The sequence below is a fragment of the Diceros bicornis genome, unplaced genomic scaffold (assembly GCF_020826845.1).
Source record: "Diceros bicornis minor isolate mBicDic1 unplaced genomic scaffold, mDicBic1.mat.cur scaffold_97_ctg1, whole genome shotgun sequence".
Taxonomy (NCBI): domain Eukaryota; kingdom Metazoa; phylum Chordata; class Mammalia; order Perissodactyla; family Rhinocerotidae; genus Diceros; species Diceros bicornis.
The window spans coordinates 1,409,650-1,553,828 of NW_026691866.1; the positions used below are offsets into that span (position 1 = coordinate 1,409,650).

The following is a 144,179-nucleotide window of genomic DNA, read 5'->3' on the forward strand; positions in this document are numbered from 1 at the left end:
CCAGCTTTGTTCTTTCTTCTCAGGATTGCTTTGGCTGTTCGAGGTCTTTTGTTATTCCATATATATTTTAGGATTCTGTGTTCTATTTCTATGAAGAAGGTCCTTGGGATTCTGATTGGGATTGCATTGAATCTGTAGATTACTTTAGGTAATCTACAGATTCAATGGACATTTTAACTGTGTTTATTCTTCCATTCCATGTGCATGGAATATCTTCCCATTACTTCAGGTCATCATTGATTTCTTTCAATAATGTCTTCTAGTTTTCATTGTATAGGTCTTTAACCTCTTTGGTTAAATTTATCCCTAGACACTTTTTTCTTTTTGTTGCAATTGTAAATGGGATTGTATTCTTGAGTTCTCTTTCTGTTAGTTCATTATTAGAGTATAGAATTGCAACTGATTTGGTAAGTTGATTTTGTACGCTGCAACTTTGCTGTAGTTGTTGATTATTTCTAATAGTTTTCTGATGGATTCTTTAGGGTTTTCTATATTTACAATCATGTCATCTGCAAACAGCAAGAGTTTCATTTCTTCCTTTCCAATTTGGATTCCTTTTATTTCTTTTTCCGGCCTAATTGCTCTGGCCAAAACATCCAGTACTGTGTTCTATTTCTATGAAGAAGGTCCTTGGGATTCTGATTGGGATTGCATTGAATCTGTAGATTACTTTAGGTAATCTACAGATTCAATGGACATTTTAACTGTGTTTATTCTTCCATTCCATGTGCATGGAATATCTTCCCATTACTTCAGGTCATCATTGATTTCTTTCAATAATGTCTTCTAGTTTTCATTGTATAGGTCTTTAACCTCTTTGGTTAAATTTATCCCTAGACACTTTTTTCTTTTTGTTGCAATTGTAAATGGGATTGTATTCTTGAGTTCTCTTTCTGTTAGTTCATTATTAGAGTATAGAATTGCAACTGATTTGGTAAGTTGATTTTGTACGCTGCAACTTTGCTGTAGTTGTTGATTATTTCTAATAGTTTTCTGATGGATTCTTTAGGGTTTTCTATATTTACAATCATGTCATCTGCAAACAGCAAGAGTTTCATTTCTTCCTTTCCAATTTGGATTCCTTTTATTTCTTTTTCCGGCCTAATTGCTCTGGCCAAAACATCCAGTACTATGTTGAATGGGAGTGGCGATAATGGGCACATTTGTCTTCTTCCTGTTCTCAGAGGAGTGGCTTTAAGTTTTTCACCATTAAGTATGATGTTGGCTGTGGGTTTGTGATATATGGCCTTTATTGTGTTGAAGTACTTTCCTTCTATACCCATTGTATTGAGAGTTATTATCATAAATGGATGTTGGATCTTGTCAAATCCTTTCTCTGCATCTGTGGAGAGGATCATGTGACTTTTATTCCTCATTTTGTAAATGTGGTGCATCACATTGATTGATTTGCGGATGTTTAACCATCCCGGCATCCCTGGTATAAATTCCACTTGATCATGGTATATGATCCTTTTAATATATTGCTGTGTTCGATTTGCTGATATTTAGTTGAGAATTTTTGCATCTGTGTTCATCAGTGATATTGGCCTGTAATATTCCTTCTTTGTGCTATCCTTATCTGCTTTTGCTGTCAGGGTGATGTTAGCCTCATAGAATGAATTAGGAAGTGTTCTATCTTCTTCAACTCTTTAGAATAGTTTGAGAAGCATGGGTATTAAATCTTGTTTGAATATTTGGTAGAATTCTCCAGAGAAGCCATCTGGTCCTGGACTTTTGTTTTTTGGGAGGTTTTTGATGAGCATTTTGATCTCTTTACTTGTGATTGGTCTGTTCATTTACTCTATTTCTTCTTGATTCAGCTTTGGGAGGTTGTAGGAATCTAAGAATTTATCTATTTCTTTTAGGTTATCCTATTTGGTGGCATGTAAGTTGTTCAGTGTATTCTCTGATTGTCCTTTTGATTTCTGTGATATCTGTTGTAATTTCTCCTCTTTCATTTCTAATTTTATGTCTTTTAGCCTTCTCTCTTTTTTTCTTAGTGAGTCTGGCTAAGGGTCTGTCAATTTTGTTTCAGTCTTCTCAAAGAACCAGCTCTTTGTTTCATTGATCCTTTCTACTGTTTTTTTAGTCTCTATTTCATTTATTTCTGCTCTAATTTTTATTATTTCCCTCATTCTGCTGACTTTGGGCTTCATTTGTTCTTCATTTTCTGGTTCTATTAGGTGTAGTTTAAGGTTACTTATTTGGCATTTTTCTTGTTTGTTGAGTTGCGTTTGTATTGCTGTGAATTTCCTTCTTAGAACTGCATCCCATAAGAGTTGTTTTGTTGTCTTTTCATTGTCATTTGTCTTCAGGTATTTTTTGATTTCTCCTTTGATTTGTTCATTGATCCAATGGTTCTTCAGTCGTGTGTTCTTTAGTCTCCACATATTTGTGACTACCCCATCCCTTTTCTTGTAGTTGATTTCTAGTGTCATAGCATTGTGGTCAGAAAAGAAGCATGATATGATTTCAATCTTAAATTTATTCAGGCTTGCCTTGTTTCACAACATATGGTATATCTTTGAGAATGTTCCATGTGCACTCAAGAAGAATGTGTATTCTGCTGTTTTGGGAGGGTATGCTCTACATATATCGATTAAGTTCATCTGATCATATGTTTCATTTAATTCCACTATTAACTTGTTGCCTTTCTCTGCATGATCTATCCATGGATGTAAGTGGGGTGGTCAGGTCCCCTGCTATTATTGTGTTGCTGTTAATTTTTCCCTTTAGGTCTATTAATAGTTGCTTTATATTCCTTTGTGCTACTGTGTTAGGTGCATATATCTTTATAAGTGTTATGTCCTCTTGGTGGAAAGTCCCCTTTATCATTATATACTGCCACTCTTTGTCTCTCATAGTCTTTTTTATCTTGAAGTCTGCTTTGTCTGATATAAGTATGGCAACACCTACTTTCTTTGATTTGCCATTTGCTTGGAGTATTGTCTCTCATCCCTTCATTCTGAGCCTGTTTGTTTTTAGAGCTGAGATGTGTTTCCTGGAGGCAGCATATTGTTGGGTCTTGTTTTCTAATCCACCCCACCACTCTGTGTCTGTTCCTTGGAGAATTCAATCGATTTACATTTAGAGTGATTATTGATACATCAGTGCTTAATCCCACCTAATCTATATTTCCATTATTCCTCTTCCTTTGTGTTTCTGACTACCATTTCATTTTGGGGTTTTTCTGTGGATGTTTCTCTTTTTTTATGATATATGGCTCTGCTCTGATTTTTTGTTTGCTGGTTACTGTGAGGTTTGTATGAAGATCTCATAGATGAGATAGTCCATCTTCTGATAGCCTCTTATCTCCATTAATCTAAGCAGGTTCCATCCCTTTCCTCTTCTCCTTCTGAGTTATTGTTGTCACAAGTTATTCATTTTTGTGTTGTGCGTTTGTGACTAACTTGAAGTGTTTATAGTTACTTTTGATGCTTTCCTTCCCTTCTTCTTTGAAGTTATAATTAAGTATTTTCTACCCTGTTGTGAAACAGAGCTTTAGCTTTTTGATTTTGTCTGTCTATTTATCTCTTTGCTCAAAGATTTGTAGACATTTGCCTTCTTTTTGTTTCAGGTATGAGGGCGTTCTTGATCATTGCTTGTATGGGAGATCTAGTGGTGATGAACTCCCTCAGCCTTTGTTTATCTGGGAAAACTTTTATTTCTCCATTGTATCATAAGGATCGTTTCACTGGATAGAGTATTCTTGGCTGAAAGTTTTTGTCTTTCAGTATTTTTAATATATCATTCCATTCTTTCCTTGCCTGTAAAGTTTCTGCCAAGAAATATGCTGAAAGCCTGATAGGGGTTCCTTTCTAGGTTATTTTCTTCTGTCTTGCTGCCCTTAATATTTTTTCTTTGTCATTGGCTTTTGCCATTTTTACTATTATATGCCTTGGAGAAGGTCTTTTAGCATTGATGTAATTAGGCGTTCTGTTGGCTTCATGTATTTATAACTCCGGTTCTTCCCCAGGTTTGGGAAGTTCTCAGCTCTTATTTCTTTCAACAAGCTCTCTGCTCCTTTCTCCCTCTTTTCTCCCTCTGGAACACCTATAATTCTTAGGTTGCTTTTATAATTGAGTCATATATTTCTCCAAGAATTCCTTCATTTTTTAAAAATCTGAGTTCTCTCTCCTCGTCCACTGGAAGCATTTCTATATTTCTATCCTCTAAATCACTAATTCTTTCATCCATAATATCAGCCCTATTTTTTAAAGATTCTAGATTCTTTTTTATCTCATTAATTATGTTCTTCATATCCAGAATTTCTGCTTGTTTTTTTTTAATAGTTTCAGTCTCTTTGATGAAGTATTCCTTTTCCTCATTAATTTTATTCCTGAGTTCATTGAACTGTCTGAACATTCTTGTAACTTGGTGAGTTTCTTCATGACAGTTATTTTGAATTCTCTGTCATTTAGATTGTAAATTTCTGTGACTTCAAGGTTGGTTTCTGGAGATTTGTCATTTCCTTCTGCTCTGAATTGTTACTGTAGTTTCTTATGGTGTTTGATGAACTAATCTTTTGCCTGCGTATTTGTGGTAGTATCAGGTCGCAGATTCCACCTGCTACTGCTGTGGGGGAAGCATGAGCTGTGTTTCTGATCCCACCCCATATGCTGGACGTTGTGTGGGTACAGTGGGTGTTCCAACCCTGTGGAAAAGCATTCACACTGGGCTCAGAGCTCCCGCCACACGGAGGCAAGTACCCAGTTGTGAGAGCGCAGCACTACTATGGGTGTTTGTGCATCTGGGACAGCATCTGCATGTGCGCGTATATCTGCTGCTGCCTTTTCTCATGCTCATGGCAGCCTCTGTGCTTGGTGGGTGGGGCTTCTTCACGGGTCTGAGCATTGGCCGATCATTGGGACTCCAGTGGCACGGTGGGCTCTCCAGCCATCCAGGAAAGCATTCATGTGCGGGTCCAGGGCTGCTGCCAACCCCTCCCAGTGTTGCACCAAGGCACATTCCTACTTTTGGGGATGCAGCAGTACTATAGGCTCTCACGCCAACCTGGGAAGCGCTCGGGTGTGTGCACAGTGCTGCCAGGGAAGGGTTGGGGATAGGAATGACTTCATAGTACGTGCAATGACAAGCATGAATCTCAAAATAATAATGCTGAGTGAAAGAAGACAGTAAAAAATGAGTAGTATATGATCCCATTTATAAAAATTCTTGGAAAATACAGGAAAATCTATAGGGACATACACCGGAACACTGGTTGCCTGGGAATGAGAATGTGTTTGCAAATGGCAGGGAAGGAGGAATTAAAATGAGCATGAGGAAATTTGGGGAGGATGGGCATTTCTTTTCTTGATTGTGATGATGGTTCAATAAGTTATAATCAAAATGTATCAAATTGTTTACTTTAAATGTATGCAGTTTACTGTATGTCGTTAATACCTCAATTAAGCTAGAACATGCAGGGGAAAGAGAGGGAGAGAGACCCAAAAGAGGGAAAATGGAAGGAAAAGAAGGACTCAGGGTGAAAATTAAGTGGACAAAAGGAAGAGGGAGACACAGGAGGCATCGGGTCTCTGTGGCTTTGGCATCTCCTTCCCCTGGAGTCTCCCATACTGGGCAGCTGACTGGACCATTCTGATGCGCTCTCCTCACCTCACAAGTCACTTGTCTGCCGACGGAAGAAGGAGGGCAACTATGAGGTCCAGTGTCAATGCCTGGGCTATTACCTGCCTCCTGGCGACCTACGGAAGCTGCGATGACTAGATCTGACTAGATCTGAGGTCCCTTTTTCATAGCTGGGGTCCAGAGAAGCTTGGCTGGAACAGAACGAAACCACATTGGACAGACACAGGCTCCAAGCCTTTCTAGACTTGGCCCCTGACTGGCTCACAGGGGACTAAGCTGAAAGGTTTCAACTTCCTTAAGTCCTGAAAGTGACTGTAACTTCTGTCCTGTGGTGTCACACCAGTTCATCCCTCAGGGACACCAGAATTGGTGAAACAAGCACAGACATTGCCATCATGTAAAATCGAATCCCCACTTCATTGCAAGGTTTCCCTTCTTAGGAAACTTTGGAACATCCCTCCCCTTGACTCTGTGCAGCCATCACACCCCTCTCGGTTTCTCCATATTCCTCCCCCACTGAAGCACTGGCAGTCTCATGTTCCCCTTTTCTGCTTCATTCTCTGAAGCTCAGATTCACCAGGACTTCCAGATCAATCTCCCTCGATGTCTCCTCTCCCCATTCATGGGTCCTCCATGACGGGAAACAGGCCAAGATGAGAGGAGTGGGTGAGACATGACTCTGCAGTCACCTTGGGCCTTGGGAGCTGAAATGACTAGGTGTCTGGAGACGCTGAATCCCAGAGTAACACCAAGGCTCTGGGAATAGAGTATCTGCTCTGGATGTAAAAGTGAATAAAACTCGGGGCGGGGGGAATCTGAGGGAAAAGAAAGAGTCTTTTTTCATCTTTCTCTGTACAGAGTCCAACTAGCCTCACAGCAGAGGCTCCCCAACAAGCAGCCCAGAGCATCCCAGGCATGAGGCAGGCTGTGCTGTTCTGCAGTGGGTCTGTGGGAACAGATTACATTATCTGTACACACTGTGCCGACGACCACAGCTGAAGACACCCAAGGGCTGAGAATTAAAGTCACAGTCATGACACTCTCTCAGACTTCTTGTGTGTGAGCTTCACATTCTCAATCTTAAGCTGTGATTCTCTGAGAATGCACACTCTGAAGATTCTAATGATTAATAATATTAATATATTATTATTATACATTGCATACATCATACATTATACACTGTACATTATAATTATAAATTAATGTATAATTATTATTATACATTAATATATTATGATATATTACATTATTATAATAATATGATAATGATTAATAATAGTTATCATTATTGACTTTAATTTCTGCTAAGCAACATGACTGGCAAGCTCTGCGTGTATTATCTCAGTTACAGTCACCATTTTTAGGGTTTTATTCCCATTTTAAGCTAAAGATATGGAGGCTCAGAAATATTAAGTAACTTGACAAAGAAGGAAAAAAATTACTCCAAAGCTAAATTAAACACCTATTCAAACTATGTGTCAAAGAAAGAAAGACGTTATCGGACCTACAAACAGACTCAAAGTTGACCTCCCACAGGCCTGCAGTGAAAGAACCAGTAAAGAATGTGCATCAGGAAGAAGAAATGTGAACCCAGGAAAACAAAACAGGAGTCATGAGGAAAGGAAAAAACAGTCTGTCTAATTTAGTATTAGTTTTAAAACAAGACATTAAAAACACATTCGAACCAAAATTCCAGATGATTACCACATGGAAGAATAGAGGAGAGAAGATTTAGCTAAAAAATAACTCATTTTTTAGGGAAGATATAAATACTAAGATACTCTATTATTGTTTAACACATTGCTCTCAGAAACTGATAAATCTGTGGGACAAAAGTAAGTAATGATAAAGAGGATTTGAAGAGTGCAACATGCTCGATCAGGCAAATAGACAAATCCCAACACACTGGCTGATTTTGAGACTTGTGATGCTGAAAACGGTCATTCTCCTGACAGCATGATACGGCAATGGGACATCAATTTTCATGAATCAAATTTCCAACGCATACAAATCTAAAAGAAGGGAAAATCCAGTATTTCATTATATGCAACTGTGATTCAACATGCAACAAATACCAGAAAAATAGAGACCCGGAAGTAGGTGTCTTTTTTGAGAAGACAGATGTAACAGCTCTTTAGTAAAATATTATGTTGGAATCTATTGGAATATTACACAAAAAGGACAATCCATTTGGACTAGGTAGGTTTTCTCTGTGACTGTGAGGGCAGAACTCTAAAGAATCCCCTGACTGTGATACCGCTCTGTTGATCTTAAAATACAAATGCATAACACTCAGGAAAGGAAAATGAGAGAACAAAATGAGAAGGAAAGATCTCCTTTCTCTCCTCACCTGAAACCCAATCTCTCACCTCAGAAAGATCACTGTCTGTATCTTCTCTGTCATGCAAAGGAATCAAAGAAAAGAAAACTATTGGTATATATTAAAGTTTCAAGAGCTCAAAGGAAGAAGACATCAGGACCCCTGCAGAGGCATTAATGTAGTGTGAGCTCCATGTCATCTGCCCCGTCTTGTCTTTTCTTCATCGTGTTTGTCGGGACGTCCTTCTTGGCCCCTCACTCTCCCTGCCTCGCTAGCGAGTCTGTCTGCATCAGTGCTACCGCCAGTCTCTCTCTTGCCGTCTTCACTTCCCCTTCCTGTTTCCTGATATCCTCCTCAGTCACCAGAAGTTGTTTGCAAAGGAGCTGTGGGATGTACAGACCAGCTCCTGGGATCGTCTCTGCTGAATCTGAAGACCAGGCAGGGATGGGCATGGGACTGGAGTTCAGACCACCTGTGAGCACACCTGGCAGGGATGCACCTGTGCAACTAGGTGCAAGATTCAGCAGGGCTTTGGCAAGGTCCAAAGGGCTTAACAGGTTTCCTTTACTCTGCTGGCCTGGAGACCTTGCAGTCTCTTCTGCCAGCAGAGTTGTTGGGGCTGCTCCAAGGTTTCCTCCCATTGATGGCATCTGATGTCATTGCCAGGATAGGATGTGATTCTAGTAACTGGCCTCTTGAATATGTAACTGGACATCCTCAAAGGGATGGAGATGCTCAAACCAGGCTTTGGTTTGTATTGGTTTCCACAATCATGTCGCTTCCTCTGTGATGATTTGACCATCATACTTCTTTTCCTCTTACCCTATAAAAATAAATTGTGAATGTGAATCAGAGTGATAAAATGAAGCCTGCCTTCCCAGGACAATTCTGTCAGATGCCTTGTGCTTCTACCCTCCCACCCTCCCTGTGGGGATTAATCTGACCTGTGTCCTGTGACATCATCAAAGAGATTTGGGTCAAGAACAGAGAGCTCAAGGTCAAAACTCAGGACTACGGCAGGTCATTTCTTCTCCCCCATGTTGTTAGACACTTATGAGTATGACTTTATTCTCTTTTTGTCCTTGTCACTCTCAACAACAAAATCCCTGGTGCTCCCTGTCAGGACACACGGTCCCCAGTCTTTTTCTAAATCCCAAATCGTACCATTCTTCTGTACTATATGATTATTCATTTGATTAACCCATTGACCAGTTGGTGTTCATAGCTCCATTAGAGCTTAAATCAGTAGTGAAATTATCATCCACCCCACTCCTAGTGACTCTTATTTCACAACTGTGAACATTAAATCTCAGTACAGAGAATGTAGGTCTAAAAAAACTCAACTTATAAATGGAGATTGTACTGTAAGTGGGAAATACACACTGGATTTATGAAACACAGGAAAAAAATGTAAACTCTCTCATTATTAAGTTTTGTATAGACTGCACCCACATTGATGATCTCTTGGTTATAGTGGGTTAAATATACTATTAAAATTAGTTTCACCTGTTTGCTTTCATTTTTTAAAATGTGGCTACTAGAAAAAAATTAAATTCTATAATATAGAATGCTTAATGTTACTATTGGACAGTGCTGAGGAAGCCATCAGTGAAAATAAAGTCCAGAGAAAGTGGTTAGGGAAATTTTTTCCCTAGAAAAGGAGTCTACACTGGCCCACACTGCAAGATGCAATAAAAACTGTCATACACACACACACACACACACACACACACACACACACACACTGACAGAATGAAACAAACCTCTTCCTAGCATCCCACCACTTCTCACATGGCATGAGGTTGCACTCCTACTTAGTCCTAAGTGGACTAATCTCAAGAAAGAAGGCAAAAGTCAAGGTAATTTACCAGTTAGGAAGATCTAAAACCAGAGATTAAAGCTCAAGATATGTGGTGAATTTCCTGTCGTGGCTTCTGTTATTAATCCAATATGTTAGGGAGACTTTTCCAAGGAGGGTTGTTTTAAAACTCACTTTTTCTTTACTATGTAAAAATAGACAGGCTATGTAAAGAATAATTACTCTAGCCAATCAATGAAAAGGAGATGATAGAACACGAATACCCTTATTATAAGTCACTACTGGATTAGAGAGACAGGGAACAGCTGACATTGGGTTAATTTGGCCTAAATTAGGCTGATTCTGATTTCATGACCGTCATATTGATTGTATTATGCTAGAACCTATGAAACTTCCCAGCCCCCCTACTATTTAACCACCAAGGCCCACCACCCTGACCAGTCCTTGCTGACACATCCCCTGCCTCCATCCCTTCTGACAACACCTGGAGGCTTTTCCCCGAATCCCACTATGTCCCTGCGCTCTTCTACCTGCCTCAGGGCCAGGGAATCATTTTCTCCAAGCCTCAGGCTCTGCGTGTGCCCAGCTCTGGGGATGTCACTTCTCCCTCGAGTGAAGACAAGGATCAGAGCGCAGACCCTGTGAGCTGAAGCACTTCGACAAAGACTGGGGTTGCTGACAGAAAAGAACCTTTAGTGGGCATGGTTACCAGGGTCCAAGAAGCCCCAGTGATTCCTCCAGGGAATGTGATGCAGGACAGAGCAGGAATGTCTGCGGGTGGTTCGGCTGGGGAATGCCTGTAGGGTGACATAGGTGACATTGGTAATGCATTCACCAATGTTGTTCACTCATTTATTCATCGTATGTCATGGAGTGCTTTCTACATACATCCAGGCAACAGTCTCACCCTCTGGGGCTCACAGGCAGTGTCAGAAGAATTTCTAAATTTTATTTCTAATATATAGGTACAGCACTGGCAATACACTAGGTGTTCCAAGCATTTTTCAAACATGAACTCCTTTAATACTCTCCATAAACCTACAAAGTAGGTATGCTAATCATTATTGCCAACTGAGTGATGAAGAAACTGAGGGACCAATCAGGTAAATAACTCGGTCAATACAAATATCTAGGAAGGGATTGAGCTGGAATTTGGACGTGAGGAGTTAGCTCCATAGTCTGTGCTCTTAACCATGACATTTACTCTCTAAAGACTTCACATCATGAAAAAATTTGATCAGTTATCCATTTTCTTGGTGCATTGAGTAGCCACACTATTTTATCTGTGTCTAAAAAATAGAATACCTGCGTAGAAACTACTGCACATACACACTCAAATTACATCTACCAATGTCCCCAGTCCCTGAAAATTAATACAGAGAACATTTCAGAATGTTTCTTGCCCAAGTTGGGAGGACTCTGAGGAAATCTCAGTGTTACTGTAAGAAGCTGAGGACAGGCTGGGAGTGGGTCTCAGTGGAAAGGTGTCCTCAGGAATCACCATTGAATGACAACATTGATGGGAGAGTCTCAGCAGTGACTGAATTCAGGATCTGGTGGGATTTTAACCTGGTGCTTATGTTCTGGCTGTGGGTTTATGGTGATGCAGCACAGGGAGAGGGGATGGTTCACTGTGTTCTTGGGGAAACCAGACCCATGAAAGAGAGGGAATGTTGGTTTCCTTAAACAATGGACTCGTGGTGGGAAAAATTCGGCCTGGAAGAGACAGTCGTGTTCCTGGTATAAACAGAAGGAGTTGCCTCTGCTTCAGCCAGAGCAGACAGCCCTTCCTCATGCACTCATTTTATCTCAATGGGAGGAAGGAGGAGGAAAAAAATTCAATGGGGTGTGGCTGCCTCTCAAATTTTAACAAGTTTATAACAATTCACTTTGGGCAACTGGGAAAGAATCTGCTCTCCATCCCTCTCTACTCTGCTCTGTGCACTGGTAGGTTGTCCTGTATGGATTGTATTATCAGCCCACTCTTGTGCTCTTTCTTCCAAATGAGTTTGAAAATGGTAGCCGTGGAAGGAGAGAAGAGGGCTAGAGAAGAGAGAGATGAAGAAACTCCCCCTTCCCTGCAGAGACTGCACATTTGGGCAGTGGTTCAATTCTTCTGTCACAGGCTAAGCCCCTTTCCAGGTTCCTGTAACTGTTCCATCCCCTTGGATCAAAGGGTATCTCCTTTAATCCAAGGAATGATAAGCGATCCCTCATATTGCTACTCCCAGGGTGTCCCACCATCCTCTGTTGGTTTCTCTTAGCCCTGCTGTGATGTTGTGATTTATAATAAAAAATGTATATTTGGTCTTCATCCTGTTTCTGGCACAAAGATCCTAAGACCCTTGGAATTTCCTGAGCAATAGGAGCCATGGGAGCATCTTTTGTTGTATTTGGTCTCTCCTCCTCAGTTCCTGAGCCATAAAGGTGAAATGGGTGACCTGTTATTCATAACAAGCCCCATTCCAGCATAAGTGGGTTTATGCTAATGAGGTGACTTTTGGAGAGCACCTAAGGGGGGCTGGTTGCCAGTGGAGCCAGCCAAGAGATTAGAGATTTGGAATTTTCAGTCCCACCCCCTGATATCCAGGGAGGGGAGAGGGGATGGAGATTGAGTTCAATCACCAATGGCAAATAATTTAATCAATCCAATCAATCAATGCTTATGCAAGGAAGCCTCTAGAAAAATACAAAAAGGTGGGTTTGGAGAGCTTCCAGGTTGGTGAAGACCTGGAAATTTGGGAAGAGTGGCACACCTGGAGAGGGCATGGAAGCTCCAAGCCCCGTCTCCGTACCTTGCCCTATGCATCTCTTCCATCTGGCTACTCCTGAGTTACATCCTTTCATAATAAACCAGTAATCTAGTAAGTAAAATGTTTCTCTGAGTTCCATGAGCCACCCTAGCAAATCAATGGGACTTGAGGAGGGGGTCATGGGAACCTCCAATCTATAGCCGGTCAGTCAGAAGCACAAGTGACAATCTAGGCTTTCGACTGGTTTCTGAAGTAGGAGGGGAGGCAGTCTTGTGGGACTAAGCCATTAACCTATGGGATCTGATGCTATCTCTGGGTAGATAGTGTCACAATTGAGATGCATTGTAGAACACACAGATGGTGTCAGAGAATTGCTTGAATGTGTGGGGAAACCCCCCCACCTCATGCTGTGGCATTGGATTCAGAACCTGTTCTACCTGCTCACACTTATATAAATAGTATCTTCATTAAACCCTCTTCATTTAATCCGTTTGACTGGGCAGCTGCTTCTCGACAAGTTGCCAACTAACATACACCCTGGCACTATACGGGCTCTACACATTCTAACCAGAAGCCAAATCTTTCTTATTCACTGTCACAGAAGAGGAAGCCACATTTCAAGAAAAGAAAGAAACGTCACCCTTTGCCAATATATGAGCTTGAAGCACAAAACACAAAAGCCACTTCCTCCTCTGCCTATCGTTTGAACACAATTATTTCTCAGCAAACTTCCCACGCCTTGAAGCAGAGATATTTGGTTAGGAGGATTGGCTGGAAATAAGGTGAAGGTGTTCTGCCCTGCAAAGAACAGGACACAAGTATCAAGTAGAGCCCAGTATTTCTGCCCCATCAGAACGGCAGCCTAGACTTGATGCCAAAGTGGTCCTGGTTAGTGGCTCATACAAACGTTCTTTCTCACCCGGCTCACTGGAAATCAACTGAATCTTGCCCTTAGGATATACTGTCACTTTTGTTTCAAAGAAACCTCTCATGCCAAGTGTGCTTGGTACCTGAGATGCTTTAAAACATGGCCCCACAGGGTGATGGTTGCACAACATTTTGTGTGTTCTAAAAGCCACTGGATATTAATTTAAAATGGCTAAAATGGTGAATTTTATGTTATGTGACTTTTATTAAAAAATAAATAAATTACTGGTCCCATACGGGTTTAAACAGGGAACCTAGTTAATCAGTTTGGGTTTTGGCAAAATCATATCCGTTACCCAGGGATTTTGATGAACATTATTTTTCATAAAATCCAGACAACATTGGCTTTTTTTTTTTTTTATCTCTGTGGTGATCATGCAAAATGCTAGTGGGGAGAGCACGACATGATGTAATTCATACAAAAAGTATGGATGTTAATTGTGCAAATGTCCTAACTGAAGCTTTCTAAATTTTCTTTTTATTCTATGTGGAAATAAAATCACAGGATAGGCTGAAGATGTTTAGGAACTGCATGTAATGCTATTGAGAAAATATCAGAATGGACAAGGATAAGAAATTGTAATTGATAAGATTTGGTGCACCACATCTTGGAGCTGTGGTCTTCATTCAAGGGACAGACAGCTCATGGTGACTCACAGGGAAGGAGCTAAGAGAATAAATACTCTGACCTCTCTCTCCTCCATTTTTCTGATATCCTGTTGGTGTTTCCCACTGGCCAAAACCAACTGAAAGGCAGAGGTCAAGAAAGTCCATTGTCATACTCCAAAGGTGTCAGCATTCCAGCATCCAACTGGATGGATTTGGAGGGGTCAATGGAAGACATCCAGCTCACTTTAATATCTATTTACTTGTTTATTGGGTCTCCCCCCACCATTAGAATGTAAGTTCCATGAAAGGAAAGACGATGTATGTCTTGTTTAGTATCACAGCCCCAGTTTCTAGACAATAGATACTTCATAAATATTCACAGGATGAATAAATGACATCGGGACGATTCCTTAACATCTCCAAGCCTCCTGGGTTTCTCCTCTGTTTGTCACAGGGTGTTTGGGCTGGACAAGAGGTAGAATTTAGATGCTTCTGGTAAACGATTGAGATACACCCTTATAACGCCTCCAAAACACCTACCTGCATGAGTCGATATGCATGGAGGTTTTGAGAAGATTCCACTGGAAGGAAAAGAGAGAGAAGACAGAAGGGTGGAGAATGTCCATGTGTCCAGCAGACCTAAGTGGCTATTTGGTGGCCCCTTAAGTGAAGGGATAGAATGAGAGATGGTGCCATGGTGTTTATGAGTCAGGAGTGATTCCATGCCCAAGGGCAGCTGCTTTCAAGCTCGGGAGACAATGGCAGCCCCAAGCTGGGGAGAGAACCTGCTTCTTCCAGCAGAGGTCAGGATGACTCTCGGCACTCTGGGCTTGACCTGGTCACAAGCAAATATCACTGTGCTGAGCTGGGCAGAAACTTGGGGAAGGCATATGAGGGACTTTGACAAGGATGTCAGAGAAGAGGAAGATGGGGAGCAGAGACCAGATGCTACTTCAGCAAAACCCACAAACTCCCAAAGAGGGATTTTTATGAGAAATAGGGAAGAGGAAGGAAGACAGTCTGAGATCCCATGGTCAAAAGCTAGACAAGCAAATTGAGCCAGCCCATATCTGTAGCACTGGCAGACGCAGCTTGAGAGTTTCAAAATGCACATAAAGTGGATACTTTTATTAAAGCTGGGAATTACCCATGAAGTAGGGTCACAGAAGTGGGACGTACCAAAGATTAAATATCAATAATAAAGCGATGTAATGTTCAGGGAGTAATGGCAAGTACTATTGGGTGTTGTACATTATAGGATTTCAAATAGAAGGTATGCCCCCTCCCAAGATAAGAATTAGAAATGTCACTTTCTGACACTTTTCATATTTTTTAAAGATGGAAGTACTTTATTAGAGGTATATTTGGAAATATAAAAACCATTGCATTCTAGACTCAATAAAGCCAAATGGTAACAGTAAATAATCTTTAAGATCTTTAGTAAGAGGAAGGTTTTACTGGAAGGCCTAAGATGTTTGCAGCATCACTTGAAACAAGTTGTTTTAATGCAGTTCGAAATCTCATTACAATGAGCTTCAAGCAAGTATCTGAATTATTGATACAACTGACTTTTTCATATTTGGTGGTCACAAGGATGGGGCAAAATAGTCAATATTGTTGGTGGCTCTCCCTAGTCCCCTTTTTGGGCCAGCTGTCCCCTTCTCCAGAAAATTGGCCTCAGCCAAAGGGGAGTTGTTATACATCTTCCCACCACCATGGGGGCAGCACGCAGCCAATAATTAACTGACACAGGGACAAAACAGGCTGGTCCCTGTGCCTCAAAATGGGACCAACGCTGAGGTACAATTCATGCTCCAGAGCTCACAGTGAGGTCAGGCTGCAAGTAGGTTCCAGCTGAGACCACAGCCTTGCTCCGCTCCTTCTTCTTCTCGTACTTTCTCTCTTCTCAGAGCACTCCCTCAATAAATCATGGACACCAAAATCCCTGTCTCAGGCTCTGCTTTTAGGGAAGCTGACCTAAGTTGGTTATTGTCGTTTTAGAAATAGCAGTGTTCATAATGGAATTAGCACAGACTTATTGTTATTGGAAACTTAAACAAAAGGGTCTTGGGCCGGCCCTGTGGCTTAGTGGTTAAGTGCTCGTGCTCTGCTGCTGGCGGCCAGGGTTCGGATCCCAGGCGCGCACCGCTTTCTCCAGCCATACTGAGGCCACGCCCCACATACAGCAACTAGAAGGGTGTGCAGCTATGACATACAACTATCTGTTGGTGCTGTGGGGGAAAAATAAATAAATAGATAAAATTAAGGTATATTAAGAAAAAAGGGTCTTTGGGTGACTCTGCAAGAGCATGACATTATCTGTAAAATCAAGGGGTGTCCTTCAGGGGGCAGAATAGAGAACAGTGTCCTGTTGCTGTGTGGTAGATTGACACACTCTTTCCTTGATGCATTCATTAAATAAACATTATTGATCCGTGAACCTAATCTTCTGTTGGGTCATAAGCGTGTAGAGATAAATGACAAGGAACTCATAGGATAGCGGGGCACAAAAACACATGAGCATCTGATTATAATCCAACATGCTGAGTATCACAAATAAAAGATTGATAACTTTAGGCACAACAGAACAGAAATGTTAAGGCAGGGAGGCAACCAGATGACTTAGAACTGAGGATGGAAAGATTTTCTATGAGTAGAGCTTAAGTAAACTTCAAATTACTATATTTCTAATGATTTACTTTTGGACAGTTTGTGAAAGTTTGATAGATTTGTGCAGTTACTAATGTTTTTCTTCAACCAGACATTAAGGAAGACATATAAGCTTCCTCTCATTGATAACCTACCACTAATTTTAAAAGCATTTAACTAGAAGAGTGCTTAAAATTTAGCTCAAAGATGTTCATTACGGTATAGTTTATAGTACTAAAAAGTTGGAAATGATGCAAAAACAGGCTAAATACATTAGGACACATGTATACCGTGCAGCTCTCGAGAAAAAACTGAAGTTCTAAGAGGTTCGATGAGTTGAAAAGATGTTCACAATATGACAAGTGGGAAAAATAAAGGTTTTAAAATAACATGGGCATACTTGTTCTGTGTCACCCTGAGGATAACTTTCTGTGTAGCCATGAGATATCTGGCACTATGTTATGGTTTTCTCTTTCCATGTAGATGGGTGTGAGTAATACAGCATTATTAATACTCAAGTGTTTTTAAGCAAGGGGTGCCAAGGATGTTGTCCCACTTCCTGAAAAACCAGTATGAATCTGCCCCCCAAAAATCATGACCAGGGCCCGCCCCAGTGGCCTAGTGGTTAAGTTTGGCGTGCTCTGTTTCGGTGGCCTTGGTTTGGTTCCCAGGTGCAGACCTACACCACTCGTCTGTCAGTGGTCATGCTGTGGTGGCAGCTCACATACAAAACAAGGAAGATTGGCAGCAGTTGCTAGCTCAGGGAGAATCTTCCTCAGTAAAGCAAAAGATCACGATCAGGGCCAGCACTGGGGGGAGGGGAGGGAAGCACTCGTCTCAGGCACAAAATTTAAGTATGCATCAAAAAAAATCAAGATAAATACCATGTAAATGCAATTTTTAAAAATATCAAAATCAATGTAAGAAAAATCCATGATAAGCAAAATATCCAAATCCAAGATCTGACAGTGCTATGCTGGGGTCATAATGGAACCTGATACAAAAGGAAAAATGTGAGCCCCTACATATACTTTTTCAATGTACTTTTAATGGTTAATTTTTTTCTAGAAATTGATTTTGAAAAATTATTGATGAGTTTTCTTCCATTAAAATCAAGAAAGTCAAATTTTAATAAATTCTGGTTTGGGGAAAAATAAAATATTTAAATTTAAAATAATATTTTATGTTCTAATATCCTTGCTTTTCAATTTTTTAATTTTTTTTCAATGATGTTTAATGGTTTAGGAAGGAAAAGTACATTTTAGGTGGTCAATAAATATTTCTTGAATGAATGGATCTGTCTTTTTTTGGACACCATAAATTATTTGGATTATAAGAGGACAGAGTTATTTCACTTTATATTTATGGGATTTGAGAACCATTCAGTTTTTATTCTAAGTGTCTTTTCTGTCTCTAGTGGAGGCATATGAGGCCATGGGGGTAAAGGAACGTACCAAGCATAGCTTGATGTTTATATTAAGAAAGATCCTTATTTTGGAGGTTACAGCTTTCACTTACCTTAGAAACATAGAGTTCCTTAACACGATTGTATTTTAAACCAACATGTAACACTGTAATAGAGATAGACAATGCCTTGTGCAAGTCTTCTGTCAGAAAGAACTTTATTCAAGCATTATAGATTTATAGACCTTGGTAGCTAAGAGGAAATATAGATGCAAATCCTCCTCTTTGTATATTCCAAATTGTTGCAATCAAATGCAAAATGTTGACAGTCCATTGGCTGCTGTATCAGTTAGCAATTGCCACAAATAACACTTCATAACAAACCACTCCTGAAACTCAGTGCCCTAAAATAATGATACCTGATTGTTGCTCCTGAGTTGATGGGTTGGGTGGGCAGGTCTGCTGATCTTGACTTGGCTCACTGATGTGACTGCAGTCAGCTACAAGTTGGTTAGGTGGCTGATTAAGCACAGCCTCAGCTGGTGTAACGGGATGACTTAACTCTCCTCCATATGTTTCTCACATCCCTCCAGCGGGTTAGACTGGGCACGTTCTTATGGCGGAGGCAGGGGTGCAAGAGCGAGCAAGACAAATCATGCAAAGGGCAAGAAGGGATGCACACCCAATTTTGAAACCTCTGAGTCATGCTTGCTAACATTCCATTGGCCAAATAAACTCTCAAGGCCAAGCCAGAGTCAGAGAAGGAAGGGTTACAAAGTTACAGGGAAGGGATGTGGAGGCATGGAAACCATTCTTGAAGGCATTGATGCAATTAACCTACCACAATTGGCAATGGGTAAAAATCATGCCTTCAATATCCCTTAGAATTGTCACCTCTATATTGAACCCTCTGGACAAGCCAAACATTGAAGACCAACCTATCATAAATGAACTCTTGTTTGTAAACAGATGTCAGCCCCTCTCCCAAATTGTGGCTGCCACAAATAACAAAGACTGAGCCTCCATCAATCAAGTTTAATGTTGTGATCAAATTGTTCAACACAGGATCATTACCGAGCAAACTGAATCCTAAATGATAAGTTGACTCAAAGTAAATAGTTAGTCTTTTCTCTGTATCCCCAAACTAAGAATTCCTAGGGTCAAAGAAAGAGAAGGAGAAGGACTAGTGGCCTGGAAGAGGAGCTCTCTGGTCAAGAGTTCAAAGCCCAGCTCAGCCCGCTACAGCTGTGTAATGATGGGAAAGTTACTTAACCTCTCTGAGCCTCAGTTTGCTCATCTTCAAAATGGAGAGGAACCATTCATTCACGCTTTCATTCAAAATATTTATGAAGAATCCACTGACTATACTTCCCTGCACTTATGGAGCTCAGAATCTAATTGGAGACACTCAGGAAGAAAAGAAATTATAATACAGAGCTAGAAAGCATGAAGCCTCAGAGGACACGCAGAGGTGACATCCAATCCCACTTGAAGAGATCTAAAGAGTGCTTCCTGGTGGAAGTGATGACTAAGCTGAGACTCAAAGAGAGGGCAAAAATTAGCCCAATTTTGAGGAAAGGTGTCCTAGGAAGAGAGAATGGCAGATGCAAAGTCCTAAAGCCAAGAATATGTTTTCCTTTCTAGTTTTAAAAACAAGCTCTGGCATAAGCATGGAAAACAGAAGAATATTCTAGAGCATTCACTCACGCACAACACAAATCCCCCGGGGATCTCATTAAACCACAGGTTCTGGTTCAGCAGAACTGGAGTGGGGCCTGAGATCCTGTTTTTCTAACAAAGGGATGCTGATGCTTCTGGTCCACGGACCACACTTTGAGGAGGCAGGCTGGAGAGTGGCCATGGAAGGGAGGATATGTACATTTTAAATTTTCCTTCTTCTCTCCTTGGCACTCAACACTTTATGGGAGACGAAGAGCAAGGCAGGATGATGATAACTTTGTGAGCAGTGTGAATCCTAGCCAAGTCACAAAACAGTTCCTGGAAGGAAAGGAGATGTTGGTTCCCCGAAAGTTTCCAGGAAACCAAAATATTTCCCAAGGCTTTGTCATCAAGTCCTTCAACTCTCTGTGAAACGCTGGAATTCTGCTCCATTGACACTCCTGCTTACCAACATAACTCTTTTAAGTGTTTGTGCCAAAGTAGCCTATACGTCAGTGAGCTTTGTTTATCCCCTGGGGCTCTCGTTACAGTTTTACTGGCCATTTCTTTAAAGGCAGGAGGAGTCTTTGTTAAAGGGTAAGCCAGTCGGTCAGAAGACAAGCCATTTCCTGAAGCCGTTTCCATACTCTGTGACAGGTGCTGGAGAGGCAGGCTTGCAGCCACACGCCAAAGAACTTAGGAGAAAACAAAACGGTAGCCAGATGTTCTTGGTCATGCCATTGCACTAGGATCTGTTATTTCCTCAAAACTCTGGAAATTCAAAGGGCTGCAGAACATAGAAGATAAAATCTTAATCTGGAACAGAAAGTCTTGTTTCTCACCAGCGCATGGAACGTGGGAAGAACGCCCCACCCATCAGTGCTCTGAATCACCCAGAGAGTCCTGGGGCTGGTGAGATCTGCAATTCCACATTAAGCCATGAAGAGAAGATTTCAGCGTCAGCTCCTGCCGGCACCTGCTGTCCTCAAATGTTGCTTCATAGTGTATTTGAAAGCAAGAAAGAGCTTTAACCCTGTGAGAGAGAAATCAGAACTGGAATCAGTACCAAGATTAGTACAAACATGATCCCAGGGGTCATATCTATAGGGGCATGGGTCTTATAAATACAGAGAGAGAGAAATATAGCAACACAGACTAGAAGGATAAACCTTAAAATGTTAACAGTGATTATCTCTAGCATGGCAGGCACTGCAGGCAAACTCAAAAGCCATTCTTAACCTCTTCACCACTGATAGCTCTCGTTCTAGAAGCTAGAAAGCCAAATACTTGTTTTGTCAAATTCTTTTGTAACTAGGAGTGGTCATGTGATGCAGTTCTGACCAATTAGATGAAAGGGAAATCTGCTGAGGGGTTTCTGGGAAAAGCTTCTGTTTCCTGTTAAAGGGAGAGGCATGAAAGGAGAGGCTGCTGCTTCTGCCGCATCCCTCTTCTTTCTGCCTTGAACATGGTCGTGATGTCTGGAGCTATGGCACCCACCTTGCAACCATAAAAAACATTTTGAAGAAAAGCCAACATGCTGCTAGTGGATTGGAAAACCGGGAAGATCCTAAATCCTTTATAATACCACTGAGCAATAGAACCAATACCAGCAACACCTAACTCTGGGCTTCTATTCTTGCAAAAAAAATAATTCGCTATTTAATTAAGCCACTGGATCTTAGTTACTTGAGCTTGGAATATGTCAGTGAAAAAATAAGACATTCTAGTGTGAGATGGAAGACCATAAATAAATAAGGAAGTTATAGCATGTTAGGAAGTGGCAAGCGCTATGAAAAGAAAATCAGGATTAGGGGCAGGAGAAGCATGAATGTCAGGGTAGGAGAAAAGGAGGCAGTACGAAATAGAGTTGCCAGAGGAAATACTATTGATAACAAATGATTGGAACAAAGATTTGAAGGAGGTGAGGGAGTTGGCCATGTGGGTATCAGGACAAGAACATTCAAGGCAGAGTGAGCATCCAGGTCAAGATTCCTAAAGAGCAAGTGAGCTTGGCGTGTCTGAAGAATCCTGAGCAGGCCAGCATGGGTGGAGCAGAGGGAAGTGAGATTAACAGAAGATGAGGTCAAGGAGGAAAAGAGGGTCTGATCGTACAGGGCCTTGTGGGCCATCAGGAGGACTTTGGCTTTTACTGAGTAAGGTGGGAGCCATAGAGGGTTGTAGGCAGAGAAGGGATGTGACCTGACTCAGGAGTTCACAGGCGCCCTCTGGCTGCTGCAAGGAGAACAGACCAAAGGTGGGGCAGGGAAAAGGCAAGAGGGGAAGCAGAAAGACCCTTTATGAGGCTATTTCCATAATCCTGGCTACAGACAATAGGATTTGGAACAGAATAGAAGCAACAAAGGAACAGACAGGCGATCAGATTCTGGATACATTCTGAGGAATGGTCAACAGGATTTGCTGATGGATCAGAGATGGAGGGTAAGAAGAAAGGCAGAGTCAAGGATAACTCCATGGCCTTGTGCTGAGCAACAGAAGGATAGGGAACCCTCCATGGATATGAGAGGTGGGGGATCAGAAGCTCAGATTGGAACATGTTACATTTGTGACATCTGTTAGACATCTCAGTGGGGGCACTTGGTAGGTGGTTGGTTATATGAGTGTAGAATTCAGGAGAAGGAGCTGGACTGCACATTGTTTAATATTTTGGGGTCATTGCTAATAAATGGTGTTTATGGCTGTGAGACTGGATGAGATCTATGGTGTAGAGAAAAATGAGTACTTCCATGGAAAATGATGTATTGTCAGAGCACACATCTCCAGGTTGTCCAATTCTGATCTATGTGGGAGATATTTTACAATTCTGTAAATTTTAAATAACTGACAGAGATGCAAAATAATTCCATGGAAAAAACAGTTTTGCGTCCATTTGCACATTCATTTCAATATTCCTGAAATTATATATATGTATTATAATTCATAGGTATTATAATGCATATATATGTAATACATATATAACATATAGGTATATGAAATTTTATATGTACTTTATAATATTAATAATTATACGTATAATTATATATTATATAATTAAACATTATATTATATATATTATGTATATATAATTATCAATGAGGGAGCCAGGCAGATGTTATAACTGGGTCAAAAGAGAACAGCAAAGAACAGACATATACGTGTATTATGTGATATATATTATGTATTATGTATACATTGTATATATTATATGTGTATTATGTATTATGTATACATGATATACATTGGATAAATTGCATATATATTATGCAATATATAATATATATCATGTATACACTGTATGCATATTATATGTATATTATGTATTATGTATACGTTCTATACATTATATGTGTTTTATGTATTATGTATACGTTGTATACATTATGTGTATGATGTATTATGTATACATTATATACACTGTATATATTATATATTATATACATATATGTCTGTTCTTTGTGTTCTCTTTTGAGCCAGTTATAACATCTGCCTGGTTCTTTCACTGATTGATGAGTGGAATAAAATCCTTAATGTATGCTCATTTTATATCTGTATGAGTCACGATTTTATCTTTTTTTCTTGCTTGAGGAAAATTCACCCTGAGCTAACATCTGTTGCCAGTCTTCCTCTATTTTGTATGTGGGGCACTGCAGCAGCATGGTCACTGACGAGTGGTGTGGGTCTGCACCTGGGAGCCGAACCTGGGCCACCAAAGCGGAGCACACCAAACTTAACCACTAGGCAATGGGGCCAGCCCCCATGAGTTTATCTTTTTTAGATCACACAGCTCCTAAGAGGCAGAGCTGGGATTTAAACCTAGGCAGCCTGGCTCCTGAACCTCCACTCTTAAACCCTACCCTCCATCAAATGAACTAATGTACATGGACACACTTAACTCACAGTAGACGCTCAACATATGGTGGTGTTGGGATTGCTAAGAAGCAAGCATTCTGTTTGACCAGAACCTTCATAAACCACACAGTCTCTCACCGTTTTGGAAGTGAAGGCAAAGGATGTCAGTATGACCCCTGATGTCTGGGACTGGGATCCGGGTGTGGTCTTCCTGGTAATCCATCTTCTGTAATCTTCCCGTACCTGGAGATGGAGACACATCAGGGGGAGATGAATCACTCCCAGATGCAGGGAAGTATGCTGGCACAGGCATGTCCCCTGGAAGGAGGGGCATCAGGGACAGCGAGGGCAGCAGCTACATACCTGGCGATTGAGCAGACAGTGAATGAGGAAGATGAAGGCCCCCTGCAGGCTGTTGATGATGGTGAACAGGTAGGCCATGATACCAGCCAAGGGTCCAATCTGGAAAATGCCCGACACCCGGGAGCTCCCCAAGATGAAGAGCTGGGCAAATGCCTTGAAGTCAATAACCTGGAGGAGAAGATTTGCAGAGGATAAGGTTCTGGGAGGTGGCTGTTGTCCTCATGGGACACACTCCCAGGAATGGTCTGAGGCTGCCACCATGTGACCCACCACCTAGATGGAAATAAACGTGGGGTGGAGCCTCCAAGCCTAGGTGTAGGGAAATCGAATCCTATAGGCATTTAAAAGGCTATTGGCCTACAGATACACATCGGCACAAAGATGTGTGGACACATGTATTTAATGCAATATTTTCATTAGTAATGAAAGGCTAGAAGTACCCATGTGTCCAAGAATTTAGAACACGTTAAATGAACAATGAAGCCATACAATGAAATACCATGAAGTCTTCTTTTTTTTACTGAAGTAAAACTCACATAACATAAAGTTCACCATTTTAACCATTTAAAGTACGATTCGGTGGTATTTAGCACATTCACAGTGTTGTACAAACATCACCACTATCCAGTTCCCAGACACATTTATCACCCCAAAAAGAAACCCCATACCTATTAAGCAATCATCCCCCATTTCCTTCTCCCCCAATTAGAAACAACTCAAATGTCCATCAACAGATGACTGGATAAACAAAACGTGGTCCATCCATATAGCAGAATATTACTCAGCCATGAAAAGGAGTGAAGCACTGACACACGCTACAACATGGATGAACCTTGAAAACATGATGCTCAGTGAGAGAAGCCAGTCACAAAAGTCCACATAGCATATGATTCCATTTATATGAAATGTCCAGAATGGGCAAATCCATAGAGACAGAAATCAGATTATACAACTGTTTTTTAAAATGAGATGAGAGTGACAATATACTATAGTGGGTAAGGCTCTGGGTCAGACTGCCTGTGTTTAAATTCTGATCCATTCACTAACTTTGCGGCCTTTGTAGGTTACTTAACATCACTGTGCCTCAGTTTCCTCACTTTGAGATAAGGATGACAACACAATGCCTACCCTATAAGCTTGTTCTACCAATTAATGAGATAGCATTAGACCTAAAGGTGCTTAGAACAATGTCTGGCACAAAATAAACATTTTTGTTAGTTGTTTTTAACCTTAAGTACTGATATGAAATAAGCTACCTATTATGTGGAAAAAACCAAGCGCAGAATGATATGTACAGTATCCTGTCATTTATATAATAGAAGATGGATGTGTAAGTATAGAATATTCTGGAAGGAAGCTCAATTCAGGTGATAATGGTTGCTTGAGGTGGGAGAGATCTGGGGACCTGAGGAGTCAGGGAAGAGAGAAGGAATTAGTTTTCAGGTGTTTCCTTTTTTAATGCTTAATTATTCTTGCCATGGCATACATTAACTTTATTCTAACTTTTTGCACTAATTTTTAAAATGTAATTTTTAGAAAAAAATATTTAAGATGGATGAAGGATTGGACTCTGACGGGAAAACAAACAAGGGACCATCATTAGGTTACCGACAATAAAACCTAGACAATGTCTGGTTTGGGTGGGTTCTTAAAATGAACATTAGTTGAATGGTGAAATTAAGAAACACAGATGCTCTATAAGAATACGAAAAAGTCCCACCTCTGTATGATAGAATAATATATATGAAGGTAAAATAACGAGATAGTGTATTTCATCTATTAAATCAGCAAAACAACAAAAATGATAAACCCTAATGCTGGCAAGGCTGGAGGTAAACAAGCACTCTTGTGAATGGAAATAACTTTTCTGGAAAACGATTTGCAATATACACTAAAAGTGTTACAATCCAACCTACCCTTTGAGTCAGGCAGTTTCATGCCTAGTGTTATGATTAAATAACCACAGATGTGGAAGAAAATTTACCTACAAGGATGTTCAAGACAATACTGTTTATAATAGCAAAAAAAAAACAAGTCAGAAATAACTGAAATGTCCATAAATGAGGGATGCTTTAAGTAAACTGTGCTGGCTCCTTACGCTGAACAGTTATAGAAAAAAAGGATAGTTGACAAATTTCTAATCAAACGAAAAATTTTATGACGTGTTATTAGAAGAGTATTATTTAATTTTCAAATATTTGGGGGATTTTCCAGACTTTTTTCTGTTATTGATTTCTAATTTAGTTCCCCTGTCAGAGAACATGCTTTGCATAATTTGAATCTTTTAAAAGCTTATCTGATTTGTTGTATGTCCCAGGATGTGGTCTTGGTAAATGTTTCATTTTGACTTTAAAAAGATATATGTGCTGCTGGTATTGGGTGGAGTGTTCTATAAATGTTATCACGTTTGTTGATAGGATATGAAAGACTTGAACAACATTTACTGATTTTCTGTCTCCTTGTTCTGTCAATTATTGGTAGGGGTGTGGAAATCTCCTATTATAATTTTTTGGATTTGTCTGTTTCTTCTTTTAGTTCCATTGTTTTTTGCTCCTTGCATTTTGAAGCTCTTTTATTAGGTACATAAATGCTTAGGATTGTTATGTCTTCTTGATGAATGGACTCCTTTATCATTATAAAGTGGTCCTCTTTATCCCTGGTAATATTCTTTGCTCTGCAGTCTACTTTGTCCCATATTAATGTAGCCAGATCTTTTGACTAGTGCTAGCATGGTCTATTTCCATCCTTTTACTTTTAGCCTGTTTGTGTCTTTATATTTAAAGTGTTTGTTTTTGTAGGCAACATACACTTGGGTCTTGCTTTTTTATAGTTTGATGATCTCTGCCCTTTTTTTTTTTATTGTGGCAATATATACGCAACATAAAAATTGCCATTTTAACCATTATAAGGTTTAGAATTCATTGACATTAAGTACATTTACAATATTGTGAAACCATTGTGACTCTTCATTTCTGTAACTTTTTCATCATCCTAAACAGAAACTCTATACCCATTACACAATAATTCCCCGTTCTCCCTTCTAACCTACCTTCTGTCTTATGAATTTGCCTATTCTAGGTACCTAAGATGAGTGGAATCATATAGTATTCGGCATTTTGTGTCTGGCTTATTTCACTTAGCATGTTTTCTAGTTTCATCCATGTTTAGCATACATCAGAGTTTCATTCATCTTTAAGGTTGACTAATATCCCATTGTATGTGTTTATCACATTTTGTTTGGACACTTGGGTTATTTTTACCTTTTGACTATTGTGAATAATGCTGCTGTGATCATTGGTGGACCAGTATCTGTATGCCACATCAATGCTTTGGGTGTATACCTGTGAGTGATTCCTGCTTTAATTTCTTTGGGTATATACCTATGAGTGGAATTGCTACATCATATGGTAATTCCATGTTTACATTTTTGAGGAACTGCCATACTGTTTTCACAATCTCTGCCTTGTAATTGGGGCATTTAGAACATTTACGTTGAATGTGATTATTGATATGGTTAGATTTAAATCTGTCATCTTACTGTTTGTTTTCTGTCTCATCTGTTTTTTTGTTTCCGTTCTCCATTTCTTCTTCTTTTGGTTTAAGTATTTTTTATGATCTCGTTTTATCTCTTTTTTTAGCCCTTTAACAATTAATTCATTCAACCATCAATTTCTTCACTTTGTGTCCTTGGCTCATGCAGTCCTCCATTCGTTAGCTTTCTGATCTTGGGAAAATGACTTAAACTCTCCTAAACTCGAAAGAACTGGAGCTTCTTGCATTACACCACACTGCTCCCTACCATCTCTATCCTCTGGTCATTTCTGTATGAGAGCTGAAATAAGGCAGAGTGTCACCTTGTTTGACCTCAACTGGAACGTGTGTGTTGATAGACTGAAATTTTTCACTGCTCTGCTCATGTTTGCGAATGACCATGAGAATGCTGCAAATACTGATTTGGGATTCCAAAAAAATTTTAGTGAGTAGGTGAATTCACAAATATGGAACTTGTAAATAATGAAGATCAGCTATATATGTACCACATAGGGTGGTTGTGTGGGTTAAATCAATTAATACAAGTTAAGTTCTTCAAACAGTGCCTTAACACAGACTCATTTGATGTTTCAGAAATTTATTTGGTAAGTTAGTTTTTAGTAGTTTGTATGTCCAGGTATAAGTGAGGATATTTTTATGTCTAATTTTTGGTGACATTGCATAGTGTAGAATTGTGCTCTTTTCATGTGGTGAAATCCAGGTTTCCTACCCTGCTTTTTTCCTGTCCCTCGTCTACTTCATTTAGTCCTTTTTTTTTTTTTGCAAACATGCAGGCATGGCTTTAAGGGCAGGAAGGATTAATGATGAACAAAAGTGATGTTGCTCCCTGACCCTACATTCTGCTTTCTTCACTATGATGGTTTTCTTTGGAGCTGGCTGCTAGATTTTTTAGGCAGCTTTATTGAGATATGATTCACATACCATACAATTCACCCATTTAAAGTTTATAATTCAGTGTTTTTTTTTAATATATTCACAGATGTGTGTAACCATCACCACAGTAAATTTTAGAATATTTTCATCACCTCAAAAAGAAGCCTGAACCCTTCAGCTACCATCCCTTTATCCCCTGACCCTGTTTACCCCATCCCTAAGCAACCACTAAGCTACTTTTTTGTCTCTATAGATTTCCCTATTCTGACTTTCCTATGAATAGAATCATATAGTATATGGTCTTTTTTTTGGCTGGCTTCTTTCACTTAGCATTATATTTTCAAGGTACATTTATGTTGTAGCATATGTCAGTATCTCATTCTTCTTTATGACCAAATAATGTTTCATTGTGTGGATATACCACATGTTGTTTATCTGTTTGTGTGTCAATGGACATTTGGGTTGTTTCCACCTTTTGACTATTATGAGTGATGCTGTTACATTCATGTACAAGTTTCTGTGTGGACATGTTTCCATTTGTTGGATATATACCTAGGAGTAGAATTGCTGGGTTACATGGTAGCTCTATGTTTAATTATTTGAGAAACTGCCAGACTATTTTCCAAAGTGGCTGCAACATTTTACATTCCTGTAGCAGTGTTTGAGGGTTCCAGTTTCTCCACATTCTCACTAACACTTGTTATCTAACTTGTTAATTTTAGCCATTCTAGTGGGTATGAAGTGGTATCTTATTGTGGTTTTGATTTGCGTTTCCCTTATGACTAATGATACTGAGCATCTTTTCATGTGCTTATTGGCCATTTGTATATCTTCTTTGGAGAAATATCTGTTCAAATTCTTTGCCTATTTTTAAATTGGGTTGTCTTTTTATTACTGAATTGTAAGAAGTTTTTTTGGGGGAGGAGGTGGGGAAGATCAGCCCTGAGCTAACTTCTGTTGCCAATCCTTCTCTTCTTGCTGAGGAAGATTGGCCCTGGGCTAACATCCGTGCCCGTCTTCCTCTACTTTATATGGACGCAGCCACAGCATGACTTGATACGCGGTACTTTGGTCTGTGCCTTGGATCAGAACCCATGAACCCTGGGCCGCCAAAGTGGAGCACGCGAACTTAGCCACTACACCACCAGGCTGGCCCCAAGAGCTTTTTAATATATGTTCCGAATACAAGGTCCTTATTAGATATATGATTTGCAGATATTTTTTCCCATTCTAGATTGTCTTTCCACTTTCTTGATAGTGTCTTTTGAAGCATAAAAGTTCTTAATTTTGATGATGAAGTTTAACTTATTTATTCATTTATTTAGTTGCTTCTGCTTTTGGTGTCAGATCTAAGAGTCCATTGCCAAATACAAGGTCATGAAGATTTATGCCTGTGTGTTCTTCTAAGTGTTTTATAGTTTTAGCTCTGAAATTGAAGTGTATGATCCATTTTGAGTAAACTTTTGCTTATGGTATAAGGTTAGGGTCTAACTTCATTCTTTTGCATATAGCAGCTATTCAATTGTCACAGCACCATTGGCACCCTTGTGAAAAATCAGTTGACCATAGGTGTATAGGTTTATTTCTGGTCTTTCAGTTCTGTTCCATTGATCTGTATGTTTGTCCTTGTACCAGTACCACACTGTCTTGACAACTGTTGCTTTGTAGTAACTTTTGCAATTGGGAAGTATGAGTCTTACACTATTTATTCTTCTTTTTCAGAATTGTTTTGTTAGTTGTAGCTTGTTGCCTTAGAATTCCGTATGAATTTAGAATCAACTTCAGAGTATAAGTTTTGCATTTCTTTGGTTAATTTATTCCTGGTTTTGGATACTATTGTGAATGGAATTGTTTTCTTAATTTTACTTTTGGGTTTTTCAGTGCAAATGTATAGAAATTCAATTGGGTTTTGTATATTGATCTTGTATCCTGCAACCTTGCTGAACTCATTTATTACTTCTAAAAGTTTTTTGGTAGACTCCTTAGGATTTTCTATATACAGGATCACTTCATGCAAATAGAGATAGTTTTACCTCCTCCTTTCCGATATAGATGCCTGTTATTTCTTTTTCTTGCCTAATTGCCCTGGTTAGAACCTCCGCTACAATTTAGAATAGAAATGGCAAGAGTGGAAATCTTTGTCTTGTTCCTAATCTTAAAGGGAAACCATCCAGTATGTCACCATTAAGTATGATGTTAACTGGAGATTTTTTGTAGATGCCCTTTATATTGAGGAACTTCCCTTCTGTTCCTAGATTATTGAGTTTTTTTTTAAATCATGAAAGCGTGTTGGATTTTGTCAAATGCTTTTTCCTACATCTGCTGAGATGGTCTTGTAATTTTTTGTTTTTCATTCTATTTGTATGATGTATTACATTAATTATTTTTGGATGTTAAACCAACTTTGCATCCCTAGGATAAATCCCACTTGGTCATGGTGTATAATTCTTTTTATATATTGCTAGATTCAGTTTGCTAGTATTTTGTTGAGGACTTTTACATCCATGTTCGTAAGAGATATTAGTCTGTAGTTTTGTTTTCTTTCTTCTTTTTTTTTTTTTTTGGTGAGGAAGATTAGCCCTGAGCTAACATCCGTTGCCAATCTTCCTCTCCTTGCGGAGGAAGATTGGCCCTGGGGTAACATCCGTGCCCATCTTCCTCTATTTATTTTTTTTCATATGGGACACCACCATAGCATGGCTTGACAAGCGGTACATCGGTCCATACCCAGGATCCAAACCTGTGAACCCTGGGCCGCCACAGTGGAGCGTGCAAACTTAATCTCTACGCCACCAGGCTGGCCCCTGTAGTTTTGCTTTCTTGTGACATCTTTGTCTGATTTTGGTATCGGGGTAATATTAGTCCCATAAAATGTGTTGGAAAGTGTTTCTTCCTCTTTTTTTTTTTTTTGGAAGAATTGGTGTTAATTCTTCCTTGAGTGTTTGGTAGATTTCAGCGGTGAAACCATTTAGGCCTGGGCTTTTCTTTGTGCATAGTTTGTGGATTACTGATTCAATCTCTTCACTTATTATAGGTTTATTCAGATTATCTTGAGTCGTTTTTGTAGTTTGTGTTTTCCTAGTAATTTGTGTATTTCATCTAAGTTATCTAATTTGTGTACTATTATTCATAGTATTTGTTTATAATCCTTTTTGTTTCTGTAAGGTTGGTAATCTTGTCCTCTCTTTTTCTTTTTTTTCTTCCAGTTTTGTCTTTTTTTTTATTGATGTTTTAATAGTTTTTAACATTGTGAAATTTTGGGTTGTACGTTTTTGTTTGTCCATCACCATATATATGTCTCCCTTCACCCTTTGTGCCCACCCCCCACCCCCATTGCCCCTGGTAACCACAATACAGTTTTCTCTGTCCATGTGTTGGTTTATATTCCACATATGAGTGAGATCATACAGTGTTTGTCTTTCTCTTTCTGGCTTACTTCATTTAACATAATACCCTCCAGGCCCATCCATGTTGTTGCAAATGGGACGATTTTGTCTTTTTTATGGCTGAGTAGTATTCCATATACCACATTTTCTTGATCCAGTCATCAGTCGAGGGACACTTAGGTTGCTTCCACTTCTTGGCTATGGTGAATAATGCTGCAATGAACATAGGGGTGCATAAGGCCGTTGGGATTGTTGATTTCAGGTTCGTTGGATAGATTCCCAGTAGTGGGATAGCTGGATCATAGGGCATCTCTATTTTTAATGCTTTGAGGAATCTCCATACCGTTTTCCATAGAGGCTGCACCAGTTGGCATTCCCACCAGCTGTGTATGAGGGGTCCTGTTTCTCCACATCCTCTCCAGTGTTTGTTGTTTTTTGGCTTGGTGATTATAGCCATCCTAACGGGCGTGAGGTGATATCTTAGTGTTGTTTTCTCTCTTTTGTTTTTGATTCAAGTAATTTGAATCTTCTCTCTTTTTCTTGGTCAGACTGGACAGAGGTTTGTCAATTGTGTTGATCTCTTCAAAGAACCAGCGATTTCTGATTTCCCTTTAGATTTCTTCTTCAACTCATTGGTTATTCATGAATGTGTTGTTTAATTCCCACATATTTATGAATTTGCCAAATTTATTCCTACTATTGATTTCTAATTTTATTTTATTATGGTTGGAGAACATACTTTGTATTATTTTTATGCTTTTAAATTTATTGGGGTTTGTTCTATAGCCCAACATTTGATCTGGAGAATGTTCCCTATGTACTTGAGAATGTATCTTCTGTTGTTGGATGGAGTGCTCTGTAGAAGTCTGTTAGATCTGGTCGGTTTGTAGTGTTGTTCAAGTCGTCTATTTCCGTGTTGATCTTCTGTCTAATTGTTCTATACATTATTGAAAGTGGGGTATTGAAGTCTCCAACTATTGTTGAATTGTCTGTTTTCATTTCTATTAAAAGGTTCATGTATTTCAATGCTCCGTTAATAGATGCATATATGTTTTTAATTGTTATGTGTTGAACTATTGACCATTTCATCATTATAAAATGTCACTCTCTCTAGTATTCTTGTTTTAAAGTCTATTTTGTCTGATGTTAGTGCAGCCACTCCAGCTTTCTTGTGGTTGCTGTTTGCATGATATTCTTCCCCATCCATTTACTTTCAGTGTTTTTGTCTCTGTGAATCTCGTGTGTCTCCTGTAGACAACATATAGTTGGATCGTGTTTTTTTTAAATCCAATCTAACAATCTTTCCCTTTTGATTGTTCAATCTATTCACATTTAATGTTACTGATAGAGTTGGATTTACATCTGCCATTTTAGTTTTTGTTTTCTATATGTATTTTCTAATGTAGCATTTTAATTTCATTAGTGATCTGTTTTTTAGTTTTTTTTTTTGAATTTTTTTAAGTAATTGCTCTAGGGTTTACTATATACGTCTTATCAGCTTTAGATTTGTACTAGCTTAATTTCGGTAATATGTAGAACCTTTACTGCTATGTAGCTTGATTCCCATTTTCCCTTTTTTTACATTGCTTTGTTATAATTATCATTTTACCATCTGCAGTCATTTCCTTAGCTCATTGCAACTTTGCTTCCATCCACCTCCTTTTGGGCTGTTACTAGGAAATATATTACACTTATATTAAATTGTGCGTTTGAAGCCGTGATACGTTGTGTGATATTATTTTATACAATTGGTTTTTAAATCAGTTAAGAATAGAAAGGATAAAAAATATGTATAATTACCTTTACTGGGGTCACTTGTTTTCAGCCTGAAGAACTTTCTTTAGTATTTCTTGTAAATCAGGTCTACTAGCAATGAATTCTCTCAATTTTTGTTTATCTGGCAAAGTCTTTATTTTTTCTTCATTTTTGAACAGTACCTTTCCTGAATATAGAATTCTTAGTTAACAGTTTTTTCCTTCAGCACTTTATATGTGCTATCCCACTGCCTTCTGGCCTCCATTGTTTTGTCCCAAACTAGCGTGGGACAAAAGGAGAATTTACTGGCTCATAGAATTAAAGAATAGGTTTACCAACCAAACTGCAGGAAGAGGGATTTAGCTGTACTCAAAAACCACTGGAACCAGGGACTTAAATCTGCTTCTCTCATTGCGGACTGGCAGCAAGTCCCATTCTCTTTCAGCTTTCAGCTATCTGGGAGGGACTGCCTTGCCTTCCTATGGTTCTCAGTTCAAAAATGCTGGGCAAGGACTCTCAATGGCCCAATGTGCCCAGCTGTTCAATCACCTACCTTGTGTGTGGTCTTACAAGAACACAGCACCTCCTAGGGGAACCAAATACTTGATGAGGAGGGCCTGTTTCCAGAAGTGAGGGACTTCACAATAGACATAATACTCCGGAATAGTTCTGGCTGTCCTTAAGTAAAACATGGGCTAACCATTTCTCTTAATTTCCACACCAGCAGTTTAAACAGTTTAAAGAAGTTTAAAGTGGCATCAGACCACAGAGGAAGGGGCAGTAAATATTTGCACACCAGGTAGCACGGAGAAATACTTTCATAAAGGCCTGTTGAGGTGAGCCTTGAAGACTGAGCGTGATTTGTCAAGCCAAGAGGGGATTCCATGGAGAAACACTTCCAAGCTTGAACAAATGGACATAAATCTCTCTTCTTCCAGATCTCTTTGTATATGCTTAAAAAAAGGATTTGAAGCCATCAGAAAATAAAGGATAAAAGCATCCTGTTAGTGTAAGGTCAGAGCATTAAATGATCTTTACTTGGACTGAAACACAGCAGTATGAATAAGCAAGTAACTTAACCCCTTTACAGCTCGGCTTTCTCATCTGTTACATGAAGATGATAATATGTAACACTCTCAGAAGGTTCACGTGACAATTAAATGAGATAATCCCTTAGCCAAAGCTTTAGTACGTGGTAAGCGCTCAAATAAATGCTGGAGAGTGATATCAGCAATTATTTTATACTCATAAATGTAGCTGGAAAGTTGAATTAGATGCTAAATGCTGGCTAGATCCCATTTTATAACTAAAGGGAGTTACGCAAACCAAACCAGCCATCATTCGTGTAAAATACCTAAAAATATTCCTTTTCATGGTCCAAGTATGTACTGTGGCACAAAACCGGGAGAAACCAGGACATAGAAATAATGAGTGTGTTCAGATGCTTTGATTCTACTCTGAATTGAGATGGGTGAGAAAAAGGAGGTGATCAAACCGGCAAGGAAGACCTACCTCCCCGGGCGCCTGTGGAGCACGGGGATCCCGCCCCAGTGGAAGCCGAGGGCTGGGGAAGCAAGACGCCGGCGCAGCCCGGGATTCCCCGCGACTCACATGAGGTCGACCTCGGGCTTCAGGGCTGGCACCACTGAAAGCTAACGCCGCAAGCGAGGCCAGCCGCAGCCCCCACCACCCGGTCAGCCGTAGAACCCGGAATCCGACAACCAGCCCGGCCCGGAGCCTCCTTCCCGGCTTCCCCTGCGGCGGCGGCGCCGTGACATCACTTCCGTCGACGGCGCGCACGTGGGAGGAAGTCCCGGTGCCGCGGCTGCCGCTCCCGCCTGTCTGTCTGGTTACGTTCGTCGGGGGCCGCGCCGCTGCTATGGGAGGCCCGGCTTTCTGTCGCTGGCTCAGCCGCAAGTCCCCGTCCATCATTGTCGACTGCGTGGAAGAGAAGGTGAGGAGGCGCCTGGCGGCAAGCCCGGAGCCCCAGCGCGTCTCGGCCGCGGCCCTCGGGACCCGCCGCCTGTCCCCGGGGTGCCGCGCCGGGGCCCGCGCTGCTCTGTGGGCCCCGCGGGCGGCCGCGGCCCGACACGCGGTTGGTCGCCGACACTCGTTTTCGGGGCCCTGGGAGAGCGGCCTCGGCGGGGCGAGGGCCGAGCGGGGTCTGTGCTCGCTGGAGGGCGGCTCCTCCCTGCCCGCTGTTTCCGGCCCGGAAGGCCCCGCCCGAGGCTGTTTCCTCTCGGCGCAGCGCGTTTCGGGTTTCAGAACAGGCTCGAAGGTGTTGGGCTGCGCACGCCTGGTCCGCTGAGTTAGCTGGAGAGCGAGGCGCACGTGTTGAGCCCAGCCTCTCACAGCCTTGTAAAGTCACCCCCCGCGGCGAGCTTTTTGTTGTTTACTGCCCGTGCTCGAAAGGTTTTCTCCTGGTGTGAAAGGACTTTTGTTGCTGTTTTAGATCCTACGGTGAAAGCAGCATCTGAGAAACGTCTAGGACGAGATAGAAGTCTCATAAGTGCCCCCTTCTCTAGGTGCCCCGACTGCTGGACAGAAGGCTTGTTGAAATTTTCAGAGTTCCTGGATGCACTTAAATACTTTGTTGTTTGTTTGTTAATGTGTATGTCGACTTCTGGCCATTATTGAGTTTTCTCTTTATCGTTCCCGTGATCCCGTCCGAGTTCGATTTTGTGCTTGGAATTTCTGGATTGGGAAGGTTCAGCGGCGCTTCATGCCCCTCGCCCCTTCGTTTCTGAAGGAAGTGCCTGTCAGTCACAGTGAACTGCATTCTTTTGCTGAGGTTGGTGAGATCTTGATTTTTACTTAGCTCCTATCCAGGAGGAACCGAAAGCCTTGTTTTGACGGCAGTTTCAGTATTCCTTGTGTTTTTCCCAAAGAGAAAGTGTTAAACTGAATGCTGGTTTCCTTTGTTTTTAAAACTTCCATCAAACTTGACTTCCATCTCATCCCATTTCTACTCTGTAGAGATAACCATTTTTAACTGTTTTGGTTCTGTCTCTAGATATCATGATTATGCCTGATTTATTGGTTTTGGATCTATCTATTGAATTCTAGCTATGATGGAAGAGGATTGCGTCACTCATGCGGCATCCCCTGCCCCATTCCTAATAGTAAATCACTGTCTTTATTTCTTCTCTTGGTAAGCTTTATAACTTTGAGTAATGTGTCTTTTTTATTACGTCTTCTATTTAAAGTATCCCTTGACTTCTCACTTTCTAAGGTTAGGTATTAGCTTTTCTACCTCTGCTGCTCTTACTCTTCACCCCAAGCTTGCCAGCTGTCCTTTTGCCTTGTTGGCATCCCAAATTAAATTGTCAGGGCTTTGGCTATATATGGGATTGTTTTAAAAGCTGAAAAATCAAATAGTATTGTAAATTCTTGTCACTTTCCAGATTCAAGTTATGCTGTGATACTGTTTCTTTTCTTGTGCTACTTTTGTCTTTTTCTTGGTGTTCTGTTTCTCTTTTCCTCTTTATACGGTTCCACATCCAAACTCGCTGTTTATTAGGTATTCTATCAAGTCCTCTTTCTTCTTGGAGACTCCTTCTTGAGGTCTTTATTTCTGTTGCTGTCACACCTGGTTCTTTAAGGCTTGCTGGAAAGCTGCTTCCTGAGATTTTTAAAAATTCCTTTCTTCAGTTGAGGGTACTATTTTCTGATCATCTTTCTTGGCCTAAATCCTTCCTTGGTTTTTATTCTCAATTGAATTCTTAAGAAATGCTGTGCGGGCTGTGAGTTTTCTGAATCTGTTCTACCCTTGTACACATGAGTGGTCATTAGCTAGGCATCAAGTTTGAGCTTGCAAATTAGTTTCCCTCAAATCTTTGAAAGTGCTGTTCTTTTGACTTACGTCATCCAGTATTTTTGATGAGTTTTTTTTTTTTTTGTGAGGAAGACCGGCCCTGAGCTAACATCTGCCAATCCTCCCCTTTTTGCTAAGGAAGACTGGCCCTGGGCTAACATGCGTGCCCATCTTCCTCCACTTTATATGGGACGCTGCCACAGCATGGCTTGCCAAGCGGTGCGTCGGTGCCCGCCCGGGGTCCAAACTGGCGAACCCCGGGCCACCGCAGCGGAGTGCTAGCACTTAACTGGTTGCACCACCGGGCCGGCCCTTTGATGAGAAGTTGAATGTTAATGTGATTTATTTATTTAACCGATACTTATGTAGTATTTAACACATACCAGGCACTGTTCTAGGCACTTTATAGATTAATTTATTAAATTCTCATAACAACCACATGACTACTACTACTTACTATTATTACTATTACATATGAGAAAACTGAAGCACAGTGGGGTTAAGTAATGTACTCAGGGTGACTTGGCTGAATACATGGCAGAGCCATTGTCAAAATCAGGAAGGCCATGCTCTTAATTTTTATGTTCTGCTTTCGTTCTTTTGTAGTTGATCTATTTTTTTTTCTGAACTTTTTCAAGATCTTTATCCTTGGTAGTCTAAGTGTTCATGATTATGTACTTAGCTATAGAATTTTTTTAAATTTCAGTTTATTTTGATCGGTGCTTGGCTGACTCTGAGGCTGAGAACTTGTGTTCTTCAGTTCTAAGGAATGCTCCTTGATTGTTTCTTGACCTCCTTTTACACTGCCCTCTCTGAACTCTGGATCCTGGTCCTCCTAGAGTGATTTCTTTTTCTTTCGTCTCTCTGTTCTCCCCCCTCTCCTCCTCCTCTTGCAGCTTTATTGAGGTATTATTGACCTACAACAAACTGCACATATTTAAAGTGTACAGTTTAATACATTTTGAGATATGTGTACATCCATGAAATCATCACCATAATCAAGATAATGAGCGTCACCTCTAAAACATGCCTTCTGGCCCTTTGTTATTCCTCCCTACAACTGTGTGCTGCCTGTCGTTAGTCAACCACTGATTTATTTCTGACTCTGTAGATAAGTTTTCATTTTCTACAATTTTATGTACATGGAATTATATAATATGTACTCTTTGTTTTACCTGGCTCAGTTACTTTCATTCAGAATAATTATTTTGAAATTCACCCATGTTCTTCCATATATCAATAGTTCATTTCTTGTTATTTTTGAGTAGTATTCTGTGTTGTGCGTGTATCACGTTTTGTTTGTTCCTTCACCTGATGGAGGAACATTTGGATTGTTTCCAGTTTTGGGCTATTAAACAAAAAATCTTCTGTGAACATTGGTGTACAAGTCTTTGTGTGGTTGTGTGGGTTAAATCAATTAATACAAGTTAAGTTCTTCAAACAATGCCTTAACACAGACTCATTTGATGTTTCAGAAATTTATTTGGTAAATTAGTTTTTAGTAGTTTGTATGTGCAGGTATAAGTGAGGATATTTTTATGTCTAATTTTTGGTGACATTGCATAGTGTAGAATTGTGCTCTTTTCATGTGGTGAAATCCAGGTTTCCTACCCTGCTTTTTTCCTGTCCCTCGTCTACTTCATTTAGTCCTTTTTTTTTTTTGCAAACATGCAGGCATGGCTTTAAGGGCAGGAAGGATTAATGATGAACAAAAGTGATGTTGCTCCCTGACCCTACATTCTGCTTTCTTCACTATGATGGTTTTCTTTGGAGCTGGCTGCTAGATTTTTTAGGCAGCTTTATTGAGATATGATTCACATACCATACAATTCACCCATTTAAAGTTTATAATTCAGTGTTTTTTTTTAATATATTCACAGATGTGTGTAACCATCACCACAGTAAATTTTAGAATATTTTCATCACCTCAAAAAGAAGCCTGAACCCTTCAGCTACCATCCCTTTATCCCCTGACCCTGTTTACCCCATCCCTAAGCAACCACTAAGCTACTTTTTTGTCTCTATAGATTTCCCTATTCTGACTTTCCTATGAATAGAATCATATAGTATATGGTCTTTTTTTTGGCTGGCTTCTTTCACTTAGCATTATATTTTCAAGGTACATTTATGTTGTAGCATATGTCAGTATCTCATTCTTCTTTATGACCAAATAATGTTTCATTGTGTGGATATACCACATGTTGTTTATCTGTTTGTGTGTCAATGGACATTTGGGTTGTTTCCACCTTTTGACTATTATGAGTGATGCTGTTACATTCATGTACAAGTTTCTGTGTGGACATGTTTCCATTTGTTGGATATATACCTAGGAGTAGAATTGCTGGGTTACATGGTAGCTCTATGTTTAATTATTTGAGAAACTGCCAGACTATTTTCCAAAGTGGCTGCAACATTTTACATTCCTGTAGCAGTGTTTGAGGGTTCCAGTTTCTCCACATTCTCACTAACACTTGTTATCTAACTTGTTAATTTTAGCCATTCTAGTGGGTATGAAGTGGTATCTTATTGTGGTTTTGATTTGCGTTTCCCTTATGACTAATGATACTGAGCATCTTTTCATGTGCTTATTGGCCATTTGTATATCTTCTTTGGAGAAATATCTGTTCAAATTCTTTGCCTATTTTTAAATTGGGTTGTCTTTTTATTACTGAATTGTAAGAAGTTTTTTTGGGGGAGGAGGTGGGGAAGATCAGCCCTGAGCTAACTTCTGTTGCCAATCCTTCTCTTCTTGCTGAGGAAGATTGGCCCTGGGCTAACATCCGTGCCCGTCTTCCTCTACTTTATATGGACGCAGCCACAGCATGACTTGATACGCGGTACTTTGGTCTGTGCCTTGGATCAGAACCCATGAACCCTGGGCCGCCAAAGTGGAGCACGCGAACTTAGCCACTACACCACCAGGCTGGCCCCAAGAGCTTTTTAATATATGTTCCGAATACAAGGTCCTTATTAGATATATGATTTGCAGATATTTTTTCCCATTCTAGATTGTCTTTCCACTTTCTTGATAGTGTCTTTTGAAGCATAAAAGTTCTTAATTTTGATGATGAAGTTTAACTTATTTATTCATTTATTTAGTTGCTTCTGCTTTTGGTGTCAGATCTAAGAGTCCATTGCCAAATACAAGGTCATGAAGATTTATGCCTGTGTGTTCTTCTAAGTGTTTTATAGTTTTAGCTCTGAAATTGAAGTGTATGATCCATTTTGAGTAAACTTTTGCTTATGGTATAAGGTTAGGGTCTAACTTCATTCTTTTGCATATAGCAGCTATTCAATTGTCACAGCACCATTGGCACCCTTGTGAAAAATCAGTTGACCATAGGTGTATAGGTTTATTTCTGGTCTTTCAGTTCTGTTCCATTGATCTGTATGTTTGTCCTTGTACCAGTACCACACTGTCTTGACAACTGTTGCTTTGTAGTAACTTTTGCAATTGGGAAGTATGAGTCTTACACTATTTATTCTTCTTTTTCAGAATTGTTTTGTTAGTTGTAGCTTGTTGCCTTAGAATTCCGTATGAATTTAGAATCAACTTCAGAGTATAAGTTTTGCATTTCTTTGGTTAATTTATTCCTGGTTTTGGATACTATTGTGAATGGAATTGTTTTCTTAATTTTACTTTTGGGTTTTTCAGTGCAAATGTATAGAAATTCAATTGGGTTTTGTATATTGATCTTGTATCCTGCAACCTTGCTGAACTCATTTATTACTTCTAAAAGTTTTTTGGTAGACTCCTTAGGATTTTCTATATACAGGATCACTTCATGCAAATAGAGATAGTTTTACCTCCTCCTTTCCGATATAGATGCCTGTTATTTCTTTTTCTTGCCTAATTGCCCTGGTTAGAACCTCCGCTACAATTTAGAATAGAAATGGCAAGAGTGGAAATCTTTGTCTTGTTCCTAATCTTAAAGGGAAACCATCCAGTATGTCACCATTAAGTATGATGTTAACTGGAGATTTTTTGTAGATGCCCTTTATATTGAGGAACTTCCCTTCTGTTCCTAGATTATTGAGTTTTTTTTTAAATCATGAAAGCGTGTTGGATTTTGTCAAATGCTTTTTCCTACATCTGCTGAGATGGTCTTGTAATTTTTTGTTTTTCATTCTATTTGTATGATGTATTACATTAATTATTTTTGGATGTTAAACCAACTTTGCATCCCTAGGATAAATCCCACTTGGTCATGGTGTATAATTCTTTTTATATATTGCTAGATTCAGTTTGCTAGTATTTTGTTGAGGACTTTTACATCCATGTTCGTAAGAGATATTAGTCTGTAGTTTTGTTTTCTTTCTTCTTTTTTTTTTTTTTTGGTGAGGAAGATTAGCCCTGAGCTAACATCCGTTGCCAATCTTCCTCTCCTTGCGGAGGAAGATTGGCCCTGGGGTAACATCCGTGCCCATCTTCCTCTATTTATTTTTTTTCATATGGGACACCACCATAGCATGGCTTGACAAGCGGTACATCGGTCCATACCCAGGATCCAAACCTGTGAACCCTGGGCCGCCACAGTGGAGCGTGCAAACTTAATCTCTACGCCACCAGGCTGGCCCCTGTAGTTTTGCTTTCTTGTGACATCTTTGTCTGATTTTGGTATCGGGGTAATATTAGTCCCATAAAATGTGTTGGAAAGTGTTTCTTCCTCTTTTTTTTTTTTTTGGAAGAATTGGTGTTAATTCTTCCTTGAGTGTTTGGTAGATTTCAGCGGTGAAACCATTTAGGCCTGGGCTTTTCTTTGTGCATAGTTTGTGGATTACTGATTCAATCTCTTCACTTATTATAGGTTTATTCAGATTATCTTGAGTCGTTTTTGTAGTTTGTGTTTTCCTAGTAATTTGTGTATTTCATCTAAGTTATCTAATTTGTGTACTATTATTCATAGTATTTGTTTATAATCCTTTTTGTTTCTGTAAGGTTGGTAATCTTGTCCTCTCTTTTTCTTTTTTTTCTTCCAGTTTTGTCTTTTTTTTTATTGATGTTTTAATAGTTTTTAACATTGTGAAATTTTGGGTTGTACGTTTTTGTTTGTCCATCACCATATATATGTCTCCCTTCACCCTTTGTGCCCACCCCCCACCCCCATTGCCCCTGGTAACCACAATACAGTTTTCTCTGTCCATGTGTTGGTTTATATTCCACATATGAGTGAGATCATACAGTGTTTGTCTTTCTCTTTCTGGCTTACTTCATTTAACATAATACCCTCCAGGCCCATCCATGTTGTTGCAAATGGGACGATTTTGTCTTTTTTTATGGCTGAGTAGTATTCCATTGTATATATATACCACATTTTCTTGATCCAGTCATCAGTCGAGGGACACTTAGGTTGCTTCCACTTCTTGGCTATGGTGAATAATGCTGCAATGAACATAGGGGTGCATAAGGCCGTTGGGATTGTTGATTTCAGGTTCGTTGGATAGATTCCCAGTAGTGGGATAGCTGGATCATAGGGCATCTCTATTTTTAATGCTTTGAGGAATCTCCATACCGTTTTCCATAGAGGCTGCACCAGTTGGCATTCCCACCAGCTGTGTATGAGGGGTCCTGTTTCTCCACATCCTCTCCAGTGTTTGTTGTTTTTTGGCTTGGTGATTATAGCCATCCTAACGGGCGTGAGGTGATATCTTAGTGTTGTTTTCTCTCTTTTGTTTTTGATTCAAGTAATTTGAATCTTCTCTCTTTTTCTTGGTCAGACTGGACAGAGGTTTGTCAATTGTGTTGATCTCTTCAAAGAACCAGCGATTTCTGATTTCCCTTTAGATTTCTTCTTCGACTCATTGGTTATTCATGAATGTGTTGTTTAATTCCCACATATTTATGAATTTGCCAAATTTATTCCTACTATTGATTTCTAATTTTATTTTATTATGGTTGGAGAACATACTTTGTATTATTTTTATGCTTTTAAATTTATTGGGGTTTGTTCTATAGCCCAACATTTGATCTGGAGAATGTTCCCTATGTACTTGAGAATGTATCTTCTGTTGTTGGATGGAGTGCTCTGTAGAAGTCTGTTAGATCTGGTCGGTTTGTAGTGTTGTTCAAGTCGTCTATTTCCGTGTTGATCTTCTGTCTAATTGTTCTATACATTATTGAAAGTGGGGTATTGAAGTCTCCAACTATTGTTGAATTGTCTGTTTTCATTTCTATTAAAAGGTTCATGTATTTCAATGCTCCGTTAATAGATGCATATATGTTTTTAATTGTTATGTGTTGAACTATTGACCATTTCATCATTATAAAATGTCACTCTCTCTAGTATTCTTGTTTTAAAGTCTATTTTGTCTGATGTTAGTGCAGCCACTCCAGCTTTCTTGTGGTTGCTGTTTGCATGATATTCTTCCCCATCCATTTACTTTCAGTGTTTTTGTCTCTGTGAATCTCGTGTGTCTCCTGTAGACAACATATAGTTGGATCGTGTTTTTTTTAAATCCAATCTAACAATCTTTCCCTTTTGATTGTTCAATCTATTCACATTTAATGTTACTGATAGAGTTGGATTTACATCTGCCATTTTAGTTTTTGTTTTCTATATGTATTTTCTAATGTAGCATTTTAATTTCATTAGTGATCTGTTTTTTAGTTTTTTTTTTGAATTTTTTAAAGTAATTGCTCTAGGGTTTACTATATACGTCTTATCAGCTTTAGATTTGTACTAGCTTAATTTCGGTAATATGTAGAACCTTTACTGCTATGTAGCTTGATTCCCATTTTCCCTTTTTTTACATTGCTTTGTTATAATTATCATTTTACCATCTGCAGTCATTTCCTTAGCTCATTGCAACTTTGCTTCCATCCACCTCCTTTTGGGCTGTTACTAGGAAATATATTACACTTATATTAAATTGTGCGTTTGAAGCCGTGATACGTTGTGTGATATTATTTTATACAATTGGTTTTTAAATCAGTTAAGAATAGAAAGGATAAAAAATATGTATAATTACCTTTACTGGGGTCACTTGTTTTCAGCCTGAAGAACTTTCTTTAGTATTTCTTGTAAATCAGGTCTACTAGCAATGAATTCTCTCAATTTTTGTTTATCTGGCAAAGTCTTTATTTTTTCTTCATTTTTGAACAGTACCTTTCCTGAATATAGAATTCTTAGTTAACAGTTTTTTCCTTCAGCACTTTATATGTGCTATCCCACTGCCTTCTGGCCTCCATTGTTTTGTCCCAAACTAGCGTGGGACAAAAGGAGAATTTACTGGCTCATAGAATTAAAGAATAGGTTTACCAACCAAACTGCAGGAAGAGGGATTTAGCTGTACTCAAAAACCACTGGAACCAGGGACTTAAATCTGCTTCTCTCATTGCGGACTGGCAGCAAGTCCCATTCTCTTTCAGCTTTCAGCTATCTGGGAGGGACTGCCTTGCCTTCCTATGGTTCTCAGTTCAAAAATGCTGGGCAAGGACTCTCAATGGCCCAATGTGCCCAGCTGTTCAATCACCTACCTTGTGTGTGGTCTTACAAGAACACAGCACCTCCTAGGGGAACCAAATACTTGATGAGGAGGGCCTGTTTCCAGAAGTGAGGGACTTCACAATAGACATAATACTCCGGAATAGTTCTGGCTGTCCTTAAGTAAAACATGGGCTAACCATTTCTCTTAATTTCCACACCAGCAGTTTAAACAGTTTAAAGAAGTTTAAAGTGGCATCAGACCACAGAGGAAGGGGCAGTAAATATTTGCACACCAGGTAGCACGGAGAAATACTTTCATAAAGGCCTGTTGAGGTGAGCCTTGAAGACTGAGCGTGATTTGTCAAGCCAAGAGGGGATTCCATGGAGAAACACTTCCAAGCTTGAACAAATGGACATAAATCTCTCTTCTTCCAGATCTCTTTGTATATGCTTAAAAAAAGGATTTGAAGCCATCAGAAAATAAAGGATAAAAGCATCCTGTTAGTGTAAGGTCAGAGCATTAAATGATCTTTACTTGGACTGAAACACAGCAGTATGAATAAGCAAGTAACTTAACCCCTTTACAGCTCGGCTTTCTCATCTGTTACATGAAGATGATAATATGTAACACTCTCAGAAGGTTCACGTGACAATTAAATGAGATAATCCCTTAGCCAAAGCTTTAGTACGTGGTAAGCGCTCAAATAAATGCTGGAGAGTGATATCAGCAATTATTTTATACTCATAAATGTAGCTGGAAAGTTGAATTAGATGCTAAATGCTGGCTAGATCCCATTTTATAACTAAAGGGAGTTACGCAAACCAAACCAGCCATCATTCGTGTAAAATACCTAAAAATATTCCTTTTCATGGTCCAAGTATGTACTGTGGCACAAAACCGGGAGAAACCAGGACATAGAAATAATGAGTGTGTTCAGATGCTTTGATTCTACTCTGAATTGAGATGGGTGAGAAAAAGGAGGTGATCAAACCGGCAAGGAAGACCTACCTCCCCGGGCGCCTGTGGAGCACGGGGATCCCGCCCCAGTGGAAGCCGAGGGCTGGGGAAGCAAGACGCCGGCACAGCCCGGGATTCCCCGCGACTCACATGAGGTCGACCTCGGGCTTCAGGGCTGGCACCACTGAAAGCTAACGCCGCAAGCGAGGCCAGCCGCAGCCCCCACCACCCGGTCAGCCGTAGAACCCGGAATCCGACAACCAGCCCGGCCCGAAGCCTCCTTCCCGGCTTCCCCTGCGGCGGCGGCGCCGTGACATCACTTCCGTCGACGGCGCGCACGTGGGAGGAAGTCCCGGTGCCGCGGCTGCCGCTCCCGCCTGTCTGTCTGGTTACGTTCGTCGGGGGCCGCGCCGCTGCTATGGGAGGCCCGGCTTTCTGTCGCTGGCTCAGCCGCAAGTCCCCGTCCATCATTGTCGACTGCGTGGAAGAGAAGGTGAGGAGGCGCCTGGCGGCAAGCCCGGAGCCCCAGCGCGTCTCGGCCGCGGCCCTCGGGACCCGCCGCCTGTCCCCGGGGTGCCGCGCCGGGGCCCGCGCTGCTCTGTGGGCCCCGCGGGCGGCCGCGGCCCGACACGCGGTTGGTCGCCGACACTCGTTTTCGGGGCCCTGGGAGAGCGGCCTCGGCGGGGCGAGGGCCGAGCGGGGTCTGTGCTCGCTGGAGGGCGGCTCCTCCCTGCCCGCTGTTTCCGGCCCGGAAGGCCCCGCCCGAGGCTGTTTCCTCTCGGCGCAGCGCGTTTCGGGTTTCAGAACAGGCTCGAAGGTGTTGGGCTGCGCACGCCTGGTCCGCTGAGTTAGCTGGAGAGCGAGGCGCACGTGTTGAGCCCAGCCTCTCACAGCCTTGTAAAGTCACCCCCCGCGGCGAGCTTTTTGTTGTTTACTGCCCGTGCTCGAAAGGTTTTCTCCTGGTGTGAAAGGACTTTTGTTGCTGTTTTAGATCCTACGGTGAAAGCAGCATCTGAGAAACGTCTAGGACGAGATAGAAGTCTCATAAGTGCCCCCTTCTCTAGGTGCCCCGACTGCTGGACAGAAGGCTTGTTGAAATTTTCAGAGTTCCTGGATGCACTTAAATACTTTGTTGTTTGTTTGTTAATGTGTATGTCGACTTCTGGCCATTATTGAGTTTTCTCTTTATCGTTCCCGTGATCCCGTCCGAGTTCGATTTTGTGCTTGGAATTTCTGGATTGGGAAGGTTCAGCGGCGCTTCATGCCCCTCGCCCCTTCGTTTCTGAAGGAAGTGCCTGTCAGTCACAGTGAACTGCATTCTTTTGCTGAGGTTGGTGAGATCTTGATTTTTACTTAGCTCCTATCCAGGAGGAACCGAAAGCCTTGTTTTGACGGCAGTTTCAGTATTCCTTGTGTTTTTCCCAAAGAGAAAGTGTTAAACTGAATGCTGGTTTCCTTTGTTTTTAAAACTTCCATCAAACTTGACTTCCATCTCATCCCATTTCTACTCTGTAGAGATAACCATTTTTAACTGTTTTGGTTCTGTCTCTAGATATCATGATTATGCCTGATTTATTGGTTTTGGATCTATCTATTGAATTCTAGCTATGATGGAAGAGGATTGCGTCACTCATGCGGCATCCCCTGCCCCATTCCTAATAGTAAATCACTGTCTTTATTTCTTCTCTTGGTAAGCTTTATAACTTTGAGTAATGTGTCTTTTTTATTACGTCTTCTATTTAAAGTATCCCTTGACTTCTCACTTTCTAAGGTTAGGTATTAGCTTTTCTACCTCTGCTGCTCTTACTCTTCACCCCAAGCTTGCCAGCTGTCCTTTTGCCTTGTTGGCATCCCAAATTAAATTGTCAGGGCTTTGGCTATATATGGGATTGTTTTAAAAGCTGAAAAATCAAATAGTATTGTAAATTCTTGTCACTTTCCAGATTCAAGTTATGCTGTGATACTGTTTCTTTTCTTGTGCTACTTTTGTCTTTTTCTTGGTGTTCTGTTTCTCTTTTCCTCTTTATACGGTTCCACATCCAAACTCGCTGTTTATTAGGTATTCTATCAAGTCCTCTTTCTTCTTGGAGACTCCTTCTTGAGGTCTTTATTTCTGTTGCTGTCACACCTGGTTCTTTAAGGCTTGCTGGAAAGCTGCTTCCTGAGATTTTTAAAAATTCCTTTCTTCAGTTGAGGGTACTATTTTCTGATCATCTTTCTTGGCCTAAATCCTTCCTTGGTTTTTATTCTCAATTGAATTCTTAAGAAATGCTGTGCGGGCTGTGAGTTTTCTGAATCTGTTCTACCCTTGTACACATGAGTGGTCATTAGCTAGGCATCAAGTTTGAGCTTGCAAATTAGTTTCCCTCAAATCTTTGAAAGTGCTGTTCTTTTGACTTACGTCATCCAGTATTTTTGATGAGTTTTTTTTTTTTTTTGTGAGGAAGACCGGCCCTGAGCTAACATCTGCCAATCCTCCCCTTTTTGCTAAGGAAGACTGGCCCTGGGCTAACATGCGTGCCCATCTTCCTCCACTTTATATGGGACGCTGCCACAGCATGGCTTGCCAAGCGGTGCGTCGGTGCCCGCCCGGGGTCCAAACTGGCGAACCCCGGGCCACCGCAGCGGAGTGCTAGCACTTAACTGGTTGCACCACCGGGCCGGCCCTTTGATGAGAAGTTGAATGTTAATGTGATTTATTTATTTAACCGATACTTATGTAGTATTTAACACATACCAGGCACTGTTCTAGGCACTTTATAGATTAATTTATTAAATTCTCATAACAACCACATGACTACTACTACTTACTATTATTACTATTACATATGAGAAAACTGAAGCACAGTGGGGTTAAGTAATGTACTCAGGGTGACTTGGCTGAATACATGGCAGAGCCATTGTCAAAATCAGGAAGGCCATGCTCTTAATTTTTATGTTCTGCTTTCGTTCTTTTGTAGTTGATCTATTTTTTTTTCTGAACTTTTTCAAGATCTTTATCCTTGGTAGTCTAAGTGTTCATGATTATGTACTTAGCTATAGAATTTTTTTAAATTTCAGTTTATTTTGATCGGTGCTTGGCTGACTCTGAGGCTGAGAACTTGTGTTCTTCAGTTCTAAGGAATGCTCCTTGATTGTTTCTTGACCTCCTTTTACACTGCCCTCTCTGAACTCTGGATCCTGGTCCTCCTAGAGTGATTTCTTTTTCTTTCGTCTCTCTGTTCTCCCCCCTCTCCTCCTCCTCTTGCAGCTTTATTGAGGTATTATTGACCTACAACAAACTGCACATATTTAAAGTGTACAGTTTAATACATTTTGAGATATGTGTACATCCATGAAATCATCACCATAATCAAGATAATGAGCGTCACCTCTAAAACATGCCTTCTGGCCCTTTGTTATTCCTCCCTACAACTGTGTGCTGCCTGTCGTTAGTCAACCACTGATTTATTTCTGACTCTGTAGATAAGTTTTCATTTTCTACAATTTTATGTACATGGAATTATATAATATGTACTCTTTGTTTTACCTGGCTCAGTTACTTTCATTCAGAATAATTATTTTGAAATTCACCCATGTTCTTCCATATATCAATAGTTCATTTCTTGTTATTTTTGAGTAGTATTCTGTGTTGTGCGTGTATCACGTTTTGTTTGTTCCTTCACCTGATGGAGGAACATTTGGATTGTTTCCAGTTTTGGGCTATTAAACAAAAAATCTTCTGTGAACATTGGTGTACAAGTCTTTGTGTGGTTGTGTGGGTTAAATCAATTAATACAAGTTAAGTTCTTCAAACAATGCCTTAACACAGACTCATTTGATGTTTCAGAAATTTATTTGGTAAATTAGTTTTTAGTAGTTTGTATGTGCAGGTATAAGTGAGGATATTTTTATGTCTAATTTTTGGTGACATTGCATAGTGTAGAATTGTGCTCTTTTCATGTGGTGAAATCCAGGTTTCCTACCCTGCTTTTTTCCTGTCCCTCGTCTACTTCATTTAGTCCTTTTTTTTTTTTGCAAACATGCAGGCATGGCTTTAAGGGCAGGAAGGATTAATGATGAACAAAAGTGATGTTGCTCCCTGACCCTACATTCTGCTTTCTTCACTATGATGGTTTTCTTTGGAGCTGGCTGCTAGATTTTTTAGGCAGCTTTATTGAGATATGATTCACATACCATACAATTCACCCATTTAAAGTTTATAATTCAGTGTTTTTTTTTAATATATTCACAGATGTGTGTAACCATCACCACAGTAAATTTTAGAATATTTTCATCACCTCAAAAAGAAGCCTGAACCCTTCAGCTACCATCCCTTTATCCCCTGACCCTGTTTACCCCATCCCTAAGCAACCACTAAGCTACTTTTTTGTCTCTATAGATTTCCCTATTCTGACTTTCCTATGAATAGAATCATATAGTATATGGTCTTTTTTTTGGCTGGCTTCTTTCACTTAGCATTATATTTTCAAGGTACATTTATGTTGTAGCATATGTCAGTATCTCATTCTTCTTTATGACCAAATAATGTTTCATTGTGTGGATATACCACATGTTGTTTATCTGTTTGTGTGTCAATGGACATTTGGGTTGTTTCCACCTTTTGACTATTATGAGTGATGCTGTTACATTCATGTACAAGTTTCTGTGTGGACATGTTTCCATTTGTTGGATATATACCTAGGAGTAGAATTGCTGGGTTACATGGTAGCTCTATGTTTAATTATTTGAGAAACTGCCAGACTATTTTCCAAAGTGGCTGCAACATTTTACATTCCTGTAGCAGTGTTTGAGGGTTCCAGTTTCTCCACATTCTCACTAACACTTGTTATCTAACTTGTTAATTTTAGCCATTCTAGTGGGTATGAAGTGGTATCTTATTGTGGTTTTGATTTGCGTTTCCCTTATGACTAATGATACTGAGCATCTTTTCATGTGCTTATTGGCCATTTGTATATCTTCTTTGGAGAAATATCTGTTCAAATTCTTTGCCTATTTTTAAATTGGGTTGTCTTTTTATTACTGAATTGTAAGAAGTTGTTTTGGGGGAGGAGGTGGGGAAGATCAGCCCTGAGCTAACTTCTGTTGCCAATCCTTCTCTTCTTGCTGAGGAAGATTGGCCCTGGGCTAACATCCGTGCCCGTCTTCCTCTACTTTATATGGACGCAGCCACAGCATGACTTGATACGCGGTACTTTGGTCTGTGCCTTGGATCAGAACCCATGAACCCTGGGCCGCCAAAGTGGAGCACGCGAACTTAGCCACTACACCACCAGGCTGGCCCCAAGAGCTTTTTAATATATGTTCCGAATACAAGGTCCTTATTAGATATATGATTTGCAGATATTTTTTCCCATTCTAGATTGTCTTTCCACTTTCTTGATAGTGTCTTTTGAAGCATAAAAGTTCTTAATTTTGATGATGAAGTTTAACTTATTTATTCATTTATTTAGTTGCTTCTGCTTTTGGTGTCAGATCTAAGAGTCCATTGCCAAATACAAGGTCATGAAGATTTATGCCTGTGTGTTCTTCTAAGTGTTTTATAGTTTTAGCTCTGAAATTGAAGTGTATGATCCATTTTGAGTAAACTTTTGCTTATGGTATAAGGTTAGGGTCTAACTTCATTCTTTTGCATATAGCAGCTATTCAATTGTCACAGCACCATTGGCACCCTTGTGAAAAATCAGTTGACCATAGGTGTATAGGTTTATTTCTGGTCTTTCAGTTCTGTTCCATTGATCTGTATGTTTGTCCTTGTACCAGTACCACACTGTCTTGACAACTGTTGCTTTGTAGTAACTTTTGCAATTGGGAAGTATGAGTCTTACACTATTTATTCTTCTTTTTCAGAATTGTTTTGTTAGTTGTAGCTTGTTGCCTTAGAATTCCGTATGAATTTAGAATCAACTTCAGAGTATAAGTTTTGCATTTCTTTGGTTAATTTATTCCTGGTTTTGGATACTATTGTGAATGGAATTGTTTTCTTAATTTTACTTTTGGGTTTTTCAGTGCAAATGTATAGAAATTCAATTGGGTTTTGTATATTGATCTTGTATCCTGCAACCTTGCTGAACTCATTTATTACTTCTAAAAGTTTTTTGGTAGACTCCTTAGGATTTTCTATATACAGGATCACTTCATGCAAATAGAGATAGTTTTACCTCCTCCTTTCCGATATAGATGCCTGTTATTTCTTTTTCTTGCCTAATTGCCCTGGTTAGAACCTCCGCTACAATTTAGAATAGAAATGGCAAGAGTGGAAATCTTTGTCTTGTTCCTAATCTTAAAGGGAAACCATCCAGTATGTCACCATTAAGTATGATGTTAACTGGAGATTTTTTGTAGATGCCCTTTATATTGAGGAACTTCCCTTCTGTTCCTAGATTATTGAGTTTTTTTTTAAATCATGAAAGCGTGTTGGATTTTGTCAAATGCTTTTTCCTACATCTGCTGAGATGGTCTTGTAATTTTTTGTTTTTCATTCTATTTGTATGATGTATTACATTAATTATTTTTGGATGTTAAACCAACTTTGCATCCCTAGGATAAATCCCACTTGGTCATGGTGTATAATTCTTTTTATATATTGCTAGATTCAGTTTGCTAGTATTTTGTTGAGGACTTTTACATCCATGTTCGTAAGAGATATTAGTCTGTAGTTTTGTTTTCTTTCTTCTTTTTTTTTTTTTTTGGTGAGGAAGATTAGCCCTGAGCTAACATCCGTTGCCAATCTTCCTCTCCTTGCGGAGGAAGATTGGCCCTGGGGTAACATCCGTGCCCATCTTCCTCTATTTATTTTTTTTCATATGGGACACCACCATAGCATGGCTTGACAAGCGGTACATCGGTCCATACCCAGGATCCAAACCTGTGAACCCTGGGCCGCCACAGTGGAGCGTGCAAACTTAATCTCTACGCCACCAGGCTGGCCCCTGTAGTTTTGCTTTCTTGTGACATCTTTGTCTGATTTTGGTATCGGGGTAATATTAGTCCCATAAAATGTGTTGGAAAGTGTTTCTTCCTCTTTTTTTTTTTTTTTGGAAGAATTGGTGTTAATTCTTCCTTGAGTGTTTGGTAGATTTCAGCGGTGAAACCATTTAGGCCTGGGCTTTTCTTTGTGCATAGTTTGTGGATTACTGATTCAATCTCTTCACTTATTATAGGTTTATTCAGATTATCTTGAGTCATTTTTGTAGTTTGTGTTTTCCTAGTAATTTGTGTATTTCATCTAAGTTATCTAATTTGTGTACTATTATTCATAGTATTTGTTTATAATCCTTTTTGTTTCTGTAAGGTTGGTAATCTTGTCCTCTCTTTTTCTTTTTTTTCTTCCAGTTTTGTCTTTTTTTTTATTGATGTTTTAATAGTTTTTAACATTGTGAAATTTTGGGTTGTACGTTTTTGTTTGTCCATCACCATATATATGTCTCCCTTCACCCTTTGTGCCCACCCCCCACCCCCATTGCCCCTGGTAACCACAATACAGTTTTCTCTGTCCATGTGTTGGTTTATATTCCACATATGAGTGAGATCATACAGTGTTTGTCTTTCTCTTTCTGGCTTACTTCATTTAACATAATACCCTCCAGGCCCATCCATGTTGTTGCAAATGGGACGATTTTGTCTTTTTTTATGGCTGAGTAGTATTCCATTGTATATATATACCACATTTTCTTGATCCAGTCATCAGTCGAGGGACACTTAGGTTGCTTCCACTTCTTGGCTATGGTGAATAATGCTGCAATGAACATAGGGGTGCATAAGGCCGTTGGGATTGTTGATTTCAGGTTCGTTGGATAGATTCCCAGTAGTGGGATAGCTGGATCATAGGGCATCTCTATTTTTAATGCTTTGAGGAATCTCCATACCGTTTTCCATAGAGGCTGCACCAGTTGGCATTCCCACCAGCTGTGTATGAGGGGTCCTGTTTCTCCACATCCTCTCCAGTGTTTGTTGTTTTTTGGCTTGGTGATTATAGCCATCCTAACGGGCGTGAGGTGATATCTTAGTGTTGTTTTCTCTCTTTTGTTTTTGATTCAAGTAATTTGAATCTTCTCTCTTTTTCTTGGTCAGACTGGACAGAGGTTTGTCAATTGTGTTGATCTCTTCAAAGAACCAGCGATTTCTGATTTCCCTTTAGATTTCTTCTTCGACTCATTGGTTATTCATGAATGTGTTGTTTAATTCCCACATATTTATGAATTTGCCAAATTTATTCCTACTATTGATTTCTAATTTTATTTTATTATGGTTGGAGAACATACTTTGTATTATTTTTATGCTTTTAAATTTATTGGGGTTTGTTCTATAGCCCAACATTTGATCTGGAGAATGTTCCCTATGTACTTGAGAATGTATCTTCTGTTGTTGGATGGAGTGCTCTGTAGAAGTCTGTTAGATCTGGTCGGTTTGTAGTGTTGTTCAAGTCGTCTATTTCCGTGTTGATCTTCTGTCTAATTGTTCTATACATTATTGAAAGTGGGGTATTGAAGTCTCCAACTATTGTTGAATTGTCTGTTTTCATTTCTATTAAAAGGTTCATGTATTTCAATGCTCCGTTAATAGATGCATATATGTTTTTAATTGTTATGTGTTGAACTATTGACCATTTCATCATTATAAAATGTCACTCTCTCTAGTATTCTTGTTTTAAAGTCTATTTTGTCTGATGTTAGTGCAGCCACTCCAGCTTTCTTGTGGTTGCTGTTTGCATGATATTCTTCCCCATCCATTTACTTTCAGTGTTTTTGTCTCTGTGAATCTCGTGTGTCTCCTGTAGACAACATATAGTTGGATCGTGTTTTTTTTAAATCCAATCTAACAATCTTTCCCTTTTGATTGTTCAATCTATTCACATTTAATGTTACTGATAGAGTTGGATTTACATCTGCCATTTTAGTTTTTGTTTTCTATATGTATTTTCTAATGTAGCATTTTAATTTCATTAGTGATCTGTTTTTTAGTTTTTTTTTTTGAATTTTTTAAAGTAATTGCTCTAGGGTTTACTATATACGTCTTATCAGCTTTAGATTTGTACTAGCTTAATTTCGGTAATATGTAGAACCTTTACTGCTATGTAGCTTGATTCCCATTTTCCCTTTTTTTACATTGCTTTGTTATAATTATCATTTTACCATCTGCAGTCATTTCCTTAGCTCATTGCAACTTTGCTTCCATCCACCTCCTTTTGGGCTGTTACTAGGAAATATATTACACTTATATTAAATTGTGCGTTTGAAGCCGTGATACGTTGTGTGATATTATTTTATACAATTGGTTTTTAAATCAGTTAAGAATAGAAAGGATAAAAAATATGTATAATTACCTTTACTGGGGTCACTTGTTTTCAGCCTGAAGAACTTTCTTTAGTATTTCTTGTAAATCAGGTCTACTAGCAATGAATTCTCTCAATTTTTGTTTATCTGGCAAAGTCTTTATTTTTTCTTCATTTTTGAACAGTACCTTTCCTGAATATAGAATTCTTAGTTAACAGTTTTTTCCTTCAGCACTTTATATGTGCTATCCCACTGCCTTCTGGCCTCCATTGTTTTGTCCCAAACTAGCGTGGGACAAAAGGAGAATTTACTGGCTCATAGAATTAAAGAATAGGTTTACCAACCAAACTGCAGGAAGAGGGATTTAGCTGTACTCAAAAACCACTGGAACCAGGGACTTAAATCTGCTTCTCTCATTGCGGACTGGCAGCAAGTCCCATTCTCTTTCAGCTTTCAGCTATCTGGGAGGGACTGCCTTGCCTTCCTATGGTTCTCAGTTCAAAAATGCTGGGCAAGGACTCTCAATGGCCCAATGTGCCCAGCTGTTCAATCACCTACCTTGTGTGTGGTCTTACAAGAACACAGCACCTCCTAGGGGAACCAAATACTTGATGAGGAGGGCCTGTTTCCAGAAGTGAGGGACTTCACAATAGACATAATACTCCGGAATAGTTCTGGCTGTCCTTAAGTAAAACATGGGCTAACCATTTCTCTTAATTTCCACACCAGCAGTTTAAACAGTTTAAAGAAGTTTAAAGTGGCATCAGACCACAGAGGAAGGGGCAGTAAATATTTGCACACCAGGTAGCACGGAGAAATACTTTCATAAAGGCCTGTTGAGGTGAGCCTTGAAGACTGAGCGTGATTTGTCAAGCCAAGAGGGGATTCCATGGAGAAACACTTCCAAGCTTGAACAAATGGACATAAATCTCTCTTCTTCCAGATCTCTTTGTATATGCTTAAAAAAAGGATTTGAAGCCATCAGAAAATAAAGGATAAAAGCATCCTGTTAGTGTAAGGTCAGAGCATTAAATGATCTTTACTTGGACTGAAACACAGCAGTATGAATAAGCAAGTAACTTAACCCCTTTACAGCTCGGCTTTCTCATCTGTTACATGAAGATGATAATATGTAACACTCTCAGAAGGTTCACGTGACAATTAAATGAGATAATCCCTTAGCCAAAGCTTTAGTACGTGGTAAGCGCTCAAATAAATGCTGGAGAGTGATATCAGCAATTATTTTATACTCATAAATGTAGCTGGAAAGTTGAATTAGATGCTAAATGCTGGCTAGATCCCATTTTATAACTAAAGGGAGTTACGCAAACCAAACCAGCCATCATTCGTGTAAAATACCTAAAAATATTCCTTTTCATGGTCCAAGTATGTACTGTGGCACAAAACCGGGAGAAACCAGGACATAGAAATAATGAGTGTGTTCAGATGCTTTGATTCTACTCTGAATTGAGATGGGTGAGAAAAAGGAGGTGATCAAACCGGCAAGGAAGACCTACCTCCCCGGGCGCCTGTGGAGCACGGGGATCCCGCCCCAGTGGAAGCCGAGGGCTGGGGAAGCAAGACGCCGGCGCAGCCCGGGATTCCCCGCGACTCACATGAGGTCGACCTCGGGCTTCAGGGCTGGCACCACTGAAAGCTAACGCCGCAAGCGAGGCCAGCCGCAGCCCCCACCACCCGGTCAGCCGTAGAACCCGGAATCCGACAACCAGCCCGGCCCGGAGCCTCCTTCCCGGCTTCCCCTGCGGCGGCGGCGCCGTGACATCACTTCCGTCGACGGCGCGCACGTGGGAGGAAGTCCCGGTGCCGCGGCTGCCGCTCCCGCCTGTCTGTCTGGTTACGTTCGTCGGGGGCCGCGCCGCTGCTATGGGAGGCCCGGCTTTCTGTCGCTGGCTCAGCCGCAAGTCCCCGTCCATCATTGTCGACTGCGTGGAAGAGAAGGTGAGGAGGCGCCTGGCGGCAAGCCCGGAGCCCCAGCGCGTCTCGGCCGCGGCCCTCGGGACCCGCCGCCTGTCCCCGGGGTGCCGCGCCGGGGCCCGCGCTGCTCTGTGGGCCCCGCGGGCGGCCGCGGCCCGACACGCGGTTGGTCGCCGACACTCGTTTTCGGGGCCCTGGGAGAGCGGCCTCGGCGGGGCGAGGGCCGAGCGGGGTCTGTGCTCGCTGGAGGGCGGCTCCTCCCTGCCCGCTGTTTCCGGCCCGGAAGGCCCCGCCCGAGGCTGTTTCCTCTCGGCGCAGCGCGTTTCGGGTTTCAGAACAGGCTCGAAGGTGTTGGGCTGCGCACGCCTGGTCCGCTGAGTTAGCTGGAGAGCGAGGCGCACGTGTTGAGCCCAGCCTCTCACAGCCTTGTAAAGTCACCCCCCGCGGCGAGCTTTTTGTTGTTTACTGCCCGTGCTCGAAAGGTTTTCTCCTGGTGTGAAAGGACTTTTGTTGCTGTTTTAGATCCTACGGTGAAAGCAGCATCTGAGAAACGTCTAGGACGAGATAGAAGTCTCATAAGTGCCCCCTTCTCTAGGTGCCCCGACTGCTGGACAGAAGGCTTGTTGAAATTTTCAGAGTTCCTGGATGCACTTAAATACTTTGTTGTTTGTTTGTTAATGTGTATGTCGACTTCTGGCCATTATTGAGTTTTCTCTTTATCGTTCCCGTGATCCCGTCCGAGTTCGATTTTGTGCTTGGAATTTCTGGATTGGGAAGGTTCAGCGGCGCTTCATGCCCCTCGCCCCTTCGTTTCTGAAGGAAGTGCCTGTCAGTCACAGTGAACTGCATTCTTTTGCTGAGGTTGGTGAGATCTTGATTTTTACTTAGCTCCTATCCAGGAGGAACCGAAAGCCTTGTTTTGACGGCAGTTTCAGTATTCCTTGTGTTTTTCCCAAAGAGAAAGTGTTAAACTGAATGCTGGTTTCCTTTGTTTTTAAAACTTCCATCAAACTTGACTTCCATCTCATCCCATTTCTACTCTGTAGAGATAACCATTTTTAACTGTTTTGGTTCTGTCTCTAGATATCATGATTATGCCTGATTTATTGGTTTTGGATCTATCTATTGAATTCTAGCTATGATGGAAGAGGATTGCGTCACTCATGCGGCATCCCCTGCCCCATTCCTAATAGTAAATCACTGTCTTTATTTCTTCTCTTGGTAAGCTTTATAACTTTGAGTAATGTGTCTTTTTTATTACGTCTTCTATTTAAAGTATCCCTTGACTTCTCACTTTCTAAGGTTAGGTATTAGCTTTTCTACCTCTGCTGCTCTTACTCTTCACCCCAAGCTTGCCAGCTGTCCTTTTGCCTTGTTGGCATCCCAAATTAAATTGTCAGGGCTTTGGCTATATATGGGATTGTTTTAAAAGCTGAAAAATCAAATAGTATTGTAAATTCTTGTCACTTTCCAGATTCAAGTTATGCTGTGATACTGTTTCTTTTCTTGTGCTACTTTTGTCTTTTTCTTGGTGTTCTGTTTCTCTTTTCCTCTTTATACGGTTCCACATCCAAACTCGCTGTTTATTAGGTATTCTATCAAGTCCTCTTTCTTCTTGGAGACTCCTTCTTGAGGTCTTTATTTCTGTTGCTGTCACACCTGGTTCTTTAAGGCTTGCTGGAAAGCTGCTTCCTGAGATTTTTAAAAATTCCTTTCTTCAGTTGAGGGTACTATTTTCTGATCATCTTTCTTGGCCTAAATCCTTCCTTGGTTTTTATTCTCAATTGAATTCTTAAGAAATGCTGTGCGGGCTGTGAGTTTTCTGAATCTGTTCTACCCTTGTACACATGAGTGGTCATTAGCTAGGCATCAAGTTTGAGCTTGCAAATTAGTTTCCCTCAAATCTTTGAAAGTGCTGTTCTTTTGACTTACGTCATCCAGTATTTTTGATGAGTTTTTTTTTTTTTTGTGAGGAAGACCGGCCCTGAGCTAACATCTGCCAATCCTCCCCTTTTTGCTAAGGAAGACTGGCCCTGGGCTAACATGCGTGCCCATCTTCCTCCACTTTATATGGGACGCTGCCACAGCATGGCTTGCCAAGCGGTGCGTCGGTGCCCGCCCGGGGTCCAAACTGGCGAACCCCGGGCCACCGCAGCGGAGTGCTAGCACTTAACTGGTTGCACCACCGGGCCGGCCCTTTGATGAGAAGTTGAATGTTAATGTGATTTATTTATTTAACCGATACTTATGTAGTATTTAACACATACCAGGCACTGTTCTAGGCACTTTATAGATTAATTTATTAAATTCTCATAACAACCACATGACTACTACTACTTACTATTATTACTATTACATATGAGAAAACTGAAGCACAGTGGGGTTAAGTAATGTACTCAGGGTGACTTGGCTGAATACATGGCAGAGCCATTGTCAAAATCAGGAAGGCCATGCTCTTAATTTTTATGTTCTGCTTTCGTTCTTTTGTAGTTGATCTATTTTTTTTTCTGAACTTTTTCAAGATCTTTATCCTTGGTAGTCTAAGTGTTCATGATTATGTACTTAGCTATAGAATTTTTTTAAATTTCAGTTTATTTTGATCGGTGCTTGGCTGACTCTGAGGCTGAGAACTTGTGTTCTTCAGTTCTAAGGAATGCTCCTTGATTGTTTCTTGACCTCCTTTTACACTGCCCTCTCTGAACTCTGGATCCTGGTCCTCCTAGAGTGATTTCTTTTTCTTTCGTCTCTCTGTTCTCCCCCCTCTCCTCCTCCTCTTGCAGCTTTATTGAGGTATTATTGACCTACAACAAACTGCACATATTTAAAGTGTACAGTTTAATACATTTTGAGATATGTGTACATCCATGAAATCATCACCATAATCAAGATAATGAGCGTCACCTCTAAAACATGCCTTCTGGCCCTTTGTTATTCCTCCCTACAACTGTGTGCTGCCTGTCGTTAGTCAACCACTGATTTATTTCTGACTCTGTAGATAAGTTTTCATTTTCTACAATTTTATGTACATGGAATTATATAATATGTACTCTTTGTTTTACCTGGCTCAGTTACTTTCATTCAGAATAATTATTTTGAAATTCACCCATGTTCTTCCATATATCAATAGTTCATTTCTTGTTATTTTTGAGTAGTATTCTGTGTTGTGCGTGTATCACGTTTTGTTTGTTCCTTCACCTGATGGAGGAACATTTGGATTGTTTCCAGTTTTGGGCTATTAAACAAAAAATCTTCTGTGAACATTGGTGTACAAGTCTTTGTGTGGTTGTGTGGGTTAAATCAATTAATACAAGTTAAGTTCTTCAAACAATGCCTTAACACAGACTCATTTGATGTTTCAGAAATTTATTTGGTAAATTAGTTTTTAGTAGTTTGTATGTGCAGGTATAAGTGAGGATATTTTTATGTCTAATTTTTGGTGACATTGCATAGTGTAGAATTGTGCTCTTTTCATGTGGTGAAATCCAGGTTTCCTACCCTGCTTTTTTCCTGTCACTCCACTCGTCTACTTCATTTAGTCCTTTTTTTTTTTTTTTTTTTTGCAAACAGGCAGGCATGGCTTTAAGGGCAGGAAGGATTAATAATGAACAAAAGCGATGTTGCTCCCTGACCCTACATTCTGCTTTCTTCACTATGATGTTTTTTTTTTGGAGCGGGCTACTACATTTTTGAGGCAGCTTTATTGAGATGTGATTCCATACCATACAATTCCCCCATTTAAAGTTTATAATTCAGTGGGTTTTTTAAATATATTCGCAGATGTGTGTAACCATCACCACAGTAAATTTTAGAATATTTTCATCACCTCAAAAAGAAGCCTGAACCCTTCAGCTACCATCCCTTTATCCACTACCCTGTTTACCCCATCCCTAAGCAACCACTAAGCTACTTTTTGTCTGTATAGATTTCCCTATTCTGACTTTCCTATGAATAGAATCATATAGTATAGGGTTTTTTTTGGCTGGCTTCTTTCACTTAGCATTATATTTTCAAGGTACATTTATGTTGTAATATATAATACAAAATATACCATTTTAACTATTTTTAAGTGTGTAATTGAACAGCATTAAATATATTCAGGTTGCTTCATTTTTAAAATAAAGAGAAGACTATTTTTGATTAGATTTTTTACCTACTTTCTCTGTTCCCTCTCATAGAAATGTGTCTTTGAAAACTCTTTAAAGACACATTCAAAAGCATGCATGTGCTCATTCTTTCTACTCTCCACTTTTTCTAACATAGCTTGTAAGTATACGAGGCTTAAGTCTCATAGGTAATAATGTCCATGGCACATGATTTGTTTGTACAAGTAATGTTTCAAATGGTTATTCTTAAAAGGAACTACAAATCAAATATATTAAACTTGTTGATACTTTAAACTCATTGATACTTTTAAGTTACTCCTAGTTTCTGCATATTTTGGGTTCACTTGATTATATCCAGTCTCTAAAGAGGTTTCTATCTGTTTTAAGAATATGGTACCTCTTTAAAAGACATAGTGAGTGAAAAGAGCAGGTAAGAAATATACTGTATGCTCACAGAGAAGGGTCTAGAGGCATACACATCAAAATACTGGTTGGCTATCCGTCAGAGATTGGCAAACTCCAGCCCTGTAGATTTGGCCTGTGAGCTAAGAATGGTTTTTACTTTTTTTTTTATTTTTTACTTTTAAAGGAAGATTAGCCGTGAACTAACATCTGTGCCAGTCTTCCTCTATGTTATATGTGGGTTGCCGCCACAGCACGGCTGACTAGTGGTGTAGGTCTACGCCTAGGATCCGAACCTGCGAACCCTGGCCGCTAAAGCGGAGCATGCCAAACTTAAGCACTATGCAGGGGGCCGGCCCTGGTTTTTATATTTTTAAAAGGTTGTAAAAATGAAATAAAACATGAAAGAATATGCAATTGAGACCCTGTTTGTCCCGCACAGGCTAAAATATATATATTTACTATCTGGCCCTTTGCAAAAAACATTTGCCGATCCCTGGTCTAGGTATGATTGGGATTATGGGTAATTTTTATTTTTAAAATGGTTTGGTGAGTTCTTTTTTTATTTAGTACTTGTAATATTAAAATGGATCTTGCTTTAAAAAAAGCTATAATGTTCGTTTGGCTGGAAACAAATTACAGGGTTTAGAGTAGACTTGTTTAATCTTTAGTCCTTTTGTTGCAGCATGATGAACTTGCAGATAGTCTTCCTTGTGCAGAAGGAGAGTTTATCTTCCTTCGTCTTGATGTTCTTCGTGAGGTATGTAGCAATAATCATTGGAATCAGCCCTCTAAAGCAGAGTGCCATTTCATAGCTTTAATGGCAGCATTCCTTTTTGGTTGTAGTATTTGGAAAGAGAGCTCACCATGGCCAGCCTACCGCTCACATTTGATGTCGAGAGGAGCACTGATGACTGGGTCTTCGTGTGCTTCTTTGTGGGAAATGACTTCCTTCATCACCTGCCATTGTTAGAGATTCGGTATGTGTGTTTGTGTGGGTTTTTAAACTACTGTTGTAGCCTTCTTGCTTACAGTGCGTACTGGTCCTAATACATAATGTTTGTTTCCTGGTGGCACGGAAGGTGCAATTGACCGTTTGGTTAACATATACAAAAATGTGGTTCACAAAACTGGGGTGAGTTCATTCTTGAATAATTTCAAAACAGAAGTATTTGCTTTTATAAGAAGATCATTTTACATGTATTTTATCACTTACAGGGTTACCTTACAGAAAGTGGTTATGTCAATCTGCAAAGAGTACAGATGATCATGTTAGCAGTTGGTGAAGTTGAGGATAGCATTTTTAAAAAGAGAAAGGATGATGAGGTAAAGTGTTTCTATTGCAGTAGCTAAATTGCTCCTGTCTCTAATATGCTGTGATGATCCTGTGATTGTACTTTTAACCTCTTTGAATGCATTGTTATATTATTATAGTGTATCAAACGCCAATGTAATCATGAGTGGCCAGTGCTTTGATTATTTTATAAAGGCTGTGATGCTTGCTGTGTGGAACTGTGTATTGCACGCTGTGTGAATTGCACTGTAGTTTTTTTCTCTCTTCATAATCCTGATTAAGATAAAAATCCAAACACGTGTCTGATCAACGGGATGTGAAATGAGGGTTCCAAGACTGGGAGAATGCTGGGAATGAACTAGTGGATGCCATGTTTTATAGGAAATGTTGATGCTGTGGAAGTCAGGTGAAGACCTAGAAACTCTGTACTCTGGTAGTGGAGTGTAGGGGCCTCTGGGTTAGATAGCATCAGTCTAGGCAGAGGGTTGCAGCTCTGAGTAAGCAATTAAACATAAAAGAAAGAAATAAAATAATAAAGCACTTGGAAATTGATGACATATGATGGAGTGAGTGCTTAGGTGAGAAGTCCAGTCTGGCTTGGACAGTTTGGAGTGTGGTTGGGCCGTTCATGAGACAGCAAGCAGTGGGGGTAGAGCAGGTTGGGGTGAGGACAAGGTAGAAATTGAGGTTCATTTTGGAGATACAGAGTTGGAGGTGTCACAGGACACCTGAGAGGAGAAAAGTCCGTGAAGCAGTTAGATGGATATGTGTAAAGCTCAGGGCAGAAGTCTTTTGGAAGGAGATTTGAGAACATTAGCAGAATACTTCACGTCATGAGTGTGAAGTTGAAATCCCTGGAGCTTTGTATGGAGTTCAAGTGCCTCCAACAGAAACCTTAAGAAGCATAGATGTTAAGGAGAAAGGGGAGTCAGTTCTAGAGAGGTGGGAGGAAATCCCTGAAGAGATGAGAAGCCACTGGTGCTGCCGGAGGCGTCAGAGTGAGATAGACCCCTAATCCATGGCCAGGGGTTCAGAGGTCCTGAAGAGTTAGTGGGGTGGAGTGGCAGTAGCCTGGAGGCAGAGTAGGTTGCAGGGTGATTGTGCAAGAGTGGCAAGGGAGGCAAGCAGTGGGTAAAATGAGCAGATAGTAGCTTTTTAGAAAGAGAGTGAAGGAAATCCTTTTAGAAACTGATTTTATAAAAAGTCATATGGCTATTTTGAGCAAATAGCAACATAATAATATTGCTACATTGCTTCATTATCTCCTAACAGATTAAAACATGTCATTGCATCTGACAAGATTTTATATTTTCTTCAGCTTTGTATGCTATAGCTAGTGATCTCTTTTTTAGAACCTTGGGTACCATTTTATATACCAGTGTGAGTAGACTGTAAGTGTTCTTTTTAAAGCCTTTGGTACTTGGTAATGTTCTGTGATAGCAAGAATTTTTCACATGTAAAATTTAAATAGCATAACTGACTTTGTCTAGGATATCAAATGTCTATCAGGACTAGGATATCAAATGTCTATCAGGACAGCCATTTTTAACTAAGCCTTCAACAATTATGGTGGCTCCACCTGACCTGCTGCCATTTATGCTTAAGAAAAAACTACACATACGGTGTAGTACTTGGTGTAAAAGCCTCACGTTAGAACAGTCCTTTTATGTGGTTTTAGGTTACTCTGTACTATTAAGTATTGGTGATATTTGCCATTAGAGTGGGATGTATGGGATTTGATAGATACCAGAGTGCTTCAGATTTGAGTACTAAAGTTTCCAGCTGGCCTGGCAGAGAGGGCATTTTAAAGCTTTGGATCGTTTTTGGTATCCCTGACATCATATGATGTTTGTCAGCATAGTTGGACATCGGTGAAATTTATGAACCCTCAGAAATTCAATATAATAGTATCTAGGTATGTGTATTTTCCCAGGAAGTGTGTCTCCGGCTTTTGACAGACTTCCAAAGAAGTTCACAGCACACAAAAATTAAAGATCAGTAAAGTCCAACCAGGTGTACCTATTTTGCTTATGTGTAACTACCACCCTTAGAAATAGGTATTTAACTGACCAGCAGAATACATGGTAAAAGAGGAATACATCAATATTTATTATTAAAGTTGAGCAGTTAGGTCAGAAATATGATGCTTTTTATGTTATGAGCTTTGATGTTTGCCTTTTGTCTTGCAAATCTTCTTCATTTATTCAGCATATATTTATTAAGTGTTTACCGTGTGCCAAATAGTATTCTGAGTGTTACTGATACAACAAAAAACAAAAGAAAAAAGCAGACAAAAATTCCTGACCTCACGGAGCTGATATTCTTCCGCGAGAGATGGACAATAAACACAAAAACTAAGTAAAGTGTGTAATGTGTTAGAGAGTGATAAGTGCTGTGAAGAAAAAAGCAGATGAGGAAATATCTGGGAAGGTGGACGTGAGGACATTGCAGTTCTAGAAAAGATGACTAGAGAAGGCCTCACTGACAGATGACTTTGAAGGATATGAGGGAGTAATCATGCAGGTGTTTGCAGGAAGAGCATTTCAGACAGAAGGAATAGCCAGTGCAAAGGCTCTAGGGCAGGAGCTTACCCAGGATGTTCAGGGAACAGCAAGGAGCCAGTGTGGCAGGCACAGAGGAAGCAAAGGGGAAGTAGTAGGGGTAGGAGAGGAGGTCAGAAAGATGGTGGAGGGCCAGATCTGGTAGGACCCTATAGGTCATTATAAGAACTTGAGCTTTCACTCTGCATCAGTGGAGGGTTTTGAGTATAAAAGTGACAAGATCTGACACATATTATAAAAGGATCACTCTAGCTGCCCTGTTGAGACTAACTGTATGGAGGCAAAGATAGAAACAGTGAGCCCAATTAGACTCTTTTGCGATAATCCAAGGGAGCCAACATGGTGGCAGTGGAGATTGATAAGAGGTAATTGGATTCTGAACATGTTTTGAAGGTAAAACTAGTGGATTTGGCTGGTGAATTAAATGCTAGGGGTGAGAGAAGGAAAGCTATTAAGAATGACTCCAAAGCATTTTGTCTGAGCAATTGAAAAATGGTCTGAGCTACTGTGATAAAGAAGACTGGGAGGCACAAAGCTAGGGGTGGGGATGCCATTTGGGGCATGTGAAGTTTGTACACCCAAGTGGAGATGTTGAGTGGGGAGAGGTCCTGACTGGGGAGTCATCAGCACGTAGATGGTGTTTAAAGCCGTGAGACTGGATGATTACTCCCATGAGAGTGAGAGGTCCAAGTACTGGGTGAAGAGGAACGCCAGTATTAAGGTGTTGGGAAGTTGAGGAGTGAGGGCATTCAGCAAGAGTGAAAGAGGAGAACCGGGTGAGTGTAGTGTCCTGGAAGCCAAGTGAAGAGCACGGATCAAGAAGGAAGAGTCACGGTCAGATACGGACTGAAAACTGTGTAATGGATCTCACAGTCTGTGGGTCATTGGTGACCTAGATAAGTTTAAAGATGGGGCAAAAGCTTGATTAAAGAAATTGGTGCTGTTGCTGTCTTAGGAGGTTTTAAGGTCGTCAGCCACCATGTATCCAGCATTCAGCCCCTCTCCTGGCACAAAGCACAAATTTCAGATCTCAATAGGGTGTTATATTGCAGGTGGCAGTACTGACTTGGAAGTGATGGAAGTGCAGCTGCTGATAGAATGACGGTCAGTACAGGACCTGCTGGCCCCTGTTTCAGTCCACAGCAGCAGCCCTGGCCACCGTAGCTGTCGTTTCAGTGCCTTGATGCTCACAGAAACTTGGGCGTGGGAGGAATGCTTTCTGGGGTAAAGGAGGCCTTTGAGTGGCCCAAAGTAAGTGGGGAGTTACTTATTTGTATCTTCTCCGTATTGGTGGGCTACTTGCTCCAGGGTAAAACAGAGGGTCTTTGTTATGACTCTTGCATTCTTTCCTGAAATGATATCAAAAAATATCTGAAAAAAATTAAGAGGCATAATTAAATTGTATCTAAACTCAATTTAGAATGATCTCTGTCTATCTAAAGTTCTGATAAGCAACATTTTGAACATATAGTCCATTGCCTAGTTTAATTAGTTACGTTTCTGGGGTCTTCCTTTAAAACTTTGTCTCCCAAATCATTCCTGGTAATGTTTAACTCTTACATTTTTGTGTAATTATTTGACAGAATATGTGGATTTTATACTTTTAGGACAGTTTTAGAAGACGACAGAAAGAAAAGAGAAAGAGAATGAAGGTGAGTTTTAATTAATTTCATCAGATTGGCAATAACATACATTTACAATTTGGGAGGAAGATAGCTTTTTATTCCTTATCCAGTAGTTTGTTAGGGACGTAATGTCTACCCAGCTGCCTCTTACCTGGAGAAAGAATGCTGGTGTCAGTTTTAAAGAAGTCCTTTCTAAGCTCTAGAGTCTGAGGGGATACACTTGATGGGCCAGAGGGGCCGGGTAGCACTTAGCTATTTGAATTTTTTCCGGTAATTGGGTATTGTTTTTGTAATAAAAATAGTTAGCTCTTTGTATCTTCTTGAAAGTTACTACACTCTGTCTATATCCTTGTCAGGTTACTCTTCCTAGAACACAACACTGGAAACTTTGTTGTTTCTCTGCTCAGAAATTACCAGTGACTCCTTAGTTCCCACAGAATCCAGTTCTATCTTAGTCTGGCGTGCAGAGCATACTATGATCTGGTCAAGTTCTCACCCTGCTTTCCCCAGTTGTCTTCTAAATATAGCAAGTCCCTCCTGACTCCGAGCATTGCCTTTGTTTGGTCCCTCTAAGTGGGTTTCTGACTTCACGGCTCCCTCCCATCTTACATTTTCCACGAGGCCTCCCTATTGCTTCTGCTTGTAATCCGGGTTGAGCAGTCCTTCCTTTTAACTCTAGTGCTTCTCGCTTGTGATATTTGTTTTCTTAGTTAATTGCATAACACTTTATACTCACTTAACTTCTTAAGTTTTTGTTTTTCTTGTCTTCCTTACTGGATTTTAAACAAATGGAATTTGGGGACTACCTTTTATTATTATATTTTATTAGAATCGAGCAATTTCAGGAACCTATAAGGGAGAAAAGTAGAGTTATTTATTGTTGCAGGTGGGTTCAAAACCACTTAGATAGGGAAGGGCATGTTTGATGTCTACCTTATGTATTATTATTTTCCTTCAGTCAGTGTCTGTTTAAAAAATATCTTTTATCAGTCAGCCATGACTGTCACCTACTGTAGCTATAATTATAGCTCTAACTAATTGGAAACAAAGAGTTAAATTCCATCAAGGTGAAGGATAAATAGAAGTTGTATTTCCTAAGTATAAATCAAACTCTTGGCTTATTTTTTTACCTTAATAGTTATCTTTATTTGCCTAAAATTGTGTCTTGAATGCGTTTTGAAATTGTAAGTGAACATAAGGGAATAACCTAATGAGATTTGAATAGCTTCTATGTATCAGAAAAGTGTATTATATGTACTTTCATAGCAGAGTTATTAAATATTACAGACTATTGTTTACAGGGTAAGTTACCATCAAATCAAACTGTAGACAACCCTGTAATGTTAACGGAAATCCATTTCGTCTTTAAAGAGATTACAGCAGGGACTCTTTTCCATTGCCTTCATTTCTTCCTGTCATCTAACTGTGTTGTGATTTAATTTTAATTTCTACATTCATTTCTGTTTATGTTAGAGAGATCAACCAGCTTTCACTCCTGGTGGAATATTAACCCCTCATGCCTTGGGTTCAAGAAATTCACCAGGTTCTCAAGTAGCCAATAATCCGAGACAAGCAGCCTATGAAATGAGGATGCAGAATAATTCTGTAAGTAACTTATTTTTATGTAGCATTGAAGAGTGGTGACTTTCAGATGCCTCTTAACAGTTGTGTGTGAATTTTATCACTTAGCCTGGAGTTATTTTGTTTTATAGTTTTTCTCAATTTCTTTTGCCTTGAGATATTTTTAACTCTGTTAAATCCTTATTAATATGAAAATATCTAAATGATGTGAAAGAAAAGAACATACATGTAAATGTGGATAGCTAAGTGGCTGCAGTGTTTCTCTAATGCAGTCGGGCCACAGTGCTTCCTGCTTCCCCAAAGGTACTGGGTAGTGTTGGTGCTAGAAGCATGACAGGACATCCAAATGTCTCATAGCTAGAGCAAGAGAAGAGGGTGGTTTTGCTACCGTATTTCCCCTTTCCTCCCAGGGATCAGTTATGGGCATTTTGCAGAATAGCATTCCTCAGTTTGTTAAATACAGGTACTCCTCACTGCCTAAACTCTCACTCTACAACTCAGACGTGGAATATATCTGAATACATATTTTAAGGTAGCTCTCATTATCCACATTTTTTTTAGAGCTCTTTTTTTTGTTGCTGGGAAAGATTTGCCCTGAGCTAACATCTGTGGCCAGTCTTCCTCTTTTTTTCCCCCTCCTCAAAGCCCTAGTACGTAGTTGTATATTCTTGTTATAAGTCCTTCTAGTTCTATGTGAGCCGCCACCTCAGCATGGCTACTGTCAGACAAGTGGTGTGGTTCTGCGTCCAGGAACCGCACCTGGGCTGCCAAAGTGGAGCGCGCCAAACTTTTTTGTGAGGGAGATCAGCCCTGAGCTAACATCTGTGCTAATCCTCCTCTTTTTGCTGAGGAAGACCGGCTCCGAGCTAACATCTATTGCCAATCCTCCTCCTCTTCTTTTTTTCCCCCAAAGCCCTGGTAGATAGTTGTATGTCATAGTTGCACATCCTTCTAGTGGCTATATGTGGGACGCGGCCTCAGCACGGCCGGACCAGCGGTGCGTCAGTGCACGCCTGGGATCTGAACCCGGGCCGCTAGTAGCGGAGCGCATGCACTTAACTGCTAAGCCACGGGGCCAGCCCTGAGCGCGCCGACCTTTAACCACTAGGCCATCAGGGCTGGCTCGGTTACTCCCTATTTATAAACTCAGGAACTGAATGGATTTGCCTCATGGTATTCCTCCTTATTTGAACGTTGTAATCCAGACTGCAGAAGCAAATCGTCTCAGCCAGCAAGGCTATGCTCTGTTCAGTAGCTTCCTGTAATGGCAGGAGACCATGAGCTCAGAGCACCCGGCAGGGCAGCAGCAGGGGTAAGGGAACAGACCGTGAACTAATGTACACAGACAAAAGGTAATCAAAGCTATTGCTTATTTCAGGCTAGTAGGCACGAGAGAAAGAGAGAGTGTTGTAGAGGGAGGAAAGATGTTATATAAGGTACAGTATCCTATGTAAACTTTTGCTATGATATATCCAAGGAAATTACGTAAGTTGGGATATTTAAATTTCATTATTCTAATAGTTATCCTATTGATGCTCAAATCCTTTATCACAAGGCAACCCTATATGTGAAATTTTTGCCATATCATGAGACTGGTTGAATTTATATTCCCATAAATTCACACTTAGAAGTTTTAGGACCTTAGATTAGGAATTTGGAAAGAGATTTTGCATCTTCTGAGAGAAGCGGCTGGGGTTTCTGTTGTGTTTTTGTTCTGTTTTTGCTTTCTTGTCTTATTCCTCACACCATTAACCGAGTGGGCTATGGAGAGTCAGTCAAAGGTTTTGCAATGAGATGCTTGTGTAGAATGGAAAAAGCTGATGTCCATCATTTAAGATTATAGTGACTACCGTCCTCACAGAATGAACTGAGAGTGACTAGTATTGCTAAGACCACGTTGATGATAAAATGCTTTTTTCTTAATCTCAGGGAGGCAGGTAGGTTTAAACTTTGCCAGCTATGATTGCTTTGAGAAAGATTCCAATATTCAGGCTCCACAGGATTAGACTATATTGATTAATAATGTCTGCCATGGGAATAGGAATGGGGAGATTGGTGATTAGGTTGCTTATTTGATCCTGTCTTAATTCTCCTTGACACAGTTATTTCTACTGGAATCTTTGCATAGAGGAGTTTTCATCTAGAATGTGTTGAATTTAAGGAAATCATGAAGCCAAATGACCAGTTTATTTAAAGGAAGGCTTTACAGTTATGGATTTTTGCTGTGTTATTTTTTCTGAGCTGTTTGGGTGTGCTGGGCTCCAGTGCTTGACTGGTATCTACTGATGGTCAACATGGTTAGTGTTTTATTAGATAGCTTCTGTTTCCTCATAAATATGTTTTTAAATTTTGCATTCTGAAGTGTAGTTTCATTATATTTGCGACCATTCTCAGTTTAATAAACTTTGATTGCAAAAACAGCTTTTTAAAAAGAAATTTGAATGAATTGGTATGACTCTGGTATGTTTAGGAAAGAATATTTCTGAATACTTTTGTTAGTAGAGATAGAGCAGAAAAGAGCAGCAGATCTTTAGCATTAAAGAGCAAACAACTTCTTTTCTTCTTTTCTTCCCTTGAAGGTATATTATTTTTGTTGTCTAAAGATAATTTATATCTTGTTTGTGAATTTGGGAAAGATTGCTTTGCTTGCAACTTCTCTGTACTTAGATGATTGACAGGAATATCACTCTCCTAATTTAATCGAAATGGATTAGTGTTGTTTAAAAACTAATAGGGATGACTTACTGAATGGTTAACCGCCATGCACCAGGCAGGCAGCTTTGATGGTTTACATATATTGTTTCATTTACTCCTTGCTATAACCTGTAAAGAGATAGAACATTATCGTCCCTGTTTGACGTTGAGGTTGACAGAGGTTAAATAAATTGCCCAAGGCCATACAGCCGTTAAAGATTGGACTTGGTATTTCAGACTCAGATGTGTCTGACTGAAAATACCCATCTCATTTTCCAAGTACAACAGTGCCTTCCTGGATTTATTTTTATTCTTTGTGGTTTGTTTTTTTTTGTTTGTTTGTTTTTGGTGAGGAAGATTTGCCCTAAGCTAACATCTGTGCCCATCTTCCTCTATTTTGTATATAGGTGGCTGCCATCGAGTGTTTTAGGTCTGTGCCCGGGAACTGAACCCGGGCCGCTGAAGCAGAGGGCCCCAAACTTAACCACTAGGTCACAGGGCTGGCCCCTGTTTTCTTTTTTCTTTTCTTTTCTTTTTTTTGATAGTATTAGCCATACAGTATCATGAATAAAATTGATATTATATGTCTATTAAAGGAAAGTGTTGTGAGCTCTACATGAAATATAGTTTTGCTTTGTTGTAACTTTTCTTGGCCTTTGGTGTGAACTACCTTCATGCTGAGGTTTTAGTTACAGTATCATTAAAATAGGCTCCTGAGTTCTCGATTTAAAAATAATTTACTCGAAATATCTAATATACTGTGAATAACAGAAGAAAAACTTTACCATGAAAACATTTTCTGCCACTTAGGTTTTTGGTCATTTAACATTAAAGTTGCAGAACATTTTAATTTTTGTGTGTGTGTGTGTGTGTGAGAAAGATTGGCTCTGAGCTAACGTCTGTTGTCAATCTTTGTCTTTTTGCTGAGGAAGTTTGGCCCTAAGCTAACATCCATGCCCATCCTCCTCTATTTTGTATGTAGGATGCCACCACAGCATGACTTGCTGAGTGATGTGTAGGTGTGCGCCCGGGATCTGAACCTGTGAACCCCGGGCCGCTGAAGCGGAGTGTGTGAACTTAACCACTATGCCACCAAGCTGCCCATAATTTTTTAGTTAAATATTAAAATACTTTAGGGTGCTACTATGTTCATTGAGTTAGGTACAAAGGGAAGATAATGGTAAATTTAAAGTGGTATTCAAGTCTTTGAAATAATAATAAAAGCTGCATTTTTCTAAGATGACTAATAGATTTTATTTGTACAATGAATTTTAAAACAACATGTATAAAATAGTTTAACAGATATCTGGCGGAGTCTCATTAAACTGTTGCTTTCTAGAATGGTTGTACTAGGTTGAACCACTTACATCTAACTTTATTCTCACCAGCATTGAGTATTTTATGTATTAATTTATATACATATATATATATTTTTCCCCTTACAGCTTTGTTAGTTAATTGGTGGAAAGTGATCACAAATTCATAACACGAGGGAACCACCAAAGAAAAAAAATGTTCAAGTCCTATAATTAAAAAAAAAAAAATCTATGAAATTAAGTTTTGCTTATTTCTTCTGAAGCAGTTTTTACCCTAATGTTCAAATTCTTTTGAGTTTAAGCGTAGGAGGCTTGGTACTATATTATTCTTTTTTGGAGAGGTGGAGTAGGCCAAGATCAGTCTTTATACTTTCTAAATATATTTACCATATCTATTTAATAGCTTTAAAGAAAATGTATTACTGTGAAGCATGGTGGTAACAGTAGTTGGATGTAACTTCTTATGTGAAATGAATAATTAAATCCTTCCTCTGTAATGTCATAATTGTCTACAGAGTCCTTCAGTATCTCCTAATACGAGTTTCACTTCTGATGGCCCGTCTCCGATAGGAGGAATTAAGCGAAAAGCAGAAGACAGTGACAGTGAACCTGAACCAGAGGATAACGTCAGGTGAAGCCATTTTTTGGTAGCACTTTGTTAGCAAATTGCTGAAATAGATGCCGTCTAATTAATGCTGTTTAGCTTAGAGCAGCAGTGCCTTCAGATGCTTGCCTGTGATCTTTTTATCCTCCAGTAATTAATGTGGAGGGTTAGGATAGTCAGTAAATTCCAGTGAGATGTGTAAGCTATAGCTGTTAAACCTAAGTATCTAGATTAGTATGCATGCTGGTTTTCGTCCTCCAAGCCACTTTTCCCTCTGAGACCAGGCACTAGATCGGCTAGACATGAAGTGTTTAGCTCTATGTGATCTGAATGTTACTGTTATGAGATTAAATTTTCAAGCTGCTTAACCCAGAAAGTTCAGTTACATTTGGTTACTTGATATAGTTTGTTTTAATCATCTCAATTGAAAAGTTTCTTCTTTAAAATGAAATATGCAAAAGGCTTTCGGTTAAGAGAGATGTATTTTTAAAAACCACGAACTTGCATATGCACAACTATATTTCATGACAGAGAAGTTTCTCATTAGCTATATACTTAAAATTTATAGTCTGAAAATTGGAGTCTTTAATTTATACAGAAGTTTGAGATCATTATATAATAAGATTAACAGCTTCTTGTGTGATTAAATCTGGATTTGAACCCTGGGCTCAAGTGCAAAGGGCCAACAACCTCAATAATTGTAACTCATTTAGAATTTTGCAAAATGATTTATTTCAAAGTTAAACAGTAGTGGTTCACAGCTCATGCTTCTTTTATAGGATGTGGATGATGTGTTTGTATTTATGATTAGAAACTTCAGAAGTGTGATGTCTGGTTCTGTATTTTCCCAACATCTTTTGATGTCAGATTCAGAGATCTGTGGTGACTTGTGATTGAGCATTTACCTGATCTGAGTTTTTATCCTCTGCTTCTGCAACTCTTGGAGTATATTTTTTTGTTTTACCATGTAGCCATCATGATCAATATCAGCTTAATAGTTAATTTGATTTTTTTAGTACTTTATTGTTTAATTTTGGTGCTGAAGATAATCAAAGTAGAATTGCTTCTATCAAGAAATGCTTGGAGTTCTTAGCATTTATTTCATTAATAGTTTCTGTAAAATAGTGATATTCAACATTATGGATAGAAGATATTTCTCCTAATTGATGTTCTGTAAATCTTTTGCGTGGGGGCAAAGTTAAAATTGGTATGGTGTAGGGGCCGGCACGGTGGCACAGCAGTTAAGTGTGCGCACTCCGCTTCGGCGGCCTGGGGTTCGCAGGTTCAACCTCTTGTCAACCCATGCTGTGGCGGCATCCCCTGTAAAGTAAAGGAAGATGGGCATGGATGTTAGCCTAGGGCCAATCTTCCACAGCAAAAAGGGGGAGGATTGGCATTGGATGTTAGCTCAGGGCTGATTGTCCTCAAAAAAAAAAATAAATTAAAAAAATTGATATGGTGTATTCTGAAACATGACTGCAATTAATTAGTAAGATCTGGCACATGGTAGAAAAGAGCCCTTAATGGAGAATCATCCTGATGTTCTTGATCGTTCTTGATTTTTTTTTTAGTATTCTTTGGCATCTTTAAATCTTTCAGAGATTGAGAAATGAGTACTTCAAAAAATAAAAAATACTTTGAGTGAAAATGTGGTTTTTCACATTGTATTTTCAGTGATTAATGAAAATTTAGTGAATTGATGACCTCCTTCTAAGTTTTACCAGAATGTGTGTGTGTGTCCGTGTCCTTCACTTATGCCAACAACGCTTTGCTGAATGAGGGAGAAGGCCCAAGGATAGGGAGAGTAGGTATATACATAATTTCTGCCTGGCTTCTAGATTATTCTTTTTTAAAAAAGTAATTTAGTTGACTTTCTTTGTGTAATTTAGATATACTTTAACAAACTGAGGAACTTGAACTATATAAAATATCGTCAGTATTTGCCTCTTAAAACGTAGTTGTAGAATTGTTCTACAATCAAAAAAACATGTAAAACAGTATGAAAATCTGAGCAAACAAGTGTTGTGTATCTACTTTAATAAATGATTATTCTCTTTTTTTTTTACTGTAGTTTTGTAATGATCTTTCTAGAATCAATGTTTGAGTTTTTAACGTTTAACTATCTTTAAGTTGATAATAAATCCCGTGAAAGTGGACTTTTTAGAAATAATTAAATGAAGCTATGTTAATATTACTGTTTAACTCATTTACATTTTACCTGGCTATTAAGTATAAATTGATTTGGATGATAAATTGGTAGGTAGTTACTGAAAGTGTATTAATTCAACATGAACTGGCTTTGCCTGATTTTTAGGCTTTGGGAAGCTGGGTGGAAGCAGCGGTACTACAAGAACAAATTTGACAGTTACTGAAAGTGTATTAATTCAACATGAACTGGCTTTGCCTGATTTTTAGGCTTTGGGAAGCTGGGTGGAAGCAGCGGTACTACAAGAACAAATTTGACGTTGATGCAGCTAATGACAAATTCCGTCGTAAAGTTGTACAGTCTTACGTTGAAGGGCTCTGCTGGGTTCTTCGATATTATTACCAGGTACAAAATGAATATTTTCCTCTAAATCTCTAGTTAATCACTTTAAGAAAATAGTTATTTCTATAATAGTGTGTGTTGTTGAGCTATATTCTGAAATGGAACCCAGACTCATATTTTCAAGCTTCCTATAAAGAAATTCATTACTTTAAATAAGATTTGTTTGTAAAGCCTTTGAAGCTCCTTAGGTGTTAATATATAAACGAAGCTAATTTTTGTTATGCTAAAGAATTTCAGCATTAAATACTGTGGTTGAGAGTACTTGGTCTTTAAAATTATTAAAGTTTATTGTTTTGTTTAATTAGAATAAAAAATAACAGAGTAACTAATACACAGTCGCTAAATGACTGAACAAAGGACAAAAGCCTGGAAAATAACTGGTAAGAATTTGAAAGGAATTTGAATGCTCCCATTTCCTCCATATAGTGTGATGTTACATGAAGTGCATTCTCATTGGAGTAATCTGTATCTGACTTAAAGATTTTGATAAATGAGATGTCAGATTGGTGAGAGATTAGGCGGACATATAGGGGATTGTAGCACTGATAATACCTGGTTTCGTGCTTGGGGAGTGAAGCAAATTTGATGTGACTTGGGAATAGGTGAAGTTTGTTGGAAAGTAGAAAGTAATTTAATACACTAAGTATCAATTGTAAAATATTCTCATTTCGTGTTTTACTCCGACCCTCAACATTTTTCTCCCCAAAGCTCCCAGTACCTAGTTGTATATCCTAGTTGTAAATCCTTCTGGTTCTTGTATGTGGGACACCGCCTCAGCATGGCTTGATGAGCGATGAGTAGGTCCGAGCCCAGGATTCAAACCGGCGAACCCTGGGCCGCTGAAGTGGAACGTGTGAACTTGACTGCTGTGCCACTGGGCCGGCTCTGACCCTCAGGATTTTAATTCACTAGGCGCAGAGTCAAAACTCATTTCAGGAAGGCTTCTCTTTTCTTTGAGTATAACTTACTGTTTTTTCTTTTTGATTGGTTTACTTAAATATTTTTAAAGTAAAGAGAAAGTTGTCACATGAAAATATAATAGGGAATTGTAAAATGAAACTTTTGGCTCTTTTACTCTCAGTCACTCTTCTAGTGATGTCCCTTACCCACCTGTACACTCAGTGAGTGTCAGCTGCAGTTGTTCTTCATTTTATGTGATGATAGCAGCTCTCGAGTTGGAAAGAAATGTCACCAAACACATTTTAAGGATAAAAATCTTCACCAAATTGTGTTTGTTAATATAAGTTTGGTATTAACTACTGATTATTAAAGATGCTTTGCAGTATTTTGTAAATCAAGGAGCCGTTGATACGAAGTAAAAGTTTAGATTTAATCCAAACATCTTTTAGGACTCATGGAAAAAAATTAATATATGGAATGTATACCAAAAGTCATATGTTTTATCAGTAGAATATTATAGGTTGATAGTTTCATTTTTTTGTCTTTACCGTGTCCATCATTAACATAGATTTGTTTTTGTTGTTGTTTTTTGTTTGTTTTTACTGACTTTAGGGCTGTGCTTCCTGGAAGTGGTATTATCCATTTCATTATGCACCATTTGCTTCAGACTTGGAAGGTACTGCAGACATGCCTTCTGATTTTGAGAAGGGTACTAAACCAGTAAGCTTGAGTATTTAGAGCCATAACATTTGTAGAATTTTGGCTTAGATAAAAATTGTGTCTTACCTTAAACTTTTTTTCTTTCTTGCAGTTTACACCACTGGAACAACTTATGGGAGTTTTTCCAGCTGCAAGTGGTAACTTCCTACCTCCATCATGGCGGAAGCTCATGAGTGATCCTGTGAGTGTCTTGGTTTTTGAGTGTGTTGATAACTGGATTTTTGTCGTACATTTTGCTAGCACTAGTCACAATTGTTTTTGCATCTTATAGTTACAATAGTGAAGTCCAGAAACAAAGTAAAAGTATTTGGATTCTTCTGTATATTTTTTACTACTTTTTTTTCCCTGCTTTCCTTGGCCGTCAGTACCCTACCCAGTAAATAAAATTGATATGTGTTTGGGAGAAATTCTTATAACAGTCATTTTGTTCTCAGCATACCTGTAAGTCATTATTTTTATTGGTTCCAGCCATGTGTGGTGGGTACCAGAGCATGAAGGCTGGTTTAGCTGCAGTCACCACTGCATGTGTTTTGTGTCCTAGCTAGAAAGAGTGACACCCAGCTGAGAAGTAGGAATTATTAGAGTTAATAAACTCTTCACTGTCTTGGGCCCACAGTCGTCAGTTCTAAAATTCTTTTATAATAAGGCCTTTTTATTTTCATCTTTTAAAATAAAATTGTTAATTTTGTTTTTACTAGGCCCGGGATTAGTGACCTGATATCTTAATAACATTTTTTAAAAGGAATGAAACTTCATTTTCTTATCAGGCCTGATAACTCGAATGAAAGTTGTATCAAATTCTTTATAACAGAAATATGTGACTTTTGTTTTGAATCTTTGCTTTTCTCCCTGATACAGGATTCTAGTATAATTGACTTCTACCCTGAAGATTTTGCTATTGATTTAAATGGGAAGAAATATGCCTGGCAAGGTAAAATTTAGACATTATTCCTTTTTGTTAAAATAATTTTCTCCTTTTGGTAAACTGTAAGCAGACATGATTTATGGGATGAAAGAATTTCTGTAAAAGATAAGTATTTTAAAGATTATATGTGAAATTTTGATATTTTTTCATCTAACCTGGGATTAGCAATGATTAACAGTAATTTTAATAGTAGCATTTTGATAAACAGTAAATTGAGTTGAAATAGATTAATGATTATATCTTTTGTCTCCTTTGTGATTAATTAATGGGATGTGGGACATGCTCCTTCCATCAGTAGCTCATTGACACCTTGTGAGGTTGCTGAGAGTTGTAGAAACATGAAGTGTCCATGTGGAGATTCACTTATACTCCATGGAAACTTTTGAAACAAGTATTAGAAATTTAGTTTAAATACTTGGCATTAATCATTACTTAAAGTTTGTTTATTATTTACATATCTATTTTCTCATTCCTTCTGTTCACAGATTTTGTAAGAATGACAATATAAAATTAGTACTAAATTTAAGGTATTGTTGATCACTCACCAAATGTGTGAGGATGACTGAATGTAAAACACAGTGGAGAAGTCTCTCACACAGTGAGCCAACGATTATTTCACACCTAAGCCCCTTTCAGCAAATTATTTTAACCTTTTCTTCCACCATATATTTTTCTAGGATAATAAGCAGTTTGGTAAAATCATGTTTTCACTCTTTTTCCTTTATTATTCCCTGTGATGCAGATGACCAGTAAAATGACTCAAAGAGAATTGTGGCGCAAAGGGGGATAAATAATAATTTATAAATTGAAAATCATTATTTTATGAGATTTTAGGGTTGACTTTTGGTTATGTAGTAACAGAAATTTCATATTACTTTAATGGAATGATAATGAGAATTGCAACCTATTGATTGGGGTTGTGTAAGTGTTGTGGTCATATTTTGTTATATGTAAGTGGATTGGGGCCTTAGGTTGTTTTTGAACGTGTTTTGTGGAGGATGTTTTGATTAAACTGGAAGGAGAAGAGACACAGGAGAATGGGAGGCAGTAAAGTAATAGTATAAATACATAAATAAGTAAATATATTTATGTAAGTGTTTGTTAAATAAGTCCTTGCCTGGATTTTTTAAATAAATAAGTAAATATATAAGCATGCAGATGACTTGCTGAGTATATCAATGTAGTATAAATCATCCAGAGGAAAAGGAAGACAATGCACAACAGTTACAGTGTCTCCACGTCCTTGCCAAGATTTGTTATTTTCTGTTTTTTGATAGTAGCCATCCTAATGGGTGTGCAGTGGTGATCACTGTTTTTGCTTTCCGTTTTCCTAATGATTAGTGATGTTGAACCTTTTTTTCATGTGCTTATTGGCTATTTCTGTCTCTTCTTTGGAGAAGTATCTATTCAAGTCCCTTGCCCATTTTTGAATTGGGTTTTTGTTGTATTGTAGGAATACTTTATATATTCTGGACACTAATCTCTTATCAGATATATGATTTGCATGTATTTTCTCCCATTGTGTGGGTTGTCTTTTCACTTTGTTGATAGTGTCCTTTGATGCACAAAAGTTTTTAACTTTGATGAAGTCTAATTTTTGTTGGTCTGTTTGGTGGTGGTTGCCTGTGCTTTTGATGTCATATCCAAGAAATCATTGCCAAATCCAATATCATGAAGCTTCCTCCCTGTTTTCCTCTAAGAGTTTTATAGTTTTAGCTTACGTTTAGGTCTTTGATCCATCTTGAGTTCATTTTTGTATATGGTATAAAGTAAGGGTCTAATTTCATTCTTTTGTGTGTGGATGTCCATTTTCCCAGCACCATTTGTTGAAAAGACTGCCCTTACCCCATTGAATGGCCTTGGCACCCTTGTTGAAAGTCATTTGACCATGTATGTGAGGGTTTATTTTTGGGCTCTCTATTCACTTGGTCAATATGTCTGTTCTTGTGCCAGTCAGTACCGAACTGTTTTAATTACTGTATCTTTGTAGTAAGTTTTGAAATCAGGAGGTGGGAGTCCTCCAACTTTATTTTTATTTTTTAAGATTGTTTTGGCTATTTGGGGTCTCTTGAGATTCCAGATGAATTTTAGGATGGGTTTAAACTCAGACCTTTAATATTTCTATATTTTTATGTGTTATACAAATATTTTTATTTATTAGACTGTAGCAAGAACACATCTTTCTTGAGGTAAAATTTAGTACTATTAGGAGATAGTCATTTCTGCATATGTCTTTAAAACTTATCGGAAGTCATGATAATAAGTAAGTTCTTGTCTAAGTTGAGTACATCTTTTTTTTTTTTTTAATTTATTTATTTTTTCCACAAAGCCCCAGTAGATAGTTGTATGTCATAGTTGCACATCCTTCTAGTGTCTGTATGTGGGACGCAGCCTCAGCATGGCCGGAGAAGCAGTGCGTCGGTGCGCGCCCGGGATCCGAACCCCAGGCCGCCAGTAGCGGAGCGCGTGCACTTAACCGCTAAGCCACAGGGCCGGCCCAAGTTGAATACATCTTAAAATGATAGAAGATAAAATATATCTGGGTACTTTTTCAACATTTATTGAACATATGTTCTTGCAATGTTGTGTTTTCATAATATTTGCTTAGTATGTATTAAAGGAATATAGCATAGTCATTTCAAATACTGTATTTTCTACATAAACAGAGAATTTAAGTAATTTGATCCCAGTCACACAGTGGCAGCACTGAGATCTGAACCTGGAGAGTATGACCACTGTGTTTACCTAAGTTAAGTATTACTAGTACTTGGGCTGCCTCTGTGTTGTTGAGAGGATTGAATGAGCTAATGCATGTAACATAGTAAATTAGTGGGAAAAAAGTAGGAAAAAGTAGCTGCTGTTGTCATTTTTACTGTCAGCTCACCCTCAGGCACGACCGTCATCACATCTGGGTATAAGACATTCCTTCCTACCCTGGCCAGGAAGACTGGTTTGTCTTCCTTAAGCTTAAGCATAAGCTTAATAACCTTATTGCTGTCATTAGCACTGCAGGTTGCTGACTGTTTGGAGTTAGATTCTGGAGTTGATATTGAAGGGAAGTCTTTCTGATGATTTGTTTAAATCCTAAATCTAGTAGGTAGAAAACAGAAGCCAGATAATGTAGTTTTGCATGATACAGATTTTGTTAAGTGTATGACTAAATAAAACTTAACCACTGCCTAGGTTTTTTCTATATAAGTGTTTACCGGTAATTGATAAATAGCCTTACTCAGATGATGGATGTTAATAATCCTTGAAATCACTTTTTGGACCTTCAGAATTCACACTAGAACCTAGTTTCTTTTTAACTTTAAAAAATCTATATATTCCCCTACTAGGTAGTCAAATTGAACATGTTTCCTAATTTTGAAAATATGGTAGCTAAATTATTTAAAGACAACTTTGGAAACCTTTCATTTCTCATCATTTTAAGGGGAACAGTCACAAATACAGCAGTTTTGAGTGGCAGTGGTTTTAAAATTATTTGGCTCTAGTCAGCATTTCTTGTTATTTACCTTAAAATTTTTATTTAGCCAAAATACTATTTATAATATATATAATAATATACAGCAGAATATATATGTTTCAGTAACTTTGCATGTTTTTGTAGTAATAGATAATTGTATTCCAGTGTGATTCTTTGAAAATTATGCGTGTAGGTCCAAATAATGACCTTAATTCCAGCACACTCCAGAGGACAGTTTTCAGCCTAAAAATGAACAGCCACTATTCTACATGCCCTCCCGGGGACAAAGTTATTTAAACAAGTCTAAAAATTTTTTGTATATAAATTAATTATTAGGTTTTTTTTTTAATAATTTTATTTATTTATTTATTTTTCCCCAAAGCCCCAGTAGATAGTTGTATGTCATAGTTGCACAGCCTTTTAGTTGCTGTATGTGGGATGCGCCCTCAGCATGGCCAGAGAAGCGGTGCATCGGTCCGCACCAGGGATCCGAACCCGGGCCGCCAGCAGCAGAGCGCGTGCACTTAACCACTAATCCACGGGGCCGGCCCTAATTATTAGGTTTTAAAATGTAAACAGAATACTATGCAATTTTAGAGCTGAAAGAGACGTTCCACATATTCCAGTTGAACAGACCTTCTGAGTATTTTGGTTGAATGATCTCTTTTTACAAAAGAAGAAACCAAGTCCTAGAAAGATAAAGGGATATGCTCAAGCCCTTAGGAGATTACTGGCTTGCCCGAAGGCATCCTAGTAAATAAGTAAGGTGAGAACATAGACCGGTGTCCAGGTGGCCACTTGTGCATTTAATTTAAAAATTTTGTCATCACAGAGTAAAGATTCAGCAAACGTGGTTTTCCATATGAACCCTTTTAAAGATGGAAAACAAATAGAATTTTTTCTTCTACCACCACGGGGAAGTATTTCTATCTGAAATTTGGCTAAATAGAGTTCAGTTCCAAAATGTTTTTATATCAGCAGGGAAATTCTACTAGAAATGTTTATATGGACCAACGGTAGTTGAAATTTAGGAGATCCTAATAGCTGGGCCGCTTGGTGTGCATTTGTCTCCCCAGGTGTTGCTCTGTTGCCGTTCGTGGATGAGCGAAGGCTGCGAGCTGCCCTAGAAGAGGTATACCCAGACCTCACTCCAGAAGAGAGTAAGGATCATACTTCCACTTGGTCGACATTGAGTCTGTGTAATAGAGACTTTACATTTCCTTAATTAGACCTTTTTTTTCGTTTGTCAAATTTCCCATAAAGGGGGCATAAATCATTGATTTTACTTCTTTATGACAAAAGTTAACTTTGCTTCTTAAAATTTATTATCCATAAGTTGCATAGTAATTACATAAAATTTTTTAACTTACAAGTGTTTGTTAAGTTTATTAAAAAGCAATACTTCAAGAATATCTTCTGACTTTTTGATTCTTTTTTTTTTTTTTTTTTTTTTTGGTGAGGAATATTAACCCTGAGCTAACATCTGTTGCCAGTCCTCCTCTTTTTGCTGAGCACAATTGGCCCTGGGCTAACATTCGTGCCCATCTTCCTCTACTTTATATGTGGGACACCTGCCACAGCATGGCTTGATAAGTGGTGCATAGGTCTGTGCCCAGGATCCGAAACTGTGAAACCCTGGGCCACCAAAGTGGATTGTGCTAATTTAACCACTACAGCACCCGGCAGGCCCAAGACTTTGATTCTTGTATAATATGCATACACAAAAGTATTTTTTGCATGTTCGGAGGGTGTTATTAATTTCCTCCATCTCCCTTCTTCCCTTCATCCCCACCAAATAACAATAACTTTGCTTGAAAGGTTAGGTTGAAACAAAAGCATTTGCCCTCATATTGCTAACTTGAAATGTTATTTTACACAGAAAGTGGCATTTTGTCATTAATACTGATTGTTAAAAGTATTGGGAAATTGTAAAGCTGGGCTTTGTTGGAAAATTTATTTAATACTAGTATAATAAACCTATAGAAATAATTATGAACCATCCATAGAATAATCTTTGTTATTAGATGATGCAATTTATTTGTATTTCCTCAGAGAATGTCTATATGTTTCTTATAGTAAGAAACTAAGTTCTGTATAAATAAGAAAACTTTGTCCCTTATCTTGCAAGACTATATTCAGGTATCTTTTAGGGATAATTTTTTCTGATAGTCATTGATCTTCGAAACTTTATTGTCAAAGCTTTGTTTCTTCTACAGAGATGCATCACACGTTTAGGTCTATTATTTTTTGTAAACTTTATAATTAAGTTTTTAAAATTTAGGTGCTTCCTATTTTAGTCTCATAAAAGTTGCTTTTGTAGGTAGAATCGTTAGATCTTTATTCTTTTCTTACTTTCCCCCAGCTAGAAGAAATAGTCTTGGAGACGATGTCTTATTTGTGGGGAAACATCACCCACTGCACGACTTCATTTTAGAGCTGTATCAGACAGGTGCCGCAGAGGTATGGTCTTTTCTGCCATCATGAAGTGTTTTCAGTTAGTATAATTATTTGGTTAATTAATTGAGAATGCATTTAAAAATTTTTGGTAAAGTAGAAAAAAATTTACCATTTTAACTGTTTTTAAGTCTATAAAATTCTGTGGCATTAAGTCCATTCACGATGTTGTGCAACCATCACCACTATCCATTTCCAGAACTTTTTCATCTTCCCAGATAGAAACTGTATACCCATTAAACAATATTAAACAATACTTCTCCATTCTCCGCTCCTCCCAGCCTCTAGTAATCCCTCTTCTATTTGCTGTCCCTATGAATTTGCCTCTTCTTGGTACCTCATATAAGTAGAATCATGCAATATTTGTCCTCTTGTGTCTGGCTTATTTCACTTAGCATAATGTATTCAGGGTACATCCATGTTGTAGCATGTGTCAGAATTTCATTCCTTTTATGGCTGAATAATACTCCATTTTGTGTACATACGCCATTTTGTTTATCCATTCATCTGTTGATGAGAACTTGGGTTGTTTCCACTTTCTGGCTGTTAAGAATAATGCTACTGTAAACATCGGTGTCCAAGTGTATGTTTGAGTCCCTGATTTCCATTCTTTTGGATATATAATCAAGAATGCACTTTTCCACAGCCAGTGGGTGTACCACCTGAACTATGTCATGGGATTCAAGGAAAGTTTTCTTTGGATGAAGAAGCCATTCTTCCAGATCAGTAAGCACTCATTTGTGTCTAATTGGGTCAACTAGGAGGAAGTTTAGTTAGCATCTTTTTCCTTGTTGCCTAAATGTTTTATTTTCTAGTAATAGTGAGGAAACAAAATAACAACAACAGAAATCTGCTGGGCTAAAAAAGACTTGGCGTCAAAGCCCAGCTCTTCAGCATAGTAGCTCTGTCAGAGCTGTGACATGTCTGAGCTGTGACATGTCTGACAGAGCTACTATGTTAAAGAGCTGGGCTTTGATGCCAAGTGCAGGGAGCCCTGGAGGTCCCTAGGGAGATCCACAAGGTCAAAACTATTTCCATAATAATGCTAAGATCTTATGATCTTATTTCCTTTTGTTGCTCTCTTTCTTTCTTGAGTGTACAGTGGAGTTTTCCAGAGGCTAAATGTAATGTGATATCTCAAGGGACTGACTCAGAAGCAGATAAGAGAACCCATCTATTAAGATAGATATCAAGCCAGATATTAAAAAAATTTTCAAAAATGTAAAACAGTGACACTTCTCATTTATTTTTGTTTTACTTTGTAAAATAGTTTTTCATAAAAAAAACGTTATGTTGACTAAATATCTGTGTATGTTGTGTAATCTATTACTGTTATCTTTAAATTAGTATTTTTAAAAGATTTTCAGATTTCTTAATTAATTTCTTTTTTTCAATTAAAATTAACCTTAATTTTGAATAGGTAAATACTGATTGACATAACCAACATAAACAAAAGCTCTTTGAGGTCCTCAGTTTTTAAGAGTGTAAGGGGGTTCTGAGATCAGAGTTTGAGAACTGCTGCTCAAGGGTGTATATCGAGGAATAGAATTTTGCTAATGAAAGATGTATCTTCATCTTTTCTGGATAATGTCGGGTGGTTTTCCAAAGTGATTACACTATTTTATAATTTCAGGGACTGTTTGTGAGAGCTCTTGTTGCTGTACATTCTTGCAAACCCTTGAAATTGTCACTGCCTTAGTTTTTGTCAATCTAGTGGATGCCTATTGGCACCTTGTGGTTTACAGTTGTGTTTCTCTGATTCCTAATGAAATTGAAGGCCATGTGGTATATTTATTAACCGTTTGGTTTTCCTCATTTATGAAGTACCTATTCTCTTTTTCTATTCACTTGTCTGTTCCCCCAACCCCTCCTCATGATTTGTTGGTATTCTTTACAAATTCTGGTATAAGCCCTTTGCCCATAATAGTTTTCTGTTAATGAGCTTACAAACAAGGAAGATGGGGTCCTTTTTTAAAGATATAAATGATCATATTTTGTTGGTGCATTTTAATGATTTCTCTTTCCTAAAGCAACATCTTACTTCCATTTAGCAAAAAGGTTACAATTTACAAATAGATCATTCTTCTCTTCTTTCTCTTTAGAATAGTGTGTTCTCCTGTTCCCATGTTTCAGGATCTGACACAGAATGCTGCAGTCAGGTCATTTTTCCAAAATACGTGACATTCGCCCAAAACACAGCTCTGAGCTTGCAAATAAGTTTAAGAAGACCTCCGATTCATGAGGAAATGGCAGCTATTATTCCAGCAGTGCTTTGAGATTGGAGAGTCCCTGTATTGCAGACCTCAGAGCAGAGCCTCTTGACTTTAAATTATGTGTATTGTTAAGGTTACTGATGTAACAAGCTTGTTTCTCAGCTTTCTGGTTTCCCCTGACAACTTCCAATTCTTCCTGGATTAGGAAAGTGGGAGGTAGGAAGTAGGAGTTCCTAGGGATAGTTTGCTATATAGGAGCAAACAGACCTCTACACCCCAGAGGCCCACACAGCGTCGCTGTATTATAACAGGTTGTTTTAATTATGTTATAGTTGTGGCCCTGCAGAGTTTAAAAAGCAGACTGTTATATACTTGATCTTGGTTAAGTTGAGATAGAATGAATTTGTGGAAATTTTTATCAATAATTATTATAAACTTAAAGGGCTAATTTCTGCTATCTGAGTAACTTATTTATAGTTCATTTCTTCAATGGTAATAGCATTTTCTATTGAGCAAAAATCATGTAAAATATAATATGACTTTAGAATAAAAATCAACAAACTTACCTACTCATTTGTGTAATTATTGTGTATAATTACTAATCTTGATGGCAGGGTTTATGTTGTCATTTTCTTCAATCTTTAGGCAAGACTAAGGCAAACACAGTCTAGTAATTCAAGTGTTTCATAGAAGCCTGCTTGGGAAGGCTATTCCTGAATCCTCCTTTCCCGCTCATTGTTGCTTTCACTCTCAAGAAATAGTTTAGATTCTACTTAGATTTCTCATTGTGAAGTATAGGCATATTTATTTTCCTGTCTTGAATGGAATTAGATAGCAACTGCGATTCTAGAAAGTCTTTTATTTCAGGAAAACTGTGGGGAATTTGGAAAATCTTCCTAGATGAGTTGCTTTTGTTTATCTTCACACACAGTTTTGTTTATCTTGACCCACAATTTGTCCTGGCTCTTTGCGTTTGGGCTCTTTTGTTGAGGGTGGAGTTCAGAATTGTAAGCTGTGCTCCTGCACGCGTCACGAACAGTCTGGCTCTGACAGGTCCAGTGTGGACGCTGCCTATTAATGCTTGGGGTCTGCGGCTGGCAGTGGTGCTGCGGCCCAGTGAATCCCACTGGTTCCCTCTTTGGATTGTCACTTGTTTGCTTGTGCTCCTCAATTTTTCTGCATGTTTTCGAGGGCCTTCCTCCCCAGCCCTTTGGAAATGGTTAATTCTACTTAACTTTCTAATTAGTTAGAGAGACTTGCCCAAGGGAAGAGTTACAAAATTGACAGATCCTGGAGTTTTTGTTTGTATGATGTTATTGTTGTTGGTTTTTTTCCTGAGCCTGAAGGGGCCTTTGGTATTATTTGGCGTCCACTGCCAAATACCACTGTTCACAAGATTGTTAAATTTATAAAACAAATCCCAGATCTAGGTGCATATTTAGGTCTATATTGAAAATAACTTCATAATAAAATTGATCTGAGTTAATTTCCGAGATTTGTGAAAGACCAAAGTTAACTTTGACTTTATGAGGGATTTTCAGTGTTTTCTCTGAGGGGTAATGTTGAGGCTGAGATCCAGTTTACTGCAGTTTTTTGTGTGTTTGTTTCGAGGCTTGTACATCCCAGTGTTGTGTCTGAGACTGCAGCCTCCAGTGCCAATTGCCAGTTATTTCTCTCTATTTTGACTCCTGGCATTTTTTTCCCTTCTCTGTTTGCATATGGTATTCCATTCCATATTTGAGAAGTTGTTTCCTCAGGTTGAATTTAGATGGGTTCTTCCCATTACATTAAGTCTTACCTGTAGTGTTGAGAAAGTATATTATAGACGTTATTGAAGTGTCTTAAGTTCACAGAAGGATCCTTAGAGCATACAGTCGGCTGTAAGCTAGGAGATCTTTTTTTCTCTAATTCTGATTCCATAAATCATTCAATGTGTTAGTAACTCCACTTTGAATAGAACTGAGCTATCTCCCTTACTTTTCCTCATCTTGCTCTTCACCATTGTAATTTGCTTAGACATAATATTTTTAGAATAATTCTTTGTTAACTTTTAATATATAAAACCTGCATATGATTTTAAAATTACAGAAGAGTTATCTTCCCAGTGCAGCAAGCACAATTTTCTGTTCCTCTGGAGGAGTACACACACGCGCACACACATACACCCCTTTGTTCTACCTCAAACTCAGTGCTCCAGACGGACGTCTTTGTCCTATGCCTGTCACCAGTTCTCCTTGCCAGTCTCTCCTTTGTGTCCCTGGGCCTCCTGTTTCCCCAGTTGCCCAGACTTGGGAGCCCATTATATGCTTTGGCTTCTCACTCTACATTACTCCCTTTATCTACACCACTGTTGTGGAATATTTTTTTCTTTCAAATTATTTTTCATATGTGGCTGTTCCCAGTGAGCCTGTTTTGTATTTTCTTCTCCTGAATTACTGTTGTGATCTCGCAGCTGCTTTATTTGATTCCACCTTCCCCCTGAATCTATTGGCTTATCTTTCTTAAACACTACTGGCCCTCAGAAATCTTTGGTTGCTCTGTAGTGCTGCTGGAATTACGCTCGTTTGCTTTTTCAAGGAAGGCCTTTTATAATTTGGCAGAGCCCTAGCTCTGTGTCTGAATCCCCACAGTTCTTCAAGGACGCTTGTTCCTTGCTACCCAGGTGGGTCCCTTCGGTATCCCATTGACCTCTATGCCTTCCTCCCATTGTTTGGAATGTTCTTCCCCTTTGTAGCCTTCATTGCTTTTCTTATCTTCTAAAAGGTAATCTATAATTTGTGTCATCTTTATATTTGTTATTTTCGTCAGTAGCATTGTTAGGTTTTTCTTTTTCTCTCATCGCACCTAGCATAGTTTTAAATCCATGTAAAAGCTCATTTGTTCATAGTGTTGGAACCAGTGTTTGCTAAAGTCTTCTAAGAGCCTAAACTTATTTCTTCAGGGGAGTATTTTCAAACTTTCTGTATTCACCTTTGGATGAATCAGGCAAAGGATAGAATGTTTCATCTCTTCAAGGAGATTTTTAAAAAATGTAATGTGTGTCAAGATAGATTTTTTTTTTTTTTTTTTTTTTTTGTGAGGAGGACCAGCCCTGAGCTAACATCCAATGCCAATCCTCCTCTTTTTTGCTGAGGAAGACTGGCCCTGGGCTAACATCCATACCCATCTTCCTCCACTTTATATGGGACGCCGCCACAGCATGGCTTGCCAAGCGGTGAGTCGGTGTGCACCCGGGATCCGAACCGGCGAACCCCGGGCCGCCACAGCGGAACGTGCGCGCTTAACCGCTTGCGCCACCGGGCTGGCCCCTGAAGATAGATTTTTTAATATAACTGTTACTGCAGTGTTTGTCAGGCTCATGGTTGCCGAGCAGATGACTGAGAACCAGACGCCTGCAGGAGGCGGAGCACATGCAGCCAGGAGCAGACTCGATGGTTGAAAACACTTGGGAGAGTTTAACTTTCACCGCATGTAATACTTCATAGGACGCTGCACTGGTTAACCTCTTCTGATAAAATGTCAAAAATACATCTTAAGTCCTATAAAACTCTTTAAGTGTTTTAAAATATCAAGTCTATGAATTGTGACATCTTCCCTGCCAGAACAGTTTGCCTTGGTGTTGCTGATGTAGCTTTAATCGTGGAATGTATCTGGGAAAGGTAGAGTAAAAGTGAAACTTGATATTTGGAATTTTCTGCTTTCTTTGTGAAGTGTGCTAGTACTCTCAAACAATAATGATACTTAAAATAGCATTTCTAAGGTTAATTCTTAAAGTGAATTGAGTCAGAAAAAGGTGTCGTACATTCTCTTCCTTTTCTATTGAGACTTGCTCCAGTATTTTCTTACTAATAGTGTTTTAAGTGCTACTTGTGATACAAATAAAAGCACTGTTCAGTTTCCTTATTTTCAACCATGCTTAAGTTTTAAATTTTTATTTATTTTGTCCTGGGTGTGTTTATGAAGACAGACTCCTTTTACGTTGAGCCAGCAACTGATCAAAGAAGAATCAGTAAATATATATGAACTATTCAGTACTGCCTCGGATAAATGTAAGATGCTTAAGGGATACTAAAACGTATGCAGTATGTTTCCCATAAAAATAATTCATAATTAGAGATGCATTCACTGTTCAACTACAGTGGCCACACGAGGTTCATGATGGACAGGAATGTGGTTGGATGATGTCTGGTAGGTAGTCGCCTGAGGATTCAGTAAGGTATCATGAAAAATTCTGGGAATAAGTGGAGTGAGGCTGGGTTATGAAGGACCTGGATAGATTGTCATAGGCAGTTTGACTTGATGTAAACTTGGTTTAGACCATTTGTTGGTTATTGAATTTGAACAGCACAGGGAAATTTTAAGAAAATTCTGAATGCAAAATATATTAGAATTGCAGCGAAAACTAAGGTAGAGATTAGCTAGAGCGCACAAGAATGGAGACAAGCAATCCCAAATCTAATTAAAGGCTCTGAATAGAATAGAATAGAATGTTTATCAACATAGTTAGATAGAAATAGGAATCCACAGATTTTTGCTAATTCAGAGGAGAACCTCAGACTGGGAAGAATGTTTAGAGTAATGATGAGGACTTCAAGTGCTTCTAAAGACTATCACATAACACTATATATTTAACAGTGTACATGAGAATAAAAACAACACAAAAATTCTCATTTATCAGAAAAAATAATTTTAAGTTTTAAAACATTTAGAAAGCATTATGTATTCAGAATGCTGATGCCATTCTCATGAGTGGATAGGATTTAAGATGAGGCACCTTTCTTGACATCAGTGAATTGGCCTCCTAACACTAACTAATCTAGAGAAATTTATTTAATTTCTGTTTATATGGAGACAGGAGTTTTCTTTCTCTGAATTTCAATAGGATGACATTTTCAACCACTACTCGGGCTGCTTTTTCATGTATAAAATGTGTGTGAGAGGTGGGGTTGAATGAGAGTTTAGATAACCTCTACTACTCGATAACACCCCAGAAATTAATGATTCCATCTATATGATAGTGTACATTTGAGTGGTAATTCAGGGAACTCACCTGCTTGCACTTTAAATGCCAAACCATTTCCTCCTGACTCTCTGATATATATATATATATTTGTGTGTGTGTGAGGAAGATCAGCCCTGAGCCAACATCCATGCTAATCCTCCTCTTTTTGCTGAGGAAGACCGGTTCTGAGCTAACATCTACGGCCAATCCTCCTCCTTTTTTTTTCCCCCAAAGCCCCAGTAGATAGTTGTACATCATAGTTGCACATCCCTCTAGTTGCTGTATGTGGGATGTGGCCTCAGCATGGCCTGCGAAGCAGTGCGTCGGTGCGCCCAGATCTGAACCCGGCCGCCTGTAGCAGAGCCCGCGCACTTAACCGCTAAGCCACAGGCCGGCCCCTGACAGTCTGATATTGATGATAGGAGGAAAAGCCCAAGAAGATGAGTAAGTTGCTTCGTGTCGTGAATACAGTGATTTAGGGATGCAGCAAAATTTAGTTGAATGAGAACATCTTCCAGAAGTAGGCAAGTCTGATACTTACCTAATTCACTGACCAAGAACTAATCACAACTGCCTTGAGTCTCGGTTTCCTCACCTGTTAAGTGGGGACACAGGAATAAGCCCTGCTTCAAAGGCGGATACTGAGTGTCAAATGGAATATTATATACAAAGTGTTTAGCAGGGAGCCTGGACATAGGAAACGGCAAGTGAGAACTGCTGGCACCACTGCTGTTAATATTATGGATGTCAATATTAATAATTATAATGATGATTGTCTTAAATAGTTTTCTGTTGTTGTCTCTTGATTTCCCATGGAGAGAGGTGTACACACATTTCCCCATCAGCAGGAGTTCAGCACCCCACTCACTGTGTAGGTGTGCCATATCCAGGGGTTTGAGCCCTGCAGACACAGCCACAATCATAGCTGGGATCCCATAGCCAAAAGGATACAGAAGCCTCTTCTTGAGTCTTTTTGTGCTGGTGTAGTTGGCCACTTTGAGGTTCCTAATGGTGAGGAGGAGCTGCTGTCCTTCCAGGAGCATCCAGGTGAAGGAGGCCAAGTCGAGCTAGTGCAACACCCTTGCGATGATGGAGCACAGCACCTGGAGGGGAGGGGAGAGTCACTGGAGTGCTTGATGGGCACAAAGAGCACACCACCTGCTACTCCTCAGGGCTGTCTCGGGACACATTTAGTGGGAGAAGTTTGCTTAGCCTTCTTTGAATGTCCTTCTTTTGTTTAGATTTGTTGGCAAATAAATCTAGGATGTAATTTTATTCCCACTGTAGCATCACATTTGAACTGCTGAAGAGAGATATAAACTTAGAAACAGTAAATTTACAAATAAATTTCACAATTTATATTTGTAACTATAAAATATTGACACAGGACAAGGAAAGTATTCAATGTGTTAGAGGTTTAAGAACTAAAATAATCCCCGTTGTCTGCCTCCTTAGGTGGGCTGTCATTGAGTCTGAAGTCTTCTTCTAGAAAGACGTGATTCCTGCCCCAACTACAAAGGTTTACAAAAACCAACTCTTCTGGAAAACTTGTGGCCAGCTAATCCCCCTGTGTGTCTCATTCCTATCACACTTGATCATTGTTTGAAATGTTTCATTTATTATTTTCCATGCTCTCATTCCCACATGACTCCATGTTTCCTCAGCCCAGGCCCAACCACTTTGTACCTCACTTCCCTCAAACCTGTTCCCCTGGCCCTGTGAATTTCCTGCCACATCTTTACTGAACTCTCCTCCAGCTCCTTGATTTCCCTCAAATCTGATTCTCCTTTGGAGATGCTACTTCCCCTGCATCTATCTTAAGTAGATATCTCTTCCATGTAGACTATGCGCCTTAGGGTCTAAAAGTGGGTCAGTTCTCTTTTTACTCATTAACACACTTTCCTGTCTATTATTCCTGCACAGAAAATCCTGCCATCCAGCTCCAGCTGTGTCATCCTTCACCCTTTCTTATCCTTGGCACTTCCTAATTACTGAGTGACTCCTGTTATGCTTTTACAATTTGAGTGCCTGCCCAGTTTCTGCCATTGTCCTGGATAAATTCAGTATCCAATGCCTTGGCTTCTAAATTTCTTGACCCTTACCTACAATGATCTACATTTCACTTTGAACACCTATTTCCATGGCCACACCATACTCCTTGCCATTAAATTCAGACATTCTTCTTTCTAAACTTGTCCTTCCAGGTTTTTAAACGTGCAGTGACACCAAACATCCTTGTTCTTAAACTTTGCCAAGACATCGGGCTTGATCCTTGTGCTTTCTCCACACTAGTCTATTCCTTCTTTTGTTCATCTCCTTCCCTGTCTATCCTAGACCTCAACTTATACTGCTTCAGCCAGTCTTGGCAATTATATTCAACTCCCTTGCTTTTTTTTTTTTAATTTTTTATTGCAGTAACATTGGTTTATAACATTGTAAAAATTTCAGGTGTACATCATTGTACTTCTATTTCTGCATAGATTACATCATGTTCACCACCAAAATACTAATTACAACCCATCACCACACACATGTACCGAATTATCCCTTTCACCCTCCTCCCTCCCCCCTTCCCCTCTGGTAACCACCAATCCAATCTCTGTCCCTATGTGTTTGTTTATTGTTGTTATTATCTACTACTTAATGAAGGAAATCGTACGGTATTTGACCTTCTCCCTCTGACTTATTTCACTTTGCATTATACCCTCAATGTCCATCCACGTTGTCACAAATGGCTGGATTTCATCGTTTCTTATGGCTGAGTAGTATTCCATTGTGTATATATACCACATCTTCTTTATCCATTCGTCCCTTGATGGGCACTACAATGAGATATCACCTCACGCCCATCAGAATGGCTATAATAAACAAGACAGGAAACAACATGTGTTGGAGAGGATGTGGAGAGAAGGGAACTCTCATACACTGCTGGTGGGAGTGCAAACTGGTGCAGCCACTATGGAAAACAGTATGGAGATTCCTCAAAAAATCAAGGATAGAACTACCATATGATCCAGCTATTCCACTGTTGGGTATTTATCCAAAGAACTTGAAAACACCAATTTGTAAAAGTACATGCACCCCTGTGTTCATTGCAACTCCCTTGCTTTTTAATTCTTTTATGAAACTCAATTGGTAAAACTCTATTACCAGATAAGCCTAACTTTCTGCCTCCTTTATTCCGATTAAGATACTGCCTAAGAACTAAAATAATGTATTTTATGGTCTCTGACTAAAATATGTTAACGCTGTGTAGAAATTCTTCTACATTTCCTTTTTCTTTTCTGTTTTTTGTTTGTTTGTTTGTTTATTGTGGGAACATTGGTTTATAACACTGTATAAATTTCAGGTGTACCTCATTATACTTCTATTTCTGCATGGATTCCATCATGTTCACATGTTCACCACCCAAATACTAATTACAATCCATCACCACAGACATGTGCCTAATTATCCCTTTCGCCCTCCTCCCTGCGCCTTTCCCCTCTGGTAACCACCAATCCAATCCCTGTCTGTATGTGTGTGTTGTTGTTATTGTCTACTACTTAATGAGTGAGATCATACGGTATTTGACCTTCTGCCTCTGACTGATTTCACTTTGCATAATACCCTCAATGTCCATCCATGCTGTCATAAATGGCTGGATTTCTTCATTTCTTATGGCTGAGTAGTATTCCAGTGTGTATATATACGACATCTTCTTTATCCGTTTGTCCCTTGATGGGCACTTAGGTTGCTTCCCAGTCTTAGCTATTGTAAACAACGCTGCAATGAACACAGCAGTGCATGTATCATTACGCATTGGTGTTTTCACGTTCTTTGGATAAATACCCAGCAGTGGAATAGCTGGATCATATGGTAGTTCTATCCTTAATATTTTGAGAAATCTCCATACTGTTTTACATAGTGGCTGCACCAGTTTGCACTCCCACCAGCAGTGTATGACACTTCCCTTCTCTCCACATCCTCTCCAACACTTGTTGTTTCCTGTCTTGTTGATTATAGCCATTCTGACAGGCGTGAGGTGATATCTCATTGTAGTTTTGATTTGCATTTCCCTGATAGTTAATGATGTTGAACATCTTTTCATGTGCCTGTTGGCCATCTGTATATCTTCTTTGGAGAAATGTCTGTTCAGGTCTTTTGCCAATTTTTTAAGTGGGTTTTTAGTTTTTTTGTTGTTGAGATGCATGTGTTCTTTATATATTTTGGAGATTAACCCCTTATCAGATGGATGGTTTGCTAATATCTTCTCCCAATAGTTAGATTGTCTTTTTGTTTTGTTGGTGGTTCACTTTGCAGTGCAAAAGATTTTTAGTTTGATGTAGTCCCTTTTCCCAGTACCCTCCAAAGTGAAAACCTCATTTTTGTTCTCTATCCTGCCTCTTAGTCTTGCTTGGGTCCCCCTGTCTGTTGTTAGTCGTGGTTCTTCTCTTGGGCACCTTCTTAAATGCATTTAGATATTATCAAGTCTCTTTCATTTTACTAAAACCAAATACCTCACTGGTCTCAAGTTCTGCTCCAAATTCATCCCAGTCTCCTCCTCCCTCTTCAAGAGTGCTGCCTTCTTCTTTTCCCTCTTCCCTCCACAACCCATTCGGTCCTCAGCCCTCCCCCAGGACCACCCAGCTTCTGCCTGACTACTGCTCTTAAACAGCTTTCACCAGATTCACCAATGGTCACTTTTGGGTTTGACCATAGAAACTGTTCACGCTTTATTGTCTTGAACCATTGCAATATTTGACACTGAAAACTCTTCCCTCCCTGGCTGTGCTCTATCTTTTTTTTTTGCTTTGTTTTGCCTGTCCTTCAGAATTTCATCCTCAATACCCTTCTCATTCTGCGTCATTATTCCCAAGAGTTTTCATCTTCTCCCTGGTTTCCATTACCTCCAGTTGGTGTGCTAATTATTTCCAGGTGTATTCTTGCCTGAGCACTAGATCTATAGAGGGAATTGTCCTCTCACCACTTCAGTTTGGATCTGCCAAGGATATCTCAACATGTCTCAAAGGGATCTGATCTAATGAGCTCCTTACACTGTATTCTGTGAACAAGACAATCATCCATCCATTCTGTTGGCCAAACCTGCATTCTGGGTGTCACTCCTGATAAATTCCCCAACCTCATCCTCCACATCCCAGCAGTGAGTAAGTGCTGTAGATTCTGCATCTTCTCTCACACTCAAATCCATTCAATTTCCTTCTTAGTTGCCACCACCTTAGAGCAGTTTTCAGCCTTGAACATTTCTCTACATTCTGTTTATTCAGGTTTAAAGGCTAAGATACCACACAACACCCAGAACACCTGGAAGGTGGTATTGCCTCCTCCTCAATCCCAGCATATATTCCGTGTTAGTGGCTCTCAGAGTATGGTCCCTGGACCATCAGCATTAATATGACCTGGGAGCTTGTTATAAATATAGGTTCTCAGACTCTATGCCAGACCTACTGGATCATAAAACCTAGGTGTAAGGCTCATTTTTTCAAAAGCCCTCTGGATGAGTCTGACACATGGGAAAGTGTGAGAATCCTTCTTCCAGGTAAACTGAGCTACCTAAGGTTACCCAAATAGGTTGAGACCCAGCTCACATCCAGGCCTTCATCAGGTCTCTCTGGAATACTTTTTCCTTCCACTCACTAACTTCTTCCACTAACTAAAGGACACAGCTTAGACATAAGTTCCTTCAGGGAGTCTTTCTTAATTTTGACAGTGGTAGGTGTCTCACCTATGGGGTCCTGAATCCCTGTGTGTTTGCTCCTGCTGTGAAAACAAGTTCTTTAGGTTTTAATTGGATGAGGACAGGAACTGTGTATCCTTAGTGCCTAGGAAAGTTCTAGGTCCAGAGTTGGCCCTAAATAAATATTTGTTAAAGTCAATGAATGCAGCCAATTAAATTAAATTATGTAAATCACACAACTTGACCTATACAAAATGCTTTGCAAATGGCAGCAACAAATGAAACATTTTTGAATTTTGCCATCAGGGTATTTCTTGTCACATCACATCTCCATATACCTCTTTTCTCCTCATTGGCAAGCTCTCCATAAAGAAGAATGAGCTAAGGTTAGTTTTTCTACCTTGGGATTGGTTTGTTTGGTTCCCATGAGGAAGAGCAGGTGGTCCAGGAAGAGGCAGAGTGAGAGCTGCAGGTGGAGGGAGGTGCGGGTGTTCTGGATAGATCTGCACAGGAGAAAGATGAGGGCCGCCATGAGGAGACACAGCAGAGAGACACTCAGCCCCACATAGGTGATCACAGTCATCACAGGGGCTTACTGAATCCAGCAAAAGAAAAGAGATATCAACTCATTTTGGACCTTCATATTCTTTAATAAATTTACAATTATTGTAAATAGGGTAAAATTGCTTAATTTATTATACAGTCTTGATCTGGAGTACCATTCAGCACTTAAAAAATTATGTTTTCAGACCACTTATGGATATTAGAAAGTGTCCATGAAAATTTACAAAGCTGTATATATACTACATGGATCAGGGTCTCTCAGTCTCAGCGCTGTTGACGTTCTGGGCGGGATGATTCTCTGTCGTGGAGGGCTGTCCTCTGCATTGTAGGATATTTAGCAAAACCCTCTGACCCACTAGATGCCAGGAGCACTCTCCCTCACCAAGTGGTGACAACAAAAAATGTTTCCTGCCATTGCCAAATGTCCTCGAGAGGGCAAAGTTGCTCCCAGTTGAGAACCACTGATATGGAGTATGGTCACACATTTAAAAAAGAATACACGCATAAAATTACAGGATTTATTTTTTAAATCAATTTTCATTATCTCTGGATTGTAGAGATCTTTCTTGTTCTTTGCAATTTTGTATATTTCCCATTTTAAAACCAGCAAGCATACATTGTCTTAATTAAATAAAATCAATATATATTTAAATCCTTCACTGAATATAAATTTGGAATAAGATTTATTTTATAAAAAATGTAATTATCAGACTCTAATTGCTTAGTAATACACTTACGACCGTGCTTTCATCACTCTGGATGCCATAAGTACTGCAAAACTGGAGAGGCGACTGCAGGAACATACCGTTTGTGTCACATACAAAAGATGACATGACAGCCTTCATTGAACTAGGCCATTTTGTGCCAGTAGACACATAGAGGCCTTTCAATTTCATTTTTCGTCTGAAAAGAGAATAATAACCTTGTTATATTGTATTTTACAATCACTTCAGTCAGTATATGTAAATATATATATCAATATATGTAAATCTATTAGAGTTAACAATTTATGTATATTTGAGGGTAAAACACAGGTATAATTGCTGCTCCCTATTGTTGATTGAATAATCCCTCCCACATTTGCTCCCTCCCTCATATCTCTACTCCTCGACTATAATTGTGTCCTATGAGCCCCAATCTTATCTTTGTATGAATAACTTGAACAGGTCTAGCCCAAGGGATGGAAAATTATGACCCGTGGCAGATGTGAACCGCTGCCTGTTTTCATGTGCCTCTGAGCTAAGAATTCGTGTTACTGTTTCAAATAGTTGAAAAAATAAAAGAACAATATTTCATGACACTTGAAAATCGAACAAAATTCAAATTGCGGCGTCCATAAGCGAAGTCTTGCTGGAACACGCCTATTCGTTATGTAGCTGATGTTGCACTACAGTGGCAGCATTGAGTCATTTTGTCAGACCATACGGTTAGCAGAGGTGAAAATAATTAGCGTCTAGTCCTTTACTAGAAGAGTTAGCTGGCCCTGGTTTGAGCCCACCAGCCGTGACTGACCAGCTTTAGACCAACGGGAGAGCTTTGCGTCCACAGTGGGGAGAAGAACTATTGTTTGTTGAAAACCTGCTGAGTGCATCAACTATGTTATATCATTAAGTTACCACAGCAACCCTGATGAGGAAACTAAATCTCAGAACATCAAAAACTTGCCTAGGGGCCAACCCCCTGGCATACTGGTTAAGTTTGGCCAGCTCCACTTTGGCGGCCCAGGTTTGCAGGTGTGGTTCCTGGGTGCAGACCTCCACCACTTGTCAGCCATGCTGTGGCAGTGACCAAAGATTGGCACAATTGTTAGTTCAGGGTTAATCTTCCTCAACCAAAAAAGAGAGGAGGATTCGCAACAGATGTTAGCTCAGGGCAAATCTTCCTCAGCAAAAAAAAAAAAAACACCTCGCCTCAAGGTCAGGCTGCTGGAAGAGTCAGAAATGGACCTACTGTTTCTCATCAAAGCAGTTTTCACTGGACTCTTTCTTTTTGGCATAAAATATCTATGATGCCCTCTCTGGACCCAGCAGCTCTTGCAATAATAAACAGGTAGCAGCCATACTTAGTGGGATATACTGACACGTGAGATGCCCTTGTATTTGTTTCATAAAACATGTTCTTGGGTCAGCCCTGGTGGATCGTGGTTAAGTTCGCGTGCTCCACTCCGGTGGCCCAGGGTTTGCAGGTTTGGGTGCCGGGTGCAGAGCTACACACCACTCCTCAAGCCATGCTGTGATGGCATCCCGTATACAAAGTGGAGGAAGACTGGCACGGACATTAGCTCAGGGACAATCTTCCTCAAGCAAAAAGAGGAAGATTGGCAACAGATGTTAGCTTAGGGCCAATCTTCCTCAATAAAAGAGAGAGAGAGAGAGACATGTTCTTAAAATCTGAAGTCCAGTGCCAATATTTAAAATTTATTCTAGGATATGAGAGACTTGAAGAAAATATTGAGTCAGTTGTTCTAAAAATGTCAGGAAATTCTTCAAATGGAAAAACTATCTTTTATAGGCAATAAAAGACTAATTTGAACAACTTCCTTTTTCATTTGTAATTACAAATATTGTTGCAGGTTGTAATTCTCTTCCTATTTATTACCTACTCTGGGGCCGGCCCTGTGGCATAGCGGTTAAGTGCGTGTGCTCCAGTGCTGGCGGCCTGGGTTCGGATCCGGGCGTGCACCGATGCACCGCTTGACAGGCCATGCTGTTGCAGTGTCCCACATAAAATGGAGGAAGATTGACACGGATATTAGCCCAGGGCCAGTCTTCCTCAGCAAAAAGAGGAGGATTGGTGTAGATGTTAGCTCAGGGCTGATCTTCCTCAACAACAACAACAAAAAAAACAGAAGGTAGCTCTGTTTTTGTAGTTAGAATATCTTTTGGAAGTGGCATCAGACCAGGTGCATGGCTTACTCAGTTACTAGTCTTCAAGAATCTCACCACACTCATGTTCATCACGATCCAACAAGCCCATCATAGGGTTGGTTGGAGTGGATACCAGAAAATTCCAAGAGCTAAAAGTTTCCTGTCTTGTGCCCACCTGTATATGTTGAAAAATGAAGTTAGCAGGAGCATCCAGGAACCCATTCTTCATGTATCCTGTTGTGCCACTCACTACCTTGGAGTTCAGATAGAGTTTGCCCAGCTCCTCATCAATATTTAGGTGTTCCTTAGAGATAAATCTGTCATCCATGATGAATCCAAAGCAATAATAGGAAATAAAGACCACTGCTCCTGTGTGGAATGAAGCAGACAGATTAACGAGGTCTCTAAGGAGACCAGTTTAGAAAAAAAGCAGAGCCAGAATTATGCAGTCATTAGAGAATTTATTAGATAAGACTATTAGCAATCAGGGGCTGAATCCAGATGGACAAAAACAAAGTTAGATCATCAGATCAAAAATGTATGAAATATCAAGCAGGGACACCAACAAGATGATGGGCTAGGAAGTTCCAGCCAGTGTCCCTTCACAGAAAACTGATGTAAGGAACCAACCACGCATGCAAAACCTTTCTCAGAGCTCTTGATTCCAGATGAGAGATTACAGCACCCGACTGGAGCACAGAAACAGGAAAAGATGCACTGAAGAAGGTAGGAAGGATAGTTCCATTCTACCTGGGTCACCCATTGCCCAAGCCCCTGCACCAAAAAGCTGAGAGAGATCCCCTCCACACCAGAGCTCTTCTTGAGGAAAAGAGAGTCAAATGAGCATCCAACTTCTCTGTTGACCTAGGCTCCAGGCCTGCCCCAGTGAACCCCAGTGCCAGGCTGGCCCCCGCAGACCTGGTTTACAGGCCTGCACCAGTGGTCCCCAGCACAAGGCTAGCCGTGTGAACATAGGCTTCAGACCTGCCTCAGTGCCAGGCCAGCCTCTGGGGACCCGAGGAGGTGAAAGACCTGTACATGAAAACTATAAAACATTGCTGGAAAAAGTGAAGAATTACAAATCAATGGAAAGATATCCCATGTTCATGGCTTAGAAGAATCAAATTGTTAAAACGTACGTACTACCCAAAGCAGTCTACGGATTCAATTTAATCTCTATCAAAATTCTAATGGTATTTTTCATGGAAACAGAAAAAACAACCCTAAAATTCTTATGGAACTGTAAAAGACCACAAATAACCTAAGTAATCTTGAGAAAGAAAAACAAAGATGGAGGCAACACACTTCTTGATTTCAAAGTATACTGCAAAGCTGTAGTAATCAAAACAGTATGGTACTGGCCTAAAAACAGAAACATAGGCGAATGGAACAGAATAGGGAGCCCAGAAATAAACCCACAGATATATGGTCAACTAATCTTTGACAATGGCACCAAGGACACACACGGGGAAAGGATAGTATCTTCAATAAATGGTGCTGGGAAAACTAGAAATCCACATGCAAAAAAATGAAATTGGATCCTCATCTTAAACCATACAGTAAAATCAATTCAAAATAGTTTAAAACTTAAACATAAGACCAGAAGCCATAAAGTTCCCAGAAAAAAAATTGGGAAAAGCTCCTTGACGTTGGTCTCAGCAATGATTTTTTTGGATTTAACGCCTAAGCACAGGCAGCAGAAGCAAAAATGAACAAGTGGGACCATATCAAACTAAAAAGCTCTGTGTGGCAAAGGAAACCATCAACAAAAGGCAACCTACTGTACAGGAGAAAATATTTACAAACCATTTATCTAGGGGTTAATATCCAACATATATAAGAGACTCCTACAACTCAATATAAAAAAAAAACCCCAATCACTCAATTAAAAAATGGGCAAAGGACCTGAACAAACAATTCTCAAAAGAAGACATGCAAATAGTAAAGAGGTACATGAAAAGGTGCTCATCATCGCTAATAATCAGGGAAATGCAATTTAAAACCACAATGAGGTATTACTTCACACCTCTTAGGATGGCTATTATTTAAAAAAAGAAAATGGAACCCTAAGGGTAAGAACTGTTGGTGAGGATGTGGAGAAAAGGGAACCGTTGTGCACTGTTGGTGGGGAATATAAATTGATATGGCATTAAGACAACAGTATGTAGGTTCCCTAAAAAATGAAAAGTAGAACTACCATATGATCCAGCAATACTACTCCTGGGTATACATCCAAAAGAAACAAAATCAGGATCTCAAGAGATATGTGTACTCCCAAGGTCATTGAGGCATTATTCACAATAACCTAGAGAAGTGTAAAGTGTTTCCTGGTTGAGACAGAAGATTCCATTGCCTAATAGCAGAATAAAGAATACTGCAGTGGAATCATGATGCAAAGGTGCAGAGTACTAGGGAAGGAGATTCAGATCTGCAAATGGGAGCTAGTCTGGAGCCCATGTTGAAAGGAACCCCATTCCAGAGAGCTCCTCCCAGGATGAGAGGATCCTGTTCCAGTAGCTCAGAGGCTGAGGGGAGGGTTCTAAGATGCCAACTGGGGGAGTGGCCTTGGGGCATCATGAGTTGCCTGCAGGTCTCTTGCGGGATCAGTGCCAAAGATGCTCCATGAGAGAAGCAGCCAGTGTCTGGGCATCAGAAATACCTGGAGGCCCAATTCTAGGTGACAGCAGCTGCAGCCACCTGAGATGACAGCCTTTTCTTTGCGCTGGAGAGGTCATAACGGCAACTGGCTTGTGGCAAAGAGGGTGGAAACAGCATTGGATCCAGAGCAGGAGGATCTGAGAATGAGTCCCAAATTTTCCTCTTTAGTAGCGTATCACATAGTGATTAAATCTCAACCTCCTTGAATCCGTTCCATCACTTGTAAAATGCAGTACCTTCCTTGCTCACTCTACAGGACTGTCATGAGGACCAAATTGGATAGAGTTGGTGAAAGCTTTTGAACCATGTGCTTCACCTTGGAAATAAGGTACAATGGTCTACTCCTAGTTCTAAAATGCTTTTGTCTTGTGGTCAAGGAGTTGTTATTTGTGTACTTATCTTACATTCATGTGTAATCAGATTACAAACTCCTTGAGCCCAGTAACTTTTGCAATCGGCTTTGTTTTACTGGTATTTTCCTTTATTTAAAAATATACGTTCCTGGGGCCGGCCCGGTGGCGCAAGCGGTTAAGTGCGCGCGCTCCGCTGCGGCGGCCCGGGGTTCGCTGGTTCGGATCCCGGGCGCGCACCGACGCACTGCTTGGTAAGCCATGCTGTGGCGGCGTCCCATATAAAGTGGAGGAAGATAGGCACAGATGTTAGCCCAGGGCCGTCTTCCTCAGCAAAAAAAAAAGAGGAGAATTGGCGGATGTTAGCTCAGGGCTGATCTCCTCACAAAAAAAAAATATATATATATACGTTCCTGACGTTTTATCACAAATGGTCAGGCAGATTGCACGCTGAACACCCAAATACCCACCACCCAGACTCTACAGTTGCTAACATTCTTCTATATGGCTTTCATCACTTATTTATGCAGATATCCATCCATCAATCACTGCATGATGGGTCAGTTTATTTTTTATGGTATTTCCTTCTCCTCTCCCTCCTTAACCACATCCTTGATTCTGATCTTATTGAACAGTTTCTTTGGCGGCCCTACCTGAAAGTAAGATTTCCATCCTCTGGGAAATAAAGTCCTTTTACACTGATTATAATGTCTGCCATGTGAGGGTACTATTTCATGTACTCACATCTTATTTCTCCATATCGGTGCTTCTGAACCAGGTGTTATTTGTGCCCCTCAGGGAAAACTGGGTACTATCTGGTGATATTTTGGTTTGTCATGATGTCGGGGTGGGGAGAAAGTTGGTTCTGGCATCTAGATACCATTTTGCTGCCAATTGTTTTATAATGCAAAGGCAGCCCCCACAACAAAGAATGCTTCAGCCCCAATATCAATATCGCCAAAGTCAAGAAACCATGCACTAGATAAGTTATAAGTCCCCCCAGGATAGCAGCTGAGGGTCCCCATTGAAATATGAACTGGGAAAATACCCAGAAAGAATGTTAGATATGTGGTTAGACTGAGAGTGACCAGTGACAATCCTTCCACCCATGATTTCATTATTCTAGGACATAAGTAACACTCTGTGGATGATCCAGGAATCCTGGCCTGTGTAGGTTCTGAAAGATTATTATTTTAATTGCGGTCCATGAATTTTTTTTTGCAAAGACAACCCATTTTGAAATACATACATTCAAGCAGATGCCTTGTGAGGAAGCGTGACTGGTGTGGGCTTACCCATAAACTGTCTCTACCCTCCGTCTGCCCTCTGTGGTTTGTTTCTGAGCCACACTGTATGCTGCCAATTGAACGCTCTGAAGATGCAGAGTTAACACCACAGCCATTTCTTCTTTCTTTCAGGTAGTTCCATGGGCAGTAATGTTGGTGAGGAGATCAAAAGAATTAGCTATTCCCTGCCATAAAATATAGATAATGTCACTAAGGAAATGGAAAGAGATGTCTGAAACTGCTCATTCTGTGCCCAGATCTTTCTCTAAAGCATTTGGAACTAAACAAACACCTTCCTTGGGGATGCTTGTCTTCCTACATATCAAGATGATAGGTGCATTGCAACTGAATGCTTGGGAAATCAATGCAATACTTCAAACCTGGTAGGAAGTAACTCTGTTCTGCTGTTGTCAGATCACTTCTTGAAAAACTAGGGATGAATGCTGCTCTGCCTTCCTGTCCCACATTCTATCTTTTCTGTCATTATTTTTCCTGTATGTGTTGCTTTTCCTGTTCCCATTCTCTTTCTTCTGTCCTTTATTCTCTTACTGTAAAGATCCATTGTTAACCAATTGAGTAAAACAACAACTATATCAAAAATATAGTAAAATGAATAGAGTTAATCAATATGGTTAAAGAATCTGGTGAAATATCAGTGACTTCATGTATTGGGGCAGCAAAGGACACCTGTTTTCACCTGTTTACCTAATGAATTAGGCAAAATACATATAAGCCTGTGGGATTCTAGGTTGAGGAGCTTTTAAGGGAAGGGGGGTGGAAGGAGAGAGAAGCATACCATCCTCAGTACACTCAGAGACCTCTTTTGGAAACAGTTTTAATTATGAAAAATTCTCTGAACCTCATGTCTTATTAGTGATCTGGATAATTATTCTGTATGTGCTCCCCTTTTCTTCAAAAATGAACTAGGATTCCAGTGATGTGGCCTGCTATCCAGAGGATTGAGAGGAAATCCCAGGAGCCATTTGTAATAGTTCTCAACCACCTTGTGCATTAGAATCATCTGGCAAGTTAGATAATACAGACAATAGAGCTCTACCCTCACAGATTCTGATTCAACCAAGACTCAGTATAAGTACATTTTTTACAGCCCTCCAAGTCTTTCTAATGTTTGGTCAAGTTTGAGAATCACCAAGCATGAAAAGATATTAAAATATTAGAAAGGATTTCAAACCTTTAAAGACAGTGTTGCATTCCCATTTCCACACCTATGTGAGAGCCTCCTAAGTCAGAGCAAACCCATCTACTGTTATTCCAATAATTTGTGGAATTCACCTAGAAAAACACACATAAGAAAGGTGATTTGGACATTTTCTTTATACCACAGAGATCTGGGCTTCATAGAAATATGTGTATTTAACTTGGGCAGACAACACTTTGAGTGGCTGAGAGTTCATGTGACCATGACATTGACTTAAAGCTAATTATGCATTTATAGAGAGTTAGTACAATTTTCCAATAGGTCTTCTCAGGCCAAGTCTATATGTAAAAAAAAAAAATCAGTCATAAGAGATTTAGTATCTGAATTGACAACTTGAGTGATATTTTGTGACATTCAACATACTTAGTATTAAAGAAAGGCATGTTCAACTGAGATTCAGAAAAACATGAAATTTTAATGACTTGACCTATGAGTTATTAAAACATATAAAGCTGCATTAACTAAAAATGTTGTTCCTGATAGGGAAATAAGCAAATAGGTGAAATGAAGAGAGCAGAGAGTGTAAGAACTAAATCCATGTGTGTGTGGGATGCCCAGCTCCAGGGGTGCAATAAGGCTAATGGTCATTTCTCTATCTGATTCACAAAACAATTGCAGAAGAATACACAGAATTCCTATACATGCCTCACCACGTTTTACTTATCATATTGCATTTTGAAAAGTCGTATTTTAAATTAGCGGGTATCTAATGAATAAATAAGGATGGTACATTTGGGTTCGTGTTTGGAAAAAATATCTACCACACAACATATTCAAAAATGTTGCAAGAGACTTAAGTATATTCTGTCTCCCCTTTTCATGCCCAGTCCACAAGTTGATGATGGTGTGAAACTCACCTGGACTTCACAGTCTCTGGAAAATTTATTTTTGCCAAGTTGAGAACAATTAGGGGTCATTTCTAAGAATAAAAAGAAAAACAAAGGTTGGAGAGAGTTCCTTCTTCAAGGTCAGGAAGTAGTTGACCTTACAAGACGAAAAAAATTCTCCCCGTTTTTCTTCTCAGATTCCTGTAGCATCAAGTATCTAAAAGTGAGACAGGATCAAATTTTCTAAAAAAAGAAAAGTTTGGAGACTCAGGGAGACAGAGTAGCAATACCTCCCTTGTTGCTTTGGGCTAAATATCATTTAAAACAGCCCAAGTCTCCTTTAGTAATAGCATTTCTCATTAAAAAGATGTCCTTTAGATGACTGCATTCCATTTGAATTAGTTGCTTGCCCCTGATGAAATTTTAAAGCAGGAACTTTACATTTCTCATGTTCCTTAATTTTGATGATGAAGTTTAACTTATTTATTCATTTATTTAGTTGCTTCTGCTTTTGGTGTCAGATCTGAGTCCATTGCCAAATACAAGGTCATGAAGATTTATGCCTGTGTGTTCTTCTAAGTGTTTTATAGTTTTAGCTCTTCAATATAAGTGTATGATCCATTTTGAGTAAACTTTTGCTTATGGGATAAGGTTAGGGTCTAACTTCATTCTTTTGCATATAGCTATTCAATTGTCACGGCACCGTTGGCACCCTTGTGAAAAATCAGTTGACCATAGGTGTATAGGTTTATTTCTGGTCTTTCAGTTCTGTTCCATTGATCTGTATGTTTGTCCTTGTACCAGTACCACACTGTCTTGACAACTGTTGCTTTGTAGTAACTTTTGCAATTGGGAAGTATGAGTCTTACACTATTTATTCTTCTTTTTCAGAATTGTTTTGTTAGTTGTAGCTTGTTGCCTTAGAATTCCGTATGAATTTAGAATCAACTTCAGAGCATGAGTTTTGGATTTCTTTGGTTAATTTATTCCTGGTTTTGGATACTATTGTGAATGGAATTGTTTTCTTAATTTTACTTTTGGGTTTTTCAATGCAAATGTATAGAAATTAAATTGGGTTTTGTATATTGATCTTGTATCCTGCAACCTTGCTGAACTCATTTATTACTTCTGATAGTTTTTTGGTAGATTCCTTAGGGTTTTCTATATACAGGATCACTTCATGCAAATAGAGATAGTTTTACCTCCTCCTTTCCGATATAGATGCCTTTTATTTCTTTTTCTTGCCTAATTTCCCTGGTTAGAACCTCCGCTACAATTTAGAATAGAAATGGCAAGAGTGGAAATCTTTGTCTTGTTCCTAATCTTAAAGGGAAACCATCCAGTATGTCACCATTAAGTATGATGTTAACTGGAGATTTTTTGTAGATGCCCTTTATATTGAGGAACTTCCCTTCTGTTCCTAGTTTATTGAGTTTTTTTTTTAAGTCGTGAAAGCATGTTGGATTTTGTCAAATGCTTTTTCCTACATCTGCTGAGATGGTCTTGTGATTTTTTGTTTTTCATTCTATTTGTATGATGTATTACATTAATTATTTTTGGATGTTAAACCAACTTTGCATCCCTAGGATAAATCCCACTTGGTCATGGTGTATAATTCTTTTTATATATTGCCAGATTCAGTTTGCTAGTATTTTGTTGAGGACTTTTACATCCATGTTGGTAAGAGATATTAGTCTGTAGTTTTGTTTTCTTTTTTTTTTTGGTGAGGAAGATTAGCCCTGAGCTAACATCCGTTGCCAATCTTCCTCTTCTTGCGGAGGACGATTGGCCCTGGGGTAACATCCGTGCCCATCTTCCTCTATTTATTTTTTTTTATATGGGACACCGCCATAGCATGGCTTGACAAGCGGTACATCAGTCCATACCCGGGATCCAAACCTGTGAACCCTGGGCCGCCACAGTGGAGCGTGCAAACTTAATCTCTATGCCACCAGGCTGGCCCCTGTAGTTTTGCTTTCTTGTGACATCTTTGTCTGATTTTGGTATCGGGGTAATATTAGCCCCATAAAATGTGGTGGAAAGTGTTTCTTCCTCTTTTTTTTTTTTTTGAAGAATTGGTATTAATTCTTCCTTGAGTGTTTGGTAGATTTCAGCGGTGAAACCATTTAGGCCTGGGCTTTTCTTTGTGCATAGTTTGTGGATTACTGATTCAATCTCTTCACTTATTATAGGTTTATTCAGAATATCTTGAGTCATTTTTGTAGTTTGTGTTTTTCTAGTAATTTGTGTATTTCATCTAAGTTATCTAATTTGTGTACTATTATTCATAGTATTTGTTTATAATCCTTTTTGATTCTGTAAGGTTGGTAATCTTGTCCTGTCTTTTTTTTTTTTCCCTTCAGTTTTGTCTTTTTTTTTATTGATGTTTTAATAGTTTTTAACATTGTGAAATTTTTGGTTGTACATATTTGTTTGTCCATCACCATATATATGTCTCCCTTCAACCCTTGTGCCCACCCCCCACCCCCATTGCCCCTGGTAACCACAATACAGTTTTCTCTGTCCATGTGTTGGTTTATATTCCACATATGAGTGAGATCATACAGTGTTTGTCTTTCTCTTTCTGGCTTCCTTCATTTAACATATAATACCCTCCAGGCCCATCCATGTTGTTGCAAATGGGACGATTTTGTCTTTTTTTATGGCTGAGTAGTATTCCATTGTATATATATACCACATTTTCTTGATCCAGTCATCAGTCGAGGGACACTTAGGTTGCTTCCACTTCTTGGCTATGGTGAATAATGCTGCAGTGAACATAGGGGTGCATAAGGCCCTTGGGATTGTTGATTTCAGGTTCGTTGGATAGATTCCCAGTAGTGGGATAGCTGGATCATAGGGCATCTCTATTTTTAATTCTTTGAGGAATCTCCATACCGTTCTCCATAGAGGCTGCACCAGTTTGCATTCCCACCAGCTGTGTACGAGGGTTCCTGTTTCTCCACATCCTCTCCGGTGTTTGTTGTTTTTTGGCTTGGTGATTATAGCCATTCTAACGGGCGTGAGGTGATATCTTAGTGTTGTTTTCTCTCTTTTGTTTTTGATTCAAGTAATTTGAATCTTCTCTCTTTTTCTTGGTCAGACTGGACAGAGGTTTGTCAATTGTGTTGATCTCTTCAAAGAACCAGCGTTTTCTGATTTCCCTTTAGATTTCTTCTTCGACTCATTGGTTATTCATGAATGTGTTGTTTAATTCCCCCATATTTATGAATTTGCCAGATTTATTCCTACTATTGATTTCTAATTTTATTTTATTATGGTTGGAGAACATACTTTGTATTATTTTTCTGCTTTTAAATTTATTGGGGTTTGTTCTATAGCCCAACATTTGATCTGTTCTGGAGAATGTTCCCTATGTACTTGAGAATGTATATTCTGTTGTTGGATGGAGTGCTCTGTAGAAGTCTGTTAGATCTGGTTGGTTTGTAGTGTTATTCAAGTCGTCTATTTCCGTGTTGATCTTCTGTCTAATTGTTCTATACATTATTGAAAGTGGGGTATTGAAGTCTTCAACTATTGTTGAATTGTCTGTTTTCATTTCTATTAAAAGTTTCATGTATTTCAATGCTCCATTAATAGATGCATATATGTTTTTAATTGTTATGTCTTGAACTATTGACCACTTCATCATTATAAAATGTCACTATCTCTAGTACTGGTCTGCTCCCTATCAGTAGTTCTGCTTCTTCCCGAATCTCACAGGGATGGGATCACACACTATGTAACAACTTTTTGAGCTTTACCTTCTTTACTTAGCAGATTGTATTTGATATTCATCCATTTCGTCTCACATATAAAATGCTTATTCCTTTTCATTACTGAATAATATTCCATTGGATGGATGTGCCACCTATTTACTAGCTCAAGAACATTTATATCTACAGTTTGTCTGTTTGGGTTGTTTCCAGTTTTTGGAAATTGTGAATAAGTCTTCTATAAACATCAACATACAGATTTTTGTGTGAACGTAACATTTTGATTCTCTTTGACATATATCCAAGAATAAGATTACTGGATCAGAAAGATTACATGGTCAACATTTCTTTAACTTTACAAGCAACTCTCAAAATGTTTTCCAATATGGCTGAAACATTCTACTTTCCCAGCAGGAGTGTACGAGCATTCTGGTTGCTCTGCATCCTTGCCAGTACTTGATATTGTTGCTAATTTTTTAAGCCATTCTGAAAGGTGCACACATGTATCTCTTTGTGGTTTTAATTTGAATTTCTCTGATGACTGATGATGTTGAGCATTTTTTCCTGTACTTTCATTCCATTTGTGTATCATTTTTGCTGAAGTGCCTCTTCAAATCTTTTGCCAATTTTTTACGAGGTTGTTTGTTTTGTTATTCAGATTGAAGAGTTCTTCATACACACCGAATAAAAAGCCTTCACAGATGTGTGTTGCATAAATGGTTTCTCCCAGTTTTTGACTTGTTTTCCTTCTCTCAACAGTGTCTTTTGAAGAGAAGAAGTTCTTAGTTTTGATAAAGTTTAACTAAACAAAATTTGTTATGGGTGTGCTTTTGGTTTCATACCTGAGAAATCTTTGCCTAATCCAAGGTCATGAATATTTTCTCCTAGAAGATTTATAGTTTTAGATTTTACACTTACTGCTATGATTCACTTTGAGTTAATTTTTGTATGTGGTGTGAGACATGGGTCCAAGGATTTTGGGGTTTTGTTTTGTTTTGAGTTATATATTATGGTGGATATTTTTGCATATGAATATTCATTTTTTCCAGTGCCTCTTTTTTAAAATACCATTCTTTCTCCATTAAGTTATTTTAGCAACTTTGTCAAATATCAATTGCTCATACATGTGTGGTTCTGTTTCTGGATTCTCTCTTCTGTTCCACTGATCTGTGTGTTTATTCGTTCACCAGCACACTATTGATTATCGTAATGTTATAATATGTCTGGAAAGCAGGTAGTTTAAGGCCTCCAACTTTGTTCTTCTTTTTCAAAATTGTTTTGGCTATTCTAATTACTTTGCCTACTCAAATAAATTGTAGAATCAACTTCATAGTTTCTACCAAAAATATGCTGGAATTGTAATTGGTATAGATCAACTTAAGGAAAATTAATATTTAAAATACTGAGTCTTCCAATCCACGAACACTGTATATTTCTGCTGGGGTCTGAATGCTTATGTCCTCCCAAAATTCACATGTTGAAATCCTAACCCCCAAGGTTGAGAGTGTTAGAAGGTGGGGCCTCTGGGAGGTGCTTGTGTCATGTGGGTCGAGCCCTCATGAACAAGATTAGTGCCTTTATAACAAAAGAGGCTCCAGAGAGAGCCCTTGTCCCCTCCACCGTGTGAGGACACAGCAAGAAGGCACCAGCTATGAACCAGGAAGCGGGCTGTCACCAGAATGTGACCGTGCTGACGCCTTGATCTTGGACTCTCAGCCTCGAGAACTGTGGGAAATAAATGTCTCTTGTTTATAAGCTATCCAGTCTGTGGGTTTTTTTATAGCAGCCCGAATAGACTAAGACCATTTCCCTGCTTATTGAAGTTTTCTTTTACTTCTTCCATCAGTGTTTTGTATTTTTCAGCATAGAGATTCTACAGGCATATTATAGGATTTATTCCTAAATATGTTATGATTTTTGTTGCTATTGTAAGTTGCACTTTAAAAATGTCAATTTCTGGGGGCCACCCTGTTGGCGCAGCTGTTAAGTTCTCATACTTCACTTCCACGGCCCTGGGTTCTCGGGTTCAGATCCTGGGCATGGATCTACACACTGCTCATCAAGCCATGCTGTGGCAGCATCCCATACAGAGTAGAAGAAGATTGGCACAGGTGTGAGCTCAGGGACCATCTTCCTCAAGCAAAAGAAAAAACATGTCAATTTCCAATCATTTATTGCCACTGTATAGAAATACAAATGATTTTTGTATGTTGACTTTGTATCCTATGACCTTGTTGCACTCATTTATGAATTCCAGTAGCCTTTTTTTTTTGTTATATTCTTAAGGATTTTTTATGTAGACAGTCATGTCATCTGTGAAAAAAGACAGTTTTACTCCTTCCTTTCCAATCTGTATGCCTTTTATTTGATTTTCTTGCTATTTCACACCAACTAAGAATCCAGTGTGGTGTTGACTGGGGACAATGAGAGCGGATGTCTCCGCCTTGATCCTGACTTACAGGGGAAGCCTTTAGTCTCACTGTCTGTGATGACTGCAGGTTCTCAGGGACGCCTTGTATCAAGTTAGAGAAGTTCCCTCTACTTCTACTTTCCTGGACTTTTATAAATGGATGTAGAATTTCTTCAAATGCATTTTCTGCATGTCACATGATTTTCTTCTTTACTCTGGTGATGTGGTGGATTACATTGTTTTATTTTTTGTCCTCTTGGCTATTTTTTTTTTCAGTCATTTCTCCAGGGTTCACAATCTCCATCTCTAACTTTTCCTGTTCCACTTACAATGAACATTTTAGTACTTCAGGTAAAATATGGAAATAGTGCAGCCATGTTGGGCCACCCCGCCCATCCTTTATGCTGTAGTAACTGTATGTACTGCATCTACATATCTTATGAACCTCAGAAGAAAATATTATCATTTTTTAAAGACTTTCTTTTTTTAGAGCTGTTTTTGTTTCCCAACAAAATTGAGTGTTTCGTACATATATGCCCTGCTCCCATATGCACAGCCCCCCCCACTATCAGCTTTGCCCATCGGATGGTGTATTTGTTACAGATGACGAACCTGCACTGACATGTCATCATCACCCAAAGTCCACAGTTTACACCAGGTTCATTCTCGCTGTTGTGCATTCTGTGGGTTTGGACAGATGTCTGATGACATGTATCCACCGTTACTGTGTCATACAGAATAGTTTCACTGCCCTAAAATCCCTCTATGCTCACCTATTCATCCTTCTACCCTCCCCATAATATTACAGTTTTTACTGTAAGTTGTGTGTATTATACAAAAGTTAGAAGGAGAAAGCAGAAAAAATGAGTAGCCTTTGACATTTACCTAGATATTTACCATTTCTGAAGCTACTTATTCCATTCTGAGGATCTGAGATTCCTTTTCTGGTATAATTTCCCTTCTCCTAAAGAATTTCCTTTAGCATCTTCTATTGTAGAGATTTGCTGGTAATAATTTCTCTTAGTTTCTCTAAATCTGAAAATGCTGTCTTTTAACAGTGATTTTCGAAGGATATTTTTGCTGGATATACGATTCTGCATTGACAGGTCTTTTTTTCTCTCTCTCTCAACACTTTAAATCTCTTTTCTCATTCTCTTCTGGTCCCATAGTTTCTGATGAGAAGTCAGCTATTAATCAAATCATTATTCTCCTCTGTGTGAAGTGTCATTTTTCTCTGTTGCTTCCAACATTTGCTTTTCGGCCTTGGTATCCAGCTGCTTGATCTGATGTGTCTCTATGTGGGACTGTCTTCATTCTGCTTGGTGTTAGTTGAGCATCATATTTGCAAATGTCTATCTTCCATCACTTGGATAATTCCAGGCACTATTTCTTCAAGTATTTTTGTCTGCACATTCTCTCTCTCCATTCCTTCTTTGAAGCCGACCACATGTATATTAAAGTTTGATCTTACCTAATAGTGACTGAGGCTCTGTTATTTTTCCACCCTTTTTTCTATTTTCCATGTTAATTTCTATTGCTTTACTTAAATTCCATGTAAAGAATTTGTTATTTCTAATATTGTATTTTTCAATTCTAAAATTTTCTTTTTTAGATTTTTCTGCTGAGATTTCCTACTCTTTCATTTGCTACAAGCATGTTTGTTTACCTTCATGTAGGATAGTTATGACAATCACTTTAAAATCTTTGTTTAATACTTATGCTTTCAGCCAAGATGAAATAACAGGGAACTAATTTACCCTTCTTCCCACAACAACTGAAAATTTTGGGGAACATATATGAAACAGTAGTGTTCACACACTGGGTCTCAGGCAGCAGAGTTCAGTGACCCCTGAGAGACCTGGAACTGACAAGGTGGGCCCTGTGATGGCCCTGCTGCCTGGAGAGAGAATTCCAGGCTCCAGCACAGGGAAGGAGAACCCAGGTGGACCCCTGAGCTCTCCCTGAGTTGAAGAGATGGCACTGGGTGTCCTGGGAGGCTGAGGTGACTAGAGCACATACGGAAGACCACCCAAGAAGTGAGAACTGCAGCAAGAGAGAACTTCACAGATTCTCTGTGGGCCCACTGCATCTTCCACTGAGTAATGACCAGTGCACCCATGTGAGGAAACTACCCAACACTACAGAATCAAACACCAAAAAATTAGAGGAAATAATTCTTGGAGCTCACACAGACAGGAATGGTTTGGGTTCAACCAGTCCACACATGGCTTAGGAAAGCCCCATAACTGGCAGGAGATTGTGTCCAGTATTCAGAGTGGCCTCAGTGGTGGAACACAGTCAGCCCTGGACTAAAGGTGACTCAGATCCCACCTGACAAAGCTTAGAATCAGCCTGAATGTTTCCAGTTGTTTCAGAGTAACACAACTCTGTCCCAGGAAACAGCTCAAGAATATTTTTAGGAGTACAAACTATCCAGGTTCCAACAAGGAAAAATACACAATGTCTACCAGCCAACCAGAAATTACCTGGTATGCAAAAAAGCAGAAAAACACATCGTGTAATGAGGAGACAAATCACTCAATTGATACTGACCACAAATAGCACAGAGGACGTAATTCATAGACAAAGATGGGATGTTATTACTGTCATCATATTCCACATGTTCAAGAAGTTAGAGACAAGACTGACAATGTAGGGGGTCGGGAGTGGGTGAAATAGGTGAGGGGATAAGAGGTACAAACTTCCAGTCATAAAATGAATAAGTCATGGGGATGGGATTACATCATGGGGAACAAAGTCAACAATATTGTCATAACTTTGGTGACAGATGGAACTAGATTTATCATGGTGATCACTTTATAATGTATGTAAATGTCAAATCACTATGCGGTGCACCTGAAACTATCATAATATTGTATGTCAATACTTCAGTAAAAAAAAGAAAAGGCTGATGATGTTAAGTAGAAATATGGAAGGTAGGAAAAAGACCCAAAAACTTTTAGAGATGAAATGTCTGTAATTAAACATCTGTAATGAAAACTTACTAGATGAGATTAAGAGCAAATCCGTCAAAAGATTAATGAACTTGAAGACATACCATAGAAACCATTCAAAATAAAATACAGAGAGAAAATAGACCAAAGAAAATGAACAGAAAGTTAACTACAGGACAACTTCAAATGGCCTAAAATATATGTAATCAGAGTCCCAGAAAGAGAGAAGAAAACAGAAAAAACAATTTGAGGAAATAATGACTGAAAATTTTCCATATTTTATTAAAAAAAAAAACTATAAACCCACATATCCAAGATACTTAATGAACCCCAAGTCTAAGAAGTATGAAGAAGGCACATCATAATTAAATTGCTTAAATATGGTGATAACAAGATAATCATGAAATCAGACAGGAGATAGACCTGCTGAGTGCAGAGGAACAAAGGTTAGAATGAAGGCAGATCTCTTACTGGAACTGAGGCCAGAGCAGAGTGAAGCAAGGTCTTCAGAGTAGTGAGAAAAAAAGCTGCTAATTTATGATTCTATGCCTGGCAGCAAAGGGTACAAATAAGATAAAATATCAACTTTCTCAGACACACAAGAGCTGAGATAATTCACGGTCACCAGCGGATCAGCGCTGAGAGATGCTGAAGGAAAATGACACAATATGGAAACCTTATGTGAAGAAAGGGATAGAGAGCACTTTCTGTGGGGTATGTAACATGTCGAATAAAACGTGTGACAACATGGACACGGAGGCTGCAGTGGGGGTGGGAGAGTACTGTTGTGAGGTTGTTCAGGCGTCATGAAGTGGTCTGATATTATTTGAAGATAAACTGTGAAAAGTTAAAGATGTGTACTGTAAACCCTAAGGCATGCACACATACACACGCACACAGCAAAGACTCATCCAGAATAAGCCAAAAAAGAGGATTAAATGGAATCATAAAAAATACTTAAATTATCCAAAAAAAAGCAGTCTAAGAGGAAAAAGCAAACAAAAAACAGATTGGTCAAATAAGAAACAAATCGCAGGATAGATTCAAATCTAACTATTATCAGCAGTAACATTAGATGACAGTGGTCTAAAAACCCCATTTAAAAGGCATAATTTGTCAGATTGAATAGGAAAGCAAACTCAACTACATGCTGCCTACCCCAAACCCACTTTAAATATAAAAACACAAATAAATTAAAAATAAAGAGATTGGAAAAACATGCCATGCTAACACTAGTTGAAAGAAAGCTGGAGAAGCTATACTAATACTAGATAAAGCAGATTTCAGGCACAGTGAATATGACCGGGAATAAAGGAGGTCGTTGTGAAATACAAAAGGGTCCATTATCAAGAAGACATAATACAGACTGTTTATGCACCTAATAACCGAGCTTTATGGCACATGAAGAAAAATCCTTATCTGCCAGTTCCAACACCTGGGTCATCTTGGGATCTATCTCAGTTGATCCTCTTTTCTCTTAATAATGTGTCCCATTTACTTGATTTTTGGATGTTGGGTGATTTTGCACTGTGTCCTGGACATTATGAATGTGGTGTGGTGGAAATTCTGGATTCTGTTATTTTCCACCAATGACTGTGTCTCTTGGTTCAGCAGGTAGTGATCTCAGCTGGTCTTGAACCGCAAACTGGCTCCTGGCTGCAGCTCCAGCCTCAGTTCAGATCTTCAGTTGTTAGCGAGTGGCTTGCGCATGCGTGGTTCAGTTCGTCAGAAAGGTGAGGGCAGAGTCTGAAGTTTCCCCTGCACATTTCTTCCCCTCCTGCAATCCCCCTCCCTCTTCAGTGACCATGTCCGGGACTAGGTGCCTGGAGAAACTCAAAGGTGGGTTTGGAAGCAATTAACTGTTACTCCAAGCTGTTTCTTTTCCTTTTGTAGCTTAAGGAGATGTAACCACCAGCCATCCTGAAACTGACCAAATGAGGCACTCAAGGGAGATGTAAGCACCAGCCATCCTGAAACTGACCAAATGAGGCACTCAAGGGAGATGTAAGCACCAGCCATCCTGAAACTGACCAAATGAGGCACTCAAGGGAGATGTAACCACCAGCCATCCTGAAACTGACCAAGCCTCACCACAAGAGCTATGCCCATGACCTTTGCTTTATTTTTAATGCAAAGATCTCTCCAGGAGGACCTTAGGCCTCATTATGTGGAAGCATGTTCTCCAACTGAGCCTGTGCAAGTGAATACCCCCACCTCTCCCTTTTGAATATTATTCCCCAACTGAAATAAAAGTTCCTGCTTCCCTTAGTTCTGGGACGCCATGACTTTGGAAATGATTCCTCACGGCCTCCTATTTGCTGCCAATACAGTTTACTTTGTGAGACAACTTCCACTGGTATAGTCTTATTTAACTCACCAGGAGGCGAGCCCACTTGGTTCGGTAACAAGCCCACTTGGTTTGGTAACAACCACAGCCCCCCAGTTTCATTTTTCTTGTTCTTGGGCTGTGAAGACTGTGGTTTTCCCAGAGCCACTGCCTCCCATGCCCTGCTCTGACTGCACATGGCCCCAGACTGGAAGCCACAGGAATTCACTTCAAACTACTCCCCTGGAATCTGTCTGCTGCTGTTCACTCCCCAGTGCCGTCAAGCGGCTCCTGGTTGCGTTATGTACAGATTTTCTAGTTGTTCTCTGTGGGGGAGGCAGTGTGGCGTGATTTCACAAAATCATTACAGGAAGCAGAACCAGTAATTACCCGTCCACTTTTAGAACTGCCTTGTGCACGAACCTCACATCCTTTGAGTCACATTTGGAAAAAGTGTACTTTTCATCTGTTTCAAAGGTCGAGATAGCTTCACTGCAGGGGACTTGAATAGATTACCATCTTCCAGAGGACATGAGTGCAGCGTAGTGAACGGAACCCCTGAATAGCCACGGGTGCACTAGACAAGGGTTGGGGCCGGCTACCACAGGAGGGAGGAGGAGAGGACAGCTGGAGCCTATTCTGTTTTCAGAGTCCCTGTCTCAGCACAGCTGTCTGCTCCTGCCCAGAAGCCACCTCCCCTCCTTCTTTCTATGTCCTTAGGGAAAAATAAAGCCAACCTCCTTTTCTCCCCCCTCATCCCCACCAACCCGCCAGTCGTTCGGTGTCAGCCTGACACCATGCCCACCAGTCATTCAGTGTCAGCCTGACACCATGCCCACCAGTCATTCAGTGTCAGCCTGACACATGCCCACTGGTCAGAGTGGGCCCAGGATCCAAGGACACACCACTGAGCAGTCTGGTCTCTGCCTCACAGCTCAGCAGAGATAGTCATGCTAACAGACGCCAGGTGAGAGGGAGATGGGTGAGGGTCAGGACAGAGGAGGTTACACCTGAGGGAAGTTGGGGGCCCCCTTGTGCCACGGAAGGAGGGTGGTCCTCACTCTGCAGGCAGCAGGAGCTGGGGCACCGAGGAGTGTTGTGCTAGGAGTATTGTGATCCGACTGCGTTTCACTCAGCATTAACAAGCTCCCATCCAGCCTCCGCTCCTGGCACGCCCAGTGCGTCTCCAGAGAGAAGCAGACGCGAGCCAGAAGGATCCCGGCGGCAGTATTTCCCCACCAAGTGCAGGGGGAAGGGCTGTGGTCCCGGGTTTGGAGCTGAGAGGAGGTGGAGAGCTCCAGCACGGGAGGGCGGGGGTGAGCAGGGAACTGACGGGGAGCCCAGCCAGGGGCATTGCCAGGACAGGAAAGCGGGTGCAGGTCGGTCCTGGGGGCTCAGTGTTCAGGTGATGGTCTAGGGGCTGGAGCTCTCCCCTGCACACTCATTTCCTGTGGATGGGGCGGCAGGGCCCCAGAACCCGGACACACTGTTGTTAAGACAGTAAATCTTGTAACGGCAGCCACCGTGCATCGAGCACACGCTCCTGCCGTGCTTCACCTGCACCACCTCCCCTTCTGACCACCTCCCGGAAGTGACCTGTAGACCCCATGGGGGTGTCGGATGGTCCTGGTGAGCTGACAGGGTGACGCGGTGGGAGGAAATGAGGGGGATGCTGTTGGCTCTGCTGGCCACGCCACAGCCGGGACTCAGGGCCAGGACACGAGCTTCGTGGGGGTGCTTGCCCCCCATACAGACGCGACGCTGTGACTGGAGCGGCTCAAGAACTTGGTCCGGCCGTGTGGCTCCTGAGTGGGGAGCAGCCAGGCTGGCCACACTCGGGCGCTCCTGGAACATGCGTGCGGAACCTCTGCTCCAACTGTCTGCATCCTGGTCCCCTCAGGAGCAGCTATGGGACCCAAGCGCTCTCTTCTTCTTGACGGTTGACTGCACTTGTCTGAAGCTGGCGGACACAGTCAAGGCGGTGGGAAACGCTGGGCATCGTGAGGGGGACTGGGCCCACCCTCAGAATGAGCACGTGTGTGTGTTGTGTGCCACTGCTGGCTTAGGCATGCTTATAAGTGACATACGTGTGCGCACATGCACACACACACACGCACGCACACTCACAGCTCCCTTTCACCAGAAGTGTTCCCGAGGGAACGCCAGCCCAGCCCTGGCATGTGTCCAGGTCTCTGTCACACCCCTGCAGCTGGAAGGCATGAGCTGAGACAAGGAGAGAGAAGAGGACACCAGGAGAGGAGAAACTGCCTGTTCCAGGAGGTGTCAAGGAGAACAGCGCCCCGTCTCTGAGGCAGAAGCTGGGGCCTTCTCGGGTCCCCTGAGGGCTTGGCCAAGTCACTTTCTACAGAGGACTTGGGGTCCCCACAGCCTGTCCAGGGCCCCTTCTCTGGCTCTACTGAGAAAATACAGACCACTCTGGACAGCACCCACGAGGGCCACGGTGAGACCTGTCTGCGGGGCAGCGGCCTGGAGCAGGCCCTGTTCAGAGGGGCCGGGAGATGTCACCAGGCTGTTAGGGGGGTGGTCTGGGAGGCTCAGAGCAGGATGTCAGAGGCGGTCCATGCCGTGCTGACCGTGTGACTCACGGGATGCTGGAAAAAAACGGAACTAACCAGAATGCTGAAGCAGCTCTCTCCTGGCCTGAACAGACTCCTCTGTGCTTCTCCCGCCCAGACGAAGAGGACAGGAGTGTCCCCATAGCTTCATTCACCTGCCCACACCTGCTGGCCAGGACTCAGGGAAGAAGCCAGGCCTGCTGGTGCCCTGGGCACTGGGTTCCGTACAGGACACTGACTCACACCTGACAGACAGACGCAGCCCCACCCCCTGCCCCCTCACCCCGTCACCCCTGACCCCTCTGCACCCCTGACCCCTGACCCCCGACCCCTGCTCCCCTTGGGCCGGGCTCCAGCAGCACCACAGCAGCTGATGCCTGGCTAGAGTTTCAAGCTGTGGCTTTGACTCATCGCATCTCTGCTCCTTGACTCATCGCCCTGTGACCCGCTCAGAAACCACCCTCTGGTCCTGGGTTGGCTCTCATCCCCGCCTTCTCCCTGGAGTCTCACCCTAAGAGCCCAGATGTCTCTGCCCATCTTTCCTTTAAACATTTTCTGAGCAGAGCAGAGCTGATCTTAAAAACATAAATCATGTCTGTTTTGGCCAAATGCAGTGATTTCTCCCAGATTGAGAAATAAATCTGTTTATTAAAAATAATTCTGTTGCAACGAAGCAGGACTGGGGCAGATCTGAGCCGTGATCAGCGTGAGCCGCAGAGAGCAGAACATACAGCCTTCGCCCCTAAAGGTCAGGCCCAGATTATGGGGCTGAGAAAACACAAAAGATAAGGATGGACGAGGAGAATGGGATTTGGACAAGGATGTTCCTGCAGATGCCTGTGGAGACAGGAGGGAGGAGGGAGGACCAGGGCCTGGGACAGATGCCCTTCCAGGTCCCGTTGGAGAACCGCCAATCCTGCAAGGCCGGCCTGCATCAGGGCCACACCGGACACCAGGGGCCCCAGGGATGCTCTCGCTGCGGTGACTTGACAGCAGGAACATCAGAGGGAGGTACAAACTTCATGAGCACTGTCCAGGGATCCTCACTCCAGGCCAGACCCCAGGCTCTGCCTGTAGGTACCACCCGGGGCCACGTCCACAGGGGCTGCCACAGTCCTGTCACCAGAACGACAGTGCGGAGGGTGATGATAGCATCTGTGGTTCATTAAACATGACGCCGCCTTTCTGCAAAGCCGTCAGCCCTCCTGGGGCCCAGCTAAGAAATGGCCTATAAAACCCTGACTCATGACCTCAAAGCACGTTTGCCAACATAAACAGCCTTCTCGGCAACTGTGTCCAGGGTTTATCCGTGTGCAGTAATTTCACACCCCTGACCTTTAACACGTCCACGGTCTGACACCTCCCCCCAGAAGCTCTCCCCATCAGCAGCACTGAAGCGTCCAGAACATGCTCGACAGTCGTGGGAGCCCAGGGCCCTGTCCCTCTGGGTGACAAGTGGCAGCCCTCTGTCCTTTGCCAGTGGACATGTCGGCACACACGGGCCACTGCCTTCGTGGTGGTCTCCAAGCTGCCAGGGAGGAGGAGCTCAGCCCTGTCCCCTTTGTTTGTTTCCATGGTAACCTTGAGACTCAGGGGCAGGCCTCCTCCCTGGCCAGAGCTGTCAGGCCCTCCTCTGCCCACGTCACCCTGGGCAGAGCGTGGGGTGTGCAGAGGACAGACAGTTGCAGGTGGGGACCCTGTGCAGGGCTCACCTGGAGCTCACCTGGGGCTTCACCTGAAGGTCAAGAGGCCACAGGGATGGTGATGACTGAGCTTGAACTCCACCCCAGATGGTCTCATTCCCAGGCCAGTTATCTTCCCAGAGAACCCAAGGCTTCCTGAGTAACTGTCAGACCAGGAAGGGTGGTCCTACACCTCAGGCACCACTGTGAACCAGAAGGTGGTGGAGCCTGGTGGCCTGGTGCCTCATAAAGACCCAGGAAGTGCTTTCTTCCCTCTCCCTCCTCCCACGTCCCTCCTCCCTCCTTTCCTGCCTCCCAGAGGCACTAGGCCTAGACTGGGAACAAGCCCCCACCTCACTGAGCCCCCAGTTTGGATGAGGGACGCCCTCGGAGACGTCCCTTGAGTGAAGCTCTGTGACCCGGCTGCCATTGGAACGCCCACCCGTTCTGGGGGTTGGCTCTACCTCCGCCCTGGGGCCTGGAGGACTTTTCCAGAGCTTGACTAGAAGCTCCCAGGCCCCTGAGCACACTTTGCTCTCCAGCTCGCAAGAATCTCCCCCAGATTCCCGGGCCCTGTCCCAGCCAGGCCCCTCGCTCCTGCCAGGCCTGGGAGCCAGGCCATCGGCTCCTCTCGGGTGACAGTCAGCAATCCTGGGACGCTGCGGGTTCCAACGCAGAGAAACAGGTGCGTGTGTTTGGGGAGAAGAGACTCCGGTTCCTGCCAGGTGAAGTGACCGACGACGGAGGGAGGCTCCTCCCGGTCACAGAATCGGCCATCACAGGTCCCTCCACTCTTTACATTTCTGGAGGCCACCTGGGAAGTGACGGGTCCCCAGGGACTGGTAACATGATGGACAGCAAGTAATTAGGGGTGGATTCTCCCTGTTTGCAGCGTCTGGGGCCGCTGTGTGCACAGCAGATCAGGTGAGGACGAAAAGGGGTGCTCAGGGCTGTGGGGAATGGGTGGGCATGGAGATTGGACCTCTGCCCACCCTGCCCCATGGGCCCCCACCCGCCCGAGCCCAGCGGTCTCTCTGCACCTTCACTCCCTCCCAGCCAGGGCCCCTGGATGAAGAAGAGGAGATGGCTCTGCAGCCGTAAGTCCCGCACCCCCAAATCCAGACCCAACGCCAAGCCCTGCAGTCTGTCGGCCTGTTGAGGGCGTGACTCGGGGAAGGAGGGAGCGGGGTGCACGGGCCTGCAGCTTCACTCAGGGGACAGAGAAGCAGCGGTGAGCACAGTGGGAGATGCCCGCCAGGTGAAGGCCCACGGCTGCGGGAGTCGGCCCTGCACAGAGCCAGCGAGCCAGACCCGCAGCAGCAACACGTGCAACCCGGGCCACGTGGACTCCTCTGACTGAGGGTGTGGCCTGTGGGCTCCATGCTGGGTCAGGTGTCCCTGCCACTGGGGGACATTTTAGGGCACAGTGTGCATGACCTTGGGGATCGAGGTGAATTCCAGTAGGTGAGGAGAGGCCACCTGTCTGCTCCTATTTTATATCTGTGTTTTCAGTAACTCCATCAGGTCGGTCTGGGCCACTTTAAGGAAGCCCCTGTCCCACTCCTGCCCCAAGTGGCCAGTCTGTAAGAAGAGCTGGGCAGGCCTGGAAGACACAGCACAGAGCCGCAGCAGAGGCAGGGGCAGCTCGGGGCCCGGGGGCGTCAGCAAGCCGAGCCAGAGGTGGCTGTCGCTGGACATCGCAAACTACACCAACTGTTATGGTCAAACCGACTGTTGGGGGACAGTTAGCTAAAGTTCCAGGTTTCTCTTTGTGGTGATGAAAATGCCCCGAGACTGACCGTGGTGATGGTTGCACTTATCTACGAATAAGCCAAAACCATCAAAGGGCACCCTTTCAATGGTGAATGTGTGGTGTGTGAATTACAACTCAACAAAGCTGTTTAAAATGAATGAATGAACAAATAAATAAATACAGTGAAAATGGAAAAAGAAAAGGATCTGTGAGCTCCTCTAGGTGTTGGGTGTTGGAGATTTCCAGAGGTTCCGGGTCCCCTCTCTGAGGCCGAGCACCTCACCTCAGCCAGCAGGACCTCAGTTTACTCGTGTGTAATTAAGAGATTATCACACACACACGCACCCTGCCATGGGGCCGTTTGGAAGGTGAAGGCGATAATAGTCTTCAGCACAGCCTGACACACAGAGGACATTAAAAGCCATTGCTGCATTCATTATCTGAGTGTTAATATATTACTGAGAGGGGTCCTGAACCATTGCCATAGCGAGTCTCTGCAGAGGTCAGAGGCTCCTCAAGGCCAGGGAGCTGCCCGAAGGGGATGGGACCGAGGGCGCAGATGTCCTGCAGGAGGGTCAGGTGGGGCAGCTAATGGGGCAGGTGGATGGCCTCACCCAAAAGCCACCCGCCCAGCAGTGGGGACTCACTTGGAGGCTCCGCTCCCACCCTGCTCCCTCCAGGTGGAGAAAGTGAGGTCAGCCCGGCAGAGCTGAAGGAGGTGGGAAGGCCACTGAAGACTCTCTATGAGTCACCTGGCGATTTCCCAACCCTGAGTCATGCCATCCCTACTGGGACTAAGCACTGGTATGATTTGATTTAAGTTGCATGAGAAGTTGATGACTGTATCTAAAGTACCATTGTTGCTACTAATATTATTACTACTACACTTACAACTCTGATGATGATACTAGTAGTATAGTAACAAAAATATTTATTAAGTATTTATGTGCCAAGCACTTAGCATAGTGGTATCTCATATATCTAAATAGGCATTTTTACAATATCATCATTTACTTTCTCATTATTGATAATACACAATAATAGTCACGAATAGTCAAGCCATGGTATAAGCAAAAGGTTAGAAACAAGCATTTGATTTACCAAAAGGAAGGTTTCCCATTCCTTTGGAGCCTCCTTAACCCTTCTTGAAGGAAGACAAATGCGTCCTCTTGTGGCGTCACCAGCACTGCTTCGACTGCCTGACACACTTAGCTGTGTGACTTTGGGATATTAATAAATGTCTTTCAGCCTGTTTCCTTACAGCAGAATGGAGACAATATTGCTTACCTTGTAGGAATGTTAGGGTGAAATGAGAAAATATACATCAAGTGCCTGAGACATTTTAGGCATTTAAAGTGAGCAACTTGAATTTTACCCATATACAGCAATGATTGTCAATTGGGTTGGAGGAGAAGACATGTTCTCCTATAGAAGCCTATCAGAATTTCTTTTATTTTTTTATTTTTTATTTTTTTGGTGAGGAAGACCGGCCATGAGCTAACATCCTTTGCCAACCTTCCTCTCTTTTTTTTTGCCTGAGGAAAATTGGCCCTGAGCTAAATCTGTGCCCATCTTCCTCTATTTTGTATGTGGAATGCTGCCACAGCATGGCTTGATGAGTGGTGTGTAGGTCTGTGCCCGGGATCCGAACCTGCAAACCCCGGGCCACTGCAGCAGAGTATGCAAACCGCTACACCACTAGTCATCAGAATTTCTGAGTGAGGCCTTTTTAAAATCATATATGATCTCCCCCAAATGGACATTCTTTTCTCCTCTTTTTCTTTCCTCCCCCTCTCAACTCCAGAACTATGGCTATGTCAAACAACTTTTCCTGATGAAAGACTTTTATGTTGGGATAGAGTGGAAGAAAGCTTGAGAACTTTTGATAAAAGTAGTAGTTTCCAACTTCCCTGTATCAGATCACTTGGGGATCTTGATCGAAGCAGATTCCCTGGCTGAACTACCTAACAGAAGTTCTCAAACTCTAGTATGCATGCACACGAAGTGCAACTTCCTTTGGATTGCTGACAGTGAAAGGGAGCAGGGAGGGGGAGAGAGGAGAGAGATGAGTTTTGTGTTTAAGAATGAAGAATCCAGTTGACTTTCTGTAAATTGTTAAGGGTCGCATTCTGCTTTACTATGTCTCCTTGTAACTAACTACCCGAATTTATGCATTGTGAAAGATGGGTCTGTGAAGAAAACATCACAGGGACTGACGCCCTGTTAAGGGAAATGCTCCTGACTAATAATGCCAAAAACCACTCTCCTAAACAACTCCAAGAAGGTATAGTAGATTGATACTCTTTCTTCCCCTTTACTAGTGCAAAGAGATGTTAGGCTCATTGAAATCTTACAATCATGCAGAACTTCCCTAGGGATATAATAAGGTTTTGGTGAATATAATTTTAATCATTCTCTTTGAGTTTAAGGAGTTTTAACCATTTCTTTCTGATATGCTTGTATCTGTTTCCTCCTAGGTCCGACGTTATATCACTAAACAGGTTGTGTGAAAGGTCGATAGAAAGAAGTCAGAAATAAGTGCCGTGGAATAGAGCAACGTACTTGTGGTTACTGGATAGTGTTCTAGATCACCACTGTCAAATAGAAATAAGACGCAAGCCACACATATAATTTTAACATATAATTTTAAACTTTCTATAGCCACATTAAAGTAAAAAGGCAAAATTAATTTTAATAACTATTTTATTTAACCCAATATATCTAATATATTATTCCATCAGGTGCTCGATATCAAAAACGATTAATGAAATATTTTACTGTTGTTCCATACTAAGTCTTAGGAATCCAGTGTATATTTTATACTTACTGCACATCTCATTTTGGACTAGCTACAGTTCAAGTGCTCAACAGCCACATGTGGTTAGTGTCTGTTCTATTGAAGAGCACAGGATTGATATTATTGAATAACAGCAATCTGCTGGGTGCTTATAACCTATAAAGGGGGCCACCCTTATAGGTATCAACAAATTCCAATCTTTCAAATGAATGGGACTACCAAAGGCAATACTTAGGTATATTTTCATATTTCAATCAATTTTTAAAATCAGTCTGAATCACCAAGGAAATGACCCTTGTCTTTGGGTCACTAAGGTGATTTCTTAAATGAGATATGTTTTGTTCTTTGTGAAATAACTACACCTAAATGAATTTTTCTTAAGGTCCTTATTTTAAGTATGGCCAAAACTATGGCTAGGATTGAAAGTTTTACGTTTAGAGCAACATTGTTTTCTTGATTTGTTTGGCCTGTAGTCTGAGAGAACAATGTTACTTCTTATTTGGTAAGCTGTATAGAATTTAGATTATGACTGCTAAGTTTCCCCTTTAGCATTTTCAGCTGTCCCAGTAAGACATATGGAAACGATAGAGATTCTAGAACGCTTGACTCCACTCTCTGCCAGTGAACTTATACCATATGCAGAAGTATTAACATCCAATATGAACCAGCTATTGAATTCAGGGGTTCTGTGGAGAATGCTTCAAACAGTCAATAAACTATGGATGGTTCTTAAAACTGTGATGCCTAGAAGGTAATTTCAGTGTATTGTTACACGTGATAGATAAGTGTATAGCAGTGATTATATACAATAACCTAAACTTAATGGGTGAAAAAAACTGTTGAGTGTTTAACAATATAAAACCCCTCTGAACACTACTAATTAGAGTCATTATAACTTTAAGAAAAAGCATAAATTTGATCTTAAGAAACAGACAGAAACTATAAAGTATTTCCAACTTGAGAAACTTTTTTAAAAGTGAGTTCTCCTCTATAGGCATCTGTCATTTGTGGCTAATTGTGATTTAGATCACTATTGTGTCTTGCATCATTGTGGTGGCTCCACATTTTGCTGCACATTAAAATCACCTGGAGAGCTGTTAAAACTCTTGATCCCCAATTGGAACCCATGCCAATTAAATCAGAATGTCTGCGGATGGGAGTCAGGCATTAGTATTTTTTTTTAAGATTCCCCAGTTGATTCCATTATGCAGCAATGTTTAGAGAACACTTGACTAATTATTTCTTCTTTAGTCAAATGGGTCTCTGCTGGTCCATAGATTGCATCAGAAACACCTGGTCAGCTCTGAAAAACAGGATACTGGGCTGGCTTTCCCTGAGATATCAGATGCTTAATGTTCAATTAAGTAATTTCGATGCGAAAAAGAAAAGCATACACTTGAAAAATACTGTAAGAATTTTCATATTTTTAAACAAGGCAGTTTTGTAGGCTTCTAAGATTAAATACAGCAGCTCCTGTTTTGTTTTGTTTTAAACTGAGGCTTTGGAATATTTTATGTGAGTAGGAAACCTCTAGGAGCTCAGAAAAGGTTGAAATAAATGGTTTCTAACTAAATGCAGCGCACATTCTTGGATCAGTTTTCAAAGACTGGTCAAAACCTGCTGTGTTTAAATAATAACATGCTGTTTTTCATCACATTCACTGATGATGTAAACAAAATGTGTAACTATATTAGTAAATGTTAATATTCATGTATTTTAAGTTAAGGTTACAAAATTTGTCACAATGTGATTTTTTTATTCAAGTGAAAACAGATGTGTGCAGCTATTTTGAATATTGGTTTATAAACATTCCTATTCTTTATCAAATGAACTTGTAGTTTTTTGTGTTTTCTTTCACTACTGTTCACCTGAAAGGAACAGTTCAAGGGACTGGAATCCAGGACTGTCTGGCTCCAGAGCCTACGTGTATCCATTTCTGTTAAGGCCACACACGTCAAATGGCCACACAAGGCTAGAGTGAGTTGAGAGCCTTAGGAACTGAGCGGAGGAAAATCGTAGTACTTTCCCTGGAGCAGTTACTTAAACAATTTGATATTTAAAAAAAATTGTAAAAGCAGAATAAAAATTTGAAGTTTTTTTAAGTATTGATAAATTATCCTTCATTCCATTGTTTTAACAGCAAGTTACATTTTTTATACTTTCCCTCTATCTTTGCTTATGCATATATATTTTCACATAATGGAATTCATAATACCCAGTAGGGAGTCTGCTTTCTTTCATTTAACTTTATATGAAATTTTTTTGCAAGTTGTTTAGTTTTGATAATTATTTTACTGGCTTCATAATGATCAAACTGATATATCATAACCGTATAGGGTGCTATTACTAGACCGGGAGGTTGATGACTTTTTTCAGGATTACAGTAGGCACTGTTATCAACTGAGGTATTTTTACTTTTTCTTTCTTTTGGATTACTCTTTTAGGATAAATTTTTGAGCCTGAGATTACTAAATTGAAAGGTAGAATTTATCTTTAGCACTGTACATTTTGCAATTTGGGAAGATGCAGTAAAACTGAAAGGGAGGCAAACAAATCCACTCTCCTCCCGCTGCTCCCCCTGCAGCAAACCTCTCCCCAAACTAGTTGCTCAAACTTGAGAAACTGTCTCAGGTTTTGCTTTTTTGAGACACTAGTACTGGAGCCAAGCTTAAGTTACTCACAAATTGACAAAATCACAATTTGGAGAGATCATGATTAACTCCCTACCTTCGAGGAAGCTGAAGTGTACTTCGTGGCAAAGAATAACAACGGGGTGTTAGGAGGGACAGAGGCGGATGAGCCTTGATGGAGCAGAAGCCGCCGGGGCGGGAGCGCTCTAGAGCGTTGCTCTGGGTGGACTCGCTATCCGGGGAAGCCTGGAACATCCTGAGGTTCTGGGGCCAGTCGTCAACCAGCCTTGTCGCCTGGCCGGGCTCGGGCGTCTGGCAGTTCCCGCCTCCGTCTGTGCCACACCCGGGCGCCGTGAAGGTCGGAAGCGGGAGCTGAGCGGCACTGCCGGGCGCTCTGGGAAGAACCCGGCGAGGCTTCAAAGGGTTTCCTTTCGGTTGGTCTACAGACCTGAAGAATGAGACTGCGAGTTTCCAAGGAAACGGATGCACGGGTTAAGTCGCCAGTTTCAAAATCTCAAAACGGAGAAGACTTTTCCTTTAAACCCTGCGGTCTGCGAGCGTCCTTCGCTTTTCAGGCGTTCCCCTCCGGGCCACCAAATCCTTTGCGTCGGTTTTTATTGCGGAGGCTTCCCTCGGGGGCTAGGGTGCGCGCCCCCTCACCTCGCGCCGGGATTGGTTGCTTGGTTTCTGCTCTGGCGGGTGATTGGGTGCTGGGAGTCGAGGGGGCGGGAGGCGGGAATTCGTCCGGGAGAGCGCAGGCGCGTGGCCTGGAGAGAGCGGAGGAGGGAGCGGGGGAGGCGCCGGAGTCCGCGCTGGGCCGGGGAGTGGCAGCCCGGTGAGGAGGCGAGAGGGTTGGGGCCTCTCCTCTCTGCCAGGCTCCGCCGCGTGTGCTCGCGGATACCGTTTCCTTTTCTCCCGGGACCCGGAGCCCAGGCAGCGCTGCCTCGGTTTTCCTCAGAACAGGCCAGCCTGTCTCTCGTGGGGCGGCGCGCAGCCTGCCCGAAGGGAGCCTTCTGCTCTCGCCTGGCCGCCGTGCGGGCCGTCGGGGTGCCCGCGTCCCCGGGCCTCGGAGGTCTGAGCACGCGGAGGCCGGAGGGAGCCTGTCCCGACCCCCGGGGAGCAGGGCCCGGGCCCCCTCGGGCCCCCGCTGACTCGTGGCGGCGGGGGCGGCGGCGGGAGGCGGATCGGGGCCTCGTCCTTTATCCCCTGGGGGATGGCGGCGACTGCGGGCGGGGTGGATTTCTAGGCTGTATCTGAGGAGCTAGCCGGCGTTGCGTTATTGGCTGCGGTGAAGGGGTTAGGGTCCACCAAATCTCTTCTCAAGAGTCGCACAGATAGAATCACAGAATATTGGAACTGGGAAATACCTCAGAATAGTGGTTCTTAGCTTGTTTGGGAACACATAGGCTGGGGGTCAGGGTATAATTGGCTTCATAAGCTGTTGAGTTGCTCTTTTAGCCATCCCTCCATCCCCAGGTCGAATTCGTCGTTTTTTTTCACTATTGCAAGGAAGTCCTCAGTTGATAACAGTGCATATCAGTCTCCCCTCTATTTTCAGTTATTTTATTAGGATATAGTTCTGGGAATGAGAAATCCACGGACATTCTCTTCAGAGAAACGCAGTCATGTACCAAGACTTCTGCACGCAATAGCAAGAGAGCACAGTCTCTGACTTCCGTCTCTGGATCCTAGATTGAGCATAGGTGGTTTAGAAGAGGTGAGGATTAAAGTAGATCACCTCCTCTGTGTCAAGTAGGGAGTTTAGGCACGTTCTATCCATTACCTTACTTAATTCTTATCTCAATGCCTGGCTAATTTTCGTCAAAACTCTATCAGGTAGATAATCGTATCTCCATTGCACAGATGAAGAAACAGACTGAGGTTCAGTGATTCACACAGTGGGACTCACACTTAGGCTTGCTTTACTCCAAAGCCCATCTTCTTTTCATTATACCCTTCTGACCTTTACATCAGAATTATCAAGCACCTACTGTGCGCCAAGGCATTTTCTCCCTTACAACAGTTTTTCAATTAGGGATTATTACAGATAAGGATCTTAGTCTAGAGAAGTGAAGACATGATCAAGGAAACACATCTGAGTTGTGGGAACCTGATCTAGAACTCGTACTTCTACCTCCTGGTCCACAGCTTTGGCAGAGTAGGGACACAAATCCGGATTTGTCAGATTCCGAGACATGTTCTCAACCACTGTGATGGTTAAGACTAGGAAATTCTTTTACTTGCATTTGTTTTGTTTATACATTTAGGAATCCCCTTTTTATTTCTAGACTTCTGTCCTAGTCTAGTTGGGTATCTGGTTTTCTTTGAATGGCATTGTTTCAGTCTTGATTTTCGTTTCTGCTGCAGTTAGGAATCTAAGTAAACAAGAAAGCATGACTCTTCAATATGGTCTGAATGTACAGTTGGTGGGGTGAAGATGAACTTTCCTTGTAAAGCTTGTCCATCATAGCTTGCTATAATGAATTCTGCAAGTATTTTTCAGCAGTTAAGTCTTTATTAAGATAAAGATGCTGATAATTCATAACATATACTGAATCTGTGACTACATTCATTTTCTCAGATAGTAAATGGATTGAAAATATTTGCTGGGTTCATGGAAGAACATGTAAGCTTTTGAAAAATAATCCTAATCGCTATAAACTGTACATGGTTAGGAGGCAAAGGAGAATATTCTGAAAACTATTCTCAGCTCATTTGGAACTTCTATTTACTTTACGGAATTACTACTTTCTACAAAGTATTTACTGTCTTTTACACAGAATACTATATTTCTCACCATATTTTTTGAGATGTTTCAATCATATAGAAAATTAATAGACAAATGAGTAAGCCAACTTTCCAGAGTTGTTCCATCTTAATATTTTGCCATATTTACTTTATACCTTGTTTGCAAGTAACATTACTAGTATGCTGAATTTATTCTTTTTCTTTCCTAGACGTGTTGTTATACTTTTGTTACATATGTATGTATCTGTAAACAATATAGAGCATTACTCTACCTGTTTTTAAACTTTGTACAATGATATGATACTGTACCTATATTTGTTCAGAAGTTTTTTTAGTTGCTTAACATTATTTTTAAGAAGTAGCCTTATTGATTGTTACTTCTATTTTAATTGCTGTATAGTATTCCATTGTATGAATGTACCAGAATTTTTTTATCCAGTTTCCTTCTGACAGACATTTAAGTTGTTTACATTCTTTTGCAATTCTAAACAATGCTGCTATGAACTTTCTTATGCATGTTTCCTTATGTTCCTGTGGGAAAGGTTTTGGATCTATACATAGGACTGGACTTCCTGGTGTTGGGTATCTTCAACTTTGCTAGAAATTGTTAATTTCTGTCCAAAGTGGTTGTAGTGATTTACACTCTCTAGCGGTATCCTCCATTAAGTTGTCTTCAAAGGTATTAGTGTACTCTAGTTTTACAGAAATGATGGTGCTTGCATCCTTAAGGCACAAATTGCTTTGTTCATTTCTTTTATGCCTATATGCTTTTAAGTCCAACATAATTTTAGGGAGAAAGATAAAGGAATAAGGTCTAGATTGAACGAAATACTAATTCTCCCTTCTGCTATTGCTATGTTCCCTCAAGTACAACTTTACTGCTTGTTGTGTTTGTACTTGTGATGCAGACAGACCCTAATGAAGTAAAGTGTTTACTGATTTTTTTTTTATTGTTTTTGTGTCAATAGATTGTCCGAGGATTAAAAAGTAAGCAGCATTGTTTGTTGGAGAGCCCTACAGGAAGTGGGAAAAGCTTAGTCTTACTTTGTGCTGCTTTAGCGTGGCAACAGTCTCTTCTTCGTGGTAAGTATTTGGTTGATATATTCAGCTTGATTATTGGGACTTGAAAAAAATATAATAAAGTACTTTTTATCCAGAATGATTCATTTAAGGAAATAGCAGTAACTAAGAATATACTTTTGGTCTTTCTTTTAATCCTCCCTGCTTGATATTTTAATGAATCTCAATATAAACGAATACTCAAGTGGTTGTGCCTTTATTACATTATTAATCTTTGACTATTATCTTTTTGTAAGTTATGTAAATTGATGATAATTTCTCTATAAATGTCTCTGACAGCATAAGTGTTTCTCTCCTGTCCTAATTTGATGCTACAGATAGGGTGACCAACTTGTCCAGATTTGCCAGGTACTTTCCCAGGTTTAGCCCTGAAAATCTTACAGCCTGGGGAACCTCCCAATCCTGGGCAAATTCGAGTGGTTGCTCACTCTAGCTGCAGAGGATGATTAATGTTTGTTTAATTAGAAATATTATGAATAGAGGTTCTTTCACTTTGAGGGAAGCCAGCGGATGAAAGGTTAAGCGAAAAAGCTGAAGTGCCGTTGTCACGTCGTTGTACGTGCCACTCAAAGAGTGTTACAAACGATGGCGAGGACCGAGGAGCTTCACGTCATTTCAACAGTCCAAGTACACCACCTTCTGAAAGAAATGGCACTTCATCAACTTGTCAAGGTAGGTTATATTTTTGCCTGGGTCTGTTGGTATGTGTAATAGGAACCTTCATTACTGTTGTTATGAGACCTAATTTGATAAATTTGATGAGCATAATTCATTAGGTACCTCCATCTAATTTCTCTGGAATTATTTTTAGATAACACAAGAGTGGTCAGAAATCCTTGGACTACTTTATTCTTGGCTTGGCTTTTAATTGATTTGGACATTTTGCTAGCTTAAATCATTTTTTGAAGCAGGCAAGGCAAAATAAATGATATTCAGAAATTGATGTTATTTGTAGGCAGGATTGTTAATTATAAGTTAGAATTTTAGAAAACATTGATTTGTATTGTAAGACAAAATCTAGTTAGCCTCATTCATTCTTGATAAGTTTGCATGAACTTCTGAAGTATCCTGCATGTATCCAGTATCCTGCATGAGGATGAGATATGTTTTAGGTATGATCCTTGAATAGTTCTAATTAGATTTATTTAAGTGAAATATATTAAGAATAACATAAGACTCTTAATTTTTAAAAAATATTTCTCTGGCTTTGACTATATGGAAAAGATTGGTCGTTATTTGCCTAAGCCAGAAACCTAGGAGACATCCTGTACACGATGCTCTACCTTATTTCTCCGTGCAAATCTCTATCTCCATTGACAACTCCCTGGTCCAAACTACCATCTCTTGTTTAGAGCATGCAATAACTTCTTTTCCTGCTTTCACTCATGCCATTCTTTAACTAATCACTGGCAGGGAGAAAAGAGGTGGCCATGACTGACTTAAGTCTCAACGTATCCACTTCCTAAAATCAAGAATGGAGTCATCTTCCTCTAAAGCACATGACTATGTGTGGAGGAGGGTGGCTGCTGGAACCCAAGTGTGATTCTGTTAGGAGTGAGGAAGAGGAGATGGAATAGTTACTGGAGAGGTGACCAATAGTGTTGTCTACACTGTTTTGACCCTTTTGACTTTCTTTCCATTCCTTCAAAGGGTCATGCTTTCTTCTGCCTCAGAGCCTTTGCTTGTGTTAGTGTCTCTTCTGAGGAAAGTTACATCTTCACCTTGTTATCCTCCTCTTCCATTAGGTATCGCTTAAATTTCACTTCCTTGAGGGAGCCATGCTGACCTTTCCGTTAGATCAGATTTGGTTTCCCTGTTATTTTGTGTCATCTCACTGTGTTTGTCTCCTTCACAGCACTTGTCTGTGAAGTTTTTATTATCCATGTGTCTGTGTGCATCTTTTATTGATCTCTGCTTCCCCTAGCAGACTGTGTTCTCCATGAGGTCAGGAGCCATGTCAGTTTGCTTACCATTGTAACCCTGGAACCTGGCAGAGTGCTTGGCGTATAGTAGGTGCTAGATAACTATTTGTTGTGTGAATGACTGGAGTTGATTTTGAGCTAATTATAGAAACTCTGGTTTATAATATTTATATACAACCTGTATTTTTTTTAGAAAAGCTTTATTGAAACATACTTGACAAAACAAACTGCATTTATTTAAATGGTACGCTTTGGGGTCCTCGCGTCAGGGCCTGAGCAGGGCCCTCCTGGCGAATCGAGGCGCGCGCTGCCTCGCCGCCCCCTCGCACGGGGAGGGGCGGGGGCTGGGGGCGAGCGCGCCTGCGCACCGGTGCCTTGTCCCAAGTTCACGTGTCTCGAGGGTGGCACTGCGGGTCTCTGCTTGCAACGGCGGCGCTAGAGCGGAGCGTGGGCTGCGGCGGCCGGAGTCATGGCAGGACAGGCATTTAGAAAGTCTCTTCCCCTCTTTGACCGAGTTTTGGTTGAAAGGAGTGCAGCCGAAACTGTAACCAAAGGAGGCATTATGCTTCCAGAAAAATCTCAAGGAAAAGTATTGCAAGCAACAGTAGTAGCTGTTGGATCGGGCTCTAAAGGAAAGAGTGGAGAGATTCAACCAGTTAGTGTGAAAGTGGGAGATAAAGTTCTTCTCCTAGAGTTGGGAGGCACCAAAGTAGCTCTAGACGACAAGGATTATTTCTTATTTAGAGATGGTGACATTCTTGGAAAGTATGTAGACTGAAATGAATTACTATTGAAATGGCATCACGTGAAGCTGCCCATTCCACTGAAGTACTGAAATTTTTCATCATGTAAATAATTTCCATGTCTCTCTTTTATAATAAACTAATGATATCCAAACTAATGACATCCCGTGTCTCTAAAATTTAGTTTCACTGTACTGATATAAACATTTCCAAATAAAAATATATAAATGAAAAAATATAAAATAAAATAAATGGTACGCTTTGATAAGTTATGGCCTCCACCATAAGGTGTACCTCCATGAAACTTTCAGTCAGCGTCAAGATAGTGAACATACCCATTACCTTCAAAAGTTTTCTCATGCACCTTTGTTATCCCTCCTTCCCACCCCTCTGTGACTTTCTCTCCCCAAACAACCACTGATTTGCTTTCTATCACTATAGATTAGTTTGCATTTTCTAGAGTTTATATAAATGGAATCAGACAATTTGTACACCAATTTTGTCTAGCTTCTGTCACTTAACATAATTCTTTTGAAATTCATCCATGTTGTGTGTGTCAACAGTTTGTTCCTTTGTGTTGCTGAGTAAGGTTCTGTTCTATGGATATACTACAAATTGTTTATCCAGTCACATGTTGATGTATATGTGAGTTGTTTCTAGTTTTGGGCTATTACAAATAAAGCTGCTATGAACATTTGTATGTCAGTCTTTGTTATGGACATGTGCTTTCCTTTTTATGGGCAAATACATAAGAGTAGAATGAGTGGATCACTTATGTTTAACTCTTTAAGAAACTTCCAAACTGTTACCCAAAGTGTTTATACATTATACCATTTTACATTCCCACCAGCAGTGTCCGAGAGTTCCCATTTCTCTACATCTTTGCTTACACTTGGTATGGTCAGTCTTGTCTGCCATTCTGATAGGCATGTAGTGTGGTATCTCATTGTGGTTTTAATTTGCATTTCCCTGATGACTTATGATGTTGAGCGTCTTTTCATGTGCTTATGAGCCATCTGTATATCTTCTCTGATAAAATGTCTTTTTGAAACTTTTGCCTGTTTTTTTTTTCTTATTGTTAAGTTTTGAGAGTTCTTTATATATTTTGAATACAAGTGTTTTTCTATCAAATATAGTTTTAGGTTTTACTGTTAGGTCTAAAATCCATTTCGAGTTATTTTTGGTATATGGTGTGAGGTATGGATCCAAGTTCATTTATTTTGCCTATGGATATCTCATTGTTCAGCACCATTTATTGAAAAGGCTATCCTTTATCCACTGCATTGCCTTTGTTCCTTGGTAAAAAATCAGTTGTCAATATATACACAACTTGCATTTTAGCATCATTGTGAGTTTGGGCTGTTTAGAATAGTCTCTTGAAGCATCAGATGCGATAAATCAGGGTTGGATTCTTTCCATTTTTAAGCAAATTCTTTAGTAAGATATAAGCTAAATACAGAAAAGCATACAAATCCTAAGTGTATAGCTTGATGAATTTTCACAAAGTAAACACACTCGTGTATCTACCACCTAGATAAAAATAGGACATTACCAACACCCTACAGCCCCTTCTTATGCTCTTTTCTAGTCACTATCCTTTCTCTCCACAGGTATTAGCTATCCTCCCTTCTGTCACCATTGATGAGTTTTGCCTCTTTATAGAAATGGAGTGATATCTGTACTCTTGAGTCTGTGTACTTTTGCTTAACATTGTATTTTGGGGATTCATTTGTGTTGTTGCATATAGTAGTAGTTCTTGTTGTGGTATATTATTTACTTCTATGAACATATCACAGTTTATTAATCCGTTCTGCAGTTATTAGACATTTGGATGGTTTCTACATTAGGCTTTTAATGCTTTTATGAACATTCTTGTTCATTCTTTTGCAAATAGGTAAGTATTTTCTGTTGGATATATACCTAGGAATGGCATTGCTGGTCATAGTGTATGGATATGTTCAGCTATAGTAGAGACTGCCAACATTTTCCAAAGTGGTTGAACCAGTTTATGCAACCCCTTCCCTACATCCAGTAGTATATGGGAATTACGTTGTTCAGCATTCTTGTTAACACTTGCTATGTCCAGTCTTCTAAAATTTTAGCCATTCTGGTGCATGGATGGTGTTCTCGTGAGTTTGAATTGGTATTTCTCTGGTGACTAATGAGGTTGAGTGTCTTTTTATATGTTTATCGGTCATTTGAATATTCCTTTTAGTGAATTGCCTATTTAGATTGCCCATATTTCTATTGGGTTGTTTCTTACTGATTTCTATGAGTTTCTTTTTTTTTTTAAATATCTTCTGGATATGTCTTGTTTCTTTATAACTTTGTATTTTAAAGACTTAACCCCTCCAATAAGCTTCCTGCAAATGTCCCTGCTATAGAGAAGAGGAAGATAAGCCTTTTGGTCTATGCAAATAATATGATTTTTTTTTTAATGAATTGGGGTAAATCTCATTTGGCACATGGCAGTTCAGTTTTTCTAAAACTAAATTATTGTTTTTGGTAGACGTTCCCTGGCCTTTAATGGGCCCATGCAAATTTGCCCCTTGATTTATTTGGGACAGGGTTTCTCAAAAGTGGCACTATTAAAATTTGAATGGGATAATTCTTTGTTGTGGCAGCTGTTCTGTGCACTGTGGGATGCTTAGCAGCATCTCCCAGGCCTCAACCCACTAGAGGCCAGTAGTATCTACCCCCCACTTTGTGACAACCAAAAATGTTTCCAGACGTTGCTGAATGTCCCTGGGGTGGGAGGTGGGGGTGTTAAAATTGCCCTGGTCGAGAAACACTGATCTAGATTTGTTTTGTGGGTATTTTACCAGTTTACCAGGAAATTACAGAGCTCAAAATTACGTGTCTTTTCTGAAATCCATATGGAAATACAAAGGACTAAGAATAGCCAAGATATTTTTTAAGCAGCAGGTCAAGGTGAGAAGACTTGATCTATGAGATATCCTGATTTATTATATATAAAGCTATAGTAACTAAAGCACTTTGGTATTAGCACAGTGTTAGACCAGTGGAAAACAGTAGAGAACCCAAATCCAGTTCCACGTGTATCCAGAAACTTGATTTCTTTTAATAGAAGTGCTCTTACAGAGCAGAGGGCAAAGGAGGGGCGTTTCTTTAAGTGGTCCTGGGACTATTAGATATCAGTATGGAAAAAATTCAAATTGGAACCCTACTTTACTCCGTACACAAAAATCCATTCCAGGTAGATTAAAGACCTAGGCATGAAAGGCAAAACTATTAAGATGTTAGAATATAGTGGTTTTCAAACGATGTTATTAAGAGTCTTAGAAAAAACATGGCTTGTAGTGGGAAGGGGACAGTGGATCAGGGAAGTTCTAGGTCTTGCGTGCTCTTTTGGAAATTTTAAACGCTATTTCTTAAAAAACTGTAGTCCTCCTCAGAAAAGGCTTGAAAACCCATGCTGTGTGGCATAGATAGCCTTCTGTGTTTGTGCAGACTCAAACTTGTGTTTTTGTTTTGAAAATAGTATTGGACTTGCTTATAGGGCTTTCTCCCCTACTAGTCTGTAAATCCTTCAAGGCCAGGGACTGGTTTTTTTTCATTGTTTTTCCATGGGGTCTGGAATTGTATGGACTCAATAAAATAAATGCTTGTTAAATGAATTCAAGAACTGGGAGTGGAGGGAATGTATAGAGAAGAGCAGAGAGGAAGGAAGGTACTTTGAAGAACACTCTCATTTACAGAAAGGGAGAAACCAATGTATTGGAATAGTTAAGAACCGTGTTACAGATATTAAAGAAAAAGCAAATGCATTTATTCTGTTGCAAGAATACAGAGAGTTATGTTTGGCTGTATACCTAGAGGTTATGCTTATGGATTTTAGAATCAGACAGCAGGAGTCAGTCATATCTAGGCTCTGCCTCTTACTAGCTAAACAATATTGGGCATGAACTTGACTTCTTTAAAACCTAGTATTCGCACTTATAAAATGGGAATAATATTATTCGGTGATTTAAGAGGTCGTTGATGACCTTGAGATAGAGCTTTCCGGATTGTGGGATTAAAAGCTAGATTATAGGAGCTTGATTCTACTATATTGTTAAGCCTAAAGAACATTGAGAAGCTTAGTAGGAAACAAACATTGAGACACTGTAAAGAACGATTTTTATAGAAATGAAATACATTTTCTTGAGAGAATCTTACAGTTATATTTTTTAAGCCACATTATTGGGAGTGGTCTACAAAAGCATAAAGCTACAATTGGACTTTCCTGTTGAAAGTATATTTCTCAAAATGTTTGCTATATCTTTGTTAAGGTAAACTGAGTGGTAAAGTGCTTTTAAACATGTTGAGCATTTCATGTTTTAAAGTATGCTATGAAATTTTTAGAAATAAATCATACATCTTGATTCCAATATTTTTCTAGAAAAATTTCCTGGAGCAACCTCTGATGGCCTAGCGGTTAAAGTTTGGCACGCTCCGCTTCGGAGTCCCAGGTTCAGTTCCCAGGCGCGAACCACACCACTCGTCTCTCATTGACTATGCTGTGGCAGTGGCTCATGTAGAAGAACTAGAAGGATTTACACATAGAATATAGAACTATGTACTGGGGCTTTGGGAAGGGAGAAAGAAGAGAGGCAGATTGGCAACAGATGTTAGCTCAGGGCAAATCTTTCCAAGCAGGGAAAAAAAAAGAAAAAGAAAAATTGCCTAAGTGTAAGTTATTTATACTCATATTTCATGACTTCTTATATAAGACTCTCCTGAAAAAAACTATACTGGCTGCAAAGCTATCTACCAATAAACAGGTATCCATATGGAGAGATGAAAATGGTGATTTTCAAGTAGAGAAGAATTCAACCCTTATAAACTACACAGTAGGTAAACAGAATTTGTTGGCAGTGAAATATTCCCGTTAGTTCTAGTAGAACAAGGTAGCCAAGCATCAATCAAGATTTCAGTGGTGCTTGTAGAGAGTAGTTGGGTCATGTCACAGACGTAAATTGTAAATTATTGTAACTTCATTTTATATAGTTACTCATTACAAAGGAGTTTATTATTATACTAGATTATTGAGGCTAACATCATTAAAATGAAACTGCATGGTGCTTTCTTATATAAGAGGAATTTGACAGTAAACTATTTACTTAAGGCATATACTGATAGTATAGCTACTTTGTACTTTTAATTCTTCTGTTGTTTTGATCTAATAATGGCATTTTTGGGGGGTCAAAATACCTTTTTTTAGAAACCTTGATACAAACATATGCTGTCTTCAAAATCTTACTTCAAATAAAGCAATAGAGGCAAGTTGGAAGTAAAAGCATGGAATACATAAACAAAATAATAAGGGAATTATGGTGCCAGTTATCAATGGATTGCCCCTGTGTAACAACATCAGAGTGTTGCCCTCTGTTGTCTGTTCTGCAATAATGGAGCTGCACCCAGTAGACATTTCTCTTTTGCACCTGGCAGGGGTTAAGCTTTTGTCAGAGAAGGTTTAGGACAAAGGGCCTTCCATCCTAATTCCAGGGTGCTTCCATTCTTTTCTTTTTCTTTCTCCTGCAGTACAACCAGCAGTGGCACAATTCAGGGGTGTCTACATGGACTCACCCACAGTGGGTGATCCACAGTGGATTCAGTGGATCCCCTTGGATGGCTTAATAAGGAGAATGAGTGGCACCGCTGCAAGTGGAATCCCAGTGAATCCAGTAGGCATCCCAGCCTCAGCCTACCTGCCCCTGGGAGGGGGCAGGGCTTTCCTGTTTGCCAGTCTCAGCCTGCTGTTCCCTACCTGCTGAGCTCTGCCCTGACCAGGGACTGGTACTGGCCTTGGGAAAGATGACAATCTTCTCCACCATCCCTGTGCTGCAATCATTCCTTCTCCAACAAGGCCTGAAGGCAGCCTTGGCGAGGGGGTCCTCTCCCAAATTTGTTTCTTTCTTAACTACTCTACTGTAATTCTGGGCTACTCTCTATAGTTCCCTTTAAAGGTTTATGGTTAATTGTTCATTATATAAACTGTCCCTGCTCAATCTATTGGTTGGTTTCCATGTCCTGATTGAACACTGATTCTTATCATTATATATTATTTTATAGGGTGTTAGTGCTAAGGGGAAAAATGAAAGGGGAACAAGTTGGATAGGGAGTGTCAGGACAAGAGGATAGTTTATATTTTAAATGACATGGTCAATACAGCCTCACCAAGATGACATTTGAACACAGAATTAAAGATAGTGAAGAAGATGAGGCATGAAATCATCATATGGAAGAGGATTCCAAGTGGAAGGAACATAGAGTACAAGTCTACAGGTGGGAGAGTGCCTGGCATGTACCAGGAGCATAATGGAGGCAGAGGGACTGGAGCAAATGGTACAGGGGATGACTGGCCAAAGATGATGTCAGAGAGAGTGTGGGACCAACTGTATTGGGCTTGAGGTCCATCATAAGGACTTGAACTTTCCCCCTGAGAGAAATGGAGAGCCCCTTGAGAGATTTCACAATGTCAGGGTGTGACATCTGGTTTTAAAGGGTCACTCCAATTGGTGCATTGAGGATAGATTGCGGGTCAAATATAGAGGCAGAGAAACCAGTTAGAAGGATACAGCGATAATCCAGGCCAGAACAATGGTGCAATGTGGTCCACCCAGCCATCAGGGAGTAACAGGGTGTGGACTTACATACCCACCGCAAGCAAAGAAAAAACTAGTCCAAATACCTGATATGATTATTTCGCTAATGATCAGTCTACATATGCAGTGGGTGAAAGTCCACAAGGCCAGAGAAAAGCAACCTTCATGTAAAGAAAAATTCTAAGGAACTGTAAGTCAAACCACCTGCAACAACCACAGATTCTAGAATTATTTGAGATGCCAAGACAATGAGGAGGGAATAATCTTTTCAACAAGTAGTGCTGGGACAGGTGGATATCCACATGTGAAAGAATAAAGGTGAACCCCTACCTCACACCATATACAAAAATGTTACATCTTCTTACTATCAAAGATGTAAATGTAAGACCTAAAACTATAAAACTCTTGGAAGAAAACATGGCCCTGGATTAGGCAATGTTTTTGTAATTGTGGCACCCAACACATAAGCAACCAAAGGGAAAACAGATCAATTAAACTTCATGAAAAGTAAAACTTGAGTGCGTTGAAAGACACGATCAAGAAAGCGAAAAGACGACTCACAGAAGGGGAGAATATGTTTACAGATCTTTACATATCTGATAAAGGTCTACTATTGAGAATATATAATACATTCTCCCCTCTCAACAATAAAATACAAATAGCACAATGAAAAATGGGCAATGTGTTTGGATAGGCATTTCTCCACAAGAGATACATGCCTGCCTAGTACTGTGCTGTCCCTGCCTGAGGCTGCAGTTCCTGTCTTGGCCATCAGGTGGCAGCCTCCTGTGTCAGTGGTGCCCACTGAGCTTTGCTGGAGCAATTTGGGGAGAGGAGGATTCATGCAGAAGTCATGCTGACCCTCCGCCTGCCTCAGGACCCACTTGCACTTCCTATTACTAGTGTTCCTCTTCACCGACTGAGTGGAGCAAAAGCAGGAAGGAGGGATCCAAGATGCCCCTATTTGTTCATTCGGCAGCTATGTGCCAAGCCATCACCCTGGGCTGGGAGCCCTGGTGGGCCCAAGGGTGGTGCTGAAATCTACCCAGTGGTCCCTGCCCACCAGGAGCTCAGTCTGGAGGCAGATGGACAAAAGCACAAAATCAGAGACACGTGAAAGAGAAGAGCATGAACTGGAATGAAAATAAAGAGTGTCCTGCAGGGAGGGCTGGGGTCTCACTGGGTAGGAGGGTCTGAAAGGCCTGACTGAGGTGACATTTGCTGTGACCAGAATGACATGAGGACCCAGCGCTGCACTCACCTGTGATCAGCGTGCCAGGGAGAAGGCACTGCTGGTGTGGAGACACCCAGGCAGAAGTGAGTTTGGCCAGAGGAGGTTAGAGAGGTGGGCACTGGGGCTGCAGAGAACCTGGAGGGGAGAGGAGGGAGAAGGGCAGGCCAGACCTGGGAACTGGGAGATGGTGTGAGGTGTCTCCTCCTCTCTGACAACACTCCTCCCCACCCT

At 40.3% G+C, this 144,179-nt stretch overlaps 1 protein-coding gene and 2 long non-coding RNA genes across 4 annotated transcripts; 2 read left to right on the forward strand and 1 right to left on the reverse strand.

Moving 5' to 3' along the window:
- Window positions 1-20,493: 20,493 nt before the first annotated feature.
- On the reverse strand, window positions 20,494-35,178 carry LOC131403963 (uncharacterized). Of its 2 annotated transcripts, none has more exons than XR_009219672.1 (3): window positions 35,017-35,178; window positions 23,714-23,818; window positions 20,494-20,762 (listed from the first exon to the last, which is right to left on the reverse strand). It is a non-coding gene; the product is annotated as an uncharacterized LOC131403963 (long non-coding RNA). The 2 variants fall into 2 exon arrangements; XR_009219673.1 differs by lacking the exon at window positions 35,017-35,178 and adding an exon at window positions 33,550-33,730.
- A 27,317-nt stretch (window positions 35,179-62,495) lies between these two features.
- On the forward strand, window positions 62,496-73,048 carry LOC131403940 (uncharacterized). Its single transcript, XR_009219657.1, has 5 exons — window positions 62,496-62,553; window positions 62,637-62,744; window positions 66,881-66,925; window positions 68,372-68,503; window positions 73,005-73,048. It is a non-coding gene; the product is annotated as an uncharacterized LOC131403940 (long non-coding RNA).
- A 4,298-nt stretch (window positions 73,049-77,346) lies between these two features.
- LOC131403953 (5'-3' exoribonuclease 2-like) lies at window positions 77,347-86,338 on the forward strand (the record flags this gene model as incomplete). Its single annotated transcript, XM_058538141.1, has 6 exons — window positions 77,347-77,442; window positions 78,120-78,192; window positions 82,729-82,812; window positions 84,015-84,112; window positions 84,753-84,832; window positions 86,209-86,338. Coding segments are annotated over 6 exons (510 nt in total), but the record flags the coding sequence as incomplete, so codon positions are not given.
- Between the last annotated feature and the right edge of the window lie 57,841 nt (window positions 86,339-144,179).